General features: G+C 45.5%; 1 protein-coding gene and 1 long non-coding RNA gene across 4 annotated transcripts; both read left to right on the forward strand.

Moving 5' to 3' along the window:
* Positions 1 to 795: 795 nt before the first annotated feature.
* Positions 796 to 5,532, forward strand: LOC135901818 (uncharacterized). The gene is made up of 3 exons (XR_010564276.2): positions 796 to 3,062; positions 5,033 to 5,107; positions 5,176 to 5,532. It is a non-coding gene; the product is annotated as an uncharacterized lncRNA (long non-coding RNA).
* Positions 5,533 to 8,473: 2,941 nt separating this feature from the next.
* On the forward strand, positions 8,474 to 105,360 carry LOC135901819 (protein spinster homolog 3-like). Of its 3 annotated transcripts, XR_011512024.1 has the most exons (12): positions 8,474 to 8,894; positions 49,099 to 49,298; positions 51,227 to 51,378; positions 57,598 to 57,664; positions 61,341 to 61,477; positions 68,517 to 68,651; positions 69,756 to 69,951; positions 73,963 to 74,028; positions 80,149 to 80,247; positions 83,888 to 84,056; positions 93,964 to 94,166; positions 100,249 to 101,173. XR_011512024.1 is itself a non-coding variant. In XM_065431667.1 (11 exons), the coding sequence occupies exons 1-11, from the start codon at positions 8,609 to 8,611 to the stop codon at positions 94,080 to 94,082; spliced, it is 1,626 nt and encodes a 541-aa protein (XP_065287739.1). In that variant the 5' UTR covers positions 8,474 to 8,608; the 3' UTR covers positions 94,083 to 101,173. The 3 variants fall into 3 exon arrangements, 2 of the variants coding, with proteins under 2 accessions (XP_065287739.1, XP_065287740.1); XM_065431667.1 differs by having other exon boundaries at positions 93,964 to 101,173; XM_065431668.1 differs by lacking the exons at positions 93,964 to 94,166; positions 100,249 to 101,173 and adding an exon at positions 103,087 to 105,360 and having other exon boundaries at positions 8,476 to 8,894.
* Positions 105,361 to 112,947: the final 7,587 nt, after the last annotated feature.

Here is a 112,947-nt window from a genome sequence, read left to right on the forward strand (position 1 = left end):
TTTAAGAGGAAGCTTTAGCTTGGGCCCAATCCGACGCGGCCTATTCAAATACTTGTAAAACGCAGAAACGCTTTTCTTAGATAATCCTGCTAATCGCTTTTGTTGAAATTCGTTGCATTTGAGAGAGAAAGTTAAATACTAGTTCTGTTGGAAACACAACTTTGATTTAGGGCCTGAATTTTGTTTAAAATATTTTGAAAAATTTGAAAGTTTGAAAAAATAGAAGCACGACGTTTACAAACTAATAGTCATGCATGAAGAACATACATTGTGGTTCTGTAAATGGCATCTATTGTAACAGCAAAGCAGACAAGTTTGCTATGTCAATTTGTATCTTACGTGAATTGGTTACGTTGTGTACAAGGGTTCTGCACAAGCCGTATTTCCACAATACTAAATTTTTTTGAGATTCATGTGTAACATATCCATTTTGTCCGCTGTAGATGTACTATTAGATGCAATTCACAGAATTGTGATATCATTTTTCATTGTTGAGTCACGGAGTTTTAAACTTGATAGTTTCGTTTTCTGAAAATTTTCAATTTGGCCAATTTTTAATAATTGACCACTTAAAGAAAAAATTCGAAACCAGTAGTCACTAGAATTAAACTTTTTCTTTTAAATGAAACAAACCTCAAATTTGGTGAAGTGGTTGCAGGGAAGAACGAATTCCCCTTCTACATGTATTTAAATAGGTAGTGACTACAGTGACGGGGCCCGGCACTTTAACATCTGCACTACGGTGACGGGGCCCGGTACATTAACATCTACACTACGGTGACGGGGCCCGTCGCTTTAACAACAGCACTGCAGCGACGGGGCGGTCACGATGTCGGTATTGGGAGCGATTACGGAGTCGCCATCTGTTGGAAGCGCCTCACATGCGTCGGCGCTAAATAAACATACTACGCGGCAGCCCTCCTGAACAATTGTGCAAGTACTCTAGAAATGGCAGTATTTTACCTTTAAAATAATAATGTTGGACAAACAGAAAGCACAAAATGGTTTACAGACGCTATCTGCCTACTACGTACAGTAAGCTGGGACACTGCGCGCGGTCGCCGCGATCGATTCCCCCGAACCGTTTTGCGTGAAACGTAAGCAATCGCCGAGAAAACTATGTGAAGTATGTTCTTATGGTGGGATGGCTATTTGTGTAACTAAATGTAGCATAACAGTTAATGCAGCGATCGCGCGGGTTCACGGTGACCGACTTCGCGTCTGCATGCATGTCCTCGCACGATGTTTCGCTTTCGCTCCGAGCACGTTTTCGCACCGTGCCTGAGCTTTATGCCGCAGCATATGCGCATTTGACAGTACGCAAGCAACCATTGTTGCATGGACACTATCGGAGCTGTTCAAAAATAATTTCGTTATAGCTAGGGTATTCGACGCCTACGGCGAATTGTGATGTTCCGTCGTGATGATTCAGTCTTAATTTTCTTTTTCTTTTCTTCTAAAGTATTGGAAGCTTCAATATCATTATTTCTCAAATTTCATCGAACTGCATGTTTATCGGTTCTCTAAGCGACCCACTGATTCTTTTTCTTAATTCAGTAGAATATTCATTGTCTGGCGTTACACAAGCAGGAACATGTGCCGTGCCTTTTTTATGTGTTTTTTATCATTCCCCTTCCATTACAGTGAACCTTCTTTCTTTATTATAATCATCATAGGTGTTACAGTGCATACGCAAAAGATTGTTGGACCCAATAACCGCAAGCTAGTGGTTGGGTCCGGATGTGAAATATAATGGGGACAGTACTGCAATAAAATATCGCGGTCCGTGAAGTGCTCGGCATCCCCATAGACGCCAGCACCACGAAGCTCATGCAGCTGGGGGTCAACAACACCTTCCATGAGGTTGAGTCACAGAAATTAGTCCAGGTTGTCAGGCTCGCTTCCTCGCCTGCGGGCAGGCGGATCCTGGAGGCGCTGGACTTTAACCCGTCAGGGAAAGGCGGTGCGCGCTCGACGCGTGGTCGCGGGAGGCCGTCACGGTCTCGCTGTTGCCGCACAACATGCACGGCCCGCAACGCAATGTAGGCAGACGCCGGGCCCGGGCGGCCGCACTTCTCGGATCCGCCGCCGACGATCCACGATCGGTCGCGTTCGTCGACGTCGCCCAATACGGTTCGTCCGACCGGTTCGCAGCGGCCGTTGTGGATCACAGGGGCAACCTAACGCCGCGTCCGTGCGGAGGTCCATTCTGCCCTTTAGAACACATGCTCTGGCGGTGTCCCTCGTTACGGGACCACGATCATCACACCACGGAAGAGTGAGAGGAGGCGGTCAGGTACGGCCTGCCCGTCCCAACGTGGGAGCGGCTCGCGGCGGCCCCTCCCTCATAAGAGAGTTTCGGAGTCGCTCCTTAGGACCTTAATAAGGTTCACTGCCTGCCGTGAAGTGCTCGAAGTTGTTTGCATAGAATGCTGTTTGAAAGAAGTGCGGCCATTGACGTCGCTACAGTGTTGATGTTAAAGTGGAGACGGGCCCCGTCACTGCAGGGCAGATGTTAAAGCGCCGGGCCCCGTCACTGTAGTACAGATGTTAAAGTGCCGGGCCCCGTCACTGTAGTACAGATGTTAAAGTGCCGGGCCCCGTCACTGTAGTCACTACCATTTAAATAGGAGCACCGGAGATCATAGAGTTAGTAGAACAACTCTAGAGGAAAAGCTGGGCCGGAAAAGTGGGAACCTCTAGGGCGCCGCCCTGTTGCTACTGGTCAATGTGGCCAGCGCAATTACTATTGAAAGAGCTGAAAACAAGTACAGGTCACCTTATGCTTTGTCATCTAAAACGCGTATTTGATGGCTTTATGAAGGTGGTGCGTTAATATTAAGTTTACAGAAAGCGATCGCTAAGTCCGTGACTTATGTAAATCACGATGTACGCATTCATGCAATAAAGGATGACGCGAATTTCGGTTTCGAATCTGTGTTTTGGATGCGTAGTAGTTTCGTTTAGGTTTGACCTGCGATCGCGCGTCGACATCGGACGCTATGGCAACGTGCCTTATGTGCCACCGAAGCCCCGAAGTGGTCTGGCATATACCTTCACATGTAAGTAAACGAATGTATCTCCTTGTCGAGAATATCACACGAGTAGGCAGCTCTTGTGGTACATCACAATCGTTTGAGAAGCGTCACAGTAGAGCATTTTTCTGCATGCGGAGCGGTGTTTTTATTAATTGCTGGATAGGCGGACCAGCGCACCGGAATTGTACTGGCGAAGCCACAAGCAACTCAAAGAATCTGTTTAATTGTTGCACTTTGAACAATCATGCTCCTACAAAGGCCACAGCAGAAAAACAGCCTGATGCCGAGTATTTCTGTGCCACGAAGTAATCCAAGAGGCGAGTGCCTAATGCGGACGAAATCGAGTGCATCGAGACTTAGAACGACAGAAAGCTGAGCTAGTGGGTAAGGATTCATTATGCAAAACAGAGGTGAGGTGTGCAGACAGGACACAAGAGTAGAGAAGTGGGCGGCGCTCGTGTTCTTTGCTTGTAAATACTCTACTCTTGTGTCCTGTCTGCACGCCTCACCTCCGTTTTGCATAACGAGTGCATCAACCCACATATTAATAGCTTAGGCGTTTTATTAACTGAACAATATTTTCAACACTTCCTTGCATGCCATTTCATGTGGAATATCTTTTCTGCTCACAAATTTGTGCAGCGAATCTATTTGCATGATCGACTCCGGGCCTGTGGGACCGTTCACTTGCACTTGATGCTGAGTCTTTTACATGTATCCATAAACTGCAGATATGCACATCAGATCCCTGCGAGCATGTTCAAAATTCAGTTATTTTCGACAACAGGCACATATGCAATACTGACATAATCCCGAATACCACTAAGCAGCTGGGACACATTTTTGTAGACCATACTCGCAGGTAAAATAAGTACATCATGTGGACAGCTCCAGCTCATTTTCCTTAAGTCAGTGTGTACAAGGGTTATGCAAAAATAATTTTTTTTCTCGCGCACCGATTATTTTGCTGTATAAGCAAGAGAACCCACCACGACGTATCTTGTGCATCACACTAATATGTGCTTTAATTTACCAAGTGAGATGAGTTACTTTTATGGCTCATTCAGTCATATCACACTGCAAGCTGCATTCATCAATCTTAAATTGGATTTTGCAAATGTTTAATGAAACATGTTTCCCAAATTTTATGCAGACATGCAATGGCAAGCCCTTCCGTGTGTTCCAAAGGTAAAATTTAAGCTCTAAATTAAAGAAGACATTTCTAGTCAGAAACAAGCAAAAATGGTGAATGCAGAGTATCAGAAGCTCAAGGTACAGAAATTATGAGAAGTGTCGAATGATTTTAAGGAAAGAGTCATATTTGAAAATGCAAGACTGTTCAGTGGAGGTCAAGCAAGTCAATATAGGTAGAATTCTCTGCAAAATTATGCGAGAGAGGGGATGTCAAACTATGGGTCAGGAAATGCGTTGTTTTTCTGCAAAACAAAAGCTGATTGCCATTACATAAGTCACTTTAGCATCATGAGGCTGCTGCTTGATAAATTCAGAAATAGACCAAAAAACAAGACACGCAAAAATAAAAAACAAATTTAATGATGCTCTCTCTCCACACTGGGATAAATAAAAACAAACACATCACATATAATGTGGACATATCAGACGCCTTGTGAAACACTAAAGAAAAAATTCAGTTTCGAGCTATGGCACTTGCCGCATAGATGTGGGGGGCCTTGCACTAATAGTGATAGTTACCACTGCATTTAGAAATTGAAAGCATTCATGCAGACAAGGATGATTCTTTATATTTTTGGCTACCACTTCAAATGCCTCCACTAAGTGTTACAATGCTGCACGCAGCCACACTAAGGATCTCGCAGCAACACCTGCAGGTAAAAAGCAAAAAAGCAGTCAAAGTGCTGGTGTGTACTGGACACTATGTTTGAAAACTTTTAGGCAAGAGGAGTGCAAGAAGCAGACATAACTGCATTTATTTCCATAATTCCCCATTTGAATGGCCTTTTCTTTTTGCTTAGACAATGCCTACGCCTAGCCACAGCAGCTCCCTCATACAGACTCCGCAAGCCAAGAGGCCATGGAGGCAAATGCAGGTAAGAGGCAAGAAGCAATAGCACTGATTTCGACATTCATCTAATTTCTTTCTTTTCCTTTCGTTTAGGCAGCCAGCACACCCCGGACAGCCACCTTGACTGCGGGTGTATCACCCTAGTCACCAAGGAAACATCTGAGGGAAAGCAACAGGCAATGTGAACAGCCACTTCTCCATCTAAACAATACTCTTTCTCTCGGATGACTCCTACGCCTCGCCACGCCAGCACACTTGTGCACAAAGATGCCGCGGAGGCACGTGCAGGTCAGAGGCAAGAAGCAGTGGCACTGGTGTCGACATTCACCTAATTTTTTTTACTTACACCGAGGCAGCCAGCACACCTCGAACAGCCACCTTGACTGCGGGTGTGTCAGTAGATTCCTGTCGTACATATGCTCATAATAAACTTGATGGCAAATGGGACAATGATGCATTGTTTTTTTGAACATTTATTGTACACATACAATATATGTTATACTTTGCAGTGCTACAGAGCATATTTTGAAGCTTCCCCCTATATTTTGCACCTTTACTTATGTATGTGTTGTGTGGCACTTAATGCAGTTCATGTTGTAGCAGCTGCTCTGTCTGTGTATTGCACATTGGCTAAAGCTCATGATATCCACATACTTCTCTCACATATGCAAAATAAAGTTCTATGTAGTCCTCAGTGTCACAACAAAAAATGAAAGTAAGCAATCCGATTGTGGAATTGTGTTTATTACAGTGATTCCTATGACAGTTACTGACAAGTTGACAACTTGAACTGGTCAATCCGTCCATAGCCTCCTCTATTTTTCAAAAATAAAGGAGGCTATGATCCGTCATGGCAAGGAATTGTATGTATACATAAAAAAAGGGGGATATGTGTGTGTGTGTGTTTGTAGTGGGGGGTATAGGATTAGGGCGGTACGAAAAAATTTACCAACTCCGTCTAGACCCATTCTGTTAAGGTATTATGCATAAAGTTCATACAACCAACTCTGATACTACTACACACGCCAGGCGACGCGAGCTACATGCCATGACGCATTCGCGACTGCACCGGATGCCCTCCATATTATTCTCGTTAATCATGTTCACTGCACCGAGGCAAAAGAAAGATCATGGGCGCAGGTGCCTTTACAGTATCTCGACTTTGCGAGGCACTGCTGCGCGTGCCAGGGGAGCTGTCCGTGCGAACACTCCCTGACACACACCTGACTCGGCGGCCCCAACCTACGTACCGTTCTGCTTCGAGCTTTGATCCCCCCACTTCTCCCTTGGGTGCCCTCGAGTTCCTGCGCCGCCTGCTTTATTATAATCTCAGGTGCTCTCCTGAAACTTCCGTTTGTCGGTTACGTGCGCCTTACAGCTGGATCAGTACTTATAATAATAAAAAAAAACGCGATCTATCGTCGCGACGATAGATCGCGAAAGCGGACTTTGAAGCATACCGCGTCCGTGCGAACAGAATTACGGAACGCCAACGAGGAATCTGACCACAGCTTCAAAGTAACCTCGTCGAGTGACACTCCTGCAACAGGCGTGACCGCTGAAAACCGCATACCGCCGGAAACTTCAACAGGATCATCCCTCGGTTGCATAACTGTCACCTGTACGGCCAACATGGATCGCACCCACACCGTCCCGCAACATAGATTAAAGAACCAACTTATAAAGCCCAAACACACGGCTGCACGCACACATCAAAAGAAACTACAAGCGAGACGCCATGCTGCCACGCTGCTACGGTTGCCGGATTAAAACTGACTACTGTCACCAAGTCTAGCAAGCGTCTCAGGAGCTGGCAACCTCGGCGCGTAGCAACATGGCGGCGCTCTTGCGGTTCCCGATTTTAATGCATGGGCCCTATGGGTAGCTTGTCCTCTAGAGTCAGTATAGTAACTCTATGCCGGAGATAAAGCTTCCTCGAACAAAAGGCCAATTTCTGGCTACGCCACTGGCCCCACATATATATATATATATATATATATATATATATATATATATATATATATATATATATATATATGTATATATATATATATATATATGGGGCCAGTGGCGTAGCCCCCCCCCCCCCCGAACAAAATTTCTGGCTACGCCACTGCTACTAATTATATATAGCGGTACAGATTGACTGCATTGTGTTCTAAGGGAACTAAGTATTAAACATGGCAAGTTTCGGAAACCTTTATTCAGCCAATGCGGCCCAAATGCGAAAACATACTTTGGAATCCTTGACGTCACGCTGACGTACCGGCGTCGAGGTTTCGGCGCGAAATTCAAATACTGATACTGAAACCTTCATTTTCTCATCTAATAATCAAACTATTTTTTAATGACTGCCTGCAGGGTTCTAAAACAATGTTTCATTAGTCTAAACTGATGTATTGTTTCGCTTTAGTGTCCCTTTAAGGCGGCAAACGACAGTAACGAACGACATGCGCGTTATCAGTATGACATAGCATTCCCGACAGGAAAGTAGCGGTCGCGGCGTTTTCAAGAAAGGAAATGCAAGCAAGGCAGATGACGATTATATTTGTGGCAGAGATACACTCCCAAGGGTGTAACTTTGCCTATAAGAGTGTAGGTGAAAAGAGGGTATTGCAAATTATGCAAGAGGGCACTGATGAGACCCACTGCCCCCGGGTGTAGTCTGGTGCAAAGATGCGAATTTCATATATACTGGTCGTTTAGAGAGCATGAAGTACAACTACTTATATAAGCACGTATCACACGCCTGTGGCTAGGCTTGTGAAAAAATAGCTTGCAGTAAATATGCAAGCAATGCATGCATCTAGATTTTTCTTTTGCATAAAAAGATGAGTGAGACATCCATTAATTTAAATTTGACATCGACATCTGAGATATTTTGCAAAAGTTACCTTGTGCCAGATTTTTTTTCCACAATGCGACGCTAAGCGTTCATTATAAGTTGAAGGAAGGTTGTCAATGTGTGATGGCATGTGGAACAGCGTCTGTTTGCACTAAAGGCACTTTGCCTTGCGTGATGCCTTTACATAAAATATCGCTCGTTCGTAGGCAAATAGAGATAGTGCTGCCTAGCTGTGCGGAAATCCGTTAAATTCCCTACCATTCACCCCATCCCTCCCCCGTTGGGGAACTGCATGCAGAGGTACGGGCACTATGTAACGTTCATAAACAAATCTAAACCGAAACCACGCAGTCCAAAACTGTCCTTATATAATTGAGATCATTTAGTAAACAGCATTTCAGTTTGATTTGTTATTTAGCGCAAACAATGCTTTTGGGGTGCAAAAATTTTTCTGTTTGTTTTAGTATCATGTACAGCAAGCTTTAGAAAAGCATATATGATGATGATGATAACTTGCACGCGGATTCGTAGTAGCCATAGCCCGCCGAAGTCGGTGCCAGCCACTTCGCTGGGCGCTCGCTAGCTTTGACTCGCCGCTCGCTGGTGCTTAGGCGCAGTGTGTTGCGCCGGCAGTTTCGTTTGTTTCGCGGTGACACTGACCAGACATGCGGGTGCACAGCAATGTCCAGCGGTTCCAGTGTGGGCGTTGACGCACGTGCGCGGCAATCTCCGTGGATGCTAGCGCTGCACCCGCGAAACCCTGCGGAGTCGGCGCCCGCGATGGTTCCCCCCGAAGACCACATCGTCGGCTCGGGCGACGAGGTCGCTGCGGCGGAGTCTTCGGCGACCGTGGCCTCTCCCGTCGGCGTGACGTCCGAACGTTCGCGACGGTTCGTCGAGTATGCGTCCGTCGGGATACTGTTCTTCATCAACCTCATAAACTACATGGACAGGTACACGGTAGCAGGTGAGACCATCGGCGGTGTCATTTTGCAAACCTCGCCTAGCGTAGGGCTGCGCTAAGGTGAAGTGACCGCCCGTTTTTCTTTTTTTCCTTGAGCATCGAGTAGTGCTCATTATTACAATTTTGAACCACATGGAAGTGCGAAAGCATTGTTGTTCGGTGCGTCTTTGGCGTTGCACAACAATTCGGTCTGCGTCGCGTAGACTGGTGTCATATGCTGGTATGATCAGCCAAAAATTGTGTGAGCAGAGGTAGCGATTTCACGTGGATGGATGGAAGGTAGGAGCGTCCCCTTTGAAACGAGGTGATGGCAGTTGCCACCGTGCTCAGCTTTCTATTTTGCCTTTTATTTTTATTTACCTCGCCCTCTCGAGCAGCGCGGCAATGACAGGGACGCGAACTTGCCCAACTTTAACAGGTCGCTCAGATAAACGCCACTGCATACACACTGCCTTTTGTTCCATCTGTCGTAATATGTTGTGTTAGTCGAGCTACAAACCATAATATCATGATTAGTTTTCGGCTGGTTGGCGAAAAAAAAAAAAAAGCTCATGTGGCTGGCCATGCGGTCGTGCCCACTTACCGTACCAACACTTTTTCGTCAACCGGCAGGCCACGGCTATGAGTGCCAACACTTTCCCTCGACCGGTGGGCCACTACCATAGCTGTCACATTAAGCAGGTCAAAGATGGGAAGCGTTGCTTGCGTGCAGAGCAGTAGTTTGTTGAATAGAATGCTAGATGCTTAGGACAGTGCCACCGCAGTGCTTCGTACTGTTTCGAATTTTGTTATGGCCTAGCTTTCGCACCGTAAAGTTTATATCGCCAGAGAACGTCTATCCATGTGCAACACGGTCCGTTTTCTTTTGGCTTTTTTATATTTTGTTATTTATTACTCAGATCTTGTAGTTTGCGTCGTCGTTGCTGCTCTGTTGTCAGTCAGCGATAGCCCGTTGGGAAGAGCACTGCTCAGTTGGCGTCATCAGCAGCAGGTTCACAACGCAAACCCCGCACAGTCCGCGTCAGGAGTAGATTAATTTAATTAATTAATTCCAAATTAATTAATTAATTTGGAAGGCCATGAGCCCACAATGCGCGCTTTTCGCGCCAAGTTCAAATGATTTCATTGTGCAACCTTGCTGCCGATTTGTGCGCAGGTTTTAATTTTGATTGATTACTGTGCACGTGTCGCACCTGATTGTAAGAAGCGCAGCGTGGTTTCGCGCCGAGTGTGTCCGATAACGAGTAAACGCTGTGCACGTGCATTGTGTGTGTTTGCGTGACGACCTCGTGTTGTGAGATCTTATCGCGCGTTAGTTGCCCACGCGCTTTGTTAAAGTAAACATCTTTCTTTGGCTCTTTCGGCCGCTTTCGACAATGAAAATGTTTGTTCGTTCGAGCATTCGCTTACATTGACAATCATCGTCGATGATAGTATCGGCAAATTTATTTCTATACGCATCCTACTTCCTTGTGTGTTCTGCCATAGCCTCTTTCATTTTATGTGGTCCTTATTCAACGGTAGTGGAATCTACCATGTAAGCACCTCAATCTACACTCCTTTGCTGCGCCAGGGTATATATATATATATATATATATATATATATATATATATATATATATATATATATATATATATATATATATATATATATATATATAATTGAATTATTAAGTACAAGTACTTTCCCATATGCTGTACTTCGTGTCTTGTTTGCTGGCTTCTTATGATGTCATTAATAAAAATCGGGCCCCTCTGTTTAACCCCTTTCTTCTCGTTCATTACGTAACGAGGGCCTCGAATCCGGCAGCATTGATGCAGCACTGTGGCCTGTTTTATGTCCACTGCAGGATGAAGGCATCTCCTTGCGATCTCCAATTACCCCTGTCCTGCGTCAACCGATTCCAACTGGCGCCCGCGAATTTCCTCATTTCATCGCTCCACCTAGTCTTCTGCCGTCCTCGACTTGGTTTCCCTTCTCTAGGTTCCATGTCAATTAGAATATCGTCTATATACACGCATACTCACCGTGGCGCACCAAACGAGCGCAGGTTGAGGGGCTTACATGGTAGATTGTACTACCGTGGAAGGACCACATAAAATGACGGAGGCTATGGCAGAACACACAAGATAAATAAAAGAGACAGAGGGTAAACCGGTGAGCTTGACTTTTTTGTTAGTCATCACCATGTAAAGCCAACATACAACGAAGCCAAGTAAAGCTCCGGGAAATTGCTGTGGTTGAACTTGAAAGGCAGAAAGTAATGAGGTGGTGGAAAGGGGGGGGGGGGAGGGTGAATAAAAGTGGACGAAAATATAACTTGCCGCCGGTAGAAGGCGAAGCCACAACCTCCGCTTTACGCGTGCGAATTGCCCTGCCTGTCTTGGTTATTATTGCGATGGCAATTATGTGGACACTCCAAGCGAATTTTTTGCCGTCGCCGTGAAGTTCCGTGCATATTTATGTATATGTATGCTGTGTGCCACGCTACGCTATCTGACATGCGGTATATGCGGGTTATATCGCCACAGCGTTCTATTACAACAGTTTCTCATACCAGCTACGTCTTACATTCTTAATGACATTATTTCTTAGGGTTTTTTTAGAATCTACCTCCACAAACAAATGCCGCGAATCAAAACACCGACAGTGCGAGCCGTTTCCTGAAAATGATGCAATTTCATTGGCGCGGCTCGCCACTACACCGGGGATTAGTCGAGGAAAGACGTTTGAAACACACCCGACGCTGAAAAGCGGTGGTAAACTCGCTGTGGAAGGCATAATACATTTTACATAATAGATAATACATACATAGTAGATACATAATACATAATATCTTTCCATAATAGATATAAATGAAATTGTGCGATGGCAGGATTCAAGCAGAGCACGACAATAGCACGACCGCTCGTTTTGTTTGGTCAGCTTACGTTTACTTCATTTCGTACTGCCACTGCAGCTACGAGACTTCGTGTAATATTCTAACACGGTGTTATCGCATTCGTTGCTTCCTTCTCATGGTGAAACTGCGATATATATGTTTTGTTCAACATTACAACTTCAACCGGAGCTAATTTCCCCAGTGCGTTCCTTGGCTTCTTTGTCTGTTGTCTTTAAGTATACAATTTTTCTTTAGTATTTTTTTTCCTGCTTCGGTCCGCCGTATACACCCGCGAGTGTGCGTGTGCCTCAGCGGCTATGGCGTACTGCTGCGGAGAACAAGGTCGCGGGTTCGATTCCCGGCCATCGATGGCGGCAGCATTTCGAGGCGTTTGGACTCGAGAACGCCCGTGTACCATGATTTGTGAGTATATATATATATGCCAGCAAACGGAAAGGCCGACTAGAAAAGAAATCGCTAGGCAAAGCACAGAGAAAGAAACCGGAAGGGTGCTAACCGTGCGTTAAAGGACCCCCGCCAAGTGCTCGAAATTAACCCGTAGACTCTGGGCCATAGCCCGACCCGCCCTACCGCGCCATAGGTCTGGTAGTCCGCAAATAACTCTTCGACGTTAAAAGCGTTGTGCACTTGAAGGCGTTTATGTGTTGCACTGAAGGTATTTAGGTACCGTCTGTCCTTTCTTTTCTTCTGTTTTCCTTTTTTTTTCGCTGCATAATTGCGCATAGAGAATAGAGCCGGCCACCTGCACCCCTGTAGGGGTGCAGTATACAGACGGGGTGACACGTGTAAGCCGATTCGTTATATGGTGGCTGCCGTGCGTGCGTGAGCTATTCGTCAAGGCAGCAGCAACACTATAGCCACGGTCGTTAAAGACCAGGAGGATTCGTCCGGAAGGGTTCGTTTTAAACCCCCGTAATTTCGTTTTAACTTCGGCCAGCGTTGCAAATAAACGCCATGTGCGCTGGTCGCACGGTGCTCGTTTATTTCCTCCCTCTTTCTCTGCCTGGCTGCGTAGGTTTTAATTGCGCGTTCTTTTTGCGGAGAAGCTGCAGTCGCATTTGACAGCTGCAGATGTTCGCCCACAAAAGGCCGCTCCACGAAGGGAAAGAAGCGGAAACGAGGTTGGCATTGTTCTCGCGCGTGTCGATATCGTGCCGCATATGCTGGGACAGTCAGTGACGTGGCCTGGAGCTGCGCAGCTTCCCTCTCGTTTTCAGATGGGATAGCCGCTCACACGCTTCATCGGTTCCCCCAGTTGATCCAGTCCGGCCACGATGCAGCAAAGTGAATTTTTGTGTATACAAGTTGTTAGACTACTATGTATACTTCCTTTACACTGTAACGGAGCTTCAAGTATGGCTGTTCAGCCAGCAAGGCAACGATGGGGCAATTTTGGGCATCGTTAAATTCTGCAACGGCGAGGTTTTTAGCCAGTCAGAGGGCGCGTAGCAGCTACATGGGCCAATCGGCTGACAAGGCGGCGAAAGCGATCAATACGGCGGAATTCGACACTGTTCATAATGTTACCCGCGATTAATGCATGGAGTTGCCCAAGCTTTGTCCGGAACGTCCTTCTTGCTCCAAGAGGTGTTGCCGTTGTGCAAGATTGTCATTTGCCAAAAAGAAAAAAAAAGAGGCAATTTCGCGCGAACCATTGACTGCGATAGCAATGTACAACGTTGCGCTTGAACTTGGTTGTACCAGCTATACGTGGGTCCGACTAACGGCGACACGACACACGCGAGCGCGCCGACATTTCTGGGTACCTTATCAGAACCATTTAACACGCCCTTGTAGGGCCTGTAATGACATCGCACAGGTGCCCGTGAAGAGCCTGCACCAGTAAACTGACATTCAGGTTTGAGCGCTGATAACGTGGCATTGGTATATATTAGTATCAATAGTAATACTGATATTGTTTTTCACTTTTAATATTTGATAGCCTGAGGTAATTTAAAATAAAAGGCATGTGCGTGTTCTGAATGTTGAACGTTTTGAAGGGGCAGCGCAAAACGACGAAGACAAAAAGGAGGAAACAGGGCAGCGCTGATTTTTTTACAGTATGTCGCTGAATGTTATGTTTCATGACATTTGTTTCTGGGCTGCTCATTCTGAAAATTCTGAGGAATAAGTCAAGCGGGAACTTAAGAACCGGTATGAGCAACTTTAGGGATTAAATAGTGCAGCAATCAATTCAAATTTATTTAACAGAGAGGAGGAGCCGGGACAAAATATAATCCACACATACTGCATGGGTAAGGATATCATATCATGAGAAGCCAACAAACACTGACAGCAAGGACAACATAGGGGAAATTACTTGTGCTTAATAAATGAAGTAAAGAAACGATAAATTAATGGCAGTGAAAGTGGATGAACAAACAACTGGCCGCAGGTGGTGAACGATCCCACAACCTTCGCATTTCGCGTGTGATGCTCTACCAAGCGAGCTACCGCGGCGCCGTTTCGCCGTCCACTTTCTTGGGTATTTATGTTTCCTTGTAGAACCCTGGGAGTGTTAGCCAGCACCACCACTCACAGACCTTGGCGGCGGACGTGGAACGTCCGCGAAATGCGAAGCTTGTGGGATCGTTCCCCAGCTGCAGCCAGCTGTTTCTTCATCCACTTTCATTTCCATTATTTATCGTTTCTTTATTTCATTTATTGTATGCACAAGTAATTTCCCCTATATTGTCCTTGGTGTCGGTGTTTGTTGGCTTCTCACGATATGACTAATAAAAATCGGGTCCCTCGGTTAAGCCCCTTTCTTCTCGTTTATGGGTGAGCATATATCATACATGCACGCAAATCACTATTCTTGCCGCGTGACCCGAGTATACGCGGAGCCCCACGGTGGAACCGACGACGACGGCGAATATTCTCTTGTCATCATCATCATCAGCCTAGTTACGCCCACTGCAGGGCAAAGGCCTCTCCCATACTTCTCCAACTACCGCGGTCATGTACTAATTGTGGCCATGTTGTCCCTGCAAACGTCTTAATGTCATCCGCCCACCTAACTTTCTGCCGCCCCCTGCTACGCTTCCCTTCCCTTGGAATCCAGTCCGTAACCCTTAATGACCATCGGTTATCTCCCCTCCTCATTACATGTCCGGCCCATGTCCATTTCTTTTTCTTTATTTCAACTAAGATGTCATTTACCCGCGTTTGTTGCCTCACCCAATCTGCTCTTTTCTTATCCCTTAACGTTACACCGATCATTCTTCTTTCCATAGCTCGTTGCGTCGTCCTCAATTTCAGCACAACCCGTTTCGTAAGCCTCCAGGTTTCTGCCCCATATGTGAGTACTGGTAACACACATCTGTTATACACTTTCCTTTTGAGGGATAGTGGCAACCTGCTGGTCATGATTTGAGAATGCCTGCCAAACGCACCCCAGGCCATTCTTATTCTTCTGGTTATTTCAGTCTCATGATCCGGATCCGTGGTCACTACCTGCCCTAAGTAGATGTATTCCCTTACCACTTCCAGTGCCTCGCTACCTATCGTAAACTGCTGTTCTCTTCCGAGACTGTTAAACATTACTTTAGTTTTCTGCAGATTAATTTTCAGACCCACCCTTCTGCTTTGCCTTTCCAGGTCAGTGAGCATGCATTGCAATTGGTCTCCTGAGTTACTAAGCAAGGCAATATCATAAGCGAATCTCAAGTTGCTAAGGTATTCTCCATCAACTTTTATCCCCCATTCTTCCCACTCCAGGTCTCTGAATACCTCCTGTAAACATGCGGTGAATAGCATTGGAGAGATCGTATCTCCCTGTCTGACGCCTTTCTTTATTGGGATTTTGTTGCTCTCTTTGTGGAGGACTACGGTGGCTGTCGAGCCGCTATAGATATCTTCCAGTGTTTTTACATATGGCTCATCTACACCCTGATTCCGTAATGCCTCCATGACTGCTGAGGTTTCGACTGAATCAAACGCTTTCTCGTAATCAATGAAAGCTATATATAACGGTTGGTTATATTCTGCACATTTTTCTATCACGTGATTGATAGTGTGAATATGGTCTATTGTTGAGTAGCCTTTACGGAATCCTGCCTGGTCCTTTGGTTGACAGAAGTCTAAGGTGTTCCTGATTCTATTTGCGATTACCTTAGTAAATACTTTGTAGGCGACGGACAGTAAGCTGATCGGTCTATAATTTTTCAAGTCTTTGGCGTCCCCTTTCTTATGGATTAGGATTATGTTAGCGTTCTTCCAAGATTCCGGTACGCTCGAGGTTATGAGGCATTGCGTATACAGGGTGGCCAGTTTCTCTAGAACAATCTGACCACCATCCTTCAACAAATCTGCTGTTACCTGATCCTCCCCAGCTGCCTTCCCCCTTTGCATAGCTCCTAAGGCTTTCTTTACTTCTTCTGGCGTTACCTGCGGGATTTCGAATTCCTCTAGGCTATTTTCGCTTCCACGATCGTCGTGGGTGCCACTGGTACTATATAAATCTCTGTAGAACTCCTCAGCTACTTGAACTATCTTATCCATATTAGTAACGATATTGCCGGCTTTGTCTCTCAACGCACACATCTGATTCTTGCCTATTCCTAGTTTCTTCTCCACTGTTTTAGGCTTCCTCCGTTCCTGAGAGCCTGTTCAATTCTATCCATATTATAGTTCCTGATGTCCGCTGTCTTACGCTTGTTGATTAGCTTAGAAAGTTCTGCCAGTTTTATTCTAGCTGTAGGGTTAGAGGCTTTCATACATTGGCGTTTCTTGATCAGATCTTTTGTCTCCTGCGATAGCTTACTGGTTTCTTGTCTAACGGCGTTACCACCGACTTCTATTGCGCACTCCTTAGTGATGCCCATGAGATTGTCGTTCATTGCTTCAACACTAAGGTCCTCTTCCTGAGTTAAAGCCGAATACCTGTTCTGTAGCTGGATGCGGAATTCCTCTAGTTTTCCTCTTACCGCTAACTCATTGATTGGCTTCCTGTGTACCAGTTTCTTCCGTTGCCTCCTCAAATCTAGGCTAATTCGAGTTCTTACCATCCTATGGTCACTGCAGCGTACCTTGCCGAGCACGTCTACATCTTGTATGATGCCAGGGTTTGCGCAGAGTATGAAGTCGATTTCATTTCTAGTCTCACCATTCGGGCTCCTCCACGTCCACTTTCGACTAACCCGCTTGCGGAAAAAGGTATTCATTATCCGCATATTATTCTGTTCTGCAAACACTACTAATAACTCTCCTCTGCTATTCCTAGAGCCTATGCCATATTCCCCCACTGACTTGTCTCCATCCTGCTTCTTGCCTACCCTGGCATTGAAGTCCCCCATCAGTGTAGTGTATTTTGTTTTGACTTTACCCATCGCCAATTCCACGTCTTCATAAAAGCTTTCGACTTCCTGGTCATCATGACTGCATGTAGGGGCATAGACTTGTACCACCTTCAATTTGTACCTCTTATTAAGTTTCACAACAAGACCTGCCACCCTCTCGTTAATGCTATAGAATTCCTGTATGTTACCAGCTATTTCCTTATTAATCAGTAGGGTCCATATAATTGCTATCGCAATGAAGCATTGCTTTCTAAATGCAACATAAATAGCTACGCGTCTACGCAAATAATATTTTGCTTAGCTGGGCTTTGGAAATAAAGCGTAGTAACTAGAGGAGCTGATGTCAAAAGCACGAGCGCCAGACAAATCCATGTACACTAACCGTCATTCCCATGGTAGCATGTGTGGGTTTAATGATCAGTTTCCTTCACCCAAAGAGGTCGCGTACTCGTGACGCCTGCGGCAGAAAGGATGTTCCACGTCCGCCTCCATAGTTTGTGAGTGGTGGCTAACACTCCCAAGGTTAACTCTAGTAGTAAAACATAAATACCCAAGAAAGTGGATGGGAAAACGGCGCCGCCGTAGCTCAACTGGTAAGAGCATCGCACGCATAAGGCGTGCGATGCTCTGCGCGTGCAACTGCGGCAAGTTGTTTTTTCATCCACCTTCATTTCCAGTAATTTATCATTTCGTTATTCAGTTAGTAAGTACAAGTAAGTTCACCTATGTTTTCCTTGGTGTCATTGTTTATTGGCTTCCTGTGATTATAAAGTCATGGTATTATCACTTATATTTTATTCCCAACCGTACTGCCCACGCGCCTTACCTTTTGTCTTACGTAGAGGAAAAGAGCCATCACTCGGCCATGCATGCGTGGCGTGCGCAGGTGATGCCGTTGTCGCGCCACACATGACGTAATCCAAGCTAAATTTAGCCTCTCGCTCTGCGTTCAAAGAGAGAGAGAGAGAATAAACTTTATTCAAGAACCCCGGTCCGGGTTCGCCCGCTTTGTTCTATAGTCGTCTGCCAAGCCGAGCGTCGTGATGAGCTCGATCATGGCACGTACGTAGTCGGAGGAGGAGTCCGCCAGCCACTCCTCAAGCGTCGTAGGTCTACGGGTGGGTGAGAGTTTGGCAAGGCTAGCCTGAATAGCGAGACGGCTCCCCGGACAATCCCACAGAATGTGAGCATTATCCGGGAAGCCGCCACATGCCATGCAAGCAGGTTTACCAGGCAAACCTTGTATGTAGTGTTGGAAGTGTGGGGACAAGAGAGAGTGCGTCTGTGCACGCCTCCATAGTACCGCCTCTCTTCGATTCATGTGTGTATCCGCTTGTGGATACTTCATGGAGTTGTTTAGTAAATTATCAAGTTTTTCGCGCCTTTCCGCCCGCGCGAAGGCATATTGCTCATTCAGACTCAGTGGGTCCGGCCACCACAGAGGAGGGCCCGGGAGATTTGCGCGGGATGTGGCATGTGCCACTTCGTTCCCTCTGATCCCTGTGTGACTCGGAATCCACTGAATCCGCACTCTAATGTTAGAAAGTGCGTTGAGGTGCGTGGTTAATGCTGAGTGTAGTGCCGCGGAAATGTTTCTGGCGGCGAGTGCCCTGCATGCAGCCTGGCTATCTGTTCGAATGAGCAGATTTCGTTCGCGTGGATTTGGCATGGTCGCGGCTTCCAGAGAGAGGCACAGCTCGACAATGCGTTTGCCGATCCGAGTGGGAGTGATCACGTTTGAGGGAGCTCATTTGCCATAGCATAGGTATAATTTGTCAAACTCAACTGGTGCTCATCAGGAGGCCTACAAGTATGCATTTTCTTCTTTCATAATATGTCACGCTTGCTCGGCCATGGCCCCCTTGCTTTCGACGCGTAGGGTTCAGAACAGTCGTGAAGAGACTCGTGCACCGAGACGGAGCGATATCCAAACTCTTCGACCACGGCGGAACGTGTCCGCCTCCATAGTGGGCTCAAGGACAGGGTATTGAGGCAAGCGCATGAGCCTCAACTATCTACGAGTGCGGTGGGTTCTAGCGGTGCAGGGTGGTCTGGGGCGCCACCAGTATGGCGAGGGGGAGGGATTTATTTCTCTACCTTGCTACCAAAACACCCTCTCCAAAACAAACGTTCCCACTACCAATATGGAGCGAGCATGGTTGCAAAATTAGACCGTAAGACCCCGACTAACTGTGACATAAGTTAGGTATGTAAGCGTTATATTGCGTGAGTATACATGCAACTTCATTTCTGCACTTCAGTGCCCCCTACACTCTCTGCGGCACGCACAATACGTTTCACGTATACCCCACTGTGGCTGTAATCCTGATACAGCCTACCCGTTTTTCTTTTCTTTTTGATGCGAAAGCGTCAAATGGCCACTTGAGAGTAAGAACCGTCGTCTGTCATCTGTAGGAGCGACACGGCACTTGATTTCCCATTGGCTGCGACGCCACGTCACGAGCACGCCTCGATGGAGCTGAGCGGGCGAGGGGGACCTGCCGCCATAGTGCGCCAGGTGTTGCGTGAGAGGTATCGCGGTGACGTCACGTCACCTTCGCCTGTGTTATCCGCGCAAGCTGTCGCTTGCGTTGTAACTGCGCCTCAGTAGGGCCAAAGCAAAACGCACCAAGCGTCTCAACGAGCTCGCTCACCCCCCCCCCCCTCCCCCCGCGAGGAGTTGATAACTCGAAGGACCACTCAGCGGCATTCAATTGGACATTAATGCGTTCGCAGGCACAACTCATGAGTGTTTAGGTGTCCTCTGATTTTTTTTGTTTTTGTTTATCATATCACGGTTCGGTTCCGACTTGCGGTGCTCTAGTATTGCACTTGGTTGCTTCGACCATCAATGAAGGATGTACGTAATTACGTACGTAACAATTGGCAAGCAAACTCTCCGTGAAGCCATTCCCTTCGCTTTTTTTCTCGCAGTTTGGTTCCCGGCAACCTTTAGCCGATACGGGCTTGTTTGGCTGCTGTCTCTGCAGCAAGAAATATATAACCTCCTCGGTCTGCGGAGTGCGGGCGGACTGGGAGCACTGAAACCTGTACCGGGTGCTCTCACGTGACGATCACGTGGTGGGCCAAATCGTTTGGTTTCGACAGTGTTGCGCAATGCTCCCTCATAGTTATTTCCTTCCTCCATGCCTTCGATGAACGCATCACACTGTGCATTTAGGGGTGTGATGTTTTCCCGTTTCGTTACTGATATTGTTGTGGTGGACCACATAACTCAATCAAGTAATCTACGAGCTCCTCGTTTGACCGAGGAGAAGGAGGAGGCCGCAGGAGAGCAGATAGTCTGCTGCGGAATATTCTAATTTTAGTTTGTTTTACTGATGGTACATTCGGTATTTGATTCGATATTAGTAAGTAGTTTTATCGAATATTCGCATTCGATTCTGGAGTTTCACTGTTCGAACACTCCTAGTTGTGACGTTGGCTTCTATAGCGGGGTTGCTTCATGGAGGACAGAAGAAAACTAGGAGGGAGCGTGACGCGAGGCAGCTGTCTAGCCTCCGCTGACGCCGGCCCTCCTTTCTTGCGGGGCCGCTGGCTCTTGGGCCGTACATGTATGTCGGGCCTTTCAAGGGGCCCTGAAGCGCACTGCTCGGGCTTGGTGAAAACACACGCACACACACACACAAACACAAACACACCTTTTTTTTAGTTCTACGTAGCATCAGCCGCTATGACTACATCGCTTGTGATTTTATCATAATCCCGTAAAATAGCACTTAACATTCAGTAAGGTAGGTGTTTTACATTGCTTGGAAAAATCTCGTCAATATCAGGATCTAATTGAACAGTCAGACACGACAAATCTGTGGAAGCTGCAAAAGTGGAACGATAGTGCCACTGTAATACTTTTCAGGAACCTATGGTGGAACCTATTTTCAGGAACCTATTGCACTAACAACAACCTTCTCCAAAATACCCTCCTTGAGAACCTTATTAGGCGGAGACTTTTAGTTGTTATTCTGGGGCGACAAGAAAGAAGCACGGCTTAATGGTTACCGGCTACGTTTTTGAGCTCGAGCATCGTGTTCAAGCTCAGTAGGGACGTGCATGTCCAACGTGCGAGTGTCGTCAGAACTTCTTGAAGATTTAGATGTCTCACGGCTGTTCATCTGAGGGAAGCAAGCTGCCTTTGTTGATGTGTCACTTACTTCTGTGGGAGTTGGTAGGTTCGAAGCTACAGGAGGATGAGATGGAGTGATATTTACCAGGTTAGCCATCTGAGTACTTGCTAGCTGGCATAAGCGTTTTTAGAGGCTGGCGAATAATAGATCCATCGCTTTTGTAATTGCCTTTTCTACTGCGGCTTCAACTGTGCTCGCAAAAGCCGCATCCGTGAATGAAGATTGACGTGCGGTAACTCCAGCTTATCCGTGTGACCTCTCCTTGAAAATCGCCATAGCGTCTCTCCTAGAGCACCTCATCTTTTCTATAACTTCTAGCACCTGTTTCTTGCACGCGAACTGGACAATGTACATGGACCGCTGTGTGTAAACGTTCACAAAGGCGACGCTTCTCATTTTGGGCAAGGCAGTCGTTCTTAATGAGTGGCCCTTTGCACATACGCAACAGCGCAATCCAGATTTGCATCCACCTGCACTGTGTCCGTATCTCCAGCAATTTCAGCATTGTAGGGGACGTGAAGCAGTGGTTCAACCCTAAAGACGACCCTAAAGAGGCTTTGATTTCTGATGAGCACGATGTACCAGCAAACATCGCTATAACCAATTCAGTGGGCACCCTTATCCGCAATGCGAGAACAGCGGTAAATTGCTACCACTCCGGACATGGCTAGTTTCTCCAGGGTTTCAGATGGGGTTAGTTGAGAGTCAACTCCGTGCACGAGTCCCTCGGTGCGTGCAAGATGTGGGGTATAAACGAAGTCGCCGGGACCAGAGGCAAATGACGAGCACTTCAGTAGATACGCAAGCCTGGTCTGGCGACCTGCACACTGTGCCACCGCGACCGAACTGCCGGACATCGGTGATATTTCTGGTAGTGAGGAGTCACAGCACGAAGTTGCTCCTGGATTGCTTTGGGGTTACGTAATCTGATTGAACCGTTATCCAAAGGCACCAACGCGACGGGGATGCTGCTAATGCTGCTGCGAAGAAATGTTTCCAATGGTAATTGGTCAGTTTTGAAAGAGGGTGTCGAGGCGGAACGCCGCTGCCCAGGAGAGTACCTGGACGTCACTGCGGCCTCTGACGTATCACTGCAAGCAAAACTGATTCAAGCTTAAATTTATGAAGGAAGGAAAACGAACCAAAATGAGCTAAATACTACCCGATACTTAAACAATCCGGCGCAGATAAAGGCCAAGAACAGAAACTGACAGCCAAGCCGTCGAACGGCAGCTCGTGGACCGTATCAAACGCCACTTTCAAGTGCCAATACGCATACTAAATACTTGCAATGTGACCCAACCCCTAACAATAAATTGCGATCCTGAAATTCTAGATTAAGCTATCCTGCCGCACGTCCGTCTTTCTCCTCGCGCCGTTTTGGATGCCCCACATCCAGTCGAGGCGTAAACCTAGAACGCCCGTGAGACTGTATATATATATATATATATATATATATATATATATATATATATATATATATATATATATATATATATATATATAAGAGAGAGAGAGAGAGATCGAGAATATGGTATAGATCACTTCATTATAAGCTTTGTGCTCTCTGATTAAGCTACCGGTATCTACCGCGCGCGCTCGGCACCTCGAAATTACCCCTTGCCTTTCACGTGGCGAAGGCCTGTTTTGCAGCGAAGCCCTTCTTTCCTTGCCTTCAACAGTGTCCCGTAGCGCACTTGAATGATATGAAAGAAATTCTAAGTTTTACCTCCCACAAGCACGACCTGATTATGAAGCACGCCGTATGGTGAGGACTCCGGATTTATTTTGACCACCTGGGGTTCTTTAACCTAACCTAAATCGAAGTACACGAGCGTTTTCTTATTTCGCCCCCATCGACACGCGGCCGCCGCGGCCGGCAATCGAACCCGGGATCTCGAGCTGAGTGTCACGTACACTTGGAACGTGGTACACTTGGAACGCACTTGGACCATTACACTAGTGGCTCATACTCAGGGATGGGCAGACTACGTCTTATACAGGAATCAAACATTGTTTCAAATGTGCAGAGGTAATCGCAAGATCCACTCCAACAATACAAAGACAAAATAAATCAAATGGCCGCAGCACCGCAGTAGCCTCGAAAATACTATTAAAATGAATATTATGGAAACACAGTCTCACCAACCTACAAAAAGAGCAGCTATTTTTTTCTTTCAGACGTTGTTCACGGGTTGCTACTGCTGCCGTCGCTCAACGGCAGCTGAATATGCTCCGCTTTGGTTGAGCTAGCTAGCTGTGGATTTGCAGATAAACACTTGCCGCCAATCCCTCGTTCCAAAGGCACATCCACGTGAAATGTACAGCCATATGTCGACGCAACACTTGTTATACTCCGTCGGTAGGGCCTCGAAGCAGACAGCGCTGCAAAAAGTTTTTTTTTCTTTAAAGACGTTCACGGCTTGCTGCCGCTTCCGCCAAGCTGGGTGGCTGATTCGGCTAGTTAGTGTTTGATTAGGGTGTTTTTTTTTCCTTTCTTTTCTTTGATTCCTTTTCTTCTTTTTTTCTCAAGAGCGCATAGTGGGAATCCGTACATAGTACAGGGCGACAATGGACAACCGCGGTATCTATAGGATGGGCACCGAAATGCTCACTATGCATATGATAATGTACGTCAACAAGTGCTTGTAAGATAAACAGCTTCACACTTACGGCGAAGGATGCCCATGTATGCTGTTCTACCTTTTTCCCCCTTTATTAAGTGAGTGCAGAGAACAAAGTAAAGAAGTACGTTTTCATTAATGTGCGCGATTCCCTTTAAATGTATTTATAGCGCCTGTCAACGAGGATTTGCATAGATTAGTCTGTCACTTGGTTTGCGAGCAGCTCCATTAGTCAATACACGTGCCCGTGAGCACTTTCGCTTGTTTGGTAGAATGTTTGTGTCAATGTAGAACGCTTGTGTCCGAAAGAAGGCCATTGCTTGCGTTGATCGTTTGTAAAATATTAACAGGAAAATCAGTAACTTTGGGCTGACGGACCACAATACCCTACTTTCCCCCGGTTTCCCTCTTTATAAATGATACCCGATTATTTACCCCTCCCCTCCCCCCTCCCTCCTAATTTCAAAACATATCCAGAAAACGAAGATGTGTATCCTACCGAGAACCAGCAATGGAAAAGGTTGTCCCCCATGCCGGACCAGCAGGCTCCTTGTTCACCACACTTCTGTTGCATTGAAGCGTTTTCTCGCTGACCATGCAGCGTTCGAATGTGAGCCGGTCATGATGGCGATCGCCGTGATAACAAGGGGGGGGGGGGGAGTGAAGCTAAGCTAGACTGAAACTTTCGGCTTCTGTAACAATGAATTCGTCATTCGTAGCGCGAACAGAACTTTTGTAAGCCAGAAAATGACGAAAATGAAAAGTAAAAGTGGGGCCATGACTGTTGTACCTTTCTTGTGACGTCAGCACTGGCTGATTCACGAAGCCATAGAGGAGGTCACGTGGAAATCACATCTACTCGTCCGTCTGGGCGCGGGCGGCTTAAATTAAAGAGCAGCAACGGGACCTTCTGTGGCAATTTTCTTCGCAACAGACTTATATATTAACGCACTAAAACCGTGATAGATTTCAAGACGAATAAATTTATTGATTTAGCTTGACTTAATATTTTCAGAATAAATCTTTCGATTTAGCGTGCCTTTAAAAAGCATCAGGCGACTAATCATAAGCGCCGGCGACGGGCGATTTTGTTTGCACTATAGTAGCTTCTTAGGCTATAATAGCGCTTGACTGTAGCGAGGAGACCTCTGTCGAGATCGCTGCAAGCAGGTCGAGGTTGCATTCCTCGCATCGGGAGCATTCCAAAGTGGATGTGCGTTGTTTTCCTGGACCAGCAGGAGTGCTTTCACTGAAATGGCGTGCTCTCGGCACATGTGCCGACGAAGCGTTTTTCGATGCCCTGACTCAAGCGCGCGTGCCAATCCAATTGGTGCGTCAGACAGTCAAAGGACGCAGGTTTGACAGAGCTCCCTCTATCTGTGGGCGGCGCAAGAGAGGGAGACCAAGAAAAGGGGAAAGGCGAAGGCGTTGTTTTCTATGGCGTTTTCTACAACGCCCCTCCCCACTCAACCTCAGTTCAGTTTCAGTTTATTATTCTTTAAATACAATGAATTGGTAAGATACAATGCACAGACGAGGGTCCCAAAGTCAGACTGCAACGGGACTCTCGCTATCCAAGAAAGTGGGGCGCTGCAATACCAAACCCGGCTTTCAGGATGGAACACGATCTCCGCCGGTGCCATATTGGTTCTCATCTCCACCGTGCGCCTTGGAGCTTATACGAAAGCCGTCGTGATTTTGCCGAAATCGTCCGCATAATATTGCGGGAAAAGTTAGTCAAAAGTCGGAATTTCATTAAAGGAAGTGTTGAGTTCAGTAAAATACTCGAAAAATGTTTTAAACAGGAAACTGGGGAATGTTTATTCAGGAACTCGTTCTTAAAGGGAAGCTGAAACACTTTTCGAAAAAAATGAGTTCTCTGCGGCATTCTACAGTTTTGAGTCCCCTGAACACGGATATCTGGTTCAAAAAGGGCTGGAACAAACGCAAGCGGCTGTTTTTGTCAAGAAAACGCGCACCAGCGCCTCAGGGCATCGCGCAAACGTCGCTGTTACCCGTGATTGCTCGGGGTCGCTGTGACGTCATTCGCGGCAGTCGCCGGTCGGCGTCGCCGTTTCAGAGCGTAGCACGCTGTTCTGTTCTGGCTTCATAGCTGAGATGTAAGCATTATGGAACGTTCTCGCTGTCTCGGACAGCTTGTATTTTCGCCGTACATGTTCGAACCGACAGACGATACGGAAAACGATGGCGGCGACGGCGGCAACGACGATGTTGAGTGTGCCAAGAGCGAGAGCGATGTGTGTACCTTCTCGCGCGTTGGAAATCTTAGCTGGTACATATGTTTTTTTTTTTTCATGAAGCTGCACGTTCCAATGACGGGAGAAAAAATGCGCTAAAGTGCCACTGGGAACTTGCTGCTGGAAGAATGCCGAAGCACTAACTTCTCATTAGATTGTAAACACGGGTGCAATTCCGTGATGTCAAGCACCTTGCTGCTGCTTGTCTAAAGTCCCGTGGTTTTTTGAGTGTTGATAAACGATCGCGAACATAAGTGCCGCGTTTCAAAGCGCGCACATGCAGTGCTGCGAGGTACAGTCATGGAACTTATCATACACATCCAGAGATGGCCAGAGGTATCATATGTGCGATATTCATACTATGGTTCGACGACTTTGCGATTGTGGCTCGATCAAGAATCGGTATGTGTGCGCCATGCTAGTGTTGACATAAAGATATTAGGCAGTTTTAGCACCGCCGTGTTATAAACACGATAACTGCAACCGTACGTCGAATGTCACTAGGCGAGCCTATACTGCATTTCATACCTCAGGTACAACGCTGTGGAAGCTACGCACGAAGTCCGGTCACTAAAATTTATTACTGCGCGCGTTTCCGTCTATGCTTCGCAGCGTGCCAGCGGCGTTTGCTCGCGTGAGCATGCACGTGAAGCTGCTGCGACGGGCTGCAATTAAAAAATGCCGACAAGAAAATTGGTTTAAAAGGACGTGTTAGCAGCCATGTAATACACGGATTGTTTCTATGGGTAAATTTTTTTTTTCATTCAGAACTGAGCTTATATATATGGAAAATTTTCTCAAAAATCGGGTCAAGAAACACCGAACTTTTTCTAAGTGCGAACTGCAAGAAGTATCTCAAGCCTCCACAGCGTTGCACCTAATCTATGAAACGGAGTATAGCAACGCTAACAACAACGCGTTTCCGCATTTGTCGTAAGGCTATCCGGCTATCGCGGAAATGGTCCGAGCACAGCACAGTTGATTTCGTCGGCACGAACTTATCTCTCCTCACCGCACGGACCGGCTGCACTGCAAGCTTCTTGTCCTTCGGGGACCTGTGAAACATCACATCGTCTCGCCCGCCTGTGTTCGCGCAGCCGAATGCTGCACAGAACGAGGGCATATTGGGCGCCCTTGGCTGTAGGCACTCACGCAGCACAGAAGGAAAGAACAGTTTACGAAAATCGCAAAAGAAAACAAACGCGAGCGGCGGCGGCGGCGGCGGCGGCGGCGGCAGATCTCTCGTAGCGTCGTTCAGTAAAGCGCAGGACGGAAAGAGGCATGCCAGCACACGCCAGCACGCCGGTCCGGCAGCTCGGTCCCCGCGAGTGACGTCACTCTCGCCGGTTCTCTCCTCTGGCAACCACCTCACCCGGCGCTCCGGGAAGCGATGGGGGCGTTTCCGCGGGGGTGATTTAGAAAGCGATTTCCACCCCATATATTAACAAAACGAAGAAAAAAATTTCCGAACCGTAAATTATTAGGTCGGTTCTTCCCAATCCCAGCAATTCATGGAAATTGAAAACGGTTTCAGCTTCCCTTTAAATACACGTGAACACAGAGGTTGTTTTTCTCCGCAACCGCTGCGCCAGCTTTGGAGAAGTTTGTTGCGTTGAAGGTGTCTACCAACGTGGAAAACCTGTAATTCTCAGGGATGTTGAATAGTCCGGAAATACTCGGGGAAGACTCGGGGAATCTGAGCTTTTATCAGGGAAAATTAGCTGTCATTTTAGAGAACGAAAGTCATCCTAATGCTGGCTCAAGTAAAAGAGACAAATCCGAACGAATTTTCTTTGACGCCGTGTCGTCGGCTGGAACAGTTGCCAGCGTACAGTCAACGACCGATTTTCCGGACGCCTGATTTTCGGGACATTCCCGATAATGCGGATGGCTGCGCAGCACCACCACGTACCCCATAGAGTCACTGTATAAGAACGTCTGAAATTTCGGACGCAAGAACCCGTCGCCGTCCGATTTTACTGACTTTTTGCCGCGGCTACAGGTCCGAAGCGGCATTAATCAAAGCCACCACCGCCGCCATTTTGATAGCGGCTCGAACCGGCGCTCTCGCACGCAGGTCCGCTGGAAGCCGTAGCCACCACTGCGACAACGCGAGGCCTAGCTGCTTCGACGTTCGCTGTTAAGCTTCTTGCCGTTCGGTGCCGTGTTCTTCACTAAAATAATTCGCCGCTGTCAGCTATGGCACCGACTCCGCCTTTGTAATCTTCGCGATTGGCTTCGAAGCTTAGAAAGCACGGCGCGTTGCATAATGCCGGTTCCTGAAAGGCAGCTTCGCCTTCATACAGAAGTGTTACGCGGGGAAGTATACTTGAAGTATTGCGGTTAAGCTCAACAAGGAAGAGAAGGGACAATTCTCACTGCACACGGTACATATTCGCTAATTATTATTCAGGTGTGTACTTGCCATCTCCTGTCGCAGTACGAGCACCGATATGCCCTAATAGGTGTACTGGCAGGCCTTGATAGCTTTTTCGGACGTTCCTGTGGCGATTTGAGCCCACAAGGGCAGTAGAAGCCATGCATTCGTTTTTTCGGACGTTTTCGCGGCCCCTAGGCAGCCCGTAAAATCAGACGTTGACTGTACAACTGACGAAGAGGATGCTTCAAATGGTCCGTGGGGCGAACGCACGGTTGAAGGAGGACGAGAACAAAAGGACACACGCATTGAGGAATGAATGGGAGAGGAAGCTTTCTTTGAAGGAGCTTGTGCTCGAAAAACATGAGTGTTGGCTGACGCCGAGATGCTGTTGTCCCTCAGCCAAACCAAAATAAACTCTTTAATGTAGTGAAACGCAACACTGAGGAATTGTGTGCGGTCTGAGAGTATGTCAGGACAGTTCAGGTTGACTTGCCAGTTGTTGAGAGAGAATCTCACTTGCGACAAAGTTCGGGCCCCATACCAATGAGCTTGCTCCCAATTGATATAAATAGCTCATATTCGAAAATATTTACTTCAGTATGCATCTCTTCTTTATTCGTATCAGAAAATGTTCGACTCGATCTGCAATGGGCTTTACCATTTTTTTTTCGAAGATATTGTTACGTGAAACAATCATTCCCTGTGCATTTTACTAACCCCTCCCTTTAGTTTTTTATATTGAGCAAGATAAACACTACTTACTATTCAAACTGGATTAAGTCGCTTTTTTATTTTTGAACATGCTTACTAGAGTGACAGCATCTGGAGACATGGTATGTGAGCCCTGCTTGGCATAGAGCAAGGTTCGGTGTCACTCAGGGAATTTCGCGAAGGCACTCAGGGAAAACCTGTAAAACTGAGGGAATTTTAATATGGCATCTGGGTAGACACCCTGTGCATGTAAAAGTAAACTCTACCAACATATGAACAGCACACGTATACAGACGCGCGCACGCACGCACGCACGCACGCACGCACACATGCGTGCATACACAGAATTACGCTAACATGCACGCACACAGAAACACGTTGACAAACACGCACACAAAGACGAACCCACGGACGCATATACACACAGAACTCACGTACATACTGCGTATTTCTACACGCACACACCCCTATCACACGCAGGTACACGCGCACACAAACACACAGGCACACACACGCACCAGGTTGTCCGAAAAAAAATTGAAGAAAATTGTCCGGCAAGCAGCAACAGCAATACACGACCGCGCCACAGAGAACCAATATGGCGCCGGCACTTTCAAAAGGCGGCGCGGACAATCTTGAGATGATGCGCGCTCCCCGATTTTTCACAATCCGGCCCTTGCGTGTGCCGTTCGTTTTATATCCTGGTTGGGGAAAGAACGACAAGGAGTGATGTATAATTCTGCTGGCCGCACCGTATCTGTTTAACCGAGCGTCAACACATGAAAATTGGTCAGCAGAGCAAAACGTGAACAGTGTATATAGCAGAAAGTAGCGAGGTGCGGAGCGAACAGCAGGGAGAAGAAAGCAATTATGGCCATTTGTAACATGAAGACGATGATGGGTGAACATAATGCCAATAATGTTCACCCATCATCGTCTTCATCAGTACTATGTACTCATCATCATCGCCAGCCTCATTCTCTCCACCGCGCGGCTCTGCCGAACAGCTGCAGTCTTAGAAGCGCTGGACGGGATTGATGCCCAGTGTGCAGCTCCATCATTTCTAAGGCAGCTGTTATTTGGCCGCTTTATTCGGCAGGGCCGGGCACCCGAGAGGATGACGCTGGCGATGATGATGAATGCATACCGATGAAGAGTGAACAGGGTGGTCCGAGGGTCCCGTTGCAGTCTTTCACTTTGGGACCCTCGTCTGTGCATTGTATCTTACCAATGCATTCTATTTAAAGAAGAATAAACTGAAACTGAAACATAATGCTCACAATGCTTACGAATATTTGCCGGGGCTTCCGCGCTCGCGGCACTGTCGGTGTGCCGACTTTATATGGAACCAATGTGTCTGTAGACCTCGGATAAACGTTCGTTGACGGGAACCGCATTTGCTAATGCCTGCGCCAGCTCTAATCGTCACAGTGTCGCTTTAGTCCCCGAAGCCACGCTGCACCAGGCGTCGTTTGCAGAAAGGAAAAGTGTAATATACGTGCGACGAACCGTTTTCCAACGAAGCCGAGAAAATGTCGCCTGCTTTCGCGAAGCGGCGACGGGGTCAATGTCATTGCGCCCTTTGGCCTGCCGCGAAAAGCGTGGCGGCTTTGCAAGGGTGTTCAGTAAACACGATCGCGTTCGGCGCTGATAGCAGATAGGACGATAACGCCGTTTGAGCGGCCTCTCGCGGTTTCCATCTATACAAGTTCACTGCTGCCTGTAGCAGGCCAGAGCCATATGGCTCAGGCCGAGCTCTCTGTTTTTACGTAAATAAGTTTTCTCTCCCTCTTCTGAATTTCTGACACTGTGTACGCGAATGTACGTTTATCGCGCATGCTGCTTGCGAATCGCTTCCCTTATTTATAATCCTGTAATGTTCAAACTAAATCAAGGAAAGCTTGCTCACCTTTATGGCCTTGTACAAGTTTCATACATCTGTGCGAGTGTAATGCTGTTTGTACGAGAACTATGGGTGTGCGAATATTTGATTCGAGAATTCGCTGTTCGAAGCTGTGGAATATTTCTTTCTTTCGAACATATGTACATGCGATCAAAACACTTATTGGAGCCTGCATCCTAAATTTACAGACAGGAAACTTGACGCGTGGCTGTCGTGTTGCTTCCTTTTGTCCGGTATAAATTTATGCTGCACACTAAAAGAAATTATTAACCAATTATAGCTCGGGCCAAACCGTTGTAGACTTACTGGAGTCTGGAGGAGCACACATAACGATCGATGAGAGGACGGTTCCGATGCAAGATAGCAAGCAGCACAGGGGCACCAGACTGTCCTGAGTGCGTAATAATGACTCGTTTTTGACTGCCCATATATATACGAAAATGTTCCGGTTGATTATTTCGCTTGTCTCACCTTGTTGGCATGACTTCATAGAACAATGTGCCGTGCTCTACTATCACGCTTCTCCGTTGTACGTGCATCTGGTAACATGATGCTTCCCTTGCATCAATTACTGCCATGTGCACGCCATCTGGTCAAATTGGTGTTCCACATCCGCCGCTATGGCCGCTAGTAGCGTTGGCTAACACTCGCCGGATTACACGTGCATACATAAACACACAAGAATAGAGACGTGGGAGCCGCCGCCGCCGTGGCACGTTTGGTGGCGCTATACCCACGCGTAATGCGGAGGTTGTGGGTTCGGCTCCTGCCGGCGCAAGTAGTCCTCTCGTCCACTTTCGTTTTTCCCCTTTAGCATATCATCTCCACGGTTCAATTAAAAAACTGCAAATGACGTCCCCCATGCTTTCCTTCACTTCATTTCATATGTTTGTAACCACACACACATTGTGTGTATATATATATATATACAGTGAAAGCTCGTTAATTCGAACTTCAATAATTCGAATTTATGGATAATTCGAACTGTACGATTTGGTCCGGCCAAGCTCCACAAAAGTCTATGTATAAAAAAGTCCGTTAATTCGAACGCGAGAAGGTTCCCTCACGGATAATTCGAACTACGCTCACCTGGCACACGGCCAGAGAAAAGCGCCTACTGCCTACACACAAGGCTGTATTGCCTCCGAAACGGAGAGAACGGCGAGAGAAGGCAAAATCGGAAAAAAATCTAACCGACGCGGGTTCAGCCAGAAGGCAGTGGCGGCTGCCGCCTCTCCGTTCTACGTAACCTCCAAGACTTCTTGCCCGTTGCGAATCTCGGAGGCTTTGCAAATCTTGTACAGCTGCTAATGTTGTGCGGAGATGGCACGGCAAGCGCCAAAACACAGCGAATCAAGTACGTCGCAGCTGCGCTTGCAATCAAGAACCAACGAATCAGGGCCTTCGCCACCTTCACATGTTCAGCGTCTTTGTCTCGGCAGTCTTCATCGGTTGTGCACCTCTGTTTTCAGCTTAGGAGGTATCGGCCGTCGCGAATCATTGTGATAGTGTTAAGCCTCGGCTAACGTTCGTTTCGGTGGACATCGGTGGTGTGGCACAATCGGACCCAGAGCTTCGACTTGAAGATGGCGTGTGCCCGCGGCACACGCCATCACTTTCTGACACGCCAAATTTCTGACATGCCCTACTGCTTCCAAATCGCAGTGTACTGTTGCTCTCCTTCACTTTCGTTAGTGCGAACTTTCGTTAATTCGAACTGAAGCCAGTTCCCCTTGCGGTTCGAATTAACGAGCTTTTACTGTATATATATATATATATATATATATATATATATATATATATATATATATATATATAAATGTGTGGGTGTGTGGGCATTTCTTCGCGAGTACCCCAGCGAGATCTGTCTTCAACGCGAAAGGTGTAATGCCTTGTATCTGCACAAAAATGCGTAATTTGGGAAGACATTTAATCGTTATAATAGGGTGTAAATGATTGGTAGCTTTGTAAGCGATAAGAAACAATTAAAACAAACAAAAATTGATCCGGTGATCCATATGATCAGATTTATGCACACCCATAGGGATACATAAGGCGCCATAGAAAAATGTATGGGGCCTAGAGTGTAGGGGTGGCCAACTAGAAATTTGGGATTATATGCTTCCGATTAGTTAGATGACTCCAGTGAAGTTCCTGCGTGCTTTTTCACTGGGGTTTTGAAGAAGTCAATGACGTTTATTTATAGCGACGAAAAAAAAATGCAAGGTCGAAAATGTTTTGTCAGCTCATTATATTAATTTCAGCCGCGCTTCGGCCGGTGTTCTGGCCCGGGCTTTTGTTAGCGGCCGGACCGAGGGCTCGACTGATGGCGTCCCGAAGCAACGCAGGTCTCCTTTGGGAGGACGGTTTGCCGGACCTCTTAGATTAATTAGTACTAGCTGCGGTTCTTCAAGGGGCAGCACGGCAACATTTCTGCTTTCCAGTGGTGTCGTCGCAGTGTGGACTTTTGTCGAGTGCAGCTCGAACACAAAAACGGGTGCACACACGCAGGCACGCGCGCATGTATATACACTGTCGGACGTGCGCACGCAAGGCCGGTTTCGATATAATTCGACTCGACAGCCATCGAAAAAGTGCCTCGATCTGTAGTACGCGTATAAAACGTATAAGCCGTGCGCATGGAAATAAATGTGGGTCGTCTTGTGCTCGAAACTATAATGACAGCCGAAAAAGGCGCGCTGGCTTGGTGCGTGCTTGTTAAGTTCGCGCGCCTAAATATACGTTTCGACAGCGGTCTTGACGGCGCATGCAGCTGCTTTACAATCGACGCACTGGCACGCGCAAAACTACAGGTTGACAGGCTGGCCGGCAGCTGCTCTTGTTGTGGCCAATTGTCAAGCGGGGTCGATGCGGTAGGCCCCGCGGTGAAGTCGTGCCGCCCGGTCACATCGTATTGCTTTCTATTTGTTTGCTAACACGAAGTCGTTCCTTAATTTATTACTCCGTGCGAGAAATGCGCGCACCTTTAAAAGCAAAGCTATTTTTTTTTCCGTTCTGTTCTGTATCCTGTGCAAGCGTCGGTCTGCAGTCACCGCACCCACATTTCACAACATGAAATTACTACGTTGCTGTCTTTGCTTACATATATATAGCTACAATGTGCACGCTGCTTGGAAGTTTGTGGAACTATATTGCATTATACTTTTGTTAATTTCAGTGCCCGGCTGACTAATTAAAAAAAAGTGAAGGACAGTTTTTATCTAAAGAATGTCATTTGTGGATAGTGCCGCTGGCGTATTTGCTACGCGGTGAGCTTCATATCCTACGCGTCCGGTTGCGCGTTAATACAAATCCCTTCTACTTCGATCTAATTTGCCGCCTTCGAATATATATATATACGGGCGCACCGCGAACTTGGAATTTGACCCGCCGTGGTAGTTAGCGGATGTGGCGTTGCGCTGCTAAGCACGAGGTCCCGGGATCGAATCCCGGCCGCATTTCGTTGGGGCCGAAATGCAAAAACGCCCGTCTCCCATGCATTAGTTGCACGTTAAAGGTGGTACAAATTAACCCGAAGTCACCCACAACGGTGTGCCTAAAGAAGAAGAAAGGAATTAAATTTCGATTGGAACTTGGAAATTCAAAATTCACGCGGTGGACACGAACAGTAACATCACTGCGTAGGACCAATGGGTTATCATAAACACTAAGAAAAAAAAAAGGACGCCAGAATCGGAAGTAGCTAACTCTCGTTCGCTTTATATCACAGTTGGAGCTTCAGTCGCCAAACCAAAGTGCCGTTTCGCGAACGAGCGCCTCTCCTTACAGGCTTGTTCATACAGGGTACTGTTATTCATTTTGGTTCGAGCAGATAATAAACAAAAGTCGCAGTTTCGCCCCAAAGGCGAAGGGATCACATCCCGGCCACGGCGGCCGCATTTGCAAGAACACCCGTAGTACTTAGGTTTAGCTGCACTTTAAGAAAGCCAGGGTGGCCGAAATCAATGCAGAGTCCCTACGGCGTGTCTCATGATCACATCGTGGTATTGGCGCTTAAAACCTCATAATTTAATTTAAATTGATTGCGACAGCAAATTAGAGACAGCTGTACGAATTAAGGTTAGTCGTTTTATCAGCTGCATAGACTGCTGCAAACATTCGTTTACTAAAATAACTACCGCGTTGTCACGCACACACAGGCAAGCAAAATGCGTGTCACTCGATGACCGCGGGCACTCGCTGCCAGAACATTGGCGCGATAGACAGCGGTAGCCGCAGCGAGCGAACTGCCCTCCGTACTGCGACTCGCTTCAACGCGAACTAAGCGTCGAGAACACAGCGCACGCGAGGCCAGCAGCCCTGTACCACGGTCGCTCGATGAAAACGCACAGGTGTGTGTTTTCATCGAGCAGCCGTGCCTGTACTGTACTCACCGCAGATGACTTTCAAGATAGAGCCCGCGCGTATGGACACCCCTCTCCCCCAAGCTGCCTTGCGCGCGAAGGGACACGGCGCGCACTCTCCCAACTCTCCCCGCCGTCCTCCCTTGCGCTCGCAAGACCGAGCCACCACTCCTCTCCACTCGCCTGCGCTTTCGCTCTTACGTACAGCACACATCGTGCGTCCGCGAGGTTGTCGCACTTCGACTTTATGTGAACATTGTGACGACGCGTCCGGCGCGAATTCGCCCTGAGTGCCCTTAAAATTGCTATCGCAGTAAAGCCGAAGCGAAAGGGTAGTGCAGTTCTTATTCGGGCGAATTACCTGAATAGGCGGACATTCACGATAAATCACAGCGTCAATGTAGCTTTAGTATGAAGCTTCTCAAATTCGCTTTTTTTTTAATCCACCTTAGGGCACATGTTGCACTTATAAAATTGAATGCCCCTTTGCTTGTTTAGTGATGCCTCGTTTTTGCGGCCACGCATTGTCGAGGGGTATTTCGACCGATTTGTGGAACCGTTTCGAAAATAGTCGTACTGCACGTTCTTCGCGAGCGTTCCCCGAACACTGTTCGAACGCGCCAACATGTACAATTACATACGCTGTTTCCTCAAAGGTTGGACAGTACGCTTGGAGGTCGTGCATTCTCTTTCCTTCCCCTTCAATATTACCCGTGGAACACCTCAAAGATCGATTACATCTCCCACCTTCTTTGATCTCTGCGTGACAGCACCGTCAAGGCAGCTATCCAATTCCCAACCTACTTTCTACGCCGACGACTTTAACATATGGTGCGAAACCGGATGTCCAGGGGCAGCCCTCCAGGGAAGGTGCAGACGTCATAGTTGACCACTTACTCAAAGTCGGACTCCAGCCTTCAGCAGAAATGTCGGAGCTCCTCCTCATGAATCGAACACAATACCAAAACAAACGCCCTGATGTAATTCAGCCTATTAGGCAAACAGATACCAAAGGTGGCATCGTGCCGAATTTCGGATTCATCGTAAATCACTACAACAATGGTAACTCCGCTATACAATATAAAAAAGATTGCGGATATCTCACACACTTAACCCTTTCGCTGTCGGACCTTTCTGACCGTGACGCACCCCCAGTGTCGGCTTGGTTTCAGGGAACGAGCATAACAGGGAATGAACATAGCAATTTATTTTTGATTATGATTGGTATACAAATAACATAGTCAATGTAACATACACATTTCAGTGTTCTGCAGCTGTTGTTAGTAAACATCATCATCATCATCAGCCTGACTATAAAATCCCTTCAACATCCGAATCTGACGATGCGGAACCCTCTTCCTCGCATGCGACTCTGTCCGAGTCCGAATCCGAGCTCGGCTCGTATTCTGATTCGGAATTGAGCCACCGCTCCAATGAGCAGACGAAGGTCCCGCGCGCTGAGCCATCCGAAAGTAACCGCGCGCAGGGGGGATGCGCTTTCAGTCGCCCGCACAACGGAGATAAATGGGACGTTGCGTGATCAAGATGACAGAGATGGAAAAAGGCTAAACAAAGTTCGAAGGGCTTTACGTTTACAGCTGCAAGTCGAAAGCGAGGGTGCGGCGAGAGAGCGAAAGCAGCAACGAGTCGCTCTTTTCGGAGAGGCAACGGCACGTGCGCCTGAACTTGACGCGCCGTAGCAGGCACACCAACAGAAGAAAAAAAAAAACCTTCAAACCAGCGGAGATGGCAGAGCAACCCTTGAACCCATAACCACAGGCGCGCGACGCATGATACAGCGAACACGGAGCCACCGCGCCACTCAGCAAAGAGAAAGTGGGGAGTGGCCATCGCGCCGTACTCTTCAATACATGGAGTAACAAAGGTCGGGGCGAATATACGAACTTGTAGAAAGAGTCAACAGATTGCGTGGCCAATCCAGGAGCGCCAGCTTTGCGCTCTGGCGCGAAATTTTGAACGCACGATAGAGAACGTACCGGTACGTCAGTGACAGTTTTGGGGGGGAAGCGCGATGACGTACCGGTACGTCCGTGACAGCGAAAGGGTTAATGCGACTGATCATTAGCAAAAAACATGGACTGAGATAAGAACAAGCAACAAAGCTCGTGACTGCACTCGCGTATAGCAGGCTTCTGTACACCGTCCTGTTCCTAACGATAACACAAACTTGAAAACTCAAATCCTCGATCGCTCAGCACCCTTCACAAGGCCGCCCCGGGTCTACCGATATACACCTCAAATCAGCGCCTTCAGGCTTCAACACTGGGGCCCCTTTCACACTCTCGCCAAACAGCAACACCGAAACACAAGTGCCGCGCTTGTCTTGTACGGAGCAAGGATATATGCGACATCCTGAAACGACATCCTGGTGTCAGCTGGATGGGACCCTCCCCATCCAGCTGACACCAATTAGCCAAAGCCCTCAGTTATCCCGCAACATTGCATTTCCTAATATACAAAAAATGACGCCACACATACATGACTGTCGATGTCAAGCGCAAGCAAAACATCACCACGGAGACAGGAAAGTAGTGCATCATGATATACACGAACGCCACGCGCTCTAAAATGGGATCGTGCGCGTGTGAAATATATATGTTATATACACCCGGATACACAGCACCGATCACCCAAACAGCTGAGCCATTTTCCAACCGTCCCAGCATAGCCACTCTAGAAACTCACGCGATAATATATTGTTACGTGGTAGTGACGGTGAAGAAAGCAGCAAAATTGTTAATGACGAAACTAACTTTTATGCGAAGCATATTACGAGGGCTCAACCCAGCTCCTCAGGCGCGGCGGTGACCATGAAATCACGTGACACCGTGACGTCACGACAGAGGAGAAGTGGCTTTGGCTCAACTCTTGCAAGACGGGCTGGGTGGGAATCGAACCAGGGTCTCCGGAGTGTGGGACGGAGACGCTACCACTGAGCCACGAGTACAACGCTTCAAAGCGGTACAAAAGCGCCTCTAGTGAATGCGGTGTTGCCTTAGAAACGCGCTGTTTCTAAGGCGTGCGTCTCTTGCTCAGGCGCACATTTCGTTGCCGCGCCGAACGCTGCTTTGCTCGACGCTCACCGCGTCCAATGCGGGGCGCGTAGTCGCTGCCCTGTAGCCCATTGTCTTACACCCCTTGGCGGGTCGACGGGAACGCTGTCGCGTTCCACTCTTGAAGGCGAAGAAGTAATGCATGAGTTGTTTCTTCGTCTAGCCGAACCAAATATAGCCAAGCAACAGCAGTTCACCAGGCTAAACAGTGGTTCAACAACTAAAATAAAGGCTAGTATGCTTCGCATCCTGGGCTTAACCTTACCTAAGCCACAGCCATTTTTTTATTGGACGAACGTGTGCCCTCAAAAGCAAGTTACACTCAAGGCACAGCGAAAACGGCGAACGTGGTCGGCGATCGTCGAAATCTGATCTGCCGGTCGAGCGCATCGGCTTTTATGCTCGAGTCATCGAAGGTTCAAGAGTAATTGCCGGTGCCCGCGTGTCTTCCAGAAAGTTTACACAATTTGCGTCGCACATGCGATCAGATTACACAAGCTTCGGTGACAACAGAACCATGGATAACATTCGAGAAACTTCCGATACACGCGGCCGCGTCCCGCGCTGACGTTAACATTTGATAGACGGTGAAAAGCGCCCTCCCGAAAAAGGAAACAAGTACACGTGTTAATATGCAATACTAGAAGCCTAGTCTAGTTACTATGCACCAGTCCAATAACATCAACATTTATACCGACTCCAGAAATCCATTCGCAACGTACAACGGCGACTACTGGAAACCCACATACATGACATTCGAATAGAATCCGGTAGCCGCAACCCCAACATTACAGTCACCCTGCGTTGCCAACTGGTTGTGCTGGGATCGAAGGAAATGAGTTGCTTAATCAACCTGCCCGCGAAATCGACCTGCGGACGCCCTCGATTCCCAGGCCAAATCCTACGACTGTGGAAGACGCCCACGTACTACAAAGAGCAAATAGCTGAACACTACAAGAACATCGGGGGAAACCGCGCTATTTTACCCCAACCTCACCCTTTCACACGGAACAGGCGCATGTCCTTCTGAAAGTTCAAACTAACACTCTCTTCACCTCACTAATGCTCTACAACTTCGGATGGCGTAGCAACAGCCCATTACCCCGACTGTCCGGTGAAAAGGGCAAGATGCAGAACACATTCTGTACTCGTGTAACACTGCCATTACCTCTCCTTGTTTCCCTCCCCTTCCTTCCTGGAGTGCTTGGCTGCACTCGGGCCTTAGCGGAGCAAGCGCTGTTCTTACTGGGCCTTAATGGTGGCCTTAGAGTTCTTTTTTTCCTTCCTTCCTTCCTTCCTGTTCGAATGAATCGAAGCGTGCGAGGAGGCACTGTGCGTCAATGGCATCACTCGACTTCCCAGCACCCGCTCCGGCTAAAGCCCCTTAAACTTCGTAAAGTACTGCCACGCTTTGAAGAATGCCGACGCCGCGTCGCTATTGGCCTAATGGCATCACGTGGCCCCTTGCGCCGGCTTCCTTTGGTTACAGTCGCGCTTCAGTGCCATCTTTGCTTGAGAAGTGGCGCTAGTTGGCGGCATTCCTTCCGTACCTATTCTGTATTGTTTTGATCTTGTGAACGCCTTGACGGATGTTTTGTGGCAAGTGCGTCGTCGCTTCACGTCATTTTCTGTTACCATGACCTGCTGCGCGTTTGAATGCAAATATATGTTCGCGATACCGTCCGGTAAGCGTAACGGGTTAAGAAGAAAGACATGGCTTCACCGAATAGGGAGGGAGAACTTCCGACCAACTTCCTCCGCGCGACTATGTGATGTAAGTTGTGGCTCTCTCTGAGTATTGTATGTGCCAGGCTTGCGTATTGTGCTGCGGGCAATAACGTAGTATTATATTGCACAGTTCACTGTGCATGATGTCATTTGTACGCACGCTTTAACATGATTTTTACGCAACGTCTGCTTTGCTTATATGCGCACTACGTGATCGTGTTAGTCATATTTGGTGCGCTTAATCGTTTTGAACGCCAACCGGCTTGAATTCGCGGGCACACGAGGTTGCGTGCGATAACGTAATTACGAAATTTTTAAGATTCAGCGCAGTCCTTTTGATAAAATTTCAGTCTCGATCATAAAAGCGCCTCAGGAGAGTAGCTCTCTGCCTTTTGCGGTTACTCACTAGCCTCCTTTAGATAGACTAGCTTTGTTTGCCACATTTGTTCGTGTTCCTCGTTGGCGGTCGCCCGGTGGATTTGCGATACAGAGGCACCGATGAAAAGCGTGCGTGCTCTCCCGAAACCGTGTTACGCGATGCGTTCGTCGTCGAGCGACCGCATCATAGGTAATTGAGACGTGCTAATTCGCGTGAGCTTTAAAATGTGCGAAGCTTAAGATGCGGCGGTGGAGCACTCGTAAAGAAAACGTGCGGTCGCCCGCCCGTTCCCTGGCTGGTTTAGTCGTCGTTCGTGCTTAGTCGTTTGCTCGTTCGCACGCTCGTTTAGTCGTTTGCTCGCTCGTTTAGTTCGCGCGCTCATATAGTCGTTCGCTTGCTCGTTCATTCAACTGTTAGTTTCTACAGTCACTATGCCTAATTGAGACGCGCTTGCTGTAGGACTCTTAGGCTGGTGGGTTTATTTACGCAATGAGACAATAAATGGTGCACACGGACTTGTGACTGCAAAGACAAATCTGTAATGCATCTATGTGAAAATAAACTGTTAACTTGCAACTCGAATGCCGTTTCATATCATTTTAACCTATAGATAAAACATCATTTCACTTGCCGCAATTTCGGCCGCGTCATGGCGGGGGGATTCTTTGCGCGATCATGACTTCACTAATAAAGTTATGTCACGCAAATGTTACTTCGAAGGGAGTGCAACCGTCGTCAGTGCATGCACCTCAGTGCAACTCGGTTCGCGACAAGTACGTCACTTAGTAAACGGACGAACCAACGCACGATGAAGTGTTATTCGTGATAAGTAATTAACCTGAAAAAATTACTGAAGGCCACAGTGGTCTTGTTTGAGATTGAGTCAAGCATTGTTATCGCGCTCCCGCTTCGCGCACGAATGCTACAACTCACTTTATTTTCTTGTGTACGCACAGTCTCGACTCGATGATCGGCCGTGGTATTTCTGTCGGCGTTGAGACACGAGAAACATAATAGCACCAGCGCCCACCTCTGAGGCTTTGCGCGCGCTTAGATTGGCAAGCACGCACGTTGGCGGCACTGTAGCTTGTAATACACTTTCGAACCTCCAGAGCAGTGATCTCCGTCAGCCTTTGTATGCCATAGCTGATACGCGCCGCGAATTCACATGGTAAGGGTGGCGCGCATTCTTGAGGCTGAGGGCTTGCTGGAAGCCAAGAGGTTGTCATTCGATGGTAAACGTGTTATTTAAAACCATTCGCAACAAGATCTTGCGACACGCCCTTGACAAATGCTGCGTACCTAATTGTAGGGCGCGCGATAAATTCGCAGTCGTCAACGCACAGCGTTAACATTCCTTCAGATACTTTTTTAATAAATGGTTACCCAAAAATGAAACAAAGGCTGCCGTTACCGAATTTGTATAAGCATCCGACTAGAAATTCTATGCTGTACACGAAGTTACGCGGAGCTGGAAAGCCAACGTGAACGCCTAAAGAGCACTGCCTTGCTATGCGTGCATTCACTCTGCGAAAGGTCGTCTGCTGCGCTCGAGCATCGTAGGCGGCGCCATGGTCGAGGAGGGAGTTTGAAAGAGAGGAGAAACGAGGAGGAGAGTGGCACTACTTTACGAAGTTTCAGGGGTTTTAGCTCCGGCTGCTCGGCCTGTCGCCCCGCCTTCCCCTCTGCTCTGGCAGCTCCCGCCTGTTTCTTAACGCACATATTGTATAGTGAATGTGAAGTCACTTATGCAAGGGAAACGCCCCTTTTCTTGCCTGTAATTTGGCACGTCAAATTTCCTTAAAAAATCGCGCCGCTAGACAATTGGAGAGGCTACAACTGTTTCTAGCCTCTATGGCCAGACAATGCAAACTCACTCCGCAGGCTCGAGTGGGGTGAGCGGATGATAACGTGATCAAGTGCGCGCTGGCGTGGGGAGGAAGGGAAGGGAAGGGGTGCTTGTTGTAGGCGAGCACGCGTCTTGGCGGTGCGTGGCGCGTGCCTTATCTTGGAGGCAGTCGGCGGCGGATGCAAAGGCGCGCGCACAGTGAGCTCTCCTCGCATGACTGCTGCCTCAGCGTACCCTAAGTGAGCCCTGAAAACCCGAGCTCATTTCGCGGCTCAGCAGAGGCAAAAAAGACAGTCACTTTTCTTTACTTCCACAAAGACAACTATCTCAGAATGCAATATGAATGTAATTTCATGATTTAGAACTACGCAAATGTAATAGCAGGGTGTCCACCAACCGGGAATTTTCAGCGATTTTTCATAGTCTGGAAATACTCTGATAAATCCTGGCGAACTTGTGCTTCTATCAGGCAAACTTAGCTGTCACTTTATTGAAAGGAAACGAAATTTGCGCGATTGCTGGCTCGAGTAATAGAGAGGAATCGTAACGAATGGTTTCTGACGCCGTGTCATCGGCTGGAGGAGTTGCCAGTGTATAGCCAACGATCGATTTTCCGGACGCCCGATTTTTGGGACATGCCCGATAATTCGGACGGCCTCGCGGCACCACCACGTACCCCATAGAGTCAATGTATAAGAACGTCTGAAGTTTAGAACGCAAGAACCCGTCGCCGTCCGATTTTACTGACTTTTTGCCGCGGCTACAGGTCCGAAACGGCCTTAATCAAAGCCACCACCGCCGCCATTTCGATTACCCCGCCGCTTCGAACCGGCGCTCTCGCATGCAGATCCACTCAAAGGGAAGCTCATTACTTTTCGAAGCGAGATCCGGATGTCTTCGAACGCGCACCTATAAAGCGAGATATAAGAAGGAAGAAGAAGCATATGCTTGTTGTGGTAAAGCTAGGGAAACGATAGAGCTTGTTTTATTAGAATGTGAAGACATCTGCCCGGCGGTCGATTTAGGCACCACTGGCACCCTTGAAGCCCTTGGGTTCAGCGAGAGCAGGGGAAAAGTAATCATATCCGCATCATATCCGCAATAGAAATTAGTAAGAAGGGATTGGAAGGTTGGTGGAAGTAGGGAAACGACAAAAAACTGGGACGTACAAAAGCAAAGTTCATAATAGGGGGTAAGGAAATTTGGCTGTGGGAGTTCATCGTGATTTTTTTTCTTTTGCTTTTTTTCTTGTTTAACCGAGGTAGGACATTAAGCAGTATAATAGCAAGAGCTTGGTGCCACAACCCACCGCCCCATTCCAAAGGGGACGCTCATAATATCCATCCATCCATCCATCCATCCGCTATCGGCCGTAGCCACCACCACGGCAGCGCAAAGTCTAGCTGCTTCGACATTCGCTATTAAGCTTCTTGCCGCTCGGTTCCGTGATTTACATTGACGGAATTCGCCGCTGTCAGCAGTGTCGCCGACTCCGCCTTTGTAATCCTCGCGATTGGCTTCGAAGCTCGGAAAGCACGGGACGTTGCAAATCGCCGGTTTTCGAAAGGCAGCTTCACCTCGATACAGCACTGCTACGCGGTGACGCATACGCCAAGTATTGCGGTGAAGCTTAACAAGCGTGGGAAGGGGCAATTGTCACGAGCCACAGTATGTATTCCTTAATTATACATGCGTGCACCCGCTGCCTCCTGTCACAGTACGAGTACCGATATGCCTAATAAGTGTACTGGCAGGCCTTCAGAGCTTTCTCGGTCGTGCCTATGGTGATTGGAACCCTTAGAGGGACCCTGAACCATTTTTTATATTTAGTGGACAAATACATTTGAAGTCGAGGGTTCGACGAAAGGACGTATTGTTGGGATGAAACATAAACCCCATTGCAAAGCCGGAACGTCTTGAAGATCATTCATCTTTAGCGTTCCTTTTTGTCAGTATCTGTCGTTTTATTGCTTCAGAAAGGCATTTGAAGTGAAAATAATCCATTTCAGAAATACTTTCCCGCAAAAAGTACTTCAATGCATTCAGCAGAAGCGGAGTTATTGGTAATAAAACACATAGCTGCTGTGCTCCTATTCATTCTTCAATGCCTGGCACACCGAAGGCTACGGCACTGTAGGGCGAGCCCACAGCGCTCCACCTTCTAAATGTCGCCATGGTGCGCAGTTCAAATTTAATTTTATATGTTAAGGTAGAAGCCACGACTTCCACCTTTGGTGCCTACGATGCGCTAAACATAAGCCAAACGTAGTTTTCCTCCTTGAGCTGCAGTGCGCTGAAAGGGAAGCTGAAGAGTTTTCCAGAAAAAAATGAGTGAAGAGCTGTACGTAATGGTTTTCAACTCTCCGAATTCGAATATCGCGTCAAAATTGAGTGAAAGAAAGCGCAAACAGATTTTATTTCGACGAAAAGTGCAGTAGCAGACTCAGGCAGCTCGCACGCCTCGTTTCCGCCTGTGATTGGTCGGGCGCCTCGTGACGTCAACATTGGTCTTCGTCTGGACCGGCCACTGCCGCCACACATGAAGCACGGTGCAAGGTAGTTTGGCGCTGTGGTTTGGTGAGACAGTAATGGTAAATTTCGAGAGCTTGCGTTACTCTGAGGAGTTCGTCATTGCTCCCTACATGTATACGTAGCCGGCCTCTCCAAGAAGGAAAAGATGCTGGTAGCAAGCAGTACTTTAGATGCGAACGAAAGCGAAGTGTTAGCATCTCCTCGTGTTAGAAACATTCTTTAGTGGGTATGTTGTTTGCAAAGCTGTATTCAGCGATCCAGTGAATTCCTTTCCGGGCAAACAACTGTACTGTTATGTTCCTGCATGCATCTTTGTGGAACATAGGGAGGGATGCGATCATCGGCATTTGTGCGCTGCCGCAAAGCTGTCAGCAATCTACACAGACGGTTTACATGCGGGAAAAGTTTTCCGGCTCTTGCAGCACGTGTAGTGGCCTTCGTCACCGCACCATTCGCACGCTAATCGTAATCGGAGCCGTAAAGGCGGCGAATTCTGTCGGCTATGTGAGACGGCTGGTTTCTCTCTGCATGTGAGAGAAGGGAGAGCGCAGCGTCTTGGCGTGCGCCTTCTTTCAAGCACATGAAAGCTTTACACTTGTACTGCATAATGGTAGCTGCATGTTGGCTGTTTCACAACACACGTCCGAATAGAAAATTAACGGCAGTTTTTAACCAAACCTGCGTCAAGGTGGGAGATGAACGTGTACCTTCCATTCAGCACGCTAATATGAAGGAGCAAGCAATAAATAAAAATCCAGGTTTGGACAAGTTCGTGTATTCATAAGGTCTTCCAAGACCAGTTACCATCCGTCCGCCTGCACCCGGGCCGCCTTTGTGCGTTCGTTGCCCCGACCTTTTCGTGCTGCATTTAGAAAGCCTGCTAGCTGAAAGTGTACTTTCACTCATTCACACTTTATTGAAAAACTCTGGTAGTAATCGTCATCAAGTGGTTAGGGCACAGCACTGCTGTTCTTGAGCGCTTAAAATTCTTTCGATTCACAGCAGCCTTCCACTTAGCTGCAAGCTTCTTGTCTTGTGGGTGGAACATCGTCGTGGCCACTGGTGTTCATGCAACCGTACGCTGCACAGAATGCCGGCATGATCAGCCCACCACTTCAACTGATGCTGCGCATGTCACTACACTCTAAGAAAAGTTTGCGCCCTTTGGAGTGTATATTTGCCACACAATGATAATCGTCATCTGTCTTGCCCGTATTTCCTTTCTTGAAAACGCTGTGCACGTTACTTTCCTGTCGGGAACGCTGTGTTATGCTGATAACACGCATGCCGTTGGTTACTGGAAAGTACTGGGCTTGCCACGCTAAAGAAAGGAAATACAGATAAGACAGATGACCATTATCGTTGTGTGGCAAATATACACTCCAAAGGGTGCAAACTTTTCTCAGAGTGTACCACTCTACATACGCACAAAGGAATGCAGGCTCGAGCGAGGCAGATTATGACGGCACGCACACAGAGACAAGCGCGGTCAGGCACGGTCGCGGAGACTGCGAAGGAGCGGAACACCAGTGCTGACATCACTACGCCGCGGTTTCCGGTCTCCGCTCGCATCGTTAGTGTCAGCAGCAGCGGGCGGCGCTAGACGGGGGGCGGAGCGACAGTGCAATTTTAACCGACGATTGCGTTGCTCCTATGTGAAAAATCCCGCCCAAAGTTTTACGTGCATGGTTCATAAGGTTCCCGCATCCGTATATGAGCGTCTTATTGAATTCGACAGACTCTTCAGCTTCCCTTTAACCAAGGACTCACGGCGACACACCGCGGTGGCTGAGGCATCCACACCATGTAGATACCGCAGCCGTCTAAGGGAATGGCAAAATAAAGCATCCAGAAGAGGGTGAGGACAGTGCCCTCTGTTTAAAAAACAGTATGAGAGGAAGGTGACTTCGCAGTCTGCTTCTGGGCTCCACGCAGCGCGTACGACAGCAAAACTTGGCTGAGATGTTCACTGCAGCACACGCTACCTGTGAACTATGTTATTTCACCAAGCCTGACGGGTAGTCCAGGGCCCCTTTAAGGGCAGCAAAAGCCATGCACCTGTTTTTGTGGACGTTTCTGCGGCGCCCTAGGGAGTCCAAAGAGTTAGACGTTAACTGTACCAAGACCAAGAGGATGCTTCAAATGGTCCATGGGGCAAACGCACAGAGAGAGACGGACAATAACAGAAAGGGCCGGTGCATTGACAAATGAACGGGAAAGGAAGCATGCCGTCGCTTCTTTGAAGGAGCTTGAGCTCAAAAATCAAGGTGTTGGCTGGCACTGAGATGCAGGTGTCCCTCATCCAAACCAAAATAAACTCTTTAAAGCGGTGAAACACAACTCTGAGGCATTGTGCACGGGCTGAGAGTGTGTCAGGACAGTTGATGTTGGCTTTCCAGCTGCTGAGAGAGAATCTCATTTGTGACAAAGTTCGGGCCTCATACCAGTGAGCGTGCTATCATTTTATAGAAATAGATCATACCGTTTGAAACTGTTTGCTTCTGTATGTATCTTTCTTTATTTGTATTTGAAAATGATCAACTCGATGTCCAATGACCTTTACCATTTTTTTAGAAGATATTTTATTTGCTGTGCATTTTACCAACCCCTCCCTTCCATTTTCTTTTCAAATAAAATAAACACTCTTCCCTGCTATTCAAAGTGGATCGGACAACATGGTGTCAGCCTGTCTTGACATACTCAGGGAATTTGGAAATGCTAACTTAGTAGACACCCTGAATAAGGATCAACATACAGTGGTCTAAGGATAGGTTTTGTTTTTGCCTAAAACAATATAGTGCACTATGCTTCCGTTGTACTAGATTTATCAGTCATGAGTGGACATTCTTTAACATTTGCATTAAGAACGGTGATGATTGATTAGTTCTTTTAACCCATAATACGGTTCAATTTTCCTACTTTGGAAGTTTTGGGATTTTTGGGATCTTATTACAATATAAGTACATAGTGTAGCCGCATATATTTATTTTTAATTTGCAAGAAACCCTTCAAAGATTTGTCAGAAAAATTTTCAGCTTTGTTGCCTTAGCTAACATTTCCCCACAAAGTCACTGATGTTGAGGTCAGTGAGAGGGGCTTGACCTAAAAGCAAAGCTTGGCAGTTTTTCAGAAAAAATACTGTGGCCGACACAAATCCAAGCTTCCTTGGGTGAGTAGTTCTAATGGTGTAGGATTACCAAAAGATATTTGGCGATGTGCAATGCTTTAGTTTTTTAGTGATAAGTCTTCATATTTGTAAAATCTGCAAGTCACGAAAATTTTCTTCTCTACGTTTAGTGAATCGCAAATTAAAAAAAAAAAAATCCCGCGCTGCATCTCGCAAAACAAACGATTCCTTTTTGCAGGCATTTGCTTCCCCCCCCCTCACATAGTATGTTTGCTGAAAACAAAGAAAATGGTCAAACAAAGATGAGGGGCGACTTTAGCACATTTTTGCAGCGAACTGTTACTCTATAGTTTGTCGTCATTTTTCATGCAGCCAGCCTTTGTAGACCAACTGCTTGTAACACAATTCGTTTCAAATTTACTCTCCTATATCTCCAAAAGTTGGCTGATCATGGGACCTCTGAGGATCAGCAGCACTTGGTGCGCAGAATGAATGATTCCCAGTATATTTTAATAAATGTACAATTGATCAACTGTTCTGCCAACTGCTCTGCAGACATTTTCTCCTGAAATGCATGGAAGCTGGTAGTTCCTTGTAACATATGTTTATTTTCTTTGTGCTGCTTATAGCTACATGTGAGTTTGACAGCTGTACATTGCTGCAGTGCTCATTTCTTTTTCTGCTTAGGGAGAATGTCCAAAGTGCAAGCATGGAAGATGGTGAAGCCTACCGCGCACTCTAATGCCAGCTCTGGTGTAACGCAATCATGTAACTGGCCTGCATTGGTGGCCTTCAACAGTGTAACATGATGTCCCCCCCATGTAGACTTTTTCGCTTTTTCCATGGTGACATTGCAGTGTGTGCCATTGGGACCTAGGTGTCCTACAGTGCTGAAGATCTACAGCTCATGTGTCCTCCTATGGCTTACAGGAGTGCTGGACAAGGTCATAGACTACTACAATCTGAAGAACTCCCAAGGAGGACTGCTGCAGACAGTGTTTGTGATAACGTACATGCTAACAGCACCTGTGTTCGGCTACCTGGGTGATCGCCACAGCCGTCGAGCCATTATGGCTGCCGGTGTCTTCTTCTGGAGTGCCACTACTCTTCTCGGTTCCATACCACCAAAGGTACAATGCCTCAGAAATGGATACATTAGATTTAACTTGGGGATCAAGGGCCGTGGTTAGAAGCATGTGCTTTTGTTTACCCTAGTTCACTTATATAGGGGTTAAAGTGCTAAGATTTATGAAAATTGCACAAACAAAAAAGGAAAAGCTCATGGATGTGGAGACAATGAAAAAGAAACTAATAGTGGAGGCTGTAATGTAACGCTTAAGCACGAAGTTAAAGAATGAAATATATTTCAGACACATGGCACACTGTTGGCGTTACAAGACCAGGCAATGTGAGCCAAAAGCTCTGCTCAGCACGTAATGCCTGCCTTGGAATTTCTGGAGAAAGCCATGGTGCAAAAATTGTTTCTGAGTAGGCTGTTTCATTCCCCATTGTTCGAACATTACACAGTTTTGACCTCTGCTGGCCATAAATCAGCCAAATTAACGGCACATGTGAGATATCCTCATTTGGTTTACCACAAGCACGTATGATGATTCAGAGTGCCCTGTATTGTGTTGGAAGTGGTTGTGGAAGGACAGACCTTGCCAAAATTAATGTTTCTGTGTCTCTTGGTAGGTTGACATAAAGCGAATTTTAGCTCGTGGTCTTCTACATACAGGTACAGAACACATATTTTTGCTGCATTGTGATGCTCAGGGGTACTACCCTCCTCTGTTGTCATGATGTGTAATTTATTTATCTGCATGTACTAGGGTTCAAGCTGAAGCAATTCTTTATGAAGTTGTTTGTATGCTCTGGCATTAAAGCACCATATGCAGAAAGGCCATACGGCAAAATAGACGGGTAGCTGATGCAATTGCTTGTGTCTGTTTATCTTTTGTTTCACCATATAATCTTTATTCTGGCACCTTGTGCTTTGCACTAAGTTTTAATCTTGAAAGTGGACAAGAACAAACAACAAAATTTATGGCCACGCTTTAAAAAGTATTTGTTCGAGGAGCTTGAACATTTGGATGGTTGGCAGCATGGGAAACAAGGCAGACGCATGACAAGGCAACAGACACCCCCAGGGAAAGTTGGTGGTGTCCTTGTAATGCATGCCATAGTGCTTTTCGTATTTAGTTTCACAATGTTTATTTCAATAGCAAGTGTAGAGATTCAGGTGTGACCACTAGCCAAACAGCTTGCAACACAGGCATGCCATATACTTGCTAGAAAGTGGAACAGTTTGGGGGAAAAAATGAACCTGAAGAATCGAGACAGTACTGTAAATCTTGAAACGAATGCATGCTCTAACTGTGGAGATAACAAGAAACGCATAATCTTCTGTAAACAGATTGCAAGAGCATTGGTGGGCATAAATTTCATCTGTACATGTATGATGTCATTCCTCACTTGTTAATTTGAATGCCTGAGATCGCTTTGAGGATGAAATCAATAGTCTCTCTCTAAAGAATTAGTATGCATAGCAGTACAGTTCCTCACTTTTGCACCTGTCAAGAATATTGAGCCACTGCACTGTTTGAGCGATGGCATTGTGGTGACCCAGTGCACAGAGACCTAAATTATCTGGGATGGAATTATTTTTTTCCTGTTGCAGAGATGTTTTTCACCTTGGGAAAGTCCTAAACTGGTGGGGACGGTTTGTTATGTAAGGCTTCCATTTAATTAGTCATTGCAACCTAAATCCTGGGCAGATAATTTCTGTGAGGGATGGTGGTAGTAGATGTGCATCTGGAGCTTTTTGGCAAGTTGTAAAAATTTACTACGAGATATTGTGTAGATTTCAAGCACTGCCCAGCATAACCAGGCACAAATGCTGTTCCACGTGCTGTGTTGCTAAGTGGCTTAGCAGTGGGCTTCTGGTGATACGAGCGTTCATGCAACATTCATGCATTGCCTCCTGCTACTGGTGTCACTGCAGTCACTGGCTGTACGTTTTGAGATGGTTGTAAATTGTGTGGCTGGGAATGTGCAGGAGTTTGCGCTGTTTGCTGTGCTGCGCGCCCTGGTGGGCGTTGGGGAGGCCAGCTACTCCACTGTGGCCCCAACAGTCATAGGGGACCTCTTCTCGGGACCACGCCGAAGCAAAATGTTGGCGGTCTTCTACTTTGCCATCCCCGTTGGCAGGTGAGTGTTTCTTGCTCTCTCTCTTCACTTTGGTGAGGCTAGACTAGGTCACTTTGATGGGCTAGACCATTGTTTCCGAAACTGTGGTCTCCTGACCCCCATAGGTTCTCGAGAAATATCAGGAGGAGTTACTTGGGTACTGCTGTAGGGAGCACATAACAGCAGTCCTCAAAACATCACAATGCTACTTTGAAGGCCTTGGAAGCGAGAGACAAACCCCAGCATATGCAGCTAGCACTTCGTTGTTGTTTGAGCAGTGACCAATGCTGCCATTACTAGTTGAGCAAATGAGTTCTCAATATATCTTGTTCTGAATATATGAACACAATGTTGCTTTGCCACCACCCCCGAAGCCCTTTGAAACCCTTGAAGTTTTTGAAAGAGTGCATTAAACCTTGGGTGCGGCTCTGACAGTCATCAGCTTTTGGTAACACGCGTGAGACATCAAGTGAGGGTAATCGCAATCTACCCATGTGAAGCTACATTCTTAACATTTTTGGAACGAAATCTAGATCAAATTGAAAGCAAGAAACAGGATCAAAATTAAACAAGGCGCGTATTACAGTTTTCAGCTGAGTTTGACATAATTAGTCTGTTTCCAAAATGCAACAGCACTTGTCTTCTTGAGTGTAAGGTATGGGTAAATTGTAGAAGTCATACCAAGTGTAATGAGCAACAGGTCTTTTTTTTTATTAAATCATTAAAATATATTATTGAAATGAAAAGTAAAATGTTTCATGCTGGGTGAATTTGCTCATCCTCTTATAGACAGCCCTTTCCTGTATTAACACTTTTATTCTTATTCAGAAAGTTAAAACAAATTTTACTTAGGAAGAACCCCATCCAACCCATGGGATACATTAATACGCTTTAGAAGAGTAGAATTTTGGTCCAGTCGATGATGCATATTTGACAACGGTGAAGCACCCTCCATGGTGGCGTAGCGGCTATGGTGTTACGCTGCTAAGCGTGAGGTCGTGGGATCGAATCCTGACAGCAGCGGCCGCATTTCAATGGGGGTGAAATGTAAAAACGCCCATGTCCTTTGCATTGCGGACACGTTAATGATCCCCTGGTGGTCAAAATTAATTCGGGAGTTTCCCACTGCCGCTTGCCTCATAATCAAATAGTAGTGGTTTTGGCACGTAAAACCCCAGAATTCAATTCACTTACTACGGTGAAGTGTGATAGGCATGAACATTTTTTTTTCTTTTCTCCCATCTATCGCGCTTCACCATAGTCAACCATTAATACACTGTTGCCTTGAATGCCTGTAAGGTCGCATAGTTTTCTAATATAGTGTTAAGTTTTACAAGTGCAAACAAATTAAAATATAAACATGTCAGATAAGGCCTGTGGCTGGATGCTAAAAAGCCTTTATTTTTCTGTTTTTTCCCCCAATTTCCTCAGATATATCTTGCAAGCTGAACTTTTGGGTAAAGAAATGTATTTAATTTCACCTTGAAGTCTTCTTTCACATATTGTTGAGCATTCAAAAATAGTGCATTTCGTGAGCATTAGTTGCCACAGGTTAAAGCCATGTGGGTGTATTTAAAATGCGCTCATAACAGCTCTGCAGTGTAAAGATTGACATCATACACTGTATTTCTGCTGTGCCACTTTCACCTTCAACAGTATGATGTGTCATATGTTCTGCTGAGACTTTTGAGACAGTTTGCTTTGCAGTAAGGGAAGGGACAGAGAGTCAGCTTTTATTGATGTCAGCAATCACAAGGGCAGATGCAGCCTCCCTCTGCCTAGCAGATGACCGAGATCCCCTGGGTCTCCACGGCTACCTTGGCTAGCTGGACGACCCAGGCCTGGTCTCGCTAGTCTGAGCTGAGCAGCAGGGTCTCCCATTGCTGCGGGTTTTTAATTTTGCTGCCCTCGAAAGAAGCCACCTTCGAGCATGCCCATAGAATGTGTGGCAGATCCGCCCTACCCTTACATAATTTACCTTGATCATTGTATTGCCCTGAATAGAATCTGCTGCAGGTCACCAGGTTAGGATACATGTTTGTTTGCAGGAGGTGCCAGGCTACCGCCTGTTTCTTGGTTAGCTCTGGATGAGGTGGTGGGTACCGGGCCCTTCCCAGCCAATAGTAATTGGCGATTTCTTTGTAGCTGACCATGTGGTCTCCTCTTGTTCCTGGCGGGGCTGGCTCACTTCCTCGGCAAGTAGGTCCTCAAGCTACGTTGTGAGCCACCTTGTTGCCAGGGGGAGAGGAATGCGCAGGCACACAGATAATTTGGATTGTCCCATGATGGTGGTTGCTGTTACTTCGAATTTTGAGCACCTCTGGTGAGATGTGGCCTTTTGCGAAACTATGAACTGCGATCTTTGAGTCGCTTATGAAAATTGTAGCTTTGGTGAAGGCCACTGTTAATGCTATCGCTGATCCTCCCCTACTTCGGCGTTGTCTGTTTTCGTGGTTTTGCTCGCTAGGGGTTCTCCGTCCGTGTCTACCACTACGATGGCCATCCCTTTGCATTCTCTATATTCTACTGTGTCTACGTAAACTATGCCCTCCACATCATGGTATTTGCGCCCAATGTGGCACGCCCTTGCCACTCGTCGCTCCTTGTGGCGCACCCAATTCACATTCTTTGGCAGTGGAGGAATTTTATGGTTCCTCCTCATCTCTAATGGAATGCCGAGTTTCATGCCATGTTGTGTTTTGTAGTAAATGTTAGTTTCCGTAGAATGTGCCGCCCTGTGGGGCTCTGTGTGAGTCTTTCCTATTGGGTGGTGGTGTGCACCTAGATTAGTTCGTCAGGCATGTTATGTAGCCCCCATTCTAAGAGTTTGTCGTTGGGGGTTGTGACTGGGATGCCAATTGCCTGTTTGAACACTTGTCTGATGATGCATTCCATCTTGTTTTTTTTTTTCCCGTACCAAATGTTAGGTACGGTGCCACATAGACAAGGCAGCTGATGACGAAGGCCTGCACTAAATGAATTGGGCTGACCTCCCTCATGCCGTAGTGTCTATTGGCAATCCGTTTGATTAGTCTGTTTGCTGTGCGCTGTTCTCTAGCACAGTGATTGCATTGAGGTTTCTGCCTTCCGCATGCAACCTGAGTCCTAAGACTTTGATCTGATCTACGATAGGTATCGGGCCCCCATTCACTTGGATGTTAATGTTCAGTGTTCCTCCGTATTGTTTCCTGGTCGTAGGGTACACCAGCAGGAGTTCGGACTTTTGCGAGGACATACTGAGCCTCCTCTCCACCGCATAGCATTCAACGGCCTCCGTGGACTGTTGGAGAAATTTATCTAAGAAATGACAGAGAGGTCGGCCTGACATTGACTGCTCTAGCCTGCTCCTCTGCGCTGGTATTTATTTATTTAATTTCAATACTGCTGCTTTCAATGTAGAGCACAGCAGGTGGGCATACAAGAATATGAAAGTAAAAAAGATGTCACAAAAAGGCAACATACAATCACGTCAAGTGTGCTGAACAAAAAGAAAGGAACAACGGTTCTTATGGACAAATGTTGCAACAAATAGACATTGGTTACATAAATAAAGACAATACACTTTTACACAAATACATTTTGGCACTGTTAATGTGAACTTACTGAAGGCAGGTGGGCATAAAATGATTTGAAAAAGCAAAGCATGTATGACAAAAGGGGTTAAAATACAATCAGATTGCGTCTAAGTAACAAAACAGAAAAAGGAAAAAACTTAAAATATTTAGTAATGGTCAAGCATTTCCACCAGCAAACATTGGATACATAATTAAAGAGAACACATTGTTCAGTGAATCCATTTTGGCATTGCACACATGCATTTACCCAATTCACATTCTTTGGCAGTGGAGGAATTTTATGGTTCCTCCTCATCTCTAATGGAATGCCGAGTTTCATGCCATGTTGTGTTTGAGAGGAAAGAATGCACGCTTAGAAGTCTCAATGTTGAAAGAATACTCCGTTAATGTGTGCTGATGCTCACGTCTTGTACGAGGTTCATCAGAAAGGGTGGTATATTTAGATGTGTCCATTTTATGGTTTTAAATAAATAAATAAATAGAATTATGTAGCAGAACTTTATGTAAGAATTATGTAAGAACTTTAGGCAAGCTCCCTTCACTATCGCAGATAGTTCCTTTAGACCAGAAGTTGCTTTTAGTGTCTTTAGTGTCTATAGTGTTTGATAATGTTGTTAGACCAGAAGCCCCCATAGACCAGAGGCAGTGTTTTCATGCCGCGATATGCACTGCAACTTCCCATTGCACAACTCAGTAAAAAGACGAAATGAAACAAAAAAAAATTGAGTGCAAGGAACTGTATAGAAAGAAGAATAGGGGCTAGCAGTGCTACGGGAATGCTATGAATGCTGCAAAGGGATGCACTGATTCGGCAGTGCTACGGCTGTAAACTGAACACCATAGGTTCACATTGCACAAGCTAAAGAAATAAAAATAAATGAATAACTAAATAAGTTAGGAATTAACAGAAATCCAAACATTAAAATGTACTGTCCAATAAGAATAAATGGATGATAGCAGTGAAGTGGGAATGCTGCAAACAGTGGTTCAGCGTGGCCATGACATGTGCATGCATGTGTTCTGGTCTCCTGACGCAGCTTCCATTATGACTGTGAAGGCTGAGAATGAGTCGATAATCGTGACAAATTGGGTGAAGCTGTTTCCACCACTGCGTTGTGAGAGGAAAGAATGCACGCTTAGAAGTCTCAATGTTGAAAGAATACTCCGTTAATGTGTGCTGATGCTCACATCTTGTACGAGGTTCATCAGAAAGGGTGGTATATTTAGATGTGTCCATTTTATGGTTTTAAATAAATAAATAAATAAATAGAATTATGTAGCAGCTGAAGTAAGAAATTTAGGCAAGCTTCTTTCACTATCGCAGATAGTTCCTTTAGACCAGAAGTTGCTTTTAGCGTCTTTAGTGTCTATAGTGTTTGATAATGTTGTTAGACCAGAAGCCCCCATAGACCAGAGGCCTTTGGGGGCGAGTCAATGTGCCTGTCTTTGTTCTGTTCAAATTTTACATCTTTCCTTTCTCCTCCTTCTAGTTTTGCTATGGTAGTTACGGCACGAGGTTACGAAATCACATTTCTTATAAATGTTTTGTAGCTTAGTAACCTAATAGGCATAGTTGCTAGCCTTAGACTCCTCTTAAGAAAAAAAATAAAGCTTACGTATTACTGTTGCAATCCATAATTACTTTGTTTAGCGCAAAACACCGGACACAAGAAAGACGACAGGACAAGGCGCTATTCTCAACTGACATCATTTTATTGCGTCACTCCTTTATAGACTGCAGAAACTAGGGGAAAATGCACAGTGAGCACCATGTGCAGGAACCACCAACATCCGATCACAAGAGCGCCCTCATGCGACAGAACCCAAAGAACCATATTCAGCACTGTACAAGGTTAAAGAAGGCACACATATGCACTGTGACCCCAATGACTGTATGAAGAATGCTTCCGATAACTCTCGGGTGGTGGTATCACGGCTCTTTTTCAAAATCGTGGTATCATGAAACATGGCTTTACAAGTGCAAGCCACAGTAACTGCTGTGGACTTTTTCACATTAACTGATATTTGCCACTTCTTGCACCACTCAAGTGATGTGTTCAAGGACAGGTGGTCTTCAAAGATGTTAATTTCTCATTAAATGATGCAGTTATGATGATGCAGTGATAAAGGAAAGGAGCGAGAAAGAAGGTTATTACTGGCGATGATGCGGACAGATAGGTGGGAATGAATGGTCTGTCCGATGGCCCTTCACAGCCACGAATAATGCCCCGTGCGGGAATGCAAGTAATGCACAAATGGCTCTGCATCTGAATTCGCAGTCTGGCCGAGGTTCCAGTATGGCTTGTGTAAATGTGCACATATGTGCACATATAAACATATGCATCCGTGTCAGTTCATTGGTGGCGCCATACAGAGGGAAATGGTGCCACGCAAATATAGAGGCACGTAATTTGTTGTGAAGCCCCTATGGCAATGCCACAGGGTAAGCAACCATTGAAAAGCGATTTGAAGGGGACCAGGAAATGTGCAGATACATGCAGTCGTTATATACCGATCTGAGTGCACAGGGCCCGGGCAAGGCCCGTTGCACACACTTTGCTGCTCTCACATTTGCTCCTCACATTGATATGGAAATAACGCCACAGCTGTGCGAAAGATGTGCACCTTTATCCATTGCATTCTGCTGACTGTGTTTTCCGCGCAGTGGTCTAGGCTACATCGTTGGTGCGTCTATGGCAGAGGCGCTGCATGGATGGTACTGGGCCCTGAGGGTAAGCAACTCTGGACATCAAGATTCTCATACTCTGGGAGGTTTTCTGAAAGTGAAAGGGCTGTGTTCGTGGCCTTCCACATTCTTGCTGCTTGTAAAAATGAAGGCAATTTTTCTTGAACCGACTGATATTGATGGCCAGGCGTATCACAGCTCCTTTTACAGTGGGCACCTCCTGAATGCATCACGGGATCAGTGCAAAGGAATAAAAAGATATTTGGCCCAACATCCTTTGTGATATTAAACTTCACTATCAATTTTTGATATTTCCAGTAAGATGAATGCAGAAGCACAGCTAACGCTTTGAATGTTAATTTTTGAAATTGGCAGCATGTAGTAAATGAAGCATAACTCGAATGTTGAATGTGTTATTAAAGTGGGCTGTGATCAAGTAAAAGAATAGTGAGCATGCCTCTCTATAAACTTGATGTGACTGCTGTTTTTCACAGGCTCTTCTAATGTGATGGCCTGTGTCATGCATGGAAGTGAAGGACAACACAGAAGTGACTAGTTGCACAGAGAATGTTTGTTTTGACTCCACTGTCATCATTTTTATGTAGTGCAGCTTTTAGTTACTTTTATTCTTCTCTTCAAATCTTATGTTCAATAACAGTGTTGATAAAGAAGTGTGTGAGACCAACTCTTGTGATTGAAGATCTCTTGTGCATAACTTTTTATTTCCCTGATATCAATCTGGTCTATCTGGGAACCTTCAAATAACTTTGCAGTTTCTGTATGATGTGTACAGAATGCACAAAAGAACAGGGCTTTTCTAGCGTTTCTGGTCTGTACTAGAATAAGAATTAACTTGAACTTGAACTAGTGTATCCAACATGCTAATGAACAGCCACACTAATGCAAAAAGCAGCCAGTATTGCTTATATTATTTCCCCTCTTCATTTAATTTATAAGTACCCTTAAAGCTTGAAGGCATTACAGAGAGTGGTAGAATTCATAGATACAGAAGTAAGGGAGAATTTCTGGTTATATAATTTTAGCTAATACTTCACAAAAACGAAGTCTTGCACGGAAGAGGCTGATCTGGGGGGTGATTCCAGTCCTCCAAAAGCTGTTGGATCAAACGTGCAGGCATGCCTTTGTATGACATATGTTAATACTAACTTTAGTGCTATGATCGATGCATGAAAAAATATAAGAGGGTGGGGTAATTACCTAGGTCAAGACATAGCTGTAAGATAAGATAATAGGTATTCTGAAATAAAAAACACCTCCATTGTTTGCAGCAGAATGCAAGTGAGGGCAGACAAAGACCACTTTTCATGTGGTCCGCACGTTGGTCCACACATGTGGTCCACAAGTGGTCGCGAAGCATGTGGTCCACACGGTGTTCAGAACTAACAGCGCTGCAGTCTAGTCCGGCTACCAGTTGGCGGCGTCGGCTGCTGCTCCAGCGGCGCGGCAGCTTGGCACTGCCCTCACGTTCGCTTTTCTACATCAATTTTTTACTCCATTAAAAAGCTATACTGCCTTCGTAATTAGAGTTCATGGTTTTCACTATGATTGACAGCTTGGCAAGTGCAGTATGTATCCTGAGGGATTCGTACTAGGATCTGTATGTAAGGTGTAAGCTTCAATTTCGTCAGATATCCTATACTGTGAATCTACTCCGACATCCATCATGACTGGATGAGTCTGCTAGCTAAGGCAGTTCATAATCGATTATGCAGAAGTGGGACAAAAGCCGGATAGCTAATGAGGGAAGAAGCAAAAGAATGAAGAACCTATCAGAGAGCATGAAAAAGTTTTAAAATTCTTGTTTATCGCACTATCTACAAATAGAGAGCTCCCTTACATCCTACATATGCTATGCATTTCCTTGGAGAAAGATAGTCATATTGTGCGCTGGCCCACCCACAAATTTAAGTTGGCCCACCCCGAAATTGACCCCGTGACCTTGTGCTCAGCCCAACACCGTAACTACTTAGCAACCATGGCTGGGACCCCAAAATTTATGTTGCTCGACCTACAAATTTCAAATCGGCCCACATCCAAATTTCATGTTGGCCCACATCCAAATTTCATGTTGGCCCACATCCAAATTTTATGTTGGCCCGCCCAAAAATTTCAAGTTGGCCCACCCCCAAACTTCGAGTTGGCCCACCTCCAAATTTCAAGTTAGCCCACCCCTAGTATTAGCTCCCCTATGCATTTTCTGTGGAGCCCTATGTATCCCTGTTGGTATTCACTCTGATCAAGTTTTGTTTCTTTAAATTGTTCCTTATCGCTTATAAAGCTACCAATCATCTACATTTATATTATCATAACAATTAAATGTCTTAACATTGCAAATTGCCATTTCTGTGCAGATACAAGGCATTATACTTTACACATGACGGACCTGTGGTACGTAAAGAATGCTTACACATTAAATGTGGCGCTTGGCTGACGACTTATAGAAGCTTTTTCAACCGGGAGCAAACAGGTTGGCATATTGCATGCTTGACACAAGCCAGGCTGCACACCTCCGCAGACCAGTGCGAGCTCCGAATACTCAAACCTCCAAACAAACTTCTGCAGGACCCAACAAATGCATAGCAACAAAGCAACCATGTGAGGTGCAGCCGCAGCAAAGAAAGCATGCAACCGGATGCATTGCCGGTAGCGCGACTTGATCATAGTGGCATTAGATATCGCGACCGCCATGGGGCCCGTGTTTTCAGCGGAGCTGTGAAATTGAACTAGTTCTAGTAATGTTGCTTTCAATATCAGACAGAAAGCAGGTAGGATCAGCATCAAGGTGTGGCAGAATGAGCTGTTGGTTCTCAAATAAATCTCAACGGTCAAACCTTGTTATAATCAAGTCGCAGCTGATACAAAAATAGCTTTTGTTATATCCAATGTTCGTTATAAGCATGTATATGTTGTGCTGTAATAGCAGTGAGACAACTTTTATCTGCTTTTTTATATCAGTGCTCGCTGTATCTAGGTTCGACTGCTGTTTGAGGGCAGGCATGTGCAGTGTACAAGCAATGTGTACGTCATACATAATCTAGGAAAGGGCTCACAGATGTGGAACATCACACTGCCGTATAAACGTTATGAACAGGGATAAGGTGCCTCAGAAAGGCTGGCCAACGTTTCGATAGGAGGACTTATCTTTGTAACCCTTTAAAACTAACATGCTGAGGATGACGAGGCCGCCTGTGACGAAGGTAGGTCCTCCTATTGAAATGTTGGCAGCCTTTCTGAGGCACCTTATCCCTGTTTATAATCTCTATCCCACAGTAGGTCATACATGTGAATTGTTGACTGCACTGGCTTGGGGGGGGGGGGGGGGAGGGCATTGCCATCTGTTTGGCATTGCTATAAAAGTACCACAAGAAAGCCATGACAGCATGAGCCTGGCTACATCAGTGCTGCGTCACGTTTCTGACATTGCTCGAGTGTGTTCTCGCTGTTGTTTCTAGCTCTTGTGATTCTGAAATATTTCTTTGATTATTCACATCACCTTATGGCGATCCGTTTATCCATCTGTTTTCTCTCCCATGTGTTGTGGACCTAAACTGGCATATTCTGTTGATTTTGGCCTGTGGCATGCATTATCCAGGTATTCTGAGGCTCAAAACTTTCCAAGACGAATATGGAGCCTTGAAGCTGCAATATGTAACGCAAATTTGCATGTAACACCTCCTTCGCACCCTCCACACTTGTTACAGGTGACCCCCGTGCTTGGCGCGCTGGCAGTGCTGCTGGTGTTGTTTGTATTGCGCGAGCCTCTCCGGGGTGCCAGTGAAGGAGCCACCACCATGGGCCCTTCTACGCTTAAGGATGACCTGTTTTCCCTGGTTGCCAAGTAAGCTCACCTGTGTTGTTCGTACTTTCATTTGTTGCCAGATGGCATGCGCCACTTTTCTTGCACTGCCCGTGCGCCGAAGTTAGTCAGAAAAAGGAAAAGGCTACTAAAAATGCACATCAGAAGTTCCACACACTGAGAAAAAAAAGCATGTACATAAGTGCAAAGAGAAAGATGACAAGTATGCAACGTAATCCCTTTGGCATAAAACTAGGTAACATGGTATCATATTAATGGAGTTTCTTAACGGTTTATTGTTCGTTATACCAATGGCCGCAAACATTGGCTTAGCCAGAGGGATGAGGAGGGGGGGGAGTCGAACCCCCCTCTCCAATTTTTTTTACGAACCCCACCCCCCCTCCTTCTTCCTCATGGAACAGAAAGTTTCAGGACGCGGCAACATCGGCGAAAGGGGAAAGCTTTAGTGTGAAAGCAAGTCAAAGGCTAGTGGCGGTCTGAAGGAAGAGTGGGGGATGGTCATGGGGGCAATCCCCTCTCTAATGTACTTGCTCAAAATGTCTTCTCCGTTGCACCAAAAACAAATAGGTGAAAGGTGCAGCTAACTAATCGTCCGTGTCAGCTCATGTCTGATTGTGGAAAAAGCAACTACATTTGTGCTTGTTGGAAGAAAGATAATTTTGCTTGCTGCACTGGTGATGGCTGACACCTGAACTTTGGCCAGAAAGGGGGATGGTGCAATGAAGAGGGAACAAAATTGGAGAGAGCACAGAGTGGGGAGCAAAAAGTAAAGAGAGGCTATTTACAATAATTACAGTACTTGTAATAGTGAATATTATGGCAATTTACTTACATTTCACCTCCCACGGAGGGAACATGCCGTCTAGTGCGTAATTAAAAGAGCCCATCTCAAGATGCCAGGAATTTTCGAGAACCTCAACTTTATTCATGGCCGGTGTCGAAACATTCTTGAAGTGAACACAAAAGTTCATCCGTGTTGCTGCTCCCACCAGGCGTGTATGCCTATAGCAGAAACATAGCAATTGCGTGAGTGGAGAGAGACAAACACTTTCTTGAAGGGAAAATCGACAAGCATGCACAACACTGTCTGAAGTAACTGAACATTTTTCTTTGTTGATATACTGATGACTTTATCTTTTTGTGGAGGATGACCAACCCTTGCTTTGTGCATGTCACTGGTTGCACCCACAAAGTCCACCAGTGATGAGGTCCTCCGTGGATAAGAGACGCGCAGCCTGACCTTGCTGCTTGCAAGCCTACTTTTGAGGCGTGGACAGGGAGGCAACAAAAGAAATTCATCTGTAGAATGCCCCCTCCCCTGAATCCAATGTTTAGGACCGCTATGTTTAGGACCTCACTCCTTGTGTCAAATGAGTGCAAGGAAAGCACTGCTTTTGGTGAGAAAAGTGTTGCTCAGCGCCTGCAGCAGACAGAACATTGTGGCCCCAATGTGCCTCTACCTCGTTTTGGATCATGGTAACGGCAGCTGTTGAAGGGGCACCAGCGTTAAACATTACACGCACAGACAAACATGGGATGAGCACGTGCTTAAAACTCGGGTCATTGTTGTTCACCATCAGGCCTTGTCGTCAAAGAGCTTCTAATTTCCGTTACTTGACCGAATGGTCGACCACACTGCATGGAAGAAAAGCATTCCGAAAATATCGCGAATTTCTTGTCTAGGAAATGCATAATACCTCCCCCCCTTGACCCCCAGCCTTTTTCTTGTTTCTTTTCCTTGTCTCTGACTTTCATTATGTGAATAAACTTGGGAAGAGCTTGCTGATGGGCTAGTTTGTACATATCTTGAAGAATGAAAACAGTGCAAAAAAAAAAGTGGACAACAGAAAAAGACCGGCAGAATGCTGATTTGCACATGGCGGTATGTATCAAGGACGAGGGTACAGGGCCATTGGAACTAGGAAACAGCACCAAGAAACAGGTGGGAGGGGAGGTAGGTCAATGGCTGCGACGTCCAGGTAGAAACAAATATATCTATGTCTATGGAATGTTAGGGGCCGCCGCTCTGTTCAACAACCTGCTGAATATTGAAAAGTGTGACAGTGACTGACGGAAAGGAGTTTTAAAGAGGGGAGTGGGGTGATACGTATGAGGAGGGGGTGGGAGGATGCACATAAAGAATGTCAAGAATGGAGGTGGCGAAAAATTATGCAGATCCCACGTACTGTGGAAATCGATGTAAGCGAAGCTTTCTGTGCTGTTTGCTTTGATTGACGATAATTAGTAGTGATGTCAACGGTGAATGTTTGTGCCTCAAGCGGCCAGTCGCATGGCAATTTTGCTTGCATTTGTCGGCTTCTTTTAGGCTTGGAAAAACACTTTTATGTCGCGTGCATTGAGCAGCAGTAAGCTGTATCGGGGTTTTTCATGTCGATCTACAATTTTCTCATTGACACTTTTAACCTAAATATAAAAGTTGAGAATTTGATTAAGGCTAATTATCTAATTACGTAGAATGAAAAAAAAAATAATTTGAGCATCTCCAAGCGATGGGAAACATTACCTTGGTTCTGTCCAGCTACGTAGCATTCGCATATTTTTAAGCTCTGGCTAAAGTTAGCCGGGAAAACCTTTATATACACAAGGATAAGAAGCACAACTTCGTGGTTATTTTTAGCTTAGTTTATTTATGTAATAGTTTCACTCGGTAGACAAACCTTTTTCGAGGAACACAGAATTATTCGTAAGTCGGAAGAATTCCCTGTATCCCTTGAAAAGGGTTGGTCCACTGAGGTCAGATTATTTTTTTGCATTCAGCCTAATTACATAATTAGCCTTAATTATCTTTGGTTTATTTACCCAACAGTTTTGGGTAAACAAACCAAAGATAACCTCGAAGTTGTAAATATGCTTGGCCCATTCAAAAATCCAATCACCACACACACACACACACACACACACGCACGTACGGTGTCCCAAATATCATGCACAGAGATTTAAAAATATGCAAATGCCATGTAGCTGGACAGGAACAAGGTAATAACCTTTGCCATCGCTTAAAGATAATCAGATTATTTTTTTTGCATTCTGCCTAATTACATAATTAGCCTTAATTATTTAGCAACTTCTCAAATATTATTATAATTAGATTAATGGTGTCAATGAGAAAATTGTTGAGAAGTATGAAAAACTCCCACCACAGCTTTCTGTTGCTCAATATGTGCTGCATAAAAGGGTTTTTTTCAAGAGTGAAAGAAGCCTGCGAATACATGCAAAATTGCCAGACGACTGGCCGCTTGAGGCACTTTGCGTATACAGTTGAAACCCGCAATAACAAAATCACCGGGGAAAGCAAAAAATTTCGCCTTTGCAGGAATTTCGTAAGCAGTAAAAACAGGGAAGAGAATTGGCTTGCAAGAAAAAAAAAAATTATTGTCAAAAGTCAGTCAGCTTACTTTGCCGAGCCTTGCCTTGCAGCAATTTTACTGCGCTCGATTCACACTGCAAGAAGTGGTCCATTGCCATGTCGTTATCGTGCTCACTGAAAAACGAACGAATAACATCGATGGCATCCAACACATCCCGCGGGTTCACTGTCTTCTCATGATTAGGTATGTGGTGGTCGTCGGCACCTTCACAAACGCTACTTATGATGACCTCATTGGTCATCTCTTCATGCATGACAACACCTTCATTCACACGAACAATTTCTTCAATGCTGAGGCCATCTGGAACACGTCTGTCATGGCAGAAAGTTCAACCCATGAGTGGGCCAGCGATGGCGGCACTGCTTCGCCAGCACTGTCATCGAGTGCGCCTTCAGGCAAATCTTCTTGCGATGCCACTGGATCAGCGCATGATGCTTGCTGAGTGGCAATGAAGCCGGCATGTTTAAAACAATTAGCTATCACGGCTGGCGACATCGCAACCCATACGGCGGCCACCATCTCAAGCGCCATGAACATGTCCACTACGATGGGACACTTCAACTGGACGTTCAGCAGCAGACGCTGAATCAGCCTCTCCCTGCACTTGATGCTATGAATGATGCGTTGATCAAGCGGCTGCAGCACGGAAGTACAGTTCGGTGGAAAAAAAAAATAAGTGTACGTTTCAAAGCTCTACGTTGTCAACATTATGGGCACTGCAATTGTCCTAAAAAAAGCCAGACTGACCTGCCTGCCTTCCGCATGTCCGTACCGAAGGCCTCGAGCCAGCTGTCAAATATGGCCTGTATCATCCATGCTTTCAGGTTCGCGGTGTTTTGTACAGGCAGCCGACGATTTCCCTTGAAGCAGCAGGGCTTGCTTCTGCCGAATACAAGCAGTGGCCGTTTATAGTGCACAACAAAATAGTTACACGCTGCTTGCTGTGTTTCCCCCTGTGGCATTTCTGGCCTTTTAAGTCAAGGGTCTTCGATGGCAGCATCTCGTAGAATAAGGCCGTCTCATCTGTGTTATAAACGTCCGAGGGCTTGAACTGGTCCAATACTTCTTTATTGGTCAGCAGCCACGACGAGGTGTTAAAGGGTCAACGGCAGCTGCCTCCCCAGAAATAACTTTGGCCACTCTGTCGCGGCGGGCCTTGAAGCTGCTCGACCAGCCAGGGCTAGCCTTAAAATCAGCATGCCCGAGAGTGCACGCAAAGTCCAGCGTCTTCTGCTGAAGCACTCTGGCAGACAACGGCATTTTGTTGGCACGCTGTCTACAAAACCTTGCGAACACCGTTTTGTCTACGTCTGGAAATGCCGCAGTGCTCACCATTTTGTTCTTTGCACTCGCATCATTTCTGAGCGCGCCGAGAATGGAGGCCTTGTTTTTCAGAATCGTAGATATCGAACAGCATGCAATTCCAAATTCGTCGGCAATATCCATTTTCTTCCTGCCCTTTTTGTCTTGGGCAATAATTGGAGCCTTATCCTGCAGTGTCATAAATTTCCGATTTTTGGCTGGAGGCGGCACCTTAGCAGGCTGGCAAAGCAAATGGTCCAATTGGCACACAGACACACATTTGACGCACTCTAGCACCGATGACACTAAGCACACAACCATGCGTGACGGTGCACAAAGCCCACTGATAAAGCGTCATCCCTGTCGCCTGTCACGAGGCTCTTTCTTAATTGTAAACAATAATGGCGGCAGCCACGCAACTGTGCTGTGGCAGTAGTTCATGCAATTTAAGTGCACAACGAATGCATTTGAGCAGTTTCTGGACACAATTAGTGTTTGCGGACTACTTGCGGATTATTTACGGACTGTTGTTTCAGAAGATTTAGTTAATGAGGGATTGCTGCAGAAAAATATTTCGTTGTCGCGAGATAGGATAGCATTGACTCCCGTGGGCGTTTGCCAGGGATCCGAAAATATTTCGTTGCGGCGAGAATTTTGTTGCCTCGGGATTTCATTACTGCGGGTCTCGACTGTATTTGCAGTAGTGGCCAGAGGAGACCCCTACCCACAAGAAATAAATTTCTATCTGCACCACTGGCCATAAGTGGCTCAAGCCAGGATGTAAACTTTTGTAGACTTGTTTCAGTGGTTCCCTAACCCTTCACAACCAGAATTTTATTTTCGAATTTAAGAATTTATACTTGATGCAACTGAATAAGAAAACAAACAAAATACTAAGAATTAAATTCCCAAAGCAGTTTTTCATGGTATCCAAGTGCTTTCTGTCACAAATTCATTATGCTGTGGCGAGCTTATGAAGCCTCAAACTTCTAAATTTCCATCACAAGTTTGAGAAGAATTGGCACAAACTATTCAGAGACGATTTTCATACCATGCCTAAGACATTTTATTTGCCTTAGGATTTTATGATGCAGCTGATATGGCTAATCTCAGCACGTGGGAGCACATGGACTTGTTCTGGACTTCATAGAGAACAGGTTAAACGCAGCATTAAGCTTGCATGCAACTTTCTGAAGAGCAGAAAAGAATAATTGTTGTTTTTGCACTGATGTATGTACGTGATTGTGATTGTGTGATGTATATAACAGAAAAAAATTATTGCACTTGTGGCTGTTGTCTAGGTGACATAGCCTCTTCAGGCACGTTACGTGCCTTTTCCTATGCCTCCCAAGACAATTTGCATAAGTTGGCTTGAATAAAGAATGAATGAATGAATGAATGAATGAATGAATGAATGAATGAATGAATGAATGAATGAATGAATGAATGAATTGTGTAGTTACAGTGGCCGTTACACAGATTTGTCAGGGTGGTTCTTCCTTTCTTTTTCTTCTGAAACACGATTCCTGAAGAAATAGCTAAAGGTGCATTTAAGACAAGCATTTCATCAATTCAAACTGGCAAGTTTAAACTGGTAAGGAATTTTTTCAGAGGGATATTTTTATACATTTAGCACAAAAAGACCTATGTCACGGAAGTTTGCAGCACTTCCAGCGTCATGCTAAGCGGTGTTTTCTTCATGTTGGAACAAGCAATGCACATTAGGGCGTGCAGTTCATATTCATCATTGCACTGTCTCTTGTTGCTCATATGCATTCTTAAATACATGAGGGAGGTGTAAAAAAGTTATTTAGAGTTTCTCAAGTGGTAGTGCAAGAGACAGGACAGACAGAATAAAACGAACATTTCCTGTCTCTTGTGCTATCATTTGGTTCCACTTCATCGTGTTACCAACCAGCCCAAGTTAACATTCCATAGTTTTTCTTCGCATTGACAGCCAAGTTCAGTGTATCTCTACTTTTCATAAGCAACAAGCCTTGTGTGGTCAAAGCCAGGTCAGCTAGACAAAGCCAGATCAAGCATGACCAAGCCATGCCACTGTTTTATTGCTTTGGTAGTTGGTTTACACTGCAGCCATTATGGCTCAATTTCTGAGCCCCACGCTCTAGAAACGCCTGGAACAAAAGTAAGTTTCGCCCATTTGGCTTTAACACGTTGATTATTGTTGGCTGAAACTGGACACTGTAGTGACCATCATGGCCGAAGGTGATTGACATCATTACAGCGGGAAAGTTAACTTTTAAAAAACACCTCCTTGAATTTTGGCCTTTGACATCCGTGAAATAGTAGAATTTTCCTTGAATTTGGAGTCGGATATTCTGTACGAACCCCACTGTTCCCAATCGCAGCCGCTCGTACATCTGGTCCACCCTGGGCTTTACGTGCGTCACGTTTGCCACGGGTGCCCTGTCCTGGTGGGCAGCCAGCTACATGACGCATGCCCTCATGCTCTACAGTCCGGATGGCAAGGCTGATGAAGGAAGGTGCGTGTGCATGTTTTGTCTCTTTGTCTGTGATGGAAGCCTGTTCTCAAAAAAAAAAAAAGAGTCCATCCAGATAACCGTCTTTCTTTTCAAGATATAGAGTCTGTTGGAGGGCTGGGGGAAGGTGCAGCTTCAAGTGGTGTATTTAACTAATTGAGCTGATTAGGTGGTTGAAACTAACTGCTTGCCAAGCAGATATCTGGAAAAGCACATGTATGCTACTTCTCATGACTGATGTAAGCTGCACTCTTCCTTTCATTTTCTTTTGGCAATGGTAAAGAAAACAGTCTCCAGTCACTCTTTTCCTTAATTAATTATGTCAAGCATTAATGAAGCCACAGCTTCTCGATAGCTGTAGAGATTGCCACATGGTCTTGTGACGAACACCGAATTGCTCTTGGGAAGTTCTGACAGCTGCAGTGCTACCTATTAAATTCCTTGACAGTGCTGGTGGTCTCATAAAATGCAGTTTTCTTTGGCTGCTAGTTGTGCTACTACACGAAAACAGCGCAGGTGCCGCATTGCGTTTTCCTAAAGCAGATGCCATTCACTGCACCCATTGCCTTGGGGCATGTGACGGTACTTGCACCCGTGGAATGAAATAGAATTTTCCGTCTTTGCATGCCTTTGATTGTTAAATTGTTCTTGGTCCACTGCACACCATTCCGATTGTTCCATTGCTGGCACATGTCTTTGAGCAGTTTGGAATGTGAAACGTACTGGATGGCACAAATTAACACCTCTAGGTGGGCTCTTCCAGCAGTGTGTCGTCTGAGGAAAGTGAGGGTGAATAAGCGAGCAGCATGGCTTGGATAAAGAAATATATTATCGAAGTACGGATGTTTTCGTGACACATATCATATGCCGATAAAACTTTTGTTTCTCCTTCTGCGCACCTAAGATTACTCGTTGTATCAAGTTTGAGTCGGTATTAAGGTTTTTATAGTCTGCATGCCGTTTTGTCATATGCAGCCTCTTATGGCAGTTGACCACTTTGCCATCATGCTCTCTTGTGTGGTACCAACCAAATAGGTGGTCAGTGCCTGTGCAGCATTGCTGAGCAGTTGTAAGCGTGCCTGCGCCATCTGTGCTGGTCTCGTGCAGAGTGAACCGCATCTTTGGCATCATCACCACTTTGGCGGGCATAGTGGGTGTGACCACGGGCAGCGCCCTGTCCTCGTACTTCCGCAAGTGGTCGGTGCGGGCCGACGCTCTCATCTGCGGCGTGGGCATGCTCATCAGCGTGCCCTTGCTCTTTGTTGGTGCCATCATGGCACACCGCATGCCTAATGTCACCTGGGTAAGCCACATGCACCTACTATCCTTGACCAATTAAACAAAACCTAAAGCTTATCTATAGACATGCTTTCATTTGTGTAAATATTGGGAGACGGCATGCTGACACAGGCGTCTCCTCTTTTCTTAATCTGGTTGGCCCATAACCATTTTTCAGCAAAATCTTGTGCTCCCGCAGGCGTTCATTAATACATCGGCCAGTTTGGCCGATATACTCTTTTCCACACTTCAGCGGTATGCGGTATACAACCCCTTATTCACACTTTACAAAAGGGTTTGTATGTTTAATAGAACACTCTACTTTCTTAGAGTCGTCAGATCCAATCGGGCGGCACAAAGTAGCAAGTTTTAGGGGTGCAGAAAAAAATGCAGGAATTTTTTATTTCACGCCGACGTGTTTAAGATTATGTGCCACTTTGTGAGAATATGGTATCACCACTGGTTTAGCTTTCTTTTCCAATGTTTGACGTCCTCCACTGCTTCTTTATTTTTCTTTCATCTTTTGATTCCCTTCATATACATCTTCTGTGTTCTTGCACATCACTGCTCCCTCTTTTTCTTCCCCTTCTCCCCATGGCCATGTATTCAGCTGCTTTTGACCTCAATAAACAGTGGCAAGTAGAGCCTTCTCCTGTCTTTGTTATTTCTTAGTGTGCTGTCTCTGTTGGCATTTCGTTTTTTGAAAACAATGAACCAACTAGCTCCACTATTAGTTCTACTGCAATTTTTCAATCTCCTCTAATATAGAACTAATTTGAAAAATGTTTGTGGCAAAACACTTTCTAGGTGGTGCTTTACAACATTCAATGCATAACTGACATTTCCACTGGGGCCTGGTGAGGGGCCCTTTACCCAAGTTGGTAATATGACAACACGCTAAAGATGGATTTAACAATAAGGATACACGCGAATGCAACATTAAACTGCAATAATTGCAACTACGTTAAACTTGTACATGGAGTTAATCAGGAAACGTGTACTGTTGACCACTTACCCAAGCAGAGCGATATTATAACAGGCAGTAGAGTCGAGATACAAAAGCTCTTTTCGATTCTTCTGAAGGCTATTTCTGCAGTGAGACACAAGGTACAGGAAGCTCAGGCCTGTGAAAAGGAAGCATAAAGAATTCTTTTCAGTTTGCATAGCTTGCAAACACCGCAGTTATGCATATCTTTATTCTGTGCTGTTTCTTTTTCTTTTATGAAGTTGACTGGTGTGCTGTGAAATATCTGATAGTACTACACTGGCAATTATTTAGATCACAGCATAGTGTTAACAGAGGTGTCATGAGTTACATTGTGCTGTGGTACAGTTTTACACCCAGAGGTAAGCCTGTGATCAGTTTATAGAACCTTCATGTCTTAAAAGGACTTTCACACCACCAGTGGTTACCCAGAGTTTATTGATCCTAATGAAATTTCTACTCTACACTTCTCCGGGCTCTTTGCATATGTGTGATGCATGTTCAAATGACATGGTTAAGTCTGAAAATGCATGGTACAATTGGGCATCCGATTTAGTGCACACAGTGCCTAAAGTCAGGGGTGGTTCGGCTCCCCCTCCATATTTCAGGGAGGGGCTCGGCCCCCCCTCAACAGGTTAACTTTGACATTGCGGCACCCATTCAACAAGCCCTGGAGGTGATTTTATTACCTCTAATGCCTTGTGCATGGCAAGTGTAATTCTCCAATTTTTCGATTAATGATTTAATCATGATTAATTGGCTGATGTGGTGTGGCATGAGCATGAACAGGAAAGTATGTACTGGGCTAATGCTGCATGTATTTCCCCGAGGTACGGTGCAAGACGGTCACCACCCTTGTTTGACTAAGATTCTTGACACAGCATATTGTTTCATGAGCCACCTGAGCTTGAAACTTCTTCACTGCTGCCGCTGTTCATCATCTCATTGTTTCAACGGCGAGTTTCCACAATCATCGAGTAAGATGCGTTCATGTTTGCCTGTGCACACAACATGGTGCTTGGTAATTTATTTAGTAAGCGAATGTTTACCGGAATTCATATGGCCAATAAAACTGCTGACCTTACTTATAGCTGTTTAGTATTTTACTATTGCAATCAATGCTTCACCTTTCAGGCAAAACTGTATATTTTTTTTCCTTTCTCCTCAAATTAACTTTAAATTTGGTGTATGTGTGTTTCCATTGCATGCCACCTTTGGATTTCTGATTCTTCTTACTGGCTGCCCTGTGCTTACCTCAGGATGTTGGAAAGCTAAGGGATTTGGTATGGATTAATGGTTTTAAAAGTTAACCGTAGAAAACATGGACACAAGATAAAAAAAATGGACAACACACAGATTGCTTCTTAGCAAAGTCGCGATCCAATGGCTTGTGAAATGTTGGACAGTGAGAGCGCTGTGCAGTTAAGTAGCTTCACTGAAAATGTGGTAAGGCATGTCCCTCCTTCTTTTGCAGTCTTTGTAACCGTTAAGTTGGGATAGGGAAGCTGTTGTTTTGCTGCAAGCTGCACAGATCGTGGATGGAGGCAGGAATCGTTCTGCACCAGGAAGCTAGTTTCCAAGCATCCATTCTTAATGTTGTGGTGAAGTGCAACGGAGTTTATCTTAACATTTTTCTAGAAGAGAGAGAGAAATAAACTTTATTTTGAGACCAGGCTTCTTGAGCCCAAAGGTGGGTGGCCTCCTCAGTCCAGGTAGCCATGGCTCGCTGCCGCCGCCCGAGCCCTGTTCACCAACCGCAGCTGGCTGTCAAGGTCTTGCGTCACCAGCAGAGCCTCCCACTGGTCTTTCGATTCTTCCTCCATATCCGCTTCTTCCTGGTTGTTATCGCTTGGTGGCGATGATGACGGTGGTACTTCGCGGTTATTTCTGCACTCCAGCACCATATGGCGCAAGGTGTTCGGCGTGTCCGGCGGGCAGAACTTGCAGTCTCGCCCGTAGATGCCCGGGTACATGGCGTGCAGCAGTGTTCCGTGTGGGTACGTTCCAGCCTGTAGTCTTCTCCAGGTTACCGCTTGGTCCCTACTCATCGTCTTATGCGCGGGCGGGTAGCGACGCCTCTGCTTCCTGTAGTGCGCCAAGATATCCGAGTACTTCTTGGATATGCGTTCTTCATCCTCTTCACAGTCGTCGGTACGCGTTCTCTGCGCGTCGGAGATGGCTCGGCGTGCATGATCTCGAGCCGCGGCGTGCGCCGCCTGGTTCCCCGTGAGAGACTCGTGCCCCGGTGTCCAGAGAATTTGTGCTGCTTCTATCTTGGTGGTGTTCAAGACCTGAAGCGCTGCCTTTCCAATCCTTCCGTTCATATACCTTCGGCATGCTTCTTGTGAGTCCGTCACCACGGTAACCATGGCCTTCTTGCACGTTGCGATGGCCAGGGCTATGCCCACCTCTTCCGCTGTGCTCGCGTCCTTGGCACGTATGGATGTGGCTGTAAGTTGTTCGCCCTTCTCGTCGACCACGCTGATTGCGAATCGGTCGTTGGTACTGTACGCAGCTGCATCTGTATATCTAACGTTTTCTTCTTTGCTGTTGGTGCGTTCGAGTATGCGCTTGAGCGCCTGTGTTCTCGCCTGTCTCCTTTCCTTGTCGTACTCGGGATGCAAGCCTTCCTTTTTCACTTTGAAGTCAAATTATGTCAAAAGTGCTGGCAGTCTTGGGATACCTACTTCATAGAGATGCCGTGAGCACTGGCTGTATTCAAATGTGCAATTGAAGCATGTGCTTTAAAGTAATCAAGTAGTAAAGTAAGCAATAAAATGAAGGCAACATTAAAGATAACTGATAATAATAATGTTATTGATGATTATCATGAAAATAAATGGTCTCTGCCACTAACACTACGAATCGCCAGTGAAGAAATTTCTGTTTTGCCTCAACCATAACGATTAGAGACAGGCATAGCTGAAACACTTGGTACTGTAAAGCATGACAAAGGCTCATGATTGCTGGGGAGGATGCTGCTTCCGAGTGGTGCATCTTCTTTTACATGCGTACCACCACATCCTGATGACTGCGTACCACTTTGTGCAGGTGCTGTTCTTCTTTGGCATGACAGCTATCTGCCTCAACTGGTCTATAGTTGCCGACATTCTTCTGGTGAGTGGTGGCTGCTGGAAGAGTGGCAACCAGCGATGGTTTCCGTACAAGAGATCTCTTGTGCATAAGTTGTGAGCTGTGCCTAAAATAACCCTGTAACGGTTCCTTGAAGGCAATACTATTGCATTAACAAGTGCAAAGGTCCCTCACATCTGATTCCTTCGCTTTTTAAAATGAATATTGGCGGCGAGGAGTTACGGGGTCGCCATCTGTCGGAAGCGCCTCCCTTGCGTAGTATGAGGGATCACGCGGTGCACTCCCCATAGCTTTCGCATACGGCGCTCAATAAAAACACCACGCGGCAGCCCTTCTAGACATTTATGCAAGTACTCTTAAAACGAGGGAAGCTTTTGACTGTCTATATAATAATCTTGGGCAAACTGAATGAACAGAATCGTTTACAGGCGCTATCTCTTTACCAAATACGTACAGTAAACGCCACTGCATGTGCGTGGTCGTCGCGATGGAGTCTCCCGAACCGGCTTCTTGCATGAAAGGTAGGCAAACGCTGAGAGTAAACCATGTTAAATATGTTCTTATATTGGGTTTTCTGTATAACCAAATGGAGCATAACAGAATGAAGCCTCACTGCAGCATCTCAGTACACGTTTTCTGCTACTCACCAAACATTGCAATCCCGGCGCCGTAGCAGAAATCTTCCTCGCCTCTGTGCTTGCTGCATACCCGAGTTGCAGCCTATGGCTGTCTGTCGGTTTCGCGAGCCAAGCTTCACGCAGCTTCTTCTCCTGCGGCTACATGTGAATAAGGCTTACACCGAGCTCCGTTGGGTACGTCTGGCACTGCGGCACTGAGCAGTAGCCTTCCATGCTGCATGCCTCCAAAGGCAGTCACTACCTATTATAGTACTCTCAAATGTTGTCAAGCAGACACCCAAGGCGGTAAAGCCTAACCACTTAAGAACCGCAGTGCAGTTGGGACTTTCAACTTTCGTTTTCAGCTCGCTTCGGCGCCTCCGAAGCAGACGACGCAGCCGCTGTGTCCACGTGATCCCTCATGTCACGTCACGTCGACGGTGGCGCCAGTTTTTCCAGTGGTGGAGCTTGAGGCCAATACAGCCTGCTACTCTTTAGTGGTCAAGGAAGGAGTAGCCAACTGAATTGGGAACAAGATTCGGAGTGTACTCCTACAGTAGTGACGTACTGATTGTGAGATGAAAAAAAAAAAAAGAAAGGCACTCCTGAGAGGAAGGAAACATGGAAAAAGCAGCTGTATGATAATGGCACAACTACAGTGGGCAGTGCATAAGGCCAGGTAGTCACATGATGTCACAGTGCCACTTTCGGAAGTGCTTGGTTGGTACAGTGCACCATGGAAAAATTTAAAATTGCTGGTTTTCCACTTCAGTGCAAATGTACTGTTGATTCAATTTTCTTACATCGCCCAGGTTTTGCCTTGACATGTGATGTTTGCAACTAAAACTTCATTCAGTACACCTTTAAAGGAGGATACACTTCAGGAACTTCATTCGCACACTTTTTAGAGCCTTCAAGAAACTCGTCACCTATGGACACCTGATTTCTTGAAAGAACATTAACTAATAACCAGTCAGTGTCTCTCTCAGTAAAAGGAACTTTATCTTTATGGGAAAAAAAATTGTGTATTTAGTATTCAGATTTCTTTTATATCAAATTACATGCAACATTGAGCTCACTGACACTTTTTTGAGTTCAGTATAAACAGATTTGACTGTAGTCGTGCCCTTCATATACATTGGTAAAACAGTTGTTTGGCATACTTTTTCATAAGATAACTTTTTCATTGTTGTACAGTAGCTGATGTTTCTTCTTAATTACATTACAATGCAATCATGAGGCCAGTTGTCCATAAAAGATGTAATTTTAGAAAGTTTAAATACCATGCATTGTGAATAAGACTGTTGCAAGTGCTTACATTTTTCATAAAGGTTCAATAAATGTGAAAGCAATTTCAAATTCACAACATTGCCTTCAACAAGATGAGAAATCAAACTCATTTTGCAAAACAGGAAATGCGCACCATATTTGCCCAACTCTAAGCAGCCCCTAATTGAATGCATGCCCAAATTTGGTGAGTTTGAAGAAGGAAAATAAAAGGGCGCCTGAATGTGATAAGTCCTTAATTGATAAAAGAACATTTACCTTTACAGAGTGAATTTTTTTAATGAGCTTTAATAAAAAAGTGGTGCGTCGTCAACATTGCCATTCGCACTTCATTGGCTACAGGCACGATTCATAAAGGGTCAGTATTCTCGAGCTATCTCGTTTAGAGATGCTTCTATCACTTTCGTGAAATCTTATGTGACTCTGCATCGAGCTTGTCGAAGTATGCGGCTGACAGCATTCCTGTCACTGTAAGCAGATAGTGAGCTTGGCACAGCGCCAGAAACGCTGGCGGCTGCATGCGCCGATGCAGCCAGTGCCAGGTCGCACGAAATATCGCGAAACTGATGGCGTTTCTAAAGGTGATTGACTCCACTCCAGATTTTACTCGAGCACAAAATGAACCCACAGCAGCCTTCACGAAAACATGCTCTGTTGCCGCCTTGTGGTGGCGATGACTCTGCGTCTGACACTTATTTCCATTTTGTCAAGGGCACAGACACGCGAGAACTGTGCCGCCTTTGGCCGACGCTTGTGTGCATATGTGAGTTGTGAGAAAAAAAAACTGGGAGCTGCACCCAGGTACCAGGGAGGAAGACACATTTTGCTTTGTTCGTCCCTGGTCGATGGCAATATGCACTACACAAGAACCGACGCTGAACTTCTGTCCCGACGGGATCATAGTGGCTGATACAGAGTAATAGGGAAGCATTCAGTACAAATGCACAGTACCAGTGTGTCATTATTAATTGGTCTGGGGCCGCTAAATTGCCATATACTTAAGCCCCCCACCTCCTACGTTTTGTGCCGGGCCGCTTGGCTCCTCTTAGCAAGCACCCTACATGTCAGGCCTGATGATGAAGCATAGGTAAAGAATAACTACTGCAGAAGTGGAAGGGGGAAACAATCCAGTAACGCTAATTAAAAGGAAAGGAAAAAGACCCGTCAAGCATGCAATTTGAACTACAGAACTGCCAAACGAGTGGAGCGACTGCTCATTCTGGAGTATTTATCTGCGGTCACGCAGTGCAACCCAGCTACGGACGAACGGAGCAAAGCATGTCCTCCACTGCAGCACCTAGGGGTAGTCCCGAGATTGTTTTCTAGCATCTCACTCATGTGCAGAAGGGTCAGGCAAAGATGACAGATCTCTCGCATGTCTACGCCCTTGACAAAACGGAGATGTTTGCATCTGACAGCTCTGACGATAGGCTGTTGCCAATGCTACGAACACAGTTTTGGTTTCGTGTCTGTTTGTAACATGCAGGCGTGAGTTAGATGAGCAAGGTTCGAGTTAGATTTGGTTAGACACAGTATTTGTAATGTGCTTAGACATTAAAAACTGTGTTGTGTGTGGTCAGAATACAGTAGAAAATCCCTGATACGATCGTGTTTCGTATGATTTCCCAGCACTAACGTTCGCTATCGAGAACCCCAAAAATTTAACCAATACAGTCATGCTTCTTTTTCACTGATTAATATGTTCCCGGAAAACAGTCTTTGGGCACCAACATTCGGTAGGTACAATGCCAAGCTGCGATCGTATGATGCAATTTTGGGCTGCTAATTCCGTGTGAACAAGAAAAGGTGCAAGGCACACGCGATTGAGATCGGCAAGTGCCCACTTTAGCAGCGTCTCCATAGCACTCGCCCGCCCTTGTCACATGAAAAAGCCGGCTAGCACTCCGTTTCCTCTTCCGGTACTAGCAGTCACCTCATGGGTCAGCACACATCACATTCACAGCTACAGACAAACCTCGTTATAATCAAACAGGACGTAACGAAATAATAGATAATGTAACAAAGTGAGTGAAATTCCCCTTCAGATCCCCATAGGGATTCATAATGCTGTGCAGTAATACCTCGTTCACTCAAAGTAATAAAAATTGGAAAACAATATTGAAATAAGCTGATTTTCAAGATAAGTAAAGTTGCGGAAATTACAGCGAAAAGTTGAGTTCTTTCTAAAAAGTTCACCACTACTGACCAGCTTTTCAAACAGAGCTTCTAAACTGGCTTTTCATAAAGGTTTCCAAGGAAAAATAAAAACATACCAGAGATATCAAGCAGCTCCGTTTTGCGGCAGGCACTGCCATTTTATTCAGTGCAGAAATGCTGCGTGAGGTTGGTGCGCTTCGCGGTAGCACTTGGACCTAGAAAGAAGTCGTCAAGCTCGTCAAGCCGATCGTTCCCACTGCCACTCTTAACTTTATTTCGCTGCAAGCAACGCATGTTTCTTGTTTAGGCTAATGTCGGCACCTCTTGAGGTCTTTTGTCGTTGTCACCATCGTCTTCACCATCCCTTCCGTTTGCAGCCATCCCAGCGATTTCAGCCTCAGTGAATTCACCTGTCACTGGTACATCCTGCTCGCATAGCGGCTACTCGTGAACGCTCGTGTTGCTTTTTGTGGCACCATTTCCAGTAAGCCCGTGCCGTGCACATTGTGTAGAATAAAATTAAAGCGGGAATCACATCTCTTTTGGTAAATCGCGTGTGTTGCATAAAGTGAACAAAACGAACTGCGTCGAGCACGCTATTTTGCAGGGCCTGCCTCCGCGCACGCTCTCCCACCACGTGATGTGCCACTAGGGTCCAACTTCACATTCAGGGAAAGCGTCCGCACTTTGGTAAGCGCCGCAGCCTTGTGCGAAGCTTGTTAAATGGTCTGACTTAGATATCTGCAGTGTGGCCCAAAAATACTTCGAGATGTAGGGCAATAAATACACAGCACGTATATTGAAGTGGTTTGGTGGTGCAGAAAATTTCAACTTAGCTGATTTTTAAAGATGTGCAAGTTCAAGTTAATGAGGTATTACTGTACAGGCAAGAATGGATATACCGAAGTAATTGGTATAACAAAGTAATTTTTGCTCCCACTTCAGTTTCATGATAGTGAGCTTTTACTGTATGTGATAAGCATCATTGCATCATGATAAGCATCATGATAAGCTGGCATTGCATTCTGGTGTCTCTCACCAGCTTGATTTCGTTTGTGTTTCTCTTTTGCTGTTTCAAAACACTACACAATAGGCAATGCGCGTCTCGGGCCATTAGGGCCTCAAGAGCTCTGCGCGCGTCGGCGAGGCGTCTCGTGCTTGAGCGATTCTCCTCGAGTGGGCACCTCGAAATTTCCTGCCAAAAATACCCTACTGAAGAAGCTGCTGACCCAGGCCAAATTCTGGGAATGCAAACGTAAGCCTGCTGAAGCTGCAACAAATGACAAATGAGAGTCTCGGGCTGCAATGCGTTTGCAACACTTTGCAAACGTTCACATATGAGACACTGTTCTGAAGAGCATCAAGACTTTGATATGAAAACGGTCAATACTTGAAGGATGGCTCACTTGTTACTACGCTTGAAACTGCTAATTGTCTAGAACAAGCATTACTGTTTCTTCCCCTGCTTAATATGCGGCAAATTTTGATCTTTGTGCACTGCTTGTTTTTATATTTGCAGGTGCTAAGCTGGTGTAAGTAAACCAGCAGTTCAGTCTGCCATTTGTTTGTCAAGCGTGATGCATGCCATACAAGTTGAAACATCTGCAATTAACCTCATTATTATAAAGCTGACTTTGTTATTCTGACATTTGCTGTGTGTCGTGCAACACTTTTTTTCAAGATTGGCAACATCATAGCAAGGTTTATTTTTCTTTAATTTTTAGTGGTTCATCCGCTATATATGCTGCCTGGTAGTTATTAGACAGATTAAAATTAGTGATTGCAAAATGAAGAGGGTACCAGCATGGCATTGCTACCAATTTTTGTCGCATCTGTGGCCCCATCTAGTTGTACTGGACACTGCTGTTTTGTTTTTTGCTTGTGTCTAACTTTTGTTACGGCACGTCATTCATGCCCAAAGAAGTGAGTCACTGCTAGTGGCTTTTAGCTCTACTTACGCACGTGGACTGTGATTTGCGAGGGCTAGTCTGTGGTCTCGAGTGGCCGAGCTCTGTGTCTATTTGACCGACATGCCTCGTGGAGCCGCCACGTAACACGGTGTTCTTGTGGTCTGGTCCTACAGTACATCCTTGTGCCTTCGCGGAGGGCCACTGGAGCTGCCTTCCAGATCCTCACGTCACATCTGCTGGGTGATGCCAGCAGCCCATATTTAGTTGGCGTGGTGAGTGATTAACCTTTCATACAAGAGGTCACTTGCATTGTGTGACTGCCGTATTTACTTGAATATAATGCGACCGTGATTGTAATGCGAGGGTAAACTTTCCAGTCACGCGAAAAAAAAAAAAAAATAGAACCGCGAATGTAATGCGAGATGAATGGAAAGAAAAATGCTGCCTTTATTCAAGAAGTCACAATTTGGAAACGAGTTCTTTTCACCCATCGTCGTCTGAGGAGGAGGTACTGCTTTCCTTGGGCAGCATTCTTAGGCAATATTGGAGATAGTTCACTTTCACAAAATTTTATGTGACTCGGCACCGAACGCTTCCCCAACAACTGTTTCTGGCGCTATGCTAAGCTCGCTATCTTTGCACAGTGCCGAGAGTGCGGTCAGCCGGATACTTTAAAGGGTTCAGTGCCGGGACGAGCCGAGTCTTGCCAAAGCAAAACTACCTATGAAAGTGATTGCCTGAGAATCAAGTCATTTCCCATGCCGTGGAGCTCTTTTCAGGTTGAGCACTTCCTAAAAGACCGCACAACCATTTCATTTGAGGGCTGTACCGGGCTCCTACGAGGTCCATAAGATCAAGCCCTTTCAACTGGCCTCGCAATTAAGGAGTGCCTCCCGCTACTCCCATCGTCCACAAATTGTCGACTTGTTGAGGTCGAGCCGTGGCGGAGTTTTCCAGCTCTTTGGCCATCAAAATTGCTCACCTCTTGAAGCGGGTGTCATACTGAACGTGCCACATTACCATAATGTCACGAATGAACAGAGTCGAAGCATGTAAGACTCCAGGGTACGGCAGCACCGCAACCGTAACACCAGTCACAAGCACAGCTAAAACTACATCAGTTCAAACAAAATACAAGTTTTGACTTTGGTCGGCGAATCTATGGATTGAATCAAGACGTAAAGGTACAGGTTGCCAACGTAGCGCTAGAAACAGTGCTATTTAAAATATTCATTTAAAATGGTCACTTTTGTCATTGTTCTAACGTAGCTTGAGGGTCGAGTTTAAGCAATTAAAATTATAAAAAAACTCGCATTACAATCTACAAAATACGGTAGGAGTAGGAGCGGAGCAGGAGAGGCTAGTCTCAAAAAGACACGATGTGCCTGCCTTCCATCACTCTGTGCCTCATGAAATTAAAGAGGTAGCAGTGTTGCCCAAAAGAAAGACCATAGACTATGATATGAAAGTACATAGTAGACCATTACACGAAGTAAAGCCTGTATGTTTATGAGCAGTATACCTTGCTGTTAACATCGCTTACTAACCAAATAAGCATGCTGTCATGGACTCGGGCACAGATGGAGAGAGCTTGGCAGACAGACCTTTTCGGCTCGCCCTCGCCTGCTTGTCCTGTCCGCCGGAGCAGGTCACATGGCCACAAAGCACACCAGGTGCAGGCTGCACATGTACTTGGCTGTGCGAGCAGAATAGGAGCAACCAGCTGGGTCGCATGTTCTGTGCATGCACCATTCCATCCAAGACAGCACGGTGGCGATGGTGCAGATGCACCTTGTGTATCTGTATAATTGCCATCGCACATTAGTTCCCTTCCAGAAGGCACACTGATTTGCCATCTGTCAAAGATTCTTGAATCAGGAGAGTCATGGCAAGTTTGCGCAACGCTCCCTGCTCCCCCCTCTCCGCCTCGTCCATCTGCCGTACGTGCAGATCTGTGCAGCCGGGCGGTCAGCACACTAGTCACGTGAAACTTCTCGCATGACACTTTTGAGTAGTGCCACGTCACATGGCACTGATCACATGACATGCCAAACTCCGTGCAAGGCGGGACAGGGTGGCCTGACTGCGGTGCACTCAATGCTCCTTTTGCGCCAATAGTAACGAAGTGACGTGCTCGCTCGCGTGGTGTCGATCGCGAGGGGCTCAATCATGCACCCCACAAGCGGCACCGCTTAGTTCGCTACAACCAAGATGCCAAATATTCAAAAAATTGAATGTATATATTTGATTCATGAATTGAATTATTTGAACATTCACTACTCGACTCAGCGACATCTCAGTATTCACACACACCCCTACTCTAAAGGAATGAGGCACACATTGTCTTCATCTGAAGCTTGTGTGTTTACATGATGTGCGTTTTTGAGCAGCAGACATGTGCTTCATTATTCAGGGAACCACTTTTGGATGGCACCTGGCTGGGCATGTGTTGCAGCAGCTCATTCTTCCAAATGGTTTTCATGGGCATTAACTACAGGATTAAAGCTTTTATTATAGTCGACCTGCACAAAATAGTTCTAGCAGTCATTGGAATTGGATTCATCTTTCCACACCGACATGTGCTTAAAGGGTTAAGGGTTGCACCGCTATAGGTGGAAGCTGATGCATTGCTGTGTCATTACGGATGTGGCATAACAACTATTTTCTTTGTTGTGTGATGTGCAACTGCTGCAAATTGCAGAGATACCCCCGAGTTTTTGCAAGAAACAACTGTTATGTCACACTAAGTAACAAAACTGGCTAGCCACGTACAGTCCACAACAAGGAATGGTAGTCGATGTCGTCATGACAATCACGATATAGTGCAAACGTTTCAACAATGAAAAAGGCACCGCAACTCGCCTCGAACCTGGGTGTCTTTTTTAAAAAAATGTACACTCCGAACTGCCGTGCCACGACAGCATCAGAGAAGCACAAATGCTAAAAGAGCAGTCACACGTAGGACAGCTTTTGTAGGCCATGCTGAAGCAGACCCGGGATATGCACATCCACAACACTGTAGACGTACAAGTTGCTGATTGCACATTCAAGGTTGTGCCCCTCATTTTTGTTTATCAGATTGACTAGAAACTGATTTCAGTCAAGTTTAAGCCAAAGCAACAGTGAAATTTGAGTTACAGCAGAACATGAAGCCAATTTCACACAGGTGCCAATGTTATTACCACAAAAAGATTCAGTGCCCTTCTAATCTTTTAAATTTGTAAATGAAATATCAACCTGTATGCTTGTATTGATAACAAAACCTAATCTAATAGTTTCTGATGGCTGTTGACATGAATTGCAAAAGCATGCAGCTCTTTACGAAAAAATTCAAATAACTGCATTAGGGCAGTTGCCCAAGTAGCTAAGATGATGTGTGAGTGTACTATCCACTTTGTTTTCAAACAGTCAAAAACTTTTCGTAAGTGTGGCTTTATGGTGACAGATTTTGCACATCTTGTGCAAGCACTGGGATGTGTTCTTCTGGGGGTCTTTATCTGCTCTTGTCATGGTTTACCATTGTTGTCACTCGGTTTTCGCTCATAATTTTCTGACACTTGTGTCTTGGTTTGCTCTTCTTTTATTCTCTCTGTGCAGTAAAAACATTCAGTCATCAGAGAGTTATTTCTGCTGTCATACAACATTTTCATTATTGTTTGTTAGCCCATTCAACTGATTGAAGATATTGAGGAAAATTTTACATGAGGTAAATTTTGTTTAGGGTTATGCGATGAATTCAAAGAGCTCACGACATTCACAAAATGCAAGTAGAAGGGTGTCGTTCCAGTGTGGTGTGTTATAGTTCCACTGAGTTGTGGATTAGCATCGCTTGCAGGGCACTGACTCAGTGTGTTGAAGAGTCTCTCTGCAAGGCACAAAAAATAACATTTTAGTGGCTGTTCGTCTGTGCAGCTGTACGACGCAATCCTTGCTGGCCGGACAGACGTTTCAGCACACTACTTCAGCCTGCAGTACGCGTTGTTTCTGCCCGTAACTGTGCTGGTGCTGGGCAGCCTGTTCTTTGTCATCCTCTCGTGGCACATTGTGGCCGACAGGGATCGCTGCACGGCGCTCACCCGAGGTGAGTGCTTGTCTGCATGCCTGCTTACTCTGGCTGTGTTCCAATACTTGCCATAGACGGCTAAGTAGACGGTTAAGCGGACAGCGGCCATCTTAAGTCTCGTGCCAGTTCTCACGAAGACACTAAAGTAGACTGTTTTGCGAAGACAGCATCAAAGTCAAAAAACGATGCAGGCTACTTTATTGTCCAAACAAGATGGCAGCTGAGCAGGACCCTTGGAAAGCCGACAGGGAGGTTGTTTGCACACAAGAAAATGTAGACACGCTATCCTATGCCTTTAATGTAAGCTACCTAATGTTTTTTATAGGTTTGCGGACACAAAGACTTAAAATACAGAAATAATGTGTGCTTTTCTCAACTTTTTCTTGTGGCCGCAAGGTGGCATCACGTTGCAGAAGTGTCTTCCAGACGGCTTGAAATGCGTTTCATTACGTGGCCTCGAAGATGTTTCGGCTGTCTCCTTAGCTGTCTGCGTAGACTGTCTCCGATGCTGGTCAGAATTGGAACACACCCTGTGTTTTGTTGATTTATTGTGCATGCTGCACCGCATGCGTCATCTGGCTTGCCTCGTGCTGATCGACTGAAGCTAACCATGGCTCCCTCAATTTAGAGCTGTAGGAAAAAGAGTGAGCACAAGAGAAGAAGCATTCGATCGCCAGACTTGCAAATTAATTTTTATTGGGCAACCGTGAGCTTAAATAAAAACCAGGAGTGTATTTGCATGTGCAATACGGTTAAACATTTTTATAACGGAATCAACATAGCAAAGTATCTAACTTTTTGTAACTTTATGTCTGTAGAACGCCATGTATTTTAAGCCTCAATAACAAAGGGTGTTAATCAGTGATTTCAGTAGAACAAAATTTCACTGCTGCTGTAAAGGAAGACCAACGTATTGAATTGAAACTACTGCAAGTGCCAGTGGTCAAATGGTTGAATTACATGCAGTTGCTTGTGAATGCATTTTTCAATTCGTACGCCACATGGCAGAGAGGGGATGCCGAAGCGGAGCAGCATCTTTAAAGCGATAGCTTTAAGGGCCCGTTGCACAGTGAGCACGGCGTAAGCAATGTTGAGCATGATTTGACCGTGAGTGAAACGTGACTACCAATGACAGCGTGGTGCTTGTCACCTACTTTCTACCAATCACAGCGCAGCGCGCCGCATTGTTACCATCTGTGGCAGAGGCGGTGCTGGCCGAGCGGGGGAAAGAAGAAAAAAAAAGTCAGAAACCTTGCCTTCGTGCATTGTGTTTGTCATAGCGTTCGCGGCAACCGTTTCCCACCAAAGATTGAGGTTGCATAAGCTGCAGTTGCCAGGAAGCACGAGAAGCAGTCAGGGACTCTTCAATGCTATTGCGTTCTACTCCTAAAGGCGAAGCTCAAGTGTCTCCCAAGTTATTTCAGCAGTGGTGAATTTAGCTGATCACGGGATCCGAGATGCACCGGCAGATCTCGGAAGCCATAAGCTGGCGAATGCGGTGTTGATCAGAGGCACTAGGGGGCACACATACCAGCGAATCGCACCCTGCGCTTTGTATCTGCAGCATATTCTCGCACTACACGTGCGCCTTGCGTCAGTGGGGCTAGAAATATCGGCAGAGTGGCCAATGCGCGAGGCATTTGCAGTGAGCAGCAGTGCTTCTGTGCCCAACCTGTGGGCTGCCTGCGCTTAATTAGTGCGTGGGAAGTGGTGGGCATCCACTACTTATTGCAATATTTCACTTTCACATGCTACGAAAGCCTCCTGGCAACATTCCTTTTTTTATTATTTGATGATGTAGCATGAAAATGTGATTACACTATTTTATATGCTACTGCTAGGGCAGCAAGGCAATGCAAGGACCAGGTCCGAAAGGGCTGCGGGAGCGAACTTAACTCGGTGTTAGAGCATGGGAACGGTGTGTACAAACTGGCCATGTGGGTGTGTATGCAAAAGGCAACACGTAGAAGGAAAGAAGGAAGAAAAGATTATACCCGTGCCACATGGGCACAGGAAATGGCATTTAGTAGCTAAGGCTTGAAGATCCTGAATGACATTTTTTTCGGTGGAGCTGCCACAGGTCCAGATTTAATGATATTTGACCCGGTGATGTCGATAACAGTGTCTTCTGAAGTGAACAATTGTAGGCTCATAATAAAAAGATAAACATGCATTTACAAGTTTAACCTGCCTTCAAGGCTAATGAAATCTAGAAATAAGTGTACTATGGTGCCGCCAGCTTTAGTTTGTTGCTATCTTTTATAATGTTGCAACCGACGAAACATGATGGCGATGTAATTGTCTTTACTGTATGCTTGTTGCCAACATGTAACACGACTCAGCTTGCAGCAGCATCTCTCCTGTTCTTTTTTTTTTAATTGTATAAAACTTGATGGTGCTTGCTTATGTGTGCTGTATGGCCACCTGAAAAATTTGTTTCCAGCTAAATAGGACGTCATTTCAAATAATTTAAGTAAACCGGACTGAGCAAGCTTTCTGAGCAAACCGGACTGAGCTGAGCAATTGAATTATTGCTGGTGAACGCCTTTAGTGATGAATGGCGTTAAGGCAAATACCATTTGATTAGCTCGTGTGGCACCATGCAGGTGGCATTAAATCTTAAGGCATTAGGAAGTAAATTCCATTTTCTATGCCCTTGTGGTGTGGTATAATTCATGTCTTCGTGCGGTATTATTCATGTTTCTCTTCCTTCCAATGTACTGCAATAATTATTCATGCGCAGTGATGACCTCACTCACCGCTATTAGACATTTGCTGCCATGCACTAAAGAGATGTACATGCATGTGTGGGCTCTTTTTTTTTTGGGGGGGGGGGGGGGTTCCGTTTCTATTTACTAACAAACGATAAATGTTTTTTTCTGAATGTGTCCGAAATTAGTGCTGGCAGGTTTCAACAAAGTACTGCATTTACTTGAATGTAACGCGACCGATATTGTAATGCGAAAGTTTACTTTGCACTCACGATAAATTAAAAAAACTAAAACCGCGAATGTAACACAAGATGAACAGAACAAGAAATGGTACCCTTATCCAAGAAATCACAATTCGGAAACAAGTTCTCTTGAGCGACCCCTTTCACAGATAGCTTCACGAAATTTCTAGTGACTCAGCACCAAAAACGTCCCCAACAAGCATTTTTGGCGCTGTCTTGAGCTTGTTATTGTTGCCAAGACCACTATCGACCTTGTACTTTGGAGGGTTCGGTGCTCAGACAAGCAGTCTTACGAAAACGAAACTCATAATCTTCTAAACACGTCATCTTCAAGCTTGTATGCGATTAAGTACTTCTCAAGCGGAGCAACCATTTCATTCGGGAAAGGTACCCGGCCACTACGAAGTCCACAGAACCCTTCCAACCTAAAGCCCCTATTCCGACTGGCTTCGAACTTAAAGAGGCCCTCCCACAGGTGCTGGATCGTTAATGTCAATCCGCCAAGCCACGGCGGTGTTTCCCTTCTTTACGGCCATCAACATTGTTTGTCTCCTAAAGCGGGCATCATACTGAATGCGCTACATCGCCATAACATAACAAAGAAGCGAAATCCAAGCGCAGGAGACTACAGCGTTCTGCAGCACCATAACCATAACACCTATGGAAGAATGAAAAATACAGGAGGCAGCATTACGTCACACAGCCAGCCTTTGCAAGCAAACGCTCCGTGAAGCCGCAGTGGTGGCCCAACACATGACCTCTTGCATTGAGATCACGGAGCAAGAACAGAGATTCACTGGGACGTTTGGTTCCCAGTAGCTATGCCAGGAGTTTTTATTCGGTGCACGCTTGTTCAGCTGTCCTGCCGTGAGTCTGCCTGCAGAGCGGGAACACTAAAACCAATTGTGCACTTTGACGTGCAATCACGTGTTGGGCTGCCAGGTTTGGCTTCTATCGCATCGTGGTATGCATCTTCCTATCTTTTACCTTTTTCCACCAGTCACCAGTACAGAGAAAATGGTGTCAATTAAAAAAAAAATGTTTGAGCCACCATCTGAGGCCACCACAACCAAAACTGCCAGACCATTCTTTTCATTGAAGTTTATTTTCATCTTTTTGACTTCGGTCGACTTGTCTATGGATTGGATTGAGACGATTGCCAACGTAACTCTAAAAACCAGGAAATTTAGGATATTTGTTTTAAAATTGCATATTTTGCCGTTAGTCGACGGTAATGCAAGGGTCGAGTTCAAGTAATGAAAATCATGAAAAAAAAAAACTCGCATCAAAATCAAGTACATATGGTAGTGCCTGTTGCAATGTGAAGCATGATTTTATTCAACAGTGTGTTAGCTTAGTGTTATGACAGGCATTAATGTGCATTATTTTTAGGCAGTGGGATGTCTGCAAACACATGTTAATTTAGTTACTTTTTATTATTAGCTCAATTTCTCAGACTTAGATAGCCCTGCAGCTTTGTGGTGGCTACATTTGCACTGTTGTCTCCTGAACAACAACAACAACAACAACAACAACAAAAAACGATTTGTCTTATATAGACCACCATTTCAGCAACAAGCATCTGTGAGTAAAGGAAGCACTCGGCCATAGATGCTCTAGCTTTCTTCTGATTAGTGCAATCGCATCCATATATATAGCTGTCATAATAAATATGTATTGTGCCCAAACAGCTTGATGAAATATTTTCCAAATCTCAAATAAACTGAATAGGTAGTAACTAATCAGCTGCGATCACACGGTTGGGTGCTCTTAAAGATTGCTGCACTAGTTGCCTTCAATAAACTTTCTTTTTATGAAGTCACCGATAGTAAAAATGTTGGTAACAATTGCCAATAACAGAAAACCTGTAAAATTTGAACCTGTGTATACACTTCATTCATGTACAGTCAAGTTCCATTGATTAGACCATGACAGGACTGACAAAATTAACCAGATTATCGGAGGGTGGAATTAAACAAGATGCACGAAAAACGATAACATACACAGCTGATTCATTTGCTAGTATGTGCCCGATTCTAACACGGCCCTGAATCAAATGCGCGCCCGCTTTCTATGTGTACAGAGTAAAAAAAAAAAAAATACTAACGTAGGAACGATATTAAAGCTTCTAAACAAAGTAAAAGTCTAACGCACACCCGACTTAGCATATGGGCTAGGGTCTAGTACACAATGGCACCCAGTTTCCTAATGTTAACTTCACCACAATATATCTGTGTTATGCAGTAAAGCAACGAAGGAAGTTTTAGTTTCAAGTCTGATTGCATTGCGCAGGCAATCTTTGGTCAAATTTTAATTAAAAAAAAGGAGGGGAACATTAGAATTTGTTACCTATCATAAGCAGACATTGTGAGCTACCATTAGTGCTTGAAAATCTTCATAAGGCAAGCCGAAAATGGGCGTTTCCGACGGAAGATTTATATATATTTTTTTGTGTGTGTCCCTGTTCTGTCTGCTAAGCTCTGCCAGGACATGTTGCGGCTAAAGGGGTCGCTGTTGGGGTCACCATAGAAGTCAGGCATATGCATGCTGACTGGTCGAGTTAGAATGATCTGACGAATGCCGATTTTAGGATTGAAATAAAGAATAAAGAACTTTATGTATGCCTCAATTAAGGTGCCATAGGTTAAGATTTAGAAAGAAAAATCACAAGTATTGGAAGAGGTCTCATTGGGAGCTGGTCATTCTTTACATAGGTCCGCAATATTTCCCTGCCTGTTCGCTTTGTCCTAGTCTCTTGTGCGCTATAGTACATGATTTTCTTAATTGATCAAACCATACTTAACTGCTCTATGGTATACTGCGCTCGTGCAGAACCCTGTGTGCAAACACCGACTGCAACAGCCGCCAAAGTGCCGAACACTGAGGTGCAAATCTCGCAGGCACAGAGGTAAATATTAAGACAGGATAACTAGGACAATATACAGTACAAATGTTTGCTTTGTGTTGTGCGTCAAGGTGCTGCAGAATCAGTATTATTTTGCTGTGATGAAGACATCGACACAGAATGTGTTGCCCTGCAACAGGAGATGCCTACTGCTAACCTAAAACAAGCGTTTACAAGTTTAGCACAGCAGCAGCCATGGTGGCTGCTCACAACAAAAGCTTCACTGTCCCACATTGCCCGATGTATTCGTGCACCACTTTGGCCACTCTCCCAATGCTGTCAAATCTCTATAACAAACTTAGATTTAACGATATTCGAGGTGTAAGAAACTATTTTCATTACCTGATCTTATTTCCATTAAAATCATTTTTTTTTCCATTTGAAGCAATGGCGTGACACAGCTTCAATTTAACGGAGTTTTCAGCCATTTTAAGCATCTGTAGCGAAACACTATTAAAAGGTCGGCCGAAGAAAAAGTTACTTGCAAGCATCCTCCGCATGAAAAACTTGAGTGGCAAAAACACCATCAAAGCGCGCAACTCGTGTAACAACTTGCGGAGGCCGTTGAGCGCACAACACCTTGTATAGCTCAGAGAAACACGAAAGCTGATGATTCTTTCAATACAGAGAGGGTGGGAAAGAGGGGAGTGTGTGGTAGAGTGATAAAGCACACGCTTGGAGGGGGTGGACACGCACTTAATGCTCCCTCTCCCTACAGCGCTCGTGACTTCCTCTTGGATGCCTAATATAGGATGGCGTGAGCCATGCTGATGTGTTGCGCTCGGCGCAATCTGCACAGCACGCACTCGCTCACAACCATGCTATTATGACTTGACCTGCTTACAAGTTGTTTATAAGTGATCACTGACAAGCTACTATCCAACAAGAATGTTCTGACAGTTTGTGAAATTATTTTTACTGCACGAGCTTTAAAACTTGTAACTAACGAAACTCGAAAGTACAACTTCGTTATGTTGATGTTCGACTCTACTGGGAGCGACTCTAGTGACATGAGCAGCATGAGTAGCCACAGAGGCAGTAGGGAGGTAGTACTAAATACAACACCCTTTCCACTTGCGGATCTATGGTATCTTGCTAGTGATCTCAGTCGGCGAGAAAAAGGGTGTCGCTGCTTGTGTCAGAGTAACAGAGCTCGCTCTCGATGATCTTGAAGTCTAAAGAAGCTATCCTTGATGTGCTGAAAAACAGGACGAATTTCCAGTGAGAGTATTGGAAGTAATAGACACCTTTACTGTAAATAAATGTTTTCGGTGAGTACACTGCTTCTGCAACTAGTTTTGGATATAAGTAGCTGATCGATATTGCGGAGCTGCTCGCGCTTACCCGCGGCACTGCTAGCTACTCTATAAAACCGTGTAGGTGATCTGTAATAAAACGAACTCGTAAGACTTCGCTTCAAGCAATGCATAACAGTGATCCAAATTTCTTACTCCATACTGGATCTTGCTTGATTTTTTGGACATGGTGTGCATGCAATGTCACAAAGCAGAAAATGTGCTGGCCACGAACAAATTAGCCTAATTTAGGTTGTCGCCTTGCTTCTGTGCAATATTAAAGCTAAACTCTTTCCTCTGGGATCCGACACATTTTGAGGCTACATTCATTGGACTGAGTGGAGGGACACAGTTTGGTTCTGTGAACATAGCGTTCGGTGTGGAACCATCCTGGGCAACGCTAGAGGTCGTGTTAGCAAGCTGCAGCGGTAGAATGCAAGCAAAAGCTTTGTTCAGTGTGCTGGACCTGCATTTCTTTCTTTCGGCTATCCATGCGCCTCAAGGCCGCTGTGAAGCGTGCTTCAGCTGCAGGGCGTCAAACCTTGATGGCTAAACCCCGTGAGCGTGATTTTGTGCGCAACAGCGATGAGTGATGGCTTCGAGCGACAGATCGGGCCGTCGCATGAACAGATCGCTCGGTCTTGTCGCGCGATCGCTCGGTTCTGCAAATCTAGAATTCATCGCTCGTCGCCCGGAAGTGCTATGGGCGACTAGCCAATAGCGCGAGGCTGGAACTGGATGTACATAACTCAAGTACATCTGATCGTCGCACGGAACGAGCAAACGATTGAATTTTTATATGTGCAAGGATAAGAACCTACTGCAAGACTTTCACAAGTATATTATGCTGCCTTTATAGTAAAAGACATCAACTTAAGTTAATAAAGCACGCGTCATGCTAGTTTCGGCGCCTACATTGCTGCCCTCATACCGGCAATAGTGGGGAGACGTCGCTCGAAGTCGTCGCTCGCATGGGGTACAATTTGTAGGCGACGAGCGAACGCGACAGCCATCGCCATCGCGTCGCTTGTCACTGTCGCATGCAAGATCGCTTGCATGTAGTTTATACTTAAAAGTGGTCGACAGCTCCCATGTTCAACCAAATTTATTTTATTTTGTTCTTGGCATTTGCTTTTTCGGGCTGCTCGATTATTCGGATGTTTTCTTGCGACTACTTCCGTGTAAAAAAAGAATCGGTCAGCAACTGTACTTAGTATAAATGGTTGAATTACGATATAGCGAAATTGTGGTATAATTACCAAAAATGTCAATTTTACCATCTCAGTTATGTAAAGGTCTGACTGTACAACATATGAAACGTCACCTCTTGCAAAAAAAGAAAGAAGCAAGTGTAGCTACGAGCGTATAGCTACTCTTTGAAATTCCCTCCATGCTCCCGTCGTATACACTATTGTAGTCAAAGTGGATGCAGTGTCCTGTTCAATGAAACCATGGTGCTGTTTCAACATCACAGCATTTAAACAAGGAGTCAGTGGAGGCATATTTTATTGGCAAACCACCAGACAAGAGTATGAGTCAGCTCTCCGTACACATAAACCCGGCTGAAGTACCGTTTCTCGACTGCAAATGCTGTTGTTTGGACTTCTGTTGGCAGTCTGGTTTCTCGTGAAAGTGGCGTTTATTACGTTGCACTGTGTGCATACATGTGCTCCTAGATTTTATCTAAGCTCACGGTTACCCAATAAAGGTTCACTTGTAAGCGTAGCAATTATGTGTCTCCTCCTTCTCTAGTGCTTTGTCTTTTTGCGCTACAGTTCAATATGGCTAACCTATAGCAGCTCGCCGAGTTCTTTCTATTGCTTTCTTAATGCTTGCACATTCACCATATCACTGTTGACTAGGTGTTGAATACTCCAGCTCACTGCTTGAACTCATACTTCCGAAACTCATTCTGAAGTATGGCTCCATTGGTGACACTGTGAATAACCCTAGGATGAGGAACACATATTACGTGCTTAACATTCTAGCTAAAAGGAACTAGCGCCAGTGTGGCACGTAAAGACACTACTCTCAAATGAAGCTGAAACTGACGTAACTGCGAGTCGGCCTAGTTGGAACATATTCATATTTATACTTTTTGTGCGCAAACAAACAGGGACGAAGAATAGGGGCAACACAAGGACAAGCGCTCGTCCTTGTGTTGCCCCTATTCTTCATCCCTGTTTGTTTGCGCACAAAAATTATAAATATGAAACTGACAGTTGGTGGAGCCAAACTGCTTTCACTTGTGCCTTTAACTTTGGGCACATCAATTTTGACTATGGCGTCTTGGTTGTCTGACAAACAGACATTTAAATGGGTGGCTTCTCTGTTAGGCAGCATTCAAGCTGGCATGTCGCAGAAGTCATGGAACCACGTTGGTCACGACGCGATGGTTGTAAGTGGGTGCGTTGCTCGAAGAGTGACTGTTTGGAGTCGGTCACTCGCTGCTTGGTTTTTCAGATCTGCAGCTCAAGTCACAGAGCTGTTGAACCAATCAGCTGCCCAGGAGCAGGCAATCAGTATGGGCCGACGTTTATTTTATGCGGCAGTGGCGGTGCAAGTTTGTACGAGCAGACACGAATAGCACCAATTGTGAGAGAATTTCAATGTTGCGGCAGGCAGATTGCACTTGCCAGTGTGATTACCGATCACCATGAGTCGCTCCTTGATCGCCACTCGCAGCCGGTCGCTTGATCTCTGCCAGTCGAGGGCACGCTCTTAGGGAGACAAATAAAGATGTGTAGTGTTGCATGCGCTTGGTTGTTTCAGAGATGCTCAAGGGCTCGTCATGCATTGACGACCCCTTGGACTGCAGTGATGATGTCACCTCCTGCACTGTGCCCTTGCTGGAAGACAGAGTCGTGCGAAGGAAAGAGCGTGTGGACTGATTATGCGTTGCACGCCAACTTTGTGCATCCAGTAGGATGTGCGCTTGACCACGTGTGCCTCGTGACAGACTCACTTCGCACTCGGTACCAGCTCTTCGAGCACTTTAGGGAATTGTGTGTCTTAGCTACCTGCTCTTCCTTTTTTTAAAGTTTAGGGGCATTTCAGGTTCTTTAGTACTGTGGGAGTGTGCCTTGTTGTTTCTATCGACTACGTTGACACTGGCATTGGGGACTTTTACTCTTGATGTTGGAGACCTTTCTGCAACGGACACCATTTTTGAAAAATTTACTATTTTTCTATGCGATTCATACTATATAACGTACAACTTTTATGTTTGTGGGCGTGTTGTGTGGTGTACGTGTTCTTTGCTTCGCTATTTCAAGCTCTGTAGTAGCTTAATTTAACTATTTTAACCCCCTCACACAAAGTTGCTCTGAGTGCTGGGATCATTCACATTGCTATACCCTTTCTTCAGCTTTGTGACGATGGAAAGTATTGTCCTGGACAAATAAAACCCGAGTGGGAAAAATTCAAATCGGAAGCGGAAGTGCAGTGCCACAAAATTGAGATTGAGATGTAAAATGCGTCTGCCTGCAGGATTGAAATTTGATGTGCTTTCTTTTTGTTCGAAAAAATTAACTGCAGCCCTGAGCGTAAACTGCATAAACAAATTCCTGTGTGCATTTTATGCTTACATTTGAATAGACCTTGTCGTGTTTCATTTGTGCGCTTCAGTGTGTTTTGGTTGTGTAATTATTTTAAATTTTTCGTTTACCCATGCCTCTTTAAATACCATATTTACCCAAATATAGCATGCCCCCCGCTCTAGCGTGCATCCAATTTTCACAAGTGCGCAGTAAAAAAGTAAAAGTGCACTTGCATTTAAAATGCCGCTGATTCATAAATGAAAAATATATTGTGACCCCCATGTTTATGATCAGAAAAAACGAGACGTGCAGGATTTCTCTTCACGGAGGGAAATCTTTTTAACGAGCTTTTTCTTGTGAAAGCGACACAGTGTCTTTGCCATATAAGCTTTGTCGGCCACAGATACCAAGTGCACAGGGGCTGTATTCTCAAACAACCACTTCTTGAGACATGTACCACTGTACCACTTTTGCGCGTCTGCATTGGACTTGTTGCCCAACAAGTGTTCGTCTGACAGTGTTATTGGCACCGAGCGCAGATAGCAAGCTTGGTCCAGCGTGAGAAATGCTGATAACTGATTATGCCGACATATCCATTGCGGAGCCACACGAAATCTCGCGCAACTGATAGCATCTCTTAAAGTTATTGGCTGACAGCAACCTTCATAAAACATGCTCTGTCGCCATTTTGTGATGGTGATGGCGCTGCGTCCGAGGGCTCTGATGGTCGGCTGTTGTCGCAGACGCAGTTCTGGTTTTGTATCCAATTGTAACGCAGAGGCAATTTTCGAACCCATTTTCTCAGAAAAAAGTTGCATGTTTGATTTGGGTAAATACGGTAGTACAAAAAGAAAGAACAGCTCTGTGTGACCATTTAGTGCCATCCAATTCATGACTGAAGACATGTCACAACTGCTTTGTCAAACAAGTCCGGTCCCCTGTTGGCATCACAGCCTGTTGTACTTTTGCGTCTTGTCGTCCTCATTGGCATTGGTTGCTACGATAGTATTATCACTCTTCTCATCTCATCATGGCAATATCTAGATATCATTTTGCCATTTTGGAGATTACTTGCCAGTTCTAGGCATCCTTAAGTCTCATGTCGAGGTACTCCAGCAGACATGTTTTTCTTAATTCACTTATTTTTATTTTACCTTATATTCTGTTCATTTACAAAATTGTGTCAAACACAATATAAAACTTTGTTTTCTCTAAAGTTTATGTTAACATCAACACCAAGTGTAGACTTGAAACTTCTTGCTATATTTAACATTTAGCTTGCATAAAAAATGCACAAAATTGAGCCAGTCTTCAGCTCCGTATCATAGTATCAACTGTGTTCATGACATTCCAAGTGTTCAGCATTTTAGCGAATTTCCAACTAAACACCCAACAGATTGGTTGGTTAGTGTAAAAATATGCTTTGGCAAATGGCAGTTTCTTTAGCGAATATCACATTAATTTTTTGTAAGCACATTTTCAACAGATTCACGATGGTATATTTATGTGATAGTGGACTCTTATGCTTTGGCAGAATCACAGCCGTGATTGGCACTACTTTGATAATGTAGACTTGGAGGATTGCAGCAGTGGAACTTGTGGAACACACACATAGAAAAGGAACGAATAGATATGGACGTAGCTGCACTTTCAACTAATTTCTTTATAAAGAAATCAATTGGCAGTGCAGCTATGTCCATTTCTGTTCGTTGCTTTTCTGTGTGTGTGTTCTACAGTTTCCACTGCTGCAATCCTTGAAGAATGAATCAACTAGCTCAGTTAAGCACCCTTTTGATAATGTAGATGTTGTTGTGCAGTGACCATTAGCACACTCTGTTAAATTTTATTTTTATTGGAAGTGGATTGTTTGAAGGGGGTCCAATAACTGCTTTCTTCCATTTGCATTGTTGCTACAGTAATGACATACTCATCATAAAAAGGCTTCCTGACTAGTCTTCATCTTCTCTTTCTTTGAGGTTCACGAAAATTTTTAGCAGAATAGTATAGTGAACTTCGGCTGCTGTCTTTGCAGAATTTTTGCAAGAAAGATATGGCAGCATTGCTTCTAAGGCAGCCAAGGTCATGTGCGACAATAACTTCTGGGCATTTCTGTGATATAGGCAAACACCATGAGGTAGTGCAGAATAATTGTCACATTTGCCGTTTACCCTGACAGGACAAGTCGTTGTCAAACTCTCTGCTCCACAGGGGCCTTTCCTTGACATGTATGGTGACTACCACGCTTATAAGTGTGCCTTAGGGAACATACACTGCTTGTGAAATCCATTACTTCTGTGCCTTCTCAAGCAGACTCAGTCAGTGAACCTGTTGATCAAATTCCTCATGTTGCCAATTGCTTTGTACCAACAGCATATTGGTTTGGTTTTTTTTAGCTGTGCTAGAGCATAGCACAATTGCTAGTGCTTCCTTAACAGTGAGCCTATTTGTTGCTGCAAGCGTGCACAGAGGTCAATTTCATAGTTTTGGGCGTTGAGTGTTACAGAAACACTAGCAAATTTCAGTGACATGTTATTGCACAAAGGCAAAATGTGACGTGAGAGCACTGTAGTTGAAGGGCCTTAAATGAACAAAAAAGTAGTTGTATGTTAGCATGAGGAGTTTTGACGTTAAAAAGCCTCTGTGTTTGCATTCGTGTCTAGTAGCATTTATGTGGAATATTGTGCAGGGCAGGGTATTTCTTGCGGTCATGGCAGCTAACTTGCATGTAACAGTGAACTGAAGAGCATCAGCGCAATTGAGTCTGCAGAATTGATTCCAATAGAAATGCAAAATAGTCTGATGCATATATGTAAAGTCAAGCGAGCTCATAACAAGCTTCACCGTAATGCAGAATGCATTCACTTTTATCATAATTTTTCAGTAATTAAATAATATATTTATTTATTGTACAGTCACTCACAATGTAGTTTTGCACAAAATGACTGAACTCGCAAGCTAGAGTTACATGCAGCAGTTAATTATTGGTTGAAAGCACTACAAGAAATGACTTCCTTGAAAGTAGGCCAATAAATAAGATGAAAGTTTAGGTTGAAAAGTTTATTTCTTGAAAGCAGAGCAGTAGGTGGAGTTTCAAGGTGGTTCAGAGCAGGCAGTTGCTCATCACATAGGCCTCCAGTGAAGACTCGCTGCTTGAAGGACAATTTGTTAGCATTTGTGTGTCTAAATGTCTAAAGCACCCAGAGTCAGTGCCAGTTGGTCCTGTTGTTTGATATTAGCTAGATGAGTGCATAGCAGATTTTAATTTCATTTATTGTTTCTTCTCAATACAAAGATATTCTGAATTGTTGAGACATTGTGAAGGCACTAATTTATTGATGTCACAGAGCCATCCAATCATTAGGAAGCATGCAGTCACTTTAATTTGATAAGAATGAAGCAACACTTCAAATTTCAATTCTCGAGGCTATGTGATTCATATTAAGTTCATTATGGGCTTTGCCATTATACCACTCGTTTGGATCATGTGCCAGTGTGCCTTGCACAATAACACGAGCAAAAGAAGTTACCTTGAAAACAGCAGCACAGCAGAATGTGTTAATGGCCTTGGCGAGGGAGGTGCACTTGCGAGTTTATTGTGATGGAGTTAATTTTAAATCCACACTTGTTCGCCACATCCTAGAAACCATGCCAAATCTTGCGTGCAAAGTCTGGCGTTTCTGGGGTCTCCATTCATAATGTTTGAGTGGTCATTTAAAACGTATAATTATGAAGTGTCTTGATTGTATAAGTAACTTGGTGTAGTATGATAATATTCAAATCTACTTTTAATGTTTTATATAGACAATACTTACATTTGGACAATGGTTTTGACAATGTTTATGTGGACTGCTAGCACAGGCCGAGTGCTCTCGCAGTTTTTTTGCTGAGTAGGACAGTGTAAAGGAGTGTATTTAGCCCAAAGTTTTTACTAAAGTACTTTACTCATGGTCTCCAGTTGCACTAGCCCTGGGTCTCGTGGCTCATCATGAACGCAATCATGTTCATTCATTAAATGACTCTGACCTGCTGGAGCGACTGCTTCCACTGCATGAGACATCTATGCCTGACATCTCCAAAAACTTGGTGCAGTAGCTGCATTTTTGTAACATCCATGTATTGAAATTTAAATACATCTTATAGAACTCCAAAGGGCCAGAATCAATCTCGACACTTCCACTGCAGTGCCTCTGAAAGCACAGGCATGTTTGTCCCAAGACATTAAGCCACCATTAATCTACTAAGCAACTTGCAGCTGTGCCGAGTACAGAGTCCATGAGGCACCCCTTGAATGCTCGCACTAACCAATTCTAACTGTGCAAATAAGCATGTCATATAAAACATAGCGGGTGCGCATCTGTACGAGTTTTTCTTGCAAGGCTGTTTTTCATGAGTATTATACTGTTCACCGCCTCTAACCTTTTGGGCTTATGTTCGGTGTTTACATTTGCCTAGATTGCTACTGTTAGGCAATTGGGCTAAGTTTTTAGTGTTTAGATATTCTAAATGTGCCAAGTTTTTATGTGAAGTCATATGGAATGAAGTCACACAACTGCCAGGGGGACTTCTTTTTTACCTTTTGTGGTTTGGCACAATAATTTCGTCCATCAACTGTTGCAAACAGTCAGCTGGAGCTGATATCTCTCATCACTGCTAACTTGCAAGCACAGTGTGCGTCTTTAAACTCAGCTGAGCGAGTCTTTAGCTTAGTCGTTAGAACAATAGCATTCAAGCAATTGCCAAGCATTTTCTTCTGCTGTGAATTTTTACAGAATGAACAATGATGCTTCATGCTCAGGTCAGGAACCTTGTCTGCAGAACAAAGAATTCATAAAATGGCTAGGGTAAACGAGTGCTGAAGAGAAAGCAAGATTTTTTTATAAGCATGTAGCTTTTTAGAGCACTATGCTTGTTTTTATGCTTAAAACAGTACATACTTCCTTGCATAGAAAATTTTGGGCAAACTTACATTGTTGACATTCATGCCCAAGCTGCAGTGAACAATATTATGATGCCATTACGTCATATTGTTTCATGGTATTTTCATGTATCTGGGTCCTTCTTGCGCAGGAGGTGTAAACTAATGTCAAGATCAGCTGTCTTTAATTTTTTAATGCTCTGTAATTTTCATTAACAATTTTAGCACTTATAAAACTCTACCCACATTATACCATGTGTCACTTAGAAGTTGGGGTTGTCATTGTCACCCATCTTTCATATTTTGTCTCTCTTGTGATGCACCAAGCCTGTACTTGCGATGAGACTGATGCATCGGCAATTCCAGGTCTGTAATGTACCAACCTAGCTTAAATTAGCTCTTCTCTTTAGTAAAGCTGAGTAAGCTCACCTTGCAGACCTGAAGTATAAGTGCATGTCACCTGTCATGAGCAAGTGATGACAGGTGACAACTTTGACAGCTTTATTTATTCCCAAACGTTTACTAGTACCATTCACTTGTGCAGTTCTCTGAGTTGTACAGTGGGCCATGTGCTGAGTTACTGGGCCTTTTTGAAACTTGCAGAGCTGCAGTGTAGAGGGAGTGATCATGATGATGATGCCGGCACGTGGGAACTTTAGGGCCTCTCCAGGTCATGCAGTGGTGGAATTCCCACCACCAGGACCATGCCATGAGGACAGGGCTTAACCTTGCATTTTTAAGGACATAGCTTACAAGACTATGTGCTCTTGTGATGGACAAAGACATGCAAAAGTTTGCTGGATAGCAGTGAAATTTGTGCTGTTCTCAAGTAATCTTACCATGAATGACTTAAAAAGATAGTTTTGGTTTTATTTTGCACTGTGTTGTAAAGCATTCGCTAGCCAATAACACCTTTGGTTAGTTTCAACAATGGGTGCACCCCAGCCTACAGCTCACTTTGTCGTTTACTCATTTTTTACCCTTCTGTTGTACCTGTACTAGTGTGGGGAGCGTCTTTTCTTTTTTTCACTTCAGAAATACAATTTCTCTTATAGCCATGACTTTAGATATTAATAAGCTGTGGCTGCCACTGGCATGTCTAGCACATGGATTTTAGATGTTTGAGGTACGAGGATTATGTACGTGCACATATTGCCATAGCAGCAAGCTTTTCAGTTGCATTGCTGGGCTCTGCTGAGGTAACTCCCATTTGTTGTAAGCAGCATAGATTCTTTTGTGCAGTGCTTTGTTTTGTTGACATCCATCTTTATTGCGAATGGTTGCATTGTCTGTGGTTGTTTACTTCGCCTTTTGGCCCACACTGAGTAAACACTTGAGTGAGTGGTCATGCACTCGCAAAGTACTTGGCACAACAGACTCTAGTTCTGTCCTAGCACTGGTCTTGCCCCACCCGATTCGAAGCACTCTCATATGCGTGCACATAGATGGCCTTCAAGGCCGTGGGTGAGAATTAACTGAAGGATGGAGAAGTGTCCAAGTTTTGTCGAATAAATCTGTCTGAACTGGGGCAGGCTCCTGTCATTCTTTACTGATGATCACCATTGACTGCCCTGTGCTAACTTGTGACTGGACACATCACACTCCCGTTCTGTGGGTCTGAGCCCTTGCTGTCAACACTGTAGCCATCATCATAAGGCCTCTTTGTTTCACTTATGTGCATATGCTTATATAAGTGATGGGAATGAGGCAAGCGCTGTGCCACTGCTTATGGTTTCCTTTCCTTGGCTCCTCCTATCCATTGCTTCAAAGGCGCTGTCATTTTTGGCATCATTAAACAAAGCTGTTTATAGCAGGGAAACCACTGCACTGTTTGTGCTGGACTTTAGCAGGAAGGGAGCTAGTGAGTGGCAATGCATGCTAAAGCTTGTAAAACCTATAAAGCCTATAAACTTTGCAGCACATGTAGATACTGGACTAGCTTCTCCTTTTGTAGGTTCTTTTGATGGAGGTTGCCACTCATACCAGCAGCAGCAGCCTGGCGGGGCAGTGATGCAATATGCATTTATGTACACTGGTTGTGCCTACACCATCTGTGCCCTTAGCGTTCTTGCTTGCCTGGTTTGTCAGAAGTGACTCTTGTCGGCAATAAAGCCAGTCCACTTCTCTGTGGCCACTCACTTCTCTGATGGCGAGTGCACATATAACTATGGTGGGTTCTAATTTTCTATGGACGAACTGGGTAAGCAAAGATGCCAAGTGTTCGTGAAAGAATTTGGAATAAAAGATGCAATTGTGTTGCAGAATTTGAGAGATAATAGATCGGCAGTAAGCACAAAATCTTCCTTTAATACTGGTGGAATAAATACGCAGGCCATTGTACGAGTGCTTAGCACAGCTTGTTTCAAAATTGGAATTTTCTGCCTGCAAAGACTGATTTCTAGTTACTGAAGCTGCTACAAGGAGTGTATAGTGTTTTGACAGCTGTGTGCCCCACTATCGATCCCCTTGGTGCCTGCTTTTAGCCGCTGCTATGGCCTTCATAGCGCTAATTGTTTGTGCATAACTTGACTCTTGCTCATTTATCATTATAGCCATGTCGTAGCTAGTAAATTCTGTTTGTGTCAGAATAGCAGCATATTTTAGGAGCTTTCTGTATGTCAGTTTGTACTGTAGAACTACTTTTAAGACTAACCTGGAAGTCTCCATCATATTTCATTACCTCTGTAGCTATTCGTGTTGCCACATATTACAGTCAAACCTTCTTATAACTAATTGCATTTGACTCGATAACATCTTCGTTATATGTTATATTCATTTTACGCACACATGCTAATATCAGTGAAAAATATTTATATTCACGATCTGGTCTCTGCGGAAAATGCACAAGCATACGTGACGCCTTGGGTGGGCCAGCAACGGGTCTCCTGTCAGTTTTGATGGCCCATTGACAGCATGTCATGCCAGTACATGGCACATGAATGCTATAAAACAAATGTGCTTAGTGCCATTATTAATATGCAGCCGTGCTATTGCTGTGACCACATTTGATTGGCTTGCTGGCTGCAGGACATCCCAACCAAGCCCTCGGTCACTGAGCACATATGTTCAGAATGTACCATTTCAATTTTCTTTTGCTGAGTAGTTGTCATTCTTGCGACCAGAACACATACCTTTAGCTGCCAAGCAAATCGATGTTCTCTTCGCTGTAACTGTCATTTTCTCTGATCTTGCATATTTGGTTTCATTGTAGCAGTAGAGTACTGCTCCTTAAAGTAAAGCATGGCTAACCAAATTTTAGATTTACTTTGTTATATGTGTTCATTATGGCCAACCAAATTTTGGATTTACTTTGTTATATATGTCTTCGTTACATCAAGGCGCATGACTGCATTCATGTTGTTCTGCACAAACATCGGCCTTCTTACCAAAGTCCAGTTCTCATGGATCCCCTTGTCGCTTGCCCTCCACCTCCCCTTGTAGGCCAGATGGACCACCCCAGTGGCGAGACTGACGCTGACCAGTCACTGCCCAATGTAGCAGAAGGCGACAGAGTTTACCTCATTCCCGAAGACGATTGATACCGAGGCACCTTGAGCTGAAAACAACCGTTCCCCGATGTGGGTGCTTCCATTCGATGTGGCCACTCCCAACATGCATTTGTACTTCGCTGGACAGCTCGCTCATTTGCTGCGAGTGAGAAGGCCATCGAATGGCTGCTGCAGCAGTGCAAGACTCAGGCGCCAGTGCTTGCTACAGTGACTGTTGTATATTTCTATGAAACTCGTGTCCTCCAGCAGTGGGCAGTCATTGGGTGCAATCATCTGCAAAGAACTGTTGAAACTTGCGATTGACATATCAGAATTTAAGAATTTATTTAATGGTAAAAAATACAGAAATATTACATGTGTGTGATACACATAAGGAGGTCCCATATTCGAAGACTATCAGGACCTCATAGACTGTTGTACAAAGTTTGAGTTGATCAACCGTGAAATGCACGTAGGTGGACTTGGTTAAAGCAGGACAGCTGTCCAGTACCTTTGTCACATGCCCATTCTTTTTACAGGCCATTGGTTAATTCTAAATTGCTCAAGGCAGCTGTTGCCTAGTCAAGTGATTGTGATGGATGTGTTTCCCTTATTTTATTTGTTTGATGAATCTTGATTAGGGAATTTGTTTCGCATAAGAATAACTTTCTGCGCAATATATTTTTGTGCTGATATAGATTTTCAGACAATTTTCGTGTCTATAATTATAGTTCGGTTGCCTCAGCATATGCATTCTCGTGTTTTTAGGGCTGTGCAAATATTTGGAACATTCGAATAAAGAATCAAATAGTGACTATGTGATTCGGTCTTTGAATCAAATAGTCACTATTTATAAATTCTAGTATTTTCCTTATACTTTTTGAATATTTAAAAACGTGAACTGCGCCCAAGTAAACATAAAATTGGAGCAAAATTACGGTAACTTTTCACCCCCATAGGCGTATTATAGACATAAAACATCAGACCTTGCATATTGAAGGAGGCTGCGTCACTTAGGTAACCCCACTTTACGGGCTGTACAGTGATCAGTTGCACCCTGAAGAGTCCTGTGCATGAGAAGAAATACCCTACTTGTTTGCTCCTAATGCTCCATTTGTGCTTTTAATAAACAACGCTTATTGACGTACTATGTAATGACAGAAACTTGCTAGATTTAAGAATACTGGGATGTGAACATAGTGTTTTTGATATTAATTGTGATAACCACTGATCATTATTCAAAAACTATTCAAAAAGTATTCGATTTGCTTATGGCACCATTTTATTTGTGTTCCATCTCAAAAATCACTATTCGCAAACCCCTACCTGTTTTGTGTATTGCATCTCAGGCCATGGCTTATGCACGAGTATGTTGAGATGTGCCTTGGGATTAACACCTAGGATAATTTTTAAAGTTGCCTCTGAAAAATATATTGCCTGCAAAGTATATGTCACATAAAAATTTTGTTTTGTTTGCAACATATTGGCGCGTTTTCATATATTCTACAACATATTGGCGCGTCGAAGTTGTGTTTTACAACTTCAGGCATGAGAGTTCGTGATCTTGTTCCAAGATTACGGAATATTTCATTGCACATGCTTCGACCTAATATCAAAAGGAAGTTGAGGAATATATATGTGTGCCTTGCTGATGAATTAAGATGATACGGTTGTGAATTAGAATGACATAGTTGCAACATTTGTCACAAGACTGATGTGATCTTTCACTTGACATGCTCGGCTGTGCTAAATATGTCATGCCCTAGCACCTATTGCGTTTTGTGATTATCGATGGGAATATTAAGGCCATTGTCTTCGCAAAATATTTTTGATCATCACCTTGTGGGAGGCACTCTAGTTTGAAGGGACAAGCACAAAAATTCTGGTCTTCATGATACAGTGCAGGAATAATAATAGCCAAGCCCAAAGTAAAATAAATCTTAAGCCTCCAGTTATGAGTGTTTTTCACAGTCTATGCAGGCTCTTCTCTGTGATCTCTAGTGTGCATCCATGTATGTGTCATGGAAACAAATTTTCATATCTCTCTCCAAGCTTTGAGGGCTTCTGCCCTCATAAGCTGTTTTACTGTTTCATTACAGTTGTACTAATAGTGGCAAAACATCTGTTATGTCAACAAAATGATCATTGCATAACAAATGGCCTTCATTCTCATGTATTGTTTCTAAAGGTTATAGTACTTTGAGAATAAAATGGCATTTGCTTATGACCATTTGTGTCTTTTGTCGTTTTGCAAGTCACCAAGACGACCAACTTTTAAGCAAATCTGCTTGAAAAGAGCTCATTTTTTTATCTAGAAGACTTGTGCATTTATAGTGTTAGCCTGTCTTGTAAACAAACAGTTAATTTTATTTATGTAATATCGCACAGGTCTATGCAACAGCTCTGGCAGTACCAACTTGTGACACTGGTTTAAACTAGACTACATAAAACTATAGGAGGTATGCACTGAGCTCGACCCGCGAGGCGGCGACAGTGTCGCCGGGGCAGCCGCGCCATGTTGACGGTCGGGGAGCATCGAAAGAAATGGCAGCGGTCTTACTCGCGCGAACATCTGATCCCTATATTTCGGCCCGCCGTTCGCCTTGTTTTCTTATCCAGTCACTGATATATAAGTAGGACGTTTCAGTGTCTCGCGCACAGTGCTGTTCTACGTCTACGAACACGTCTACGTACAATGTTTACGTATCCGGACAGACTACGCTCCGGCGTGACCGTGCGTCAACTGAGCTTCGGTGTCGCGGTGAACTGTGCTATGTTCGGATGCAGCAGTCACACAAGAAAGAAACTCGGTGATAGGATTATGTTGTCCAGATTGGGTTCCTCTCGACACGTGGTTATTTCTCTTCTTAACTGCAACCTTACTGTAAAAGAGCACGTGCGAGCACGCCTCTGCCAGGCCTGCCTTGCAGGCGCAGTGTGCCACCAGCACCTCGCGGTTTTATTTTGCGAGAAGCCATGGTGCGAGTGGCTTTTCATCGAATGATTGTGATTGACAAACCTGGGAGGGCAAAAAAAAATAGACTGTTTTGGCAAGACCAGAATAATTGACGTAACATAAAAATTACGAAGGCTGTGTAAAATCATTGTTTAGTTCTCAAGGGAGGGGGGGGGTGGCTTTTTGTTTAATTGAAGCAAATTTAACGCTATCCTTTGACGACGTAAGTGGACGATGCGGAGTAAATTCCGTAATGAAGGCGATCATGTTACGCGAGCACTTCGACGCGCAGCTGCTGCACCCAGCCGCTCGCCAGATCATTGTGGCCTTCCATCGACTTGTAGGCTTTCGACTGCTCGCGGGTCGCGGAGCTCGTTGCATTCGCAGTGTAATCCTTGATGTCTGCGACGTCCACGCGAGGCAGTAGTCCGACATCGCGCCGAAGCTGATGATCTTTGAGTTCGAGCTGGTCGACACAGTCGCACGAGCGCACTTCGTTTTCATAACGCGATTTTTCTGGTTCACTCAACTCGCGCACGAACGTGCTTAGGCCCATCGTTAACCTCAGACGTACTACTCGATAGCCAAGTCACAAAGGCACATTGAAAAGGTCGTTGACGGTTCGTGCGTATCGGTGGGCCACTTGGCGACGCAGGCCTGTTCGCATAGGCAGCGCGAACCTGCGACCGCAGTTATGGCGGCCTCCGCGGATGCCGCTAGCGCGTCTAGCGGATGACGTCATGTGCATACCCCCTATAACGCTAAGCACAAAGTCACGGGATCGAATCCTGGCCACGGCGGCCGCATTTCAATGGGGGCTAACGGCGGAAACACCCGTGTACTTAGATTTAGGTGCACGTTGAAGAACCCCAGGTGGACAAAATTTCCGGAGTCTCCCACTACAGCATGCCTCTCAATCAGAAAATGGTTTTGACATGTACACTCTCAAGCAAATTCGCGCTGTGTATGTCTGCTCTTGCAGTCCTTGTCCTCCGTGCTGTACGTTATTTTTAATCATGAATTACCAACTAGCCCAAGCAGCCACCCTAGTAAATTTACACCCTTTTGCCACACAACAATAATCATCTGTCTTGTCCACATTTCCTTTCTTTAACGCAGCGAGCCCAGTACTTTCAAGTCACAAACGACATGCCTGTTATCAGCATGACAGAGCATTGTCGACAGGAAAGTAGTGAGCGTACCGTTTTCAAGGAAGGAAATGCAAACAAGACAGATGATGATTATTGTTGTATGGCAAATATTCACCCCAAACAGTGTACACCTCCCAAGATCAACTCGACGTATTGGCAGGCTGTGCTACAAAGGCACCAGGTATGTGCTGATTTTCAGAGCGCTTTTCACACTAACGCTCTAGCGGCCTGCGCCATGAATTCTGTGGATGTGCGCCTCTTCAACGAACATCCGAGTATGTGCCACTGAGTGTGCCATTCTCAGCGTTTGCAGGTATCGGCGCGCCACGCTTCTTGTCTTGGAGGCCACATGCATACTTCTTGCACTGCCACTAGATGGCGCAGCGTATTGAGAAGCGTGAGAGAAAATCCTGGGGGTCGCATTATGCATTTCTCGGCATTCGCACGCACCGCCGCGCGCCATCCATTTCGGAGGCCATATGCAGGCGGCGCTGACTTGGGGATGTGCGAAAAAGGAGTTCTGCTTCAGTACAACCTTCATAACTCGTTTTGATGGTGGCAGTATGATGTGCCGCTATATTGATTCAATGCTAACACATTACCGTCAACAGACATTGTAATAGGGTTTTACCGCAATTTTTCTTACACTTTGTGCATTTCCACAACCAATGTTGTTGGACATGTAGTAAGCCTCTGATCTGCTTTGTCTCTCGGAACATGGAGTACTCTTTTCACCTTCTCTCTATTTTCACATACATTTCTTAATACACTCTGCTTTTGGGCAGAGGGGTGACGTAGATTTTAAACTCGAACAATGACAATGGGTGCAATGTGCAATGATGAATAATAGAAGTTACGTTTATGCTGTAACTATATATGCTTCAAAATTACCTGCAAGGCATACACTTTTTATGCCTATACGTGAAACAAGCATCCCATAAAACACAGGAAGAACTATATATGTCGAAAAGGTCTTAACGAATAAGGGAAACGTCTAAAGTAAGTAAACTTAAACATTATTTGGATGTACAGTTTTTGGAAAATCTCCTGTAGATGTGCTAACGCCACATTATTAGAAGTCTACAAAACTGCTTGAAAGACGCTTTTGAGGACATTTCAAACATTTATTTCACTTTGCCAATATATTCGACATCAATTATTGCAAATAAATGATAATTACCACAAGTAGTCGCACACAACACAGGCCACACAAAATTGTTTCCCCACAAACTCCCTCTGAAACCTGGCCATTGCTCCGCTAAAATGTTCCCAAGTTTGCAGGATCCTAATATGGTCAAAAGAACGCTGGAGCTGCCCTTAAAGGGACACTAAAGGCAAATATTAAATCAAGGTAAAGTGATAGATAAGTGGACGGAAATCTCTAGGGTGTCAATATTATCGCCAACAGAGCCTTAATAATAAAGAAATTGAGGTTAATGTAGGGCATGATTAGAGACTCCTTCGAGACATTCAAGTACTTGCCCGATGACAAAGGCACGTTACAGTTAGACAGTTAAATTCTGTCTATATAGTCGGATACAGCTCAAGTCTGCAGTGAAACCCCACCCACGCATTCATTACCACCAGCCACTGTTCCTCTGTGACGCTGCACATAGTTTGTGCTTCAAGCTTTCCCTCTTACCTAAATAAGGTGGCAACAACAAAAGTAAAATTATAAGCACGTAATTTTGTACGTTTTGACGCGTCTATTATAGTGGAAAAGTGAAAGCCTAGTTCTTTATAGAACTGAAATAAAACTCATGCTTCACTGCAACTCAGTTGGCGATGAAGTTTGATGACAAACGAGGTCAGCAGTGATATGAACTGTGCCGCTGACTTTTGAAGAGTAAGAAGCTCACACTCCATACACTTTGTCCGTGTCTCTTGCAAACCTCATCGCTTCCGCCAATGAAAAGACTTCAAGAACAGCAGATGCTCTGGAGCTTTCAAGTACGGCACCATTTTGATATGGTCGCATGACAAAGATTTTGCTTGTTTCTGTGATTGACTAGTGGAGCAACAATCCCGCGCGATCCGTGTACCTTGGTTGCCAACTGCTGTTTTTGAAGTTGTATCCTACGATAGCATTCAACTACTTGTTGCAAAAAGCAACCTTGCATTGTATTATCACACGAAATAAAATGCTACTTCTCCAGTTCTATTTCATTTTAGAGCGCAGCTCTTTGGAGCCCGTTGCCGCGTTTCGCGTCGCCGTTGTGCCTCGCCGTAACCAGCGCCATAGCCGGGTCCGGCGCGCTGCTGTAGCTGCGCGCGCTCCTGGCGCCATCTCTCGCGCAAGGAAACTGAGGAGAGGCCCTACCCCCTCCGCGCGCGCTAGGAGAAAAGTGTGGAGGAAATGACGTAGGTTCTCCTTTGTTTTGCTGTTTTTTTATTTCTTTGCTGTAGTGGCCCCGCCTTTCGGGCCACAATGGCGGCTTTGTTATTGTCCTGTGCGCTCACACGTGTTGCTCTGGTAGGTTTTGTGCCGTGGCAAAGGCGCTGTGTTGGCGGGTTTGCGTTAGTCACCGTGTCTTGTTGCACTGTGTTACCTGCACCGTGCTCTGCCGGATGTTGCTGTGGCCATGTGGGACAGGAAGAACTAAAGCTCGTGAAATGAACGCGCATATGTAACGCTGTACGCAATGTACCGCGCCACGGCACTGACAACGGACGAAGGAATATCCGTGGGAAATTTCGCCTCCACTTCAGCGGAATCATGCTAACGTGCCATCGCAGACCGAAACCGATGCGCTTCAGAATCTGTACAGTGAACGCCTTGCAGGTCAGTGATTCCTGCTTTTGACGGCGTATGTTGCATTTGCGGCACGGACGGTGTCACTGGGAAACCTGATAATGAAGAATCACGCGCATATGTATGAGATGATAACTTATGCTGTGCGAATAAAATATTTTACTGTTATACTATAACTATAGAATTATTATCGCTATGTGAATGCGTGTATCATAAATTCTAGTTTTTCCTCCGGTAAAACACCAACCACATAAGGAAATTTACTTACACGTGAAGATATGGGCGGTCCACTTTTCGACGTGCGCGACTTGCATCCTGGCACACAACAACTATAGGCATTGGATAAGCGGATGCCTAGGCAAGCGTCCGCACAACTCGTGCGCGGAACGAAAACTGAAAAAACGGTGCCTTTCGCGCATCGTTCGCTGGGAAAGAAACGCAGAAAAAGCAGTCATGGCCAGTCGACCCTTCATCCGGGACGGCTGCTTTGACTTATTAAGGAACGAATCCTCCCTACCACAAGCTTATTTCATCTGTGCGTGCGAGAAGCGCAGGGAAGTGAAGGCTAGCGGACGCGCTGCAAGAATATGCAAGGCTCCACAGAACGTACACCTGCGAACACGTCGAACGGCTAGCTATTCCATGTTCCCACGTAGGCCGGGTCCACGCGCGTATTGTTCGGCACCGTGCGCCGGCCAGTCGACTCTTCATCCGGGAAGATGGGAAAGAAGCGGCTGCTTTGACTTATTAGGGAAATAATCCTCGTTACCGCAGGCGGCCGCTACCATCCACTCCGCCCTCGCCGTCCCTTCTCCCGCTATCGCGGCACTGGCGCTGTGCCGGCGGCGGGCGCTCCTTCCCGCCTCGGGCGTGATCCACAGCTCTCCGCTCCTCCGTCTTTCCTTCTGCTCTTAGCGACCACAGCTTCCTAATTCTGCAGTTAGCCGATTCTAGCTTAGTATCAAGAGCAAAGAGACCGTGGCGCTTAAATCCACGTCTCCTAAAAGATAGGCAGGCATGCAACCGCAGAGGTATCATCCTATACTATTTCGATCCCTTCATAACACAGCGAATCTAAGTGGTACGGAATGGGATGACGTGAAGGTCAGGGTGCGTGAGTGCTTCAGATCTCGGGGCAAACGTCGAGCGCGCGAGGAGCGTGAGGAGATTCGTCTCCGACGCGATCCTCCTGCTCTCGAGGCCACTGTCCGGCGGGCCTGGTGTTGCTTCGGCGCTGGCCTCACTCTGAAAGGAACTTCGGATTCTCCTGCAGGGACGCTGGGATGGCTTGAGGGCCACAACCCAAGCAGAGCTGTGGGAAATGGAAGCGTGGTGCAGCAGAAACGTCCTACGTAAACATCTTTCAAGGAAGAGCACAACTATCTCTCCCTTAGATCCAAGCGATAATAGCATAGTCGACTCACTAGATGGAGTTCTTGCACTGGCGAGGCAGTTTTACATGTCCTTGTATGCCGAACCAGTTGCCTCTCCTGCTGTCTTTCCGTTTGCTTTACCGGCTGTGTCGCCGCAAGTGTGCGACTCAGCCGTAGATGAGGACGAGCTATTTTCGGCCTTGAAGTCTATGAAGCGCAATCGCAGTCCAGGATCCGATGGTCTTACAGTCGAATTTTATGTTAAATTTTGGACAATGTTAGGGAAGCCGTTCACATCACTGGTGAACAGGCTACTCAGTGAGGGGACTTTGTCAGCATCTCAACGAGAGGGGCTAATCACTCTCCTTTGTAAGGACGAGTCGAGGAGCACTGATCTGAGAGCATGGTGTCCCATCACGCTTCTGAACTGCGATTATAAGCTCATAGCAAAGTGCCTGTGTACGCGACTCACACCAGCGTTCAGCACTGTTTTGGGTCCGTACCAGGCATGTACTGTCCAGGGGCGCTCTCTCAGCTTCACGGTTTAGCAGTGAGGGACCTTCTCCTGTGGGCAAACACCAGGAAACTTCCAGGTATTCTTTGCTCCTTTGATCAAAAGGCTTTCGACATCATTAGCCATAGGTATCTTTTCCGTGTTCTGGAAGAGGCTGGTTTTAGTGTGGGTTTTCGGCAAGTGGTTCAAGCTTTGTATTCTCGACCGACTTCTGCTGTTGTCATACGGGACCGCGTCTCGGAGGCGTTCATTGTGAGACGTGGTGTACGGCAGGGGGACCCCCTCTCACCTGCCCTCTACGTGTTCGCTTTCGAACCGCTTCTGCAGAGGTTGTCCTGTACAGCAGAATTGGCAGGTTCCTCCTCCCACCAGGTTCCCCTCTGGTTGCACTTTTTGCCTACGCGGATGACTTGTCCATTGTCGTCCCGGACGAAGCATCAGCTTGCGGCGTCTTGGACATGGACAGGTCATGGACAGTTACTGCGGTGCGAGCGGTGCAAGGTTGAATAGGTCGAAAAGTGCAGCCATGTACTTGAACTCCACTCCGTCCAGTCCGCAGCCCATTCATGGTCTCCCCGTGAAAACGCGGCTGCGCATTCTAGGCTTCCAATTCGAACCAGATGGTCTGTCTCCTGAAAACTGGCAACAGGCTAAGGAGAAGCTTGAAACCAGAATTCAGGAGTTCAGCGGGTTGTCGTGCCCATTGACTGCTCGAGCGACAATCCTGCGCTCACTTTTGTTTTCGTTCCTGACGTATGTGGCGTGTGTGTCTCCTGTTCCAACCCGAACCAAGCTTATCTTGGAGAGGGTCCTCTTTCGCTTCCTTTGGAAGGGTACAAATGGTTGTGTAGCTAGGCGGGTGCTCATGTTGCCCAGGGATAAGGGAGGACTCGGAATTCCCGACCTGGGCATCGTGGCTACTGCACTACACGTCAGATGGACCCAGGTCGCTCTTAACTCGGATATGCTCCTTACTCGAAGCTTTACCTCTTTTTTCCTTAGCAACCGACTCCGCTTGTTTTCGCACAGCACATTTTCCCACTGTGTTCCTCGCTCAGGTACCCTGTC

The sequence above is a fragment of the Dermacentor albipictus genome, chromosome 2 (assembly GCF_038994185.2).
Source record: "Dermacentor albipictus isolate Rhodes 1998 colony chromosome 2, USDA_Dalb.pri_finalv2, whole genome shotgun sequence".
Lineage (NCBI taxonomy): Eukaryota > Metazoa > Arthropoda > Arachnida > Ixodida > Ixodidae > Dermacentor > Dermacentor albipictus.

Bases quoted from the DNA above. Each gene is read 5' to 3' on its own strand.
- LOC135901819 (XM_065431667.1), top strand. From the start codon at position 8,609: ATGTCCAGCGGTTCCAGTGTGGGCGTTGACGCACGTGCGCGGCAATCT. The intron at 49,299-51,226 runs GTACAATGCCTC...GGGAATGTGCAG, and splicing joins TCGGTTCCATACCACCAAAG to GAGTTTGCGCTGTTTGCTGT. The intron at 84,057-93,963 runs GTGAGTGCTTGT...TGGTTGTTTCAG, and splicing joins CTGCACGGCGCTCACCCGAG to AGATGCTCAAGGGCTCGTCA.